The sequence below is a fragment of the Lynx rufus genome, unplaced genomic scaffold (assembly GCF_022079265.1).
Source record: "Lynx rufus isolate CCGP_SWC_20201006 ecotype Redwood Valley unplaced genomic scaffold, mLynRuf1.p SCAF_7, whole genome shotgun sequence".
NCBI lineage: Eukaryota > Metazoa > Chordata > Mammalia > Carnivora > Felidae > Lynx > Lynx rufus.
Genome location: NW_025814889.1, coordinates 23,069,850 through 23,214,028, shown reverse-complemented (window position 1 = coordinate 23,214,028; position 144,179 = coordinate 23,069,850). Strand labels below are relative to the sequence as shown.

Sequence of the window (144,179 nt, the reverse complement as noted above, 5' to 3'; positions counted from 1 at the left end):
ATCATAACGTGAAAATGTACTTTTTGTTTGTCTGTTTTAATTTGTATTCATTCTCCCCCCTAGAATATACAAGGAAGAGACTCGATCTATCTTTTGTCTTTGTATCTGTAGGACCTGGCTGTAGAAAATATTCAACAAATATCTGTTACATTAACAAATAAATGAGTGCAGATGGAGCTAAATGTAAGGATTTGCTGGTGAAAATGCAAAGGAGGTCCACTCTTTTCTTAGCCACTTTTGATCCAAAGTTCTTGACTGAGAATTAGTTTGTAAGAGAGGTATATTATGGGAAAGGAAGGGTGAGGAGTATGGAAAAGTAGAATTGTTCAAAATTGTTAAGTGACCAATTGAGTTTTGTGATTACAAATCCAATGACTGCTTACTCTGGACCAGACCGTGTGCTATTTGCTCATGATTTAACAGGGAAAGAGTTTGGCCAAGGCAGTTTACTTTATAACCCCAAACTTGACAGTGTTGTGGAAGTGTCCTTTCTCCCCAACTTCTAGAAGAGGTGCTAATGGCAGTGAAAGGAATTGAATTTACTTGAGTTCAACTCTCATTTTCTGAGCACCTATAGAGTGCAAAAACATTTTATTTATCATTATAGGATGATGTTTAAGTCATATAATACACTGCTCCTACCCTCACAGATACTGCAAACTACTTAGGGAAGTCCAATACTTAGCCCAATATATATGACCTACAACTTGAGAACTTGAGCACCAGGTTGAGACAAAACTGTTGGATAAAATCCATCAATGGATAGTCTTTGAGTAGCCTTTTGACTTCCTCTTGGCAAGAGTTTTACTTCCTTTTTAAAATTGTTCTTCCTGGGGGCACCTGGGTGGCTCAGTCAGTTAAGCCACCAACTCCTGATTTGGGCTCAGGTCATGATCTCATAGTTTGTGAGATTGAGCCCATGTCAGGCTCTGCGCTGACAGCACAGAACTTGCTTAGGATTCTCTCTCTCCTTTTTTTTCTGCTTCTCTGCCCTCCCCCCTCAAAATAAATAAAAAATAAAATAAAATAAAATAAAATAAAATAAAATAAAATAAAATAAAATAATTCTTTCCTAGGAAGGTCTAGATTAGGATTGCATAGAAGAGGGGCCTGTGTATAGGAACAAGCCTCTCCAGGAAGCAATCAAGCACCATGTGCTTGGTTGCAAGAAACAGAAAACCCAAATAAAACTGTACGGGAAATAAATATATTGCACAAGTCAGTGAAAAGTCCAAAGACTGAATCAAATTCAAATGCTATTTGATCAGGACTCCAGCACAGTCTTGGTTGTTGTCTCTGCTCTATCTTCCTCTGTGTATTAGCTTCATCCTCAGGCTAACCTCCTCTAAGACAAGATGGATGGATCAGTCCCAGGTCTACAATGTCCACATCACTCCTTATTACAGGAGAGGGAATTTTATTTCTCAAACCACCAAAAGTCTTCCACTCTAATTGACCCAAATTAGTTCTCATACCCCTTAGAACTAATCACTGAGATTAGAGCAATGTCAGGCACTGACTGGTTTAGGTTTAGAAATGGGAAGGTAATCTCTAAGCCAGTCACCATGGCAACAGGGACAAGATTTTGCTGATTGGTTCAGGTCAGTCAGGACCTCCTCCACCTTTGGCTGAGGGTTGGGTGGTCAGGAGTCAATCCTACCCATGAACATTGTGTTAGGAAGTGATTGGGGCTGGGGCGGGCGGGGGGGGGTAGTTGACAGAAAGGAAAGCAACAATGTACATGACAGGTAGACCCTCCAAAACTGGGAAGATTCAGACTCATTCACTAAAAGAAGGCAATAACGTGGTGAGTGATATCTGGGGAAATGAATCGGTGCCTATAAAGCATTTTGTAAGAATAATCCACTAAACAATAAGAGTGTAATCATTGGAATGCTTTGTACACATACTAACTCTGCAGATTGCCTGAGCTCAGGATCATTTTACTGCTGTTACTCTGACAGCAGCCCTCCTTGCCAAGATTGTTATTGTGGGACCAGCTGAGCTATAGAAGCCCGGAGGGTTCTTTAGCTCCTCATTCATCTCTGTGACATTTATTACCGATTTCATAACATAGCCCCCTCAACATCCAAAGAAAACAGCTAGAGGAAGGTCATCAGCAATGGAACCAGTACACCTCCTTGCAGCCCCTTCTCAACACAAATCTAAACAGAAAAGGGGTGGGTCCTTCATTGGTTCAGTATCTCTCTCTCATCCTTCTTTTCTCTAAAGGGGGCAAGTCACTACCAACTGCTTATCAGCTGCTGCCTCCTGTCACGGTGATGCAGCAGCCACACAATGTGGATAAGAGCCCTGCTTTAGGAGTCATGACAACTAAGTTCCAGCCCTGGCCTTAGGTTAGTATCTACTGTGTGACCTTAGTCCTTTAAGTATCTCTGGGTCTCAGTTCTTCCTCTGTAAAATTAGCTATTATTAGCTAATTATTAGTTTGTATGATCCAAGGTAAACTTCCCTGGTGGAAAAGTCTCAATCTTCATTCAAAATTTAAAAGATGCTCTATCTTAGTTCAAGTTCCCCCAGGAAACAGACCCTGAGACGGAGCTGTATGAGAAAGTTTGTAGGGAGTACTCTTAGGATCAACACTCATGGGAGAGAAGGAAGTAGGACAGACAGAGGGACATGTTGTACTGCACCGAAGTCTTCATGCAGGCTTCACGCAGGCTTCACCATCATCACACAGGGAGCAGTAGAGGTTGATGACCCTTCAGAGCCCAAACTGAGGCAGGGGGGATTGGTTTTTATCAACAGGACATTGGATACAGCTCCCCCAGAGACAGGACCTGACCTTGAGTAAGGAAGTTCTGTTAAACTGTTGACAATTGCCTGGAAAGGACTCAAGCAGTGAACTTGCAACAACCAACACTTCTGCAAACCAGGGGACTGAATGTTTCAGTCCTGAGGGGATTTGGGGATCTTAATGAAGGACCACAACACTCATGACATATCCTACTTCTATATCTTCTGAATATGGGGACCAAGGCAACCAGAGACCATGCCTCCTCCCTTCCCAGTCTCTGTCCCCATATGATGGCCCAAGGTACCCAACTTTTCCTCTAATGATTTCCTGAAGGAAAACTAATCCTGGAATCCTCCTTATCTTACTTTCATATGATGGGGTGACTGAGCATAACTCAATATGCAAACAGCCATCAGAAGAAAGCCAGTCTCCTTGGCATTACAGAGGATGTTACTTTGACCCATGTGAACTAATGCACTGCCGTTTAAAGAGCATTTTAATTTATTCCCCAGAAAAAAAAGAACTTGATGCATTGAATGTTACCTGTGAGAACAGCTCTACCCTTATATATCCTTGTGACAGTTGATAACATCTTGTGTGATATTAACATTTCTTTAATTTATAACTGGAGGAACTGGTGGCCAGCAGTCTTTCTGGAAAGGCTGTATGTCTGAGAAACTCTCCCCTTTCAACTGCTAAGAGTGAGAAAAAAAAAAACACTTTCTTTATAAACTGAGATATCTTAGTTTTATAATTATAATTCCTTTACCTGCCATTTTTTTTTCCAATTTAACTATTTTAGAGTACTCTTTTCTTATATCTCTGCCCTTTGGTTTTGAGCAAAAGGCACATCTTAAAAATATCTAATCAATAAGGAAGATGCAATTCCATTATGCATCAGTTCCCTTAATAGGACCTATTTTAAACTTGGACTTCCTGGAACTAAGATATCCAGAGGTTTATCAGAAATAATTAGACAGTTTGGATTAGGTATATTTCCAAGTCCACAATTGCTTCTTTGGATACAAATTTACACAAAGCCATCATTAAAAAAATCTTTTAAAGCTACACCACTTGAAATGACATCCTCATTAAATAAAATCATCCTAGTGTGGTTGTTTAGTAAGAAGGATATAGAGACAGAACCCCCAAAATAGTTGTTTTTAGAATCAGTCAGGAATTTAGGAGACTTCAACTCTCCAAATGTAACTCAATGTATTAGAAGACATTTTCCTGCCTGAATGAATTCTAGCCATTATAAATCAATTGTAAATTTTTTACAGAGAGTCTACTTTATGCCCAACACTGCTGGTCAGAGTAAGATATATCAAGAAGAACACAAAAATTTCCTGCCCTTGAGAAATTTACAATCTCACTGGAGAGAATAGACTAGCACACGAAATAATTAAAGCACAATTAAATCTAAAATACTCTAAGCTTAGTTCAGGGAGGTGGAGGGCTCAATGGATTCAGGCTGATGTCGGTATGAAAGCTTTTACAAAGGGGTTAGGAGTGAAGCCTTTGAAAGCCCCACTTGAACTGCAAAATTATTTTCTGGGAGGGGCAGTGTTTTAAGTGTTCATTACTTTTTAATGTCTTATCTATAAATTATTGATTAGACTGCTGAACACTGAGTTGTACTTGAAAGGAATAGCCAACAATGGGTCAGGTAAGCTTGAAGGAAGGGAGGACCCAGAGAAGGTCTGAGAGCTGATGGTACCACTTGAGGGAAGGCAGCTCTGAGTGAGAGTTCAAAGGGTGTCAGCAAGAGAATATTGGCCCTTGGTCCATGTGGATAGAAAGAGTCAAGGAAGGGAAGAAGAGGCAACCAAGGGGGAAGTTTCCCCAAAACAATCAGTGCCTCCTCCAAGATTCAGGGCCAAATTTGCTGGCCCTGCATTGAGTGTAAAGGGAATTGAAAAGTATTATAGCCCTTCTGTCATTTCAAATAACCCCTGATCTTGGACACAGTCACTACCTTCTGGAGGGACTTACTGGCCCCACCCTTCTTTGCTAAATCTCAGGCTTTAAAAGTGCTAGAGAGCATAATAAGGAAAACCTGAGTCACAGCACCATGACTCAAGAGTTTCAAGGAGAAACCTAAAAGAGTTTACAGTAGATCATCAATAATAACAATTGCCATTAATTGAGCAGGTACTCTGCCTGACACTGGTATATATTTATAAGTCAGTATCTCATTAATCTTCAAAATCATACTTTGAGATTGTGGGTTATCCCATTGTACAGCTGAGGAAAGTGACTCTCCTGGAGGTTATGTAACCTGCCTTAAAGGAAGTATTAGAATGAGTTCCCTCATTCATTCAAATGAATAACTGAACGAACCAATCAATTAAGAATGTTCTATGAAAATGAAAATTACCAAATTACCAAGATTTGTTAAGTGCCTGAATATTGGCAGAGTATTTTCATGTATATCATGTCTCTTGATTCTCACCACAATACTGTAAGAAACATTTTACTTTTTCCTTCTACAAATAAGAAAATAGACACCCAGAAAAGGTACGTGACTTGACTGTGATTTCTCAGCTAGTAGGAATAGCTTGAAACGATTAAACCCCAGGGATCTGAACACCAAAGTTACCACTGTTCCCATCAAAGGCTCCAAGTCCAGGAATAAGAAGATAGATAGTCTGAGGGCTGAAGGGAAAGGATGCCCTCACATGGATGAACACAGTTACAATTTACAGGATTGGTTTGACTTTCCCACGATGATTATTTCTGTTATTCTCCTCTATCCCCATTTTCTTGCATACAAAGCCTGCCTTTTTTTAAGGGGATTTTTTGGGGCACAGAATTATGAACAGCAGAAAAGGTGAACATAGACAAAGACAGCAGCCTACCCTGAAACTAGTTTTGAGCAAGGAAAATGCATTATCACAATGATCTCAAGAATTATGAGAGGTGTAGCCAGCAGAATCCCTGGGGGGTTGTGAAAAAGAAGAAAAGGAGCAGAGAGGAACAAGAACAGACATGAGAGGTGGCATCAGGGCTTAGCAACCTGCCCTGTTCCTGCCACTGGGGATGTTACCATGGCAGTGAGGTCCCTGGAAACAGGCCTCTTCAGCCAAACTCCTTGCCCATCCCCCAGAATCCACCCTACAAAGCCAACCCAACCCCTCTCTTGGAAAGATCTTGTGGAAACTATTAAGATAATGCAGTTCCTTGCTGACTTTGCCATTGGGAGCACCAGGAAGATCCCCTGAGCCAGACTTTCTTCGAGTGGAAGAACTGGAGGAGTCGCTACCATGGCAACACAGTTCCCCTGCCCATTTATACTATCTGTGAGCTGGGGGAGATCCCTAGAGGAAGTGGTTCCCCACCTACTTCACCAAGGCAGGGAAATTGCCAAGGACACACAGATGGAGAGGCGCCTTAGGGAATGTTCCATCTAGCCTGAAATGGCTGCTGGAAGTTGCCATGGCAACTGGACTTCTTGTCCACCAAACCATGAAGGAAGGAGATCATGCTGAGCTGAAGGGCTGTAGAGGAGCCTACCCGTGCCAATGCAGGTCCAGGATCCCACTTGGGTACTGTTGGGGAGGGCCTCTCTTAGGTTGGAGGCGTCCTTGGGAGCCCAGATTTTTCCTGTGGTATTGAGAAGAGCTGACTGGCCCTTCCATGAAAGGGCATTGCTAATGAAGTAGGAAGACAAAAAGGAAAGACTACAGAAAACCAATGGATGGTTGCTGTCAATCTCAACAGTGACCTTGTCATTGGAAAGCATTTGAGTTGCATGTCACACATGCAGGCCCTTATTTTTGTCTCTGTGTTGAGCTCCCTTGGGTAAATCCCTTAACTAATAATAAAGTATCTAATATTCACATAGGTGGGTTTGGCCTCCTGGGGGCAAAAGGAATGGAAAGTAGCACTGGACGTAGTTGTAAGAGAAAACACGTTCTAATAGGTTCAAATTTTAATATTCAGGTTATGCATGTGTGTGTGATTTATATGATGAAGAGTGTGAACCATGAAAGAAATGAAAAAAATAAATAGAAATAGAACTGTTTTAGGAGCCAAAAGACATGAGTTCAAGAGTCCCAACATTGTTGATTACAAGAACTATGTGATTCAATCAAAGCACAGCCTTTGGAGTCAGAGACCACTGCTTCTGCATCCCTGTTCATTACCATATCTATTAGTCAAATCCATAGACTAATGTGAATGAAGGATGAATAAGACACACTGATTTATAATTGGTCTTTTCTAGACAGATTTTTTGAGGTATAGTTAGCATACAACATGTGGCGCATACTTGAAGTGTACCATTTGATAAGTTTTGATATCTGTATACTCCCTGGAAACCATCAGTAGTGAATATATCCATCACCCTCAAGTCTCTTCATTCCCCTTTGTAATTTCTTCCTACCATTTCTCCCTGATTCCCCACCTCAGCAATCACTGTACTGCTTTCTGTCGGTACAGATTCAGGTGCATTTTCTAAAGGTTTATGTAAATGAAATCAGATAATACATACTGTTCTTGTATGTGTGGTATCTTTCACTCAGTATAATTATCTTGATATTCATCTATGTTGCTCTGCGTACCAATAGTACACGCCTTTATATTGCTAAATGTATTCCATCATATGAGTGTGTGATTAGTTGTTTATCCACTTATCTGTTGACATTTAAGTTGTGTCCAATTTGGGGCTATTACGAATAAAGCTGCTGTGAACATTTGTGTACAAATCTTTGTAGGAACATAGAATTGATTTTTTTTCCCCGAGTACAAATCTAGACATGGAATGGTTGGATTGTATGGTGGGTGTATGTTTAACTTTTTAAGAAAGTGCTAAATTGTTTCCTGAGTGATTGTACCATTTTACATTCCCATCAGGGGTATATGTGAGTTTCATTTTCTCCATATCCTCATCAACACTTGATATAGTCAGTCTTTGTAAACTTCAGCCATTTTAGTAAGTGTGAGGTGGTATCTTGTTGTATAACTGGGCTTCTTTATTGCATTTCCTCTAAGTGGTTGAGTAGTTTTGTTGCCTTCTGGGTTCAGAAAAACAGCATCACTTGGAACATAGAGGGGTGGATGGTGAATTTAACCAGCTAACAGGCCACATGGCTAAACTTGCATTAGGGAGAAGAAGGAATTAGACTTATTTCACCATGATTTCACTGCCCAACAATGACACAGAGACATGGCACAGTGACCTTAGTATGAGATACTGGTGACATTTGACATGCCCCTAGATGATCAGTTACGGCTACCATATATCAGGTTCCTACTATGTATCAGACAATGGTTGAGGACTTACATAAATTCTTCCTTTTCACCCTCACAACACAGTGAAGTAGGCATTATTATCCCCATACTGCAGCTGATGGAATTAAGGATAGGACAAGTTAGGTAAGCTTTGTCCAAGATCACTTGGAAACAAGCAGGAGGTGTGTGGCCCAAAGCCAGTCATGGGTGCAAAGACAGTGCTCCTAATTACTGTGTTCTAAGCTTCCCAGGTGGTTAAGTGTACAGAAGCTGCCTACCTCATGGACAGCATCTAGAGTCATCAGAATAGAATCATAAAAATGAAATTGAGGGAAATATTACTCATTTACTTCTCACATTTGTCATTTACCAAAATACCATTATTTCTTTACCAGCTTTAGGCCATCCCCCTCATGCTTCTCTTGCTGCTGCTATATGTGTCTGTATGTGATCTGATTCATTCTTAAATATGACAGTAATTCTGTGATTTACATTTCATCTCATATACGTATAAAGCACCTACCCTTCTCCCTGTCTCAAAAATAAATAAGACGTTAAAAAAATTTTAAAAAAAAATAGGGGCGCCTGGGTGGCTCAGTCGGTTAAGCGTCCCACTTCGGCTCAGGTCATGATCTCTCGGTCCATGAGTTCGAGCCCTGCGTCGGGCTCTGTGCTGACAGCTCAGAGCCTGGAGCCTGTTTCAGATTCTGTGTCTCCCTCTCTCTGACCCTCCCCTGTTCATGCTCTGTCTATCCCTGTTTCAAAAACAAATAAGACATTAAAAAAAAAAATTTAAAGCACCTACCCTTGAAAGCTGGTTTTATATCAGTATCTATGAGAAGAAGGAACATAAAGATAAATACAATAAAACATTGGTTTGCAAGCATAATTTGTCCTAGAAACATGCTTGTAATCCAAAGCACTTGTATATCAAAGTGAATTTCAAGACCCATTGGCTGAGTTGTGACCATGTGACATTCAGAATCACGTACTACTCATTGTAAGATATCACTCACTTATCAAGTTAAAATTTATTAGAAATGTTTGCTCATCTTGTGGAACACTCGCAGAACGAGTTACTCGCAATCCAAGGTTTTACACAAATCATGTTTTAACACCCATACAAATCCTCCGGGAAAATGAATATAATTCAGGTCAACAGCTGGTCATTTTGATCTATCCAAATCTATATGTAAAAGTACTCAAACTCACTGGTTAAAAAAATATGCAAGTTAAAATAGACACCATCAGTGACATGTCAATGATTGCTCATTAAACCCAGGGAAAACATTTTTAATTAAAAAAAAATCAGATGCCATATCTTCTTATCTATCTCATTTTACCTATTTGTAGAGGTATGTTTATTTGCACACCACCATACACGTGCATCGTTGTAATGAAGTGCTGGTGGGCTGGACCTTCCATGTGCTGTGAGTGGGAAATTTAAATTGCAACTGCGTTCTGTTCTCAAAGGAAACTGGGAAGGGGATATATATATTTATATGTTCAGAAGGGCTCCTACCACTCAGCCCAGTAGTTATTCTTCTAATAAGCTACCTTAAGGAATGAAACTGATACTATACATTTACCTAAAGGTTATTTGCCATTGCTTTCTAATAGTAAAAACCATAAAAGCACCTGAAATGTTGACCAGCGGGAGACCAGTTAAGTAAGTCTTGGTATAATCGTACACGGTAAACTATCATGCAACTATTAAAAGTTATGTTTTTGAATAATGACTATAGCTAACGCCACTGTACAATGCTTGTTAAAAGAAACTTGTTAAAAGAGTAAATCCTAAGTGTTCTCATCACGAAGAAAAAATGTTTTTACTTTTATCCTTTTTTCTTTCTTCTCTTCTCACTTTATAGAAGACTGATGTTGACTGAAACTGTCACGGTAGTCATTTCACAATACATGTAAATCAAACCATCATACTGCATGCCTTAAACACTGACACTGATGTATGCCAATTATTTCCCAATGAAACTGGGAAAATTTATTATGTTTTTGAGACATATTTGAAGATATCAGGAAATACCCACCTTCTAATGCTCAGTGAAAACAAGCAGGACACAAAATTCTACATAGAACATTTCAGTCTTGCAACGGAAATCATATATATGTTCATCTACTTTGTCAAGTGTTTATATTTTTGTTTTCAGGAAATAAGATATGAAAGGAAAGATCCCAACATTTGTAGCAGTAGGTATTTTGTGGAATTTTAATTTTATTCTTTATGTTTCACTTGTATTTTCTACAGTCAGAATTACCGTTCTTACAGCCAGAAAAAAAAAATACCAGGTTTTTTTTTAGAAACACCAAGCAAGATAATAAATGTACTGGTGACTACAATTCATTGTCCAACTTCCTAGCTCACCTCATCCACAGAAACAGAGCTAACCGAGGCTTGAAAGAACCACCCAGATTGGGAGCATCATTACCATGGGAGGTGTAAACACTCTTCTGTCCCGGCTCAGTGGCATAGACTTTTGCCCTTCAGAATCTGTAAAAGACCACCGGTGCCTTGTATAGAAACACTAAGACCTAATATAAGCTGTCTTGAACAAGGCCATTACCCTGTCAAAGGAAGAGGAAGCTGTGTCATACTCTGAAGTACCTATTTCTGGCACTCTCCTTTGTTCAAGTACAGCATGACTGGATCCTCAGCAAAGGAACCTTAGGAGAAGGCCCCACCGATACGGAGTCAGAGTCATGTGAAAGGGTCAGAGGAAGAAAGATCAAGGACTCTGTGTGGGAGGGACATCATGGACATACTGTACAACAGACAGAAAATAGGCATCCATCTATCAACTGCATTCCCCACCGGCATGGGGAATAACTCATGTCTTGTGACATTGCTTTCAGTCCTTGATTATCTCAAATACCTGAAAATACTTTCAATCAGCCTTTCTGAAAAATACCAGCTCATGAGCTACATTTCTCTTTCCTTCATTTGTGTATGTTAGCAATGCCAATGTAAACTTTCCTGAAATAGAAACCAGCAAATTTCTTAAAACGTTTTTTGATGAGTGGCCCTCCTTACTTTCCCTTTCCTATTATTTTCCATGCCTCTCTTCAGGAAATAAAAGAATCAGGGGCTCCTGGGTGGCTCAGTCGGTCAAACGTCTGACTTCGGCTCACGTCATGATCTCACAGTTCATGAGTTCGAGCCCTGCGTGGGGCTCGGGGCTGACAGCTTGGAGCCTGGAGCCTACTTCGGATTCTGTGTCTCCCTCTCTCTCTGCTCTTCCCCCACTCATGCTCTGTCTCTGTCTCTCCTTCAAAAATAAATAAAAAAACATTTTTAAAAAATTTTAAAAAAGAAAAAAATCAAAATTCTTGTCTGATTGATTACGTTTTTCTGGTTGATTACGTTATTTAACTTTTTTAAGCAAATTTTCTCAATTGGGGTTATTTCCATAACCAACGAAAAGTAACTATATTACCTATATTAATAAAAACTTGGATAAAAATATGCTTAATCTATTTTGATAATCTATTCACAGGCATAAAAACATTCAAAGAGGTTAATCATTGCCATGAAGAGATCAGTAAAACTATCAATTTCAAACACAGTATTTATTAAATGCTTCCATTCGTTTAATCATCCCTCCAGGATTCATGGTGGCCAGATTCCATTTAGCCAGTGGAAGCATTTGTGGAGCACCACAAGCGAACCCTCTAAGAAATAGAGCAGGGTAGGTTGAAAGCACTGGCCTTATGTGATATGCCAGCCTAGGGCTGCTGGTGGAAAGCTTGCAAAAGGACACAGTGCGAAATTCCTAGGTCCTCAAATTCCAGCACAGGTAAAGGGAGGCTGCACAGGGTGGGGCGCAGGTGCACAACAGAAAACATTACATAAGATTACAGAAAAAATGTCAGGACCCATGCTTCCCAAACTAGGCCTTTGCTGAGTAGCAGAACTGATGCCTTATGAGGTAGGGTAAAGTGTTTCTGGATGCTGACAGAGCCTTTTAAGATGTAGATAAACTCCTGGGGTCCCTTCTGGGGAGACTTTCACTCTGGGCAGACTGCTGATCACCACAGCTGACCTGAGCACAACTGTACGCCGAAGGAGGATTCCAGCAAGCGTAGGTCTGTATCTTTGGAAAGAAAAACTTCACACACAGAGTTTGGGGAGCCTCTTACTAAGCAACAGATTCACGAGTATTAATAAAATAGGAAAGCCAAACTTCAGTTAAAGTCTACTTTAACTATAAGCGACCTTACATATGACTTGTCTCTCTTGAACAACTGTATCTCTGAGAGATCCTCACAAATCCATTTATTTCAGAAAAGATTCTAAAAAACACTCCAGCTCTTCGGAAGAAGTCTGGAAAAGTCTGTAATTAAATTTGGAGATTTAGATGATGATGGAATGCAGAAGAAAGAAAGATTCAGGGAGCCTCAGGCTTGGTCAGATATGGTCACATGGAGGAAGTGATTTTAGGAATTTTATTCTGTGTGTTGCACACTTACTGGCAGGGAGATGTGAAGACAGTGCGACTGTCCACAGCAGGCATGGGCTGGAATGTGCGAGCAGCAGACAAGTCTACTCCCCCCACAAATCTGGAAAGAAGCAGTTCTATTTAGAGCCAGCCTTGGTCTTGAGAACCTTGAATGCTCTGGATCAGATTAGGGGTCCTAGACTATTCTGAGTAAAGCCAAATTTCCTTCCCAGAGCAGTCTGCCCTATTTTAGAAATCTAGGATCTCTCAGAGATACAGTTGTTCAGGAAAGACAATTGCCTCCTGGAGATTCCTGGGATTAGAGCCTTTGGTTAATGAGCCTCAATCTTTCATTGTTTTAAAATGTTTGTTAATGTTTATTTATTTTTTGACAGAGAGAGAGAGAGAGAGAGACAGAGCACGAGTGGGGGAGGGGCAGAGAGAGAGAGGGAGACACAGAATCTGAGGCAGGCTCCAGGCTCCGAGCTGTCAGCATAGAGCCCAATGTGGGGCTCAATCTCACATACCAAGAGATATCATGATCTGAGTCAAAGTCGGATGCTTAACCGACTGAACCACCCAGGTGCCCCTTAATCTTTCATTTTTGGATGAGACAGGTTTGTCAGAAAGCTAGGGATCAGAGGCTGAAGAACAAAAAGAATGATCTGCCGTATTCATAAAAGGATACAGGGGGCAGGGGGAAGGAAGCGTGTGGTGAAGAAAAGCATCTGAAATGGTAGATAAAATACATATAGAATAAATAAGATTCCCCTTACTCTTAAAAATTGAAGGCAAGCATTGAGAAGGGCACTTGTTGGGATGAGCACTGGGTGATGCATGTAAGTAATGAACCACGGGAATCTACCCCCAAAACCAAGAGCACCACTTTACACACTGTGTGTTAGCCAATCTGACAATAAATTATGTTAAAAAATAATAATAAATAAAATGTCCGTTGTCCTAACTTAAAAAATAAAAATAAAAATAAAATTGAAGGCAAGCAATTAGAAATGAAGGGTAGATTTTTCTAGCCCTTTCTACTCATATATGTTCAAAAGATGTAGTCAAAAAATGCATATGTTCTCTGTCACAGTTATTGGAAAGAACCAATCCCCACACATTAAATCCGAATAAAGAAGAAATGCTGCCTTAGTGAGTAGATGGGGAACAGGAAAAAAAAGAAAAGAAGATGAGAGGTAGGCAGTACAGGGTAACTTGCCCAGAAGGCAAGTCATGGCCCATAATTCAAGGTGGCTGATACACACTAAAGGAATTTAATTCCAATGGACCAACATTTAGTGAGCATCTACTAAGCGCAAGTGCTGGAAACCACAAAAACGCAATGATAAATAGGATGTGACTCCTCCCTTCTGGATTTCACAACCATTCAGTGAGAACCAGATCAGAATGGGAATAAGATTTAAGTAAACCCAATCTTTAGGGTTGTAGTAAACAGATGTTAAGGGTGGGAAACCATTTATTCAGGAGAAGAACAGCAATCTGTTCAAATGCATGCCAAAGGCAGTAACTCCCAGCCCTGGCCAGTCTGCCAAGTAGATACCACTTGTGATTTAGGGTATTCCCAATTAACAATCTCAAATCACAACCTCTCTTTGACCCCTGGAAACGTGCAGTCCAGTGCTTAGCATCTCTGAAGCTTTTTGGTTCAAGCAAAACATAATGCCTCAGACTACGGGATCTGAGGCACAGACTCCCTGCATTCAGACTGTGGCTCGCCCATCTACTAACTGTGTGGCCCTGGACAAGCTTCTTAACCTCTCTGTGCCTCGGTTATCTTATTTGTAAAGTAGATACCTTCACCAGGATATTGTTGAGGGAAGTAAGTGAGCCAATAGCTATAAAGCCTTTAGAAGAATGTCTGGCACTTGGTAAACACTGAAAAAATGTTAGCTACTTTTATTCCAGAAGCACTGATTAGGAAGTCTCCTTCATCATTATCAGCCAATACCTTAACAGGACTGAACACGAAGTGATACAGGTTTAGGAAACTGGATGTGGAAACAAGTGGAGTGAGGGGTCTAAAGGGGAACAGGAAGCAAACAGCTGGCTGTTTTCCAATGCTGCCGGGTACCTCTCACAGTGACAAATCTGGGCTGAGACTAGGCAGGAGGCAGGAACATTGCCTGGGACACAACATGAAAGGAGGTACTTGCTCTCAGGTGGGAGCCGCCTAGATGCCTCTCTTGCCCTACCCTAGCTCTGGATCTGCTTACTCTTCCTACTGCTTTCTTCCTGGAGCCAGTTCCTTGGGTTTACCTGCCATTGCCTTTGATAGAACAGGAAAGGACATGGACAAATACATGACAGAAAGAAAGGAAAGTTAGCCAGCCAGGTAGTCACCAAACATTGTGTAAACCAACAAGAGATCCCAAGAGTGATGCCGCATCTCCGTCATGGCTGCCCCCACCAGCGATCCAGTCTACAAGTAAGGCCTGAGTCAGATGCCCATCCCCACCAGCCCCACCCCCCACTGAGAGAGCTGCCCAGGGAGGGGTGAGTTCCCAGGGAGGGGTTGGGTGTTGGGAGCAACTGCGAGGCTGGAAGCAGGGTCAGGAAAAGAGCTGGCTACCAGGGTTGCTGAGTCTCTTGGAATGGTTCAAACTGACCTTATTTAATCCTGTAGAAGCACTTTCCCCATGTTTATGCTTAGAATAGTTAGAACAATAACCTCAAGCCCATAACCAAGAATCCATTCTATCAGAGAACGCTGACTCTGCCCTGAAAAGGCCACTTGCCTGGAAGCTATCCGAAATGCCCAGGCACCCCCTAGTGGTAAAGGTTGGTGCCATGAGTGCGGAGAGCACTCTCCACCTGCAATGCAAGATCCTGAGAGATAATGGAAAGAAGGTTTAGAAATGTACCTTCTCCCCTCCCCAGTGAGAATGGGCATGCCAAAGGCTTGCTATATCAAAGGACGTATGGCCTCATCTCTGTCAGACAATATGCGGGAAGGATGAGATGCTTGCCAGGCAAAGAGACCACACTCAATTTGGCTTGTGTTCTCCCGGTCAAGTCTCCTTAAGCAGTTTCTGGGTCAGGGTAATGGGCACAACCTCAATAGATGCTGAGATTTTTATTTCTTCCCTGTTTGGTAACGAACTGGAACTCTGAAGATGGAATGAGGCTTTCTTCCCCTTTCTCCTGGTCCATATGTTAGTAAAGGGACTGGAGGTAAAGCTTCATGGCTCCTTCAGACCTTTAAGCTGACCCCAAGCAGGTTTCTTCATGGATTGACACTTGGCTCTCGGCTTCCATGCTAAGAATGAGTCATAGGTTTTACTCATATTTATACATAATAGTAATTAACATACGTTGATCACTTGAGGGAGTTTGTCTGGTGGTTAAACACAGCACCAGAATGCCCAGAATCAAATCCCATCCTTATCAATGACCAGCTTTGTGACCTTGGGAAAATTACTTAACCTCTCTGAGCTTCCACTTTCTAATCTGTAAACAGGAACAATAACAGTAACTACCTAATGGGGCTACCTAGAGAATTATATGAGTTAACATATGTAAAGCCCTTAGAATAGAACCTGACACATTATAAGTGCTAGGTATTAGTTATTATTATTGTTCTTGTTATGTGCTGTGCCAGGCATATAAATTATTTTTATTATTATTATTATGCATTATTACATATATCATCTTCTTTTGTCTCCTCCACACCCTATTATCTCCATTTCACAAATGAAAAAACTGAGGCAGAAAGATATCACACTGTAAGTGGCTACGGCAAATAGGGGGCCAGCACTGGGACCCTTGTATATAAAATAGCAGGAGCTCAGAAATTCATAATAAATTATCTAAACAAAAATATATGAGAAAGTGATATGGGATTGTGTGGTGGATATAAAAGGGAGGTCAATCAGGGAAAGAGGTATCAGGAAATCCCCCACTGAGGAGGAAAGGCTGGTGCTGGGTCACAAATGATGGACCGAAAGGGGAAGAGAAGTGTAAACAGAAGGGACATCCTCAGCAAAGATAAAGATGTGTGAGGCAGCAAGACATGTTCTGGAACCACAGCTATCGGTTGGGATGAGAAGCAGGATGAGATGGGACTTGGAGAGGAAAGGAGTCTGATGGCGGAGGGCCTTATGTGCCAGGCTGTACTCTTGGACCAATGGGCAATGATTGGGGCAGTGGGGAACCATGAGAAGATCTTAAATAGGGGAATGGCATGAGAGAACCAGAAGATCCACTTGTCTGCTCTCTTTTACAATAATTGATAAAAATCGTGATGTGGATGAGTAGTTTGGGTTCCTTTTTGCACTAAACTGATCCTGAGATTTAGTAGTATATGTGTGTTCAGCATCTCTGCACCACAGGCCATTTTTCTAGTTTTGACCAATCCTAGCCCGGTTGGAGATGAAGATAGAAATTGAATAGAAAGGAACAATGACATCACCAGCCCCTTTTATCCCTCCCCCCACCTGCCTGAATGAAAGTCATACAGTTTCCCCTTAAAGTTACTAAGGTTCTAAGTTAATAATGGTTCATGGCTTCTGTCATGTTTTCTGTTTAACACTGTCACTTCCTAACCAATTCACTGGTACTCTTGGAGAGGACAATTCTAGGCTCAAGGAATCCATCCTTATCAGTCAAGGTCAAAATTAGAAATAGAAGACACTGGGACATCTATTGCTCCACTGAAACTCAGCACACCATCACTCTAAAGAAGAGAGCCTTCCCCTTAGTTACCTTCAAGAGATCTGAGTACCAGTTAGACTTTCTTCAGCCAAGCTCCGTGGTCACCAGCAAAATAATGGAGTTACAGGTGATGGAGGCACTTAGGGTTCCAGATTGAGCCCAGCATACCACATCCTCTTCCAAAGCTTTATAAATATCCAGGGAATGTGACAGACTCAGGCATCATTACATTTCTCACCAAGGAAAGATCACAGTAAGATAAATAGAAATGCAAAAGGAATCACAGTGACGGTATGAAGCACCCGAGAAAAGCCAATCCTTTTCTTGACTTGTTTCAAGTGCATTTTATGAGTATGATTGATGGTAATAGTAGGAATGGTAATGCGGAAAATCACAACCTGGGAATCCATGATCAGCTGGAATTATACGGTAGTCACTGGCAGTGAGTTTTCTCCTGTCTTTAATACCCTATAGTAAGTACCCTAGCTGAACTTGAGAACTATCTGGAGAGCTTTAAAAAACGTTCCCTGTATACCAGTTCAGTCCGATTAAACTAAAATACCTGCAGGAGGGGTCTTAAGTATTTTTAGAACAAATTCTTCTTTTTTTTTCAATATATGAAATTTATTGTCAAGTTGGTTTCCATACAACACCCAGTGCTCGTCCCAAAAGGTGCCCTCCTCAATACCCATCACCCACCCTCCCCTCCCTCCCATCCCCCATCAACCCTCAGTTTGTTCTCAGTTTTTAAGAGTCTCTTATGCTTTGGCTCCCTCCCACTCTAACCTCTTTTTTTTCCCCCTTCCCCTCCCCCATGGGTTTCTGTTAAGTTTCTCAGGATCCACCTAAGAGTGAAAACATATGGTATCTGTCTTTCTCTGTATGGCTTATTTCACTTAGCATCACACTCTCCAGTTCCATCCATGTTGCTACAAAGGGCCATATTTCATTCTTTCTCATTGCCACGTAGTACTCCATTGTGTATATAAACCACAATTTCTTTATCCATTCATCAGCTGATGGACATTTAGGCTCTTTCCATAGTTTGGCTATTGTTGAAAGGGCTGCTCTAAACATTGGGGTACAAGTGCCCCTATGCATCAGTACTCCTGTATCCCTTGGGTAAATTCCTAGCAGTGCTATTGCTGGGTCATAGGGTAGGTCTATTTTTAATTTTCTGAGGAACCTCCACACTGTTTTCCAGAGCGGCTGCACCAGTTTGCATTCCCACCAACAGTGCAAGAGGGTTCCCGTTTCTCCACATCCTCTCCAGCATCTATTGTCTCCTGATTTGTAGAACAAATTCTTCTTACAAAAGATTTCTCTATAAATCCACATCACATATGTGATGAGATTTCTAGGCCATCCTGATAATGAGTGACAGTATCATTCCCTCTAGAACAGAAATGAAAGGTGATGGGGAAAAAGAAGTGGTAAGACCATGGACTTCCAAGCTGAAGAAGAACAGAATGCATGACCCCAAAATATGTCACTTTGGCATGTGGATATTTGAGCTAAAGGCAGTCAAGAGTCAGCAGACTCAAGAAAAATGTTTACCTCTTCCTTAACCACCTATAAGAATTTAGATAGTGGACCTGGCCCAGACAGAAAGCTATTGCCAGAGATAACTTTTATCTGAATGACCTATCTATAAGGCAGGGCAAACATCTCTGCTTTTCTTTTCACCCTGTGAATCACTCTCCTCTCCTTTGAAGCCCCAGATCCCTATCCAATTCCTTAGCTCAAAATGGCATTATAAACCTCAACTGCTCCACTTGCCTTTGGATATCATATTTTTATGGATCTCCTGTACTGATGAAACTAGTTTTTCTCCTGTGAATGTCTTCAATCAATTTGATTATGAAACCAGCCAAAGAATGTAGGGGGATAGAAGGAACATTTTTCTTCCCCAACATGAGCCAGCTCCATAAACTAAAGTCCCTAATCGTTCGCTTACCAATTGCCCAGACAAGTTACTTACACTACTCATTGAGTTGTGGCTCCTTCATTTGCAAAATGAGGATAATATGGCCTGTTCTGAGGATTGTGATGGGGAGTGACTCATGTGTGGTGGTTGACACCCAGCAAGTATGCAAGCAAAATTGGCCATGAGAGTAACCACAATGAGAAAACAAAGAAAGATGAAGAATCAAGACATGTATGGCATCCCAAACACTGATACTAACTAGATATGAGAGTTGCAGCATTGCCGGGAAAATTGCTTAAACCCCCTGGGTCTAATTCCTCATAAAGTTTCCACAAACTGAAAAGTTTGAGCTGGTTGTTTTCAGAGGTAACATTTAATCTCTAACATTCTGTCGCATTCAAAGAGCAGCATCGGCTGGAAAGGATAACACTCTCATCAGGAAATTAGTGAATACTGTTGTCTGGTTCCCGACAAAAAGAATGAACTATAAGAAAGGGTAACAGACCGTTTCACAAGACGCAGCTCCCTGGCAGAGGTTGGCTCTTCGGTGGCCACATCTGAAATAGGTGTCCGTTCTCTCTGCATCCGTTCTCCAGCTTTAACCAGTGACTCCATCTGTATGCTCCACGTTCAACAGGTCTAATCAGGCGCTTCTCAGGCATCGCTAAGTAGTGACCTACGGAGGGAAATACAGAAGTGCATTAACTGCAACTCAGAAAAGCAGATTCTATCCATTGCTCCAGTACCAAGTGGGTACAGGACGCAACTTCTCTGTACCTCAAATTCCCCTCTAGGAAATGGGAATAGCAGTTCTTGAGCATACTTCCAGAATCTTGAGAAGATGATTTTGACTTAATGGAATGAAGTCTAGGAACTTTAAAATATCTGAGGAAAAGAAAATGGAGATGCTCTGAATCACCTTCAGGAAGACTTTTAAAGACCAGAAATGTACACTCTTCCATTTAAATGAGATCTTGAATAAAATTAAGGAAAAAAAAAAATACCACTGCAAACTAGAGGTGGCCTGAGAAAGTCCATAGCAGTAATGCCGATTCATAGAACCGGAAGCACAACACATGGAAAACTTACAATTCGACAAAATCATATGTAAGCTTTATGTAAAGTCCCTCAGAGAGCTACTGATTCTACTCCCTGGTTCTCCAGGTTCCTTTGTAGACACAATCAGCCCCAATGTCCACAGCACTTTAAGAAATGTATTACTGGTAAATTTGCATACATTAGCATTATCTAGAATACAAAATGGTTCTATTATTATGTAAGCAGGCTCAGTTTAAACAGGCTGTCAGTTAACTGCCTCTAGGCTTGGCAGCCTCTAGTTTGTTGGCAGATAGAACATTCCAACCTGCTTTTTCCTGTCATGTTTTTGACAAACATTATCATAAACCAGGTGCCTTTTTGAGCTGTCACCTCATCTTGGGCATCTGCCTCATCCATCAAACAGAGCACCCATTAAAAATTGGGGACATTATTTCAGCAGCTAATTAGCCAAGCTAAATGAACATATAAATTCATTTTCAATTCAACTTTCCATTCCTTTCTCCAGCTGCTAATAGAGGGAGCAGAGTCAGTAATGTGTTACGGATGGATGATGTGTGAGGTTATGTCTTAATAAAAACCACATGTCCATGCAGATTTTTACAGCCAACAATTATGAAAACTCTGTCCATTTTAAAACACCCACAACACATCCAAAAAACACTATACTGCATTTAATAATTCTGAGAGATTGATTATAAATATGAAAAGTTGTTTCATATACATATGAAAAATGCATTTGTCATCAGAGCCAAAAACACTGGAGAGTCACAGGATGCCTCCCCTGGCAGCCCCATGTGAACCTCAGCACCTGACCATGACCTCATCTCTCCTGAATGCCCCAAAGGAGGACATTCTCCAGAAGGATGAGCTGAGTGTTCTGTGTAAACACTTCTCAACACGCTTCATTTCAAAATGAATGAAAATGAGAACAATGTCTTAAAGTTTAGACTTATTTAATTTTCAAAGAAGAGGAACTTTGGGTTTGCAGTCTACCCAGTCCTCTCCCGCCTCCTTAAGTGTAATCCACACTTTAATCATGGGAACTGTAGCATTATGCTTAAGACACTGAGTTTTCACATCAAGCCGAAAGCGTTTTGTGAAGCTGGGGAGAACTACTCCCCAGAAAGGATGAGGGAGAGGAATCAGGGGTGCTCAGGCTAGCCTGAGGTCAAGCGTCAGTGTCTGTCTACTCTCTTATGAGGACAGCCCAGCTTTTTGTAAACGGAGGTTTCGATGAACTTGAAGAAGAGGGTTCTACTAAATGGCTAGTGGTTAACACGTCCCCCATCCTAGTGCTGGGGCTGAGTGCGAGAGGATCCTGTTTTAAAAGATAACAGCTCCTCCATAGGGACAAGTTGGCTCGTGAGTACGAGGCTAGTCCTGAACTTCGGAAAGGGCCTAGGGTAAACTCCATGATGTGGAAAGAACAGCAAAGGTGGAGACATTCCTGTCAACGCGGAAGCCAGTGTCATTTCTTTGGCAGCAAGGCTGGATAGCCAGCACTCACATGCGGAACATTACGCCAAGTAGGCACAAGACGGACAGTTTGGGAGCTATTCAAAGTGCTCTGATTCTGCAGGTCCCTGCCAACTTATGTGCTAAGGAAGAATTGTGTTAATTAATAGGGACTGTGTGTGAAGAAAATGAGTATCACACAGCAAATGCCACTCTGCTCAAAGCCTGGTCTTCTGTAGGGCTGGGTGGGAGACAGAGCATTAAGAATAAAACCCGATCCCATCCATCAGTCTCTGTGCTGACTTCCTTGCCCTCTCTACTGGCCAAATGAGCCTAAAGAAACCATTCATTCAGTGCCTCCATCTATCAAAGTCTACTGAATATCTAAAATGTTCCACGTCTCCTGTTATAAGCCCGGTCCTCTGCCCTGAGGATGCAGAAATGGCTTTAGGGCCCCCTTCTTGGCCTCAGGAATTCATTTATCACAGTTTAGTAGGGGAGGAGACTACTCTACCTGTGAGTACTTAAGATGAGACATGGTCAGATAGCAGCAGGAATGTAGTAGAGGTTTCTTGGAGAAAAGGCTCTGTCCACACTCCCTTCTCTAAAAACTAGCCATCCCCACAGGTCCCAGTGAAGAGATAAGGCGTTCTCTGGCCACAGTGATGAGATCTGAGCTAGAGATGGGATCCGAGACAAGCTAAGAGATTCTTTGTCTCGAGAATTAGAATTGTAATCCAGAGAGGATTATTCCAGGCATTGCAGCTGAGACCGTCAAGAAAGCTGGGACTGGGACAGCCATTTCCTACCACATGTACCCTGACAAGAAGGCAGAGAATGTCTGGCTATGGAAAACAAGCAGAAAGAAGCAGACACCCAGAGGGAAGCAGAGATAAGAGATTACTCGAGTGCTCCTTCAGAGAAGGGGGAGCAACCTCAGATTGAATTCTGATTTCAGATTCTGGTTCAGCCCCGGTGGAACTTACCTGTACCTCCTACAACAGGCTCCTTTGACGTGGGCCAGACAGAGACAGCCAAGAGACAGGGCCCCTTATGAGAGGATGCAGACGGCACTGCAGGGAGTGAGGAGAGCAGGGCTGGTTCGGAGAGCAGGTGTGTGAGGCGGGGAGGAACGGCACTGATTCGGCAACATGTGCAATTTCATTCCCTTCACCGAAACAGACAGTCCTGGAGGGCCTGCCACATGGGCCTCCTGCCATTCTCTCACTGGTGCCTTGGGTACTGAGGCCTTCTCCCCTGTCAACATAGAGGGCACAGGGTGTGACTGAGGAACATTTTTTTTTTTTTTTTAATCCTTGTTAGAAGTCACAGCTCCTATGACCTTGGCCTCATTCGTTCTAGCTTCCAGCTACTTCCACTTCTACTTTCCCAAAAAGAGCTCTGGAAATGTTACCTGGTGGATGCTTCCAGAACAATGAATCAGCACACGGTAATCAGTCCCTCTGTGAATTCTAAGAACCTGTTCTTTTGAATACTCGGCAAGCATCCATCTGATGCTTCCTTATGAAGGCTCAGAAGCCGCTTTTAAATCTTGAATGGTTTTGTATTAGTCTTGTTTTCAGAGTTATACACTCCTTGAGAGCAAAGACTATGCATTGTTCTTCTTTTTAAAGCCCTGATACCTACAGACCTTAATGTGAGAATAAGAACTTCATGAATAAGAATAAGTCCCCTCCATGCTCATCAGCTCGTTAGAACACCTAGAGATGATGACATCTCTGGACTTCAGCTGGCCCATTCTCTTGCCCATGAACTCCTTCTGCCCTCCACCCCAGGGCAGACCGAGGCTTTAAAGTCACTTCTCAGAACAGGAAGAGAGAGACCATAGGGGTCAAAAAGACCAATCCCTATTTCAGAAGAGGAAACCGAGGCCCAGAAAATGTCGCCCTCTCCACACTAGCTGGCTGGTGAGGGGCATTATGTCCCGCCGCTGGCCCACACAGCCTTTATCAAACAGATGCCTCCCTTGTGCTTTATGAGGAGGTGGGGGTGGGAGCAAGTCTGACAGTTACCTTCCTCTACTTCTTTTTCCAGCCTCTAGAAGCCCTGGGGAGCCAGGCATCTGATACTTCCTACCCCGCTTTCAGATGCTAACTAGCCTGGCCCACTCTGCCTTGGCCAAGCTCCTTGGTCACAGAGTGGAGCCCGCCACCCCGATCTGAAATGCCTGGGCACAGGACTTCTCAAGACTTAAAAAAGGGTGTAAACTCCTTTCCTCTGTACCCCTCGACCCCCTCCCCAGAGAAAACATCTCCAGGATTCAGAAACCAAGGCAACCTTACTTGACTCCAGCTCCCAACCTTACCTTACAGAATTTGTTCTGGCTCTCTGACAACCACAGCGATTCCCCCTTATCCCCCAGGGGAGGGGGGGATCCTTCCAAGGTCCCCAGTGGATGTACCACACCACAGGTAGTACTGAACCCTATGTAGACTATGTTTCCTCCTGTACATATATACCTATGATTAATTTATAAATTAGGCACAGTAAGAGACTAACAACAATAGCTAATAATAAAATACAATTGTGATGATATGTTATAATAAAAGTTATGTGAGTATGATCTCTCTCTCTCTCTCCCTCTCTCAAAATATCGTACTATACTGTACTTACCCTTCTTGTGATAATGTGAGGTGACAAAATGCCTACGTGATGAGATGAAGGGAGGTGAGTGACGTAGTCATGGTGATGCAGTCAGGCAACTATTGACCTTCTGCGGATTCATCAGAAGGAGGATCATCTGCTTCCAGACCCTGCATTGACCAGGGGAACTGAAATTCCAGAAAGCGAAATTGAGGATAAAAGGGAACTTCTGCGTTCATATACCATAGCTTAAGAAATCAGCTCCTGGCGGGGGTGATGGGGAGGGCGGGGGGTGGGGGGGGGCGGGCAGGGTGTCAGAACCGGTCGCTGTACCCGAGGCCAACCTCAGACCAGGCACATTATGCAAAGCAGGCACAAGATGGACAGTTTGGCAGGAGTTCAGTTACCTCGGTTCACGGGAACTCGCGCCAGCGCCTGTGCAGAGGAAGTAGTGTGTTAATTAATGGGAAATTCGTGGAAAGGAGATTCGTGCCACATTTCACATCAAAGACCCCGTCAGGAAACAGGGCTCTGAAGAGAGTCACGGTATTGGGCAGGTCGGAGGTGTTTGTGAAGGAAGAGGCGGTCCGGCCTTTCTTCTAGAGATCATACAATATCTCCACCCCTCCTCCCCACGCTAATGAGACGCGTTCCTCTTCATTGTCTCCCACGGTAGCAGAAATGAGTCTTTTCAGAGTATTGGGTGCTCACAACCCCCTCCGCAGAGATGCCCAGCCAGCAGACCCAGTGCCTTGGGATGCTGGCCCCAAGAATGCTGAGCAGCAGCCCCGCTGCCCCTTTGGGGTGTTTCTCTTTTATCAGCACCCAGTCCATCAGCCACTCACAGAGCTGCGCCTTCTCTGTGAACCGGCAACCAGACACCCGGCCCCAATCACGCTGAATGTCAATTGCTGCTTCCTGTGTTTGTCTCTCCCACAAGATTGCATCCCCTCAGGCCATACCTAACCTCTCCTAACCTACCGTGTTGTAGGATGAGTAAACGTGGTGAATAAATGAGCAGAGGAATGAAAGACAAAGTTCCCAGGATAGGCTCCGATAAACTCAGACTAAAGTGAAAATTACCACTAGGGCAAAGTGATACTGTTCCAGAATATTTGCATTCTTAAAGCCTTTCACCAACACAGTGAAAGGAGGTAGAGGATTTTAAGCAACAGGTAATTGGGAGGAGAGGAGTTTGGGGAAAAGGCATTTCAAGGGCAGAACAAAAGGGAGACCTCAAGCGCTGGGTTACAGCTGAGAAGGCAGCACATGGTCTGTAGAGACTTGGCTAGTTATTTATTTTATTGTTTCATTCAATTTTTTTAATGTGTATTCATTTTTGAGACACAGAGACAGAGAGTGAGCGGGGGAGGGGCACAGAGCAAGGGAGACACAGAATCCAAAGCATATTTTATTTTTCATTTATTTTTGAGAGAGTACAAGTGGAGGGGGGGGCGCAAAGGAGCTGAAGCAGGCTTTGTGCTGAAAACAGCAAGCCCAACCAGGGGCTCAAACTTATAAACCCTGAGATCATGACCAGAGCTGAAGTCAGTCGCTTAACCAACTGAGCCACCCAGGCGCCTCTCACTAGCAACTTTAAACAATGTCGTTGACATTATACCCTTCCAAATCTTTAGCCGATCTAGGTTTTAAGCAGTGTTGCAGTTTATTGAGTATTAGCAATATATATGTGTGTCAAATGATCACATTTTTTATAATTTAGCCTTTAATATACATTGTATTGTGTACAGAATTTGATTAGGAGAAATCCCATTATATAATTGCCCCCTACTAAGTTACCCATGTTCCTTTGGAGATGAAGGATTTCCCAGTCCAGAATCTCTCGTGCTTGCTTTGGGTGGAGTTCACATCTGCAATCTCTGTGGTGCTACATGTCCTTCCTTCTAAACAGTGGGTTCTAAGTAAATAATGACCGCACTGTGAGTGTAAAGACAGATTTGAATTCCAATCCTGTCATTCCATGTGACCCGTTGGAGGCATTTTTGAAATTTAACATTTAAATTTTAAAACCGTGAAACAAGTGAGAACCATGCGGTGTGATTGTGAGGGTTACGTGCCAAGTTTAATTCATATTTTGCTGACTTTTAACCTTTTAATGTAAAACGTATTTGTTTTAAATGATACTTGTTTTGAAACTAGGGAATGAACTCAGCAAGCAACTTAATATTGGTGGCACGATTTCATAGTTGCCTCAGTTATACTTTTTCTATTTTATTAATTTTCATTTACTCATTACTGAACAATTATTTACCTAAAATATTATTATATCAGTTTGTAAGCAAAGGGTTGAACTTCCAACTGCTAGGTAGGTAGAAATAAAATCTATTGAATAGTTGTGCATTTTTTTCTTTTTTATTCTGTAATATTTATTTTAGGCTTAAAAAAACTTTTTCATTGACTAGAATATATAACAAAGTGCAAGAAAAGAGAAATTTTACTGTGTTTCTTCTTTTAAAAAAAATGCTTATTCATTTTCTGAGAGGGAGAGACAGAATGCAAGTGGGGGAGGGGCGGAGAGAGAGGCAGACAGAATCCGAAGCAGGCTCCAGGCTCTGAGCTGTCAGCACAGAGCCCAATGCAGGGCTCAAACTCACAGACTGAGATCATGACCTGAGCCGAAGTCGGATGCTCAACCGACTGAGCCACCCAGGCGCCCCTACTGTGTTTCTTTTTGGACATTCTTCATCTCTTCACAATTGTTTCTGAAAATAGTTTTGTTGTACAGGGGAGGTGATTTTTTAAAATATGATCCACTCCAGATGTCAAATATGCCAGTAACACCACTGGGGAGATCTGGGGCATTAGAATCATACCATGTAAGCAGTGCCCCCACTCCAGGCCACCTCTGCCCCTAGCAGTCACCCATTAGTGACTTTCTTATTTTACTTTCTTCATAGCATTTCTCATCATCTCATAATTTTCCCTCTACCTCTCCCCCCTCCTCCTCCTTCCCTCTCTCTCTCCTCCCCACCCCCCAACTAGAATATGAGCTCATGAGAACAGAAACTGTGTCTTTGTTTGTATTGTACATAGGATGTGCTTAAAGAACATTTATTGGATGAATTAATTAAACAAACTACACGTAAAGTAAATTTCTATTCCAGTCTGGAAATGCTGACCTTCTTCATGATAGTTGGGAGCCAGAGCGAGTGGACCTTCCGCTGCAGGCTGGCAATGTTCCGCAACGCTGTATCCTTTAATTAAGTCGCTATTTTTGCTCAGTGGTGCTATGATAGTTGAAGTCGAGTTGCTAAGGGCAACATACCTTTGCTTTTCCATCTTCATCTACTCCCCTCAAAAAGAATACCAAAAAAGATCTTTTAAAAGGTTCAGGCTTGAAAAATCCCCAGAGGAAGAAAAATGCCCCCGAACTATACTCTTATGTAATGCAATCATAATTATAAAACTTTCAGTTCAACAATTTGAACCATTTTTTTCAGCTGCCAGATTAACGGGTCTTAAAGGTTTTTGGTTCTTAATCATTTTTACATTTCATTATGGGGCTCTTAGAAGAAGAAAAGAACCTTTAAGACACGAAAACATAAAAGGATCAATTTCCAGGCACTGTGATTTGTAATCCAAGTTACTTGGGGCAGTAAGAAGGACAACATAGCTTTTCACTAGGCTTGTAACGTGAGGCTGACAGTGGGACCCTAGGTTTGGCCATCAGTTACTCCCTCTCCTGTGCCCACATTCAATCAATCTTACAGGCTGTAACTTCAAACTATTTCTCACATCTAACACTTTCTATCTATGTATTAACCAACAGCCTCTGGTTTCCCTGCCTTCAACATTGCTTCAATCCCTCAATCCATCCTTCCCAAAGCCAACCATCAGACTGTACCCCTCACTGCATAAAATGTCCCAGTGACTTTTCTTTGCCTGGAAAAGAGGCTTCAAATTCTTTAATGAACTACCTTCTCCAGGATAGCACCACCTCTTTTTTGTCCCTCATCTGCACTTAATAATCGAATAACCCCCACTCATATAGTTCTCCAAACACCCCATGAGGCTTCTCACATGAGCTCTGTGTCTGTGTAGAGGCCAGGCATAGTGCCTCTACCCAAACCTCTATACTGTGGTTGATGCCTACTCACTTTGTAAGCCTGAATTAAGCGTCACCTCCTCCAGGAAGCCGTCTTGGAAACACTCTTCCACCCAGTCAGAATCAGATCCTTCCCTTCTGTATTCCCAAAGACCCCTCTCTCTTTCTTTGTATAATGTCAAATTGTAATTATGTGCATATGGATCCATTAACCTTATGAGATTGTGGAATTTCTGAGGTCAGAGACTGTAGCTTATTCAATGACAAAACAGTCTTTTCAACCTAAGGATATATTCTTAGAAAGGTCTAAAAGTAAAATTTCACTTTATTATACATTTGAAGAACGGCTTTTTATGTAAAAACAAAGTCATGAACATGAGATCGCCCTGGCCACTACAGGAAAAGTGTACCCAACAGCTGGTTCAGCCCCTTCTTGCTGGGCTTCCTCAAGTCCCATGAAGGGACTCAGTACCCCAGTTTGGGCACGGAGGATGTTATCTTCCAAGACTGCTTACTCAGCACCTCTCATGGGTGCTAAACTAACTTACTATTACCGGGTCTGGTTGCCCCTCAGTTCAGAGCCACACAATGGAGACACAATGAGCTGAAACAGGACGTGCTTGCTTTAGAATTTACTGAAATCTTATTTGTGATATGTAAGCTTTTAGGGACATCTAACTAGTTCCCTGAAGTTGAGTCTGTGTTTCTGGGGAAGCTTTCTCAACCTGCACGTATCCCAGGTCTCCCTTCAGTCCCATTAGCTGCGAGGCCCCCACCTTCACATTTACTTGACTCTGACAGGCTCTTAGAGGTAAGAACTTACATCTTGACAAGGCTTCCCAGTTATTCTGTTATGTCATCAGCCTCATGCTGCTAAACACAATGCCCTCGGACGGCTGTCAGACTATCCCTCCACTTATGAAGTGCTAGGGTCAAAGCAGTGGCAGCAAGGCTCTTGTGGGACTGGACGCCTCACTTGTCCACTTATCACAGTTCAGGCCCAGCGTTTCTGTAGTGTTTCCCTAAGACAACCAGAAGAAGTAGGAAGAAGGAACATCATGGTTCGTTGGAAAGGACATAATCAGAAGCAGGAAGAATAAAATGTAGAGAATTCCAGGGACATGAATACCGATGGGTCTTCTGAGATTGCGTGATCCAAAAGAGGGTTCTGTAGTCACCAAACCTGCAACCTTGTGGTAAGAGCAAAATTCCAACCTCCAGTGAAGGTCCTCAGAGGTTGAGGGAAAAAATTATGGAATAATGATAGCAACTGCCCTCTGTACTCCTTTTATAAAATTGGAATTAGAAGGAGATTTTGCAAACATTGTGATAGAACAAGCCTACCGTAGGCAGGCATTGTCCTCCTAACACTTCCATGTGCCTCTAAATGTCCAGCAACACAGCTAGCAAGATGATCTAGAAATTTCTCAGACCATTTGTAAAAACAAAACAAAACAAAACAAAAAACAAAAACCACGAAAGAAAAACACTTTAATTGGTTAGTCGTTCATGTATTTGACAAAAATCAAAAATTTATTGAGTTCCCTCCATACACCAAGCACCTGGCTATATCATAAACTAAGAGACTATGTCCCTTTTGTTCACTTAGTATAGTACCTGGCATATTGTAGGTGCTCGTTGTCCAAACAAATGTCAATGAAGATCAATTTCTAGCTTGACAGCACGAAGAGCTCTTGCAGACCTATTATTTCCCAAGGAAATCAGTGAACATTATTTTTGAAACAGCCATTGAAAGTCCTAAGTTCTCGAGGACATACAGTAAATCAAGAAATATCTATATAAGAGAATCTGTGAAAATTTAGTTAAAAAAAAAAAAAGGGAGTGAGTGGTATTTGAGCCAGAGCCACTTCCTTCTACCCCCTCCCCAGTTCAGCGAGGCAAAGACCCCACTCCAGACTGGTGGAGCCAAGGACACAGGGCTTCCTTTCTCCCAGCTCCCAGTTGGAGGGCTTTCTTCCCAGGAGGAGCAGGACATCAGCATTCTGCCTCAACTCCCCAGTGCTGAGGCCAGGTTGTGGGCAAATGCAGTAGAGAGGCAGGGGTTCCCTTGAGGCCCCGCTTGTGGAAGATAGGTTTTACCTTGAGCCCCATGATAAGAGAGCCAAGAAGACCTCAGGCTATATCTCTTCATCCAGTGCTCGACTCCTAAAGTAGGGGTGTCGCTCGAAGAAAAGGGTGTCGTGGTTCCCCATCCCACTTCCAGAACCGCAGCTCAGAAATTCTGAGGGGGGAAGAAACAGACCAAAAACCAGATAGCTTCTAATCTCCCCCAAGGAATTGGCTTCATTTGCAACCAAAGTGCAGAGAAATTCAAGCCTAGGGAGCTCTTGGTAACAGTGGATGGGATGATGGGGGTGTTTGGGAGGAGCTTTGTGGATTTGGTGAAGAGAGAGGTTAAACTGTAGGCAGGCTAATTTTCAGAAGAAAGAGCACTGAGGAAGGACATGGCTGGGCGGACTCCTCCTGGGGTCAGAACATGTATCAAACAGTGACCTCAGGAACTTGTCCTTCAAGAGAACCTGAGTGTGATTGGATGTGTCCATAGAGCAATTTACATCTCTAGGGTATTGTGGAAAACAATAGAGCAATTAATCAGCCAGCAATAGTGGACTCTAATAGCTGGGAGTGGTCAGGGAAAGAGAAGACCAAAGCTCTACCCAAACCACCTCCATCCCAGAGGGACTGTGGGTGGACCCCAAACTGTGCCTCCCTCAGGAGCCACCTCCGAGACCTAACCCCGTGGGGGTGGGGGCGGAGGCCCTGAAACTTCAGGAAAATGATCCCCGGCCCATCACTCAAGCTAAACAAGCAAATAACAATCACAACACCTGGGGCGAGAGAGGAGGGAAGTTACCAGAGTTGCTGCAATATGTTCAGTTCCCAAGAAAAAATTACCAGACATGCAAAGAAATGAAAGTATGACCCATATACTGGGCAGGCAACAGAAACAGCCTGTGAAAGCAAACAGATGGTAGAATTCTCAGAAAAAGACTTCAAAGTAGCTGTTATAAATCTGTCCAAAAAACGAAAGGAAGCCATGATTAAAGAAGCAAAGGGATGATGATCATGGCACATCAAATAGAGAATATCAATAAAGAGATAGACATAAACTAATATGTGAGTGAATGAATGAATGAACTGGTAAATAAAAGATGATAGACTTTTAGCAGCAGGACCACCCCCCTAACGTTTGCAGAGACCAGAATAAGAGTAAAATTGGAGGCCTGTCTCCCATATGTCTAAATATTTAAAAGTTATAACTCAAACTAACAGACTGTTAAATAAATTATGTTTTAGCCTCATACTTTGAAAAATACACTTTCATACTGACTTAGATACTTGAGGTGTGATTACAAACAACGCAGACCACCACATTCAAGCTCTTGTCCCCCAAGTTTCCTCTGAGAGCTGCTTTTGGCCACTGGGGGCACCTCTGTCTTTGGACCCAGGGAGGAGGCCCGTGCAAGCCCTGGAGGTGGACCCCGAGCCTTGGAGCAGGGAGCCTCTGGACCTCAGGTGCCCCAGAGCATAGTCCGTAGTCTCAAGTCCAAGCAGGCATCAGAATCACCAGCAGGGCTGCTAAAACACCGATCGCTGGTCCTGTGCCTCAGAGTTTCTGATTCAGTGGTTCTGATTGGGGTCCAAGAATTTACATTTCTAACAAATCCCTAGGTGATGTTGATGCTGCTGTTTGGGGAACCACATTCTGAGAACCTCTGGTCCAGAAAGCCTCTAGGCGGGTATCGCTTACAACCCTTTGGAGAGAGCCCTTTGGTAGAGAGTCAGAGCAGACTTTTAAGCACAGGGCCTAGGACAGAGCCCTCCTGTCCAGTGAGACTTGGCCACAGCAGAATGTATAGCAGGTGGCCTGAGAGATCGCAGGGGATCATGCCTAATGGGGTGCTGCACCTCTGAATGCAGCCGTTCTTCAACACTGGGGTCCAGTCATTCTATCAGAGACACATACTCGCCAGCAACAGACCAGCCCCTTTATTGAAACCAAGTCCAAGTGCCAGGGGGCACAAGGATGCTGTCATTCCCCCTATCACCAGTCATGGGCTGACACAGCAGCAGGGTCAACTGAGGTTCCAGTGAGAACAGGGATTACTTTGTTCGTTCTGAGAAATGCTAACTAAATCATTTGAGCACAAAACCTTTTTCTGGAGTATCATCTATTAACATCATGTGCAAGTATTTTGGGAACAGTAGCACTGCCCTGTTCTAACAGGAGATTCGGCCACCTCCCTCAGCAAACTTTTGACAAGGTAACCGAGCAATCAGATAAAAGATTTATTTATTTATTTATTTTTGCTTTCTCTAACCCAAACTTCAGAATTGTCAGATGGCTGTGAAACAGGGGAGGAACAAAACTGAAAACAAAATGACTTGCTTAAACCACAGCGTCCTAAAGAGGCAGAGGAATCGTTCTGTAGGCATTCAGAAAACTCGGCACTGGCTAACTGCACTTTTGTCCAACAAAACGATTTGATGAGAAAATCTGCACTCTGCTTGGGCACACCAAACAAGCAGTAGGCTAATTTATTTAAAAAAAAAAAAAAAAAAAGGTCATGCATTCTTTCCACAAAATTGCCATGACTAAGGTCTGAAAACATCACGTCACGAATGAGCTGTAGAAATAACACGGTCAGCCCTACCTCACCCACAAAACACTTTCACATCTTGAACTTCTTTTCCTTTCCCATTCATCAGGAGGTCACCACGAGCCTTTGCATTTTCCAGAGCAAGAGCCAGCACACCGAGGAAGTGACTTTCACAAGGCCACACCGTGTGTCCTTGCTTGGCACCCCCCCCTATCTCTCCAGGGTTTCTGGGGGAGCCACGGAGGGGATGTGTGCTGGAAGATGAAGGGTTAATGTGCGGTTTGCCTCTTGAAATAAAACCCCCTGAATTTGCTCAAGGACATCCTTTAAATTCCTTTCCTCCAGCACTTTGTTTGCAAGCCCATAAATAGCTCCTCTTCAAACACAGACTGAAAGCCCAACCTAATAAAAGAGGTAAAACTGTTTCTGGGCTGAAGTCCTTATTGTATTTGCACAGGTCAGAGCTATAGTGTTCACTCTGATCTCAGTTTAAATAAATGGCAAAGAATTTGAGTGCTGCAGTCTCATTCTTGAGATTCCCGTGAAATGGGGACGTTATTCTGTACCCACTGCAACCGCACTGTAGGGACCGGAAGGCTGCCTGTTCTTCAAGGAGTACAGGTCGGGATGCTCAGAGGCCCTGGTCCTAACAGCAGGGGAACGTGTAGGGGGGCGAGGGAGCCAGAAATCAGAAAAAGGAAGTGCTTCCTGCTTTGTTGCTGAAACTTGCCCTAGGGGGTTAACAAACAGGGATGGTGGTGGACAGCAGAGAAAAGGAATCTTCCCATAGGTTGCTCTCCACGAAGACGCTAAACACTGTTTTTTCATGTTGAATTATAACTGGAAGAGCTGTTCATATCTCATCTAATTCAATCCTCTAATTTTACCAACAGGAAATTCTAGACCCAGAGATTTCAAGCTGTTTGCCTTAGGTAAGTAGGCAGGGAAGTAGGTAAGTAGGTAGGAGGTAGGTAGGAGTTAACTAGGTGGGAGGTAGGTGGGTAGGAAGTAGATAGGTAGGTAAGTAGAAAGGTAAGTAAAAGGTAGGTAGGTAGGTAGGTAGGTGGGTACAAAGTAGGTAGGTGGGTGCCAGGAGTAAGGAAGATCTCCTCGTCTGGCTGTAGCAAGACTTCTTTATAAGCACAAGAAGTGATTAATAAAGGACTTAGTTCTTGTATGGAAGCTCCTCGATTCATTCTTGAAATAGCAATGTGGCTATCTGAAGTGATTGGCTAAGCTGTGAAAAAAGAATACCAGAGAGACTTTGGACAGAGCCCTAAATAAGTGTCTTGCCAACAACTCTTGTAATATCCTCTTCCGTTTTTCTCAATGTCCTTAAAATTTTACATTTACAAAAAGCCAAAGAAAAGGGATTTGATGACTTTTTCCAATACTTTATATAAGTCTTCTCAGGTTCTCAGCTGTCTCATCCTATACTCTGTTTATATTAGCAACACCTTTTGCCCATGACACAGCATAAAGTGAATCTGGACATAACAAGTCACTAACGCTGGTGAAAAAGAAACACAACTCAGTAGATTACTGAATTAATGAAAAGAAAAAAACAAGCTGGGATATTGCCCTGAAGGAAAAAACATCCCCTGATGTCTTGTCTTGTGGCAGCAGCAGACACAGATGGCCTGTTAGAGACAAAAACTTCTATGGAGTAGGAAGAGTCTCCTTCAGAAACACAGCTTCCATTGTTTCGGGAGGGCACTTAAGGACACCAGTTCTTGGCTTCTGGACCTTGTGGGGCAGAATTAGCCTGTTTGTCTGGCATGTTCTCCACTAGAGGGAGTGAGGGTCCTTCTGTGGATATATCCATGGGGAAGAACTTGCAAAAACCCACAGCCCTCTGCTGTGGACCAATGGAAACCTGGAGAAGAGAAGATGGCACCTCTACCTCAGGACACATCTCTCGTTGGCTTTAGATTTCTCCAATGAACAAACACTGAGAGACCATACAGTGTATGTCTGAAGTAGACCCTGGGCACAACACACAAAGAAGCGTCAGCTTTACTTCCATTTTGGAATGATGTATAAAAAGTAGAAGCGTGGAAGCCTGTGCTCTCGATTTACTAGTTAAAAATTGGTCAACTTTCACCTCACCTTCATCCATTACCTAAATGATAATCCAAGCACATGGAATGAGTCAATGGCCTTTGCTTCATCTGCCTCTGACTTTGGCTACACTCGGAGGTAGTTGACGTTTTTAGGAAGCAAATACAGTAAGAATTCCTTTTCTTTTCAAAATGATAACTCCATCCTGCAACCAATTACTGAGTTTGGTGTTAAAGAGTATCTAAAACACTGTAGATATGTGAGGGGCGGTTGTTCCATTATTTACCATAGCAGTCACAAAGAGACTAGATGCTCATGGCGCAAGAATAGTAGAATAAATTATGAAGAAGCCATAGGATGTATATGATAAATCCTTCAAAATCACACTTTAATAATAATTTTAATGACATTAGAAATGATTACAAAATAGTGTTAAGTAAAAAAAATAGCGTATCAGAGAACTGATACATAAAATGTTCTCAACTATTTTATTAAAAAAAACAACAACAACAAAGACACCAAAATGCCAATATCTCTGAAAGGTAGAGTTACAAATGGGCTTATATTTTCTATCTTGTTTTTTGTTTTGTATTTTCAAAAGAAACCACCCTGTTAAAATGAAGCTATTAATTTTATAATCAGAAAGAATGTAGTTCTTATATCATTATTACTGACAGCTTACTTTTTGTCATTGTCAAAAAAGGAGACGTATACCACTGGGCAAGAACAAGAGCTGGTTCTTGGGAGACTGCGGAGTGGAGAGTGATGGGGAAATGGATGGAGAGCAGGAAAGGGAAGACCAAGGAAGTGATAGTAGGATACTAAGAATTCATTTCACCTTCCTCCGTGGTCAGAGGACAGCACTGCATCCAACCAATCACTGTTTTCCACGAGCAAAAATCGGAAAAAAAAGAGTGACAGAATCATTGAAGACATTGCCTAATGAAAACGAACTCTTTCAGTCAGAGACAAATTAAATGTATGGACTTTGAGATCTTCTGTTTGATGGCTTCGCAAGGCAGAGAAAACAGAACAATTAGTTACCATTAAAAGTTTTATTTGTCCTCTGCTCAGCTCAGTTGACACTGATTATGAATAGGTCAAATACCATTTAATACATTTCAAATTCTTTTCTACTTCATAGAATCCATTTGGTCATTTACAGGTGTCTATGAATGGGTGTGTTTTATCTACTGAAGGACATTTGCATCGTACATTGTGAGTATATTTGGCATGGAGGAAAGGACCATTACTTGGTAAAGTGATGTTAGCAGAAAATTTCTACCTGGATAAAGGGACATTTCATGCATGTATTTTGTTTTTGTTTTTGTTTTTTTTTTAATTTTTTTTTTTCAACGTTTATTTTATTTTTGGGACAGAGGGAGACAGAGCATGAACGGGGGAGGGGCAGAGAGAGAGGGAGACACAGAATCGGAAACAGGCTCCAGGCTCTGAGCCATCAGCCCAGAGCCCGACGCGGGGCTCGAACTCACGGACCGTGAGATCGTGACCTGGCTGAAGTCGGACGCTTAACCGACTGCGCCACCCAGGCGCCCCTCATGCATGTATTTTGGAAGAAAGCTTAGAGATATCTTTTCCAGGTGCCAGAAGTCTTTCTATGAACTAATTTTTGCCTCGGACCTTTGCTGAGCCACGCAGAAAGGCAGTGTCTAGAAGAAGAATGGTCTGGGAAGAAAGAACAAGAAAACTGGGATGGCTGACTTACAATATTTGGAAACACACGGATGAGTTCCTAGGATTATGCTCTTGAATAATGGGAGTCTAAACAACAATTATGCCACGTACTTCAACAGCTGCTTTGTACCTCACCTGGAGGAATGGTCTATGGAACAAGGAAAGGTCTGAAATGCGGTGAACAGGGAAAGAAGATTATGAAAATTGGGGGAATAATAAATAAAGAATTTTTAAACTAAACAGATTAAGTAACCAGAGATTGTAAGTAAGTAAAACCCCAAGGAGAAATTTGTAGAAGTAAGACAAAGCTCTATCAAAAGCACCAGAAAGCCTGGCAGCTTAGTAAGAACTGAGTGCCATCCAAGGTGAGTCCTGAAATCATTCTGTGGTCCTCACCTCGCCTTCAAGCCTCATCTCTCACTGAGGGGCAATGGAAACCTTGAAATTGATCACATTGGCTACATAGGCTAATCTCTAGACTTTGAACTTGTAAACGTTCCTATGATGCTCTCCAGCTTTCTTATCTCTTTGTGGTGGAACGTGTTTATCTGCCTAGACTTAAAATTGTTAATGATTAACTGGTAGAAACTAAAGGTCTAATACTTTTGGCAGTTTCCCCAAAACAGATACTTTCCCTCCGTAACCAATATTGCGCTGATTTTCAGAAACTTCTCTTTCAAATTGTAAGATCAGTCCCTTTGGAAAGTGCTTTTTTATTTCTTTAGCTCAAAGAAGTGCTGTGTTGTTGCTTCAGGGTAACACATTAACAGCCTAGGCATAGTGCCTCAGTGCAATTATCATCACAGTCTCCTCTGGAGCCCAACTGAGGAACCAGCAGGCAACCACGGTGAAGAGAAAGCCATGAGAGGGTGTTTTCCCTGGGGGAAGTAAAAAGATGACATGTGAAGCACTGTGAGAGGGAAAAAGACAATTACCCTTCATGCCCGGCAACCCCAGGTAATTAGTTTTGGTGATTACAGTACACCAAATAGGTACTGTATGATACGTTCGTTCTCTGAGGTCTCAACATTTTTGTAAATGTATGACAAGAATTAGGAACCAAATAGATGGTATTAAGCCATTTTCTGTGTCAGTAATTAGTCAATAGTAGTTGGGAACAACCTCTTACCAGACTCTTAGATTACAAGTAATGATGACACCACACCTGCTCTCCAAAATGATCCAGTCCCCCTGCCCCCAAGAAAAGGAAGAAACCAGGATTAGTTCCAAACAAACAAACATAAATAGCTGAAGGAGAAGATGTATTTAAATGAAGGCTTCAAAGGCATGGAATTCTTTGAATAAGAGGAAAGTAAGTACTGTAGTACAGAAAAACAATAATTCCCAACTGTCCTTGCTAAGGTTTCTTCTTTTTTTTTTTAATGTTTACTTATTTTTGACAGACAGAGAGAGAGAGCGCACGCATGCATGGGTCAGGGAGAGGGGGAAGGGTCAGAGAGAGGGGAACAGAGGATCCAAAGTAGGCTCTGTATTGACAGCAATGAGCAAGATGTGGGACTCGAACCCATGAACCACAAGATCATGACCTGAACCAAAGTTGGATGCTCAACCAACTGAGCCACCCAGGTGCCCCAAGCTCAGGTTTCTTAAAAGCAAGGCCTAAAATGGGGATCCTTCTTCCAGTGGTTTCTTGGTTTGTGCTCTCAGGGAAGGGGGTAAAGGAAAAGAATAGATCTAGGAGGGAAAAAGCTAGGCAAGAATCCAATCTTAGCTGGAGACTGGTTTAGTATGGCTCCCACTGGGACAGACACCCTGGAGCACAAATTGCACCTGAGTTAGGTCCCACCTTGAGGTGAAGGGGCTGGCCTATGCCCGTCTGTCATCTGCCATGGTCTGTTAGGGTGAGTAGGTAGGCTACACAGAGATCCCAGGTTGTCTGGGGCAGGGTGAGTGGGCGATTCTCCAGAAAGGGGGCAGCTGTGAGTTGTTGGCAGCTACAGGATGCGTGTGCCGGCTGGTAAAGAGGGTCGAGGTAGGGCACCAATGGCATCAACTATACCAAACATGTCTTAGATGAATAGCATCAGGCCACCACTTGGTACTCAGAGCAAGAAGTTGGCTGCACAGAGCAGTGGCTGAACGTGATAGGAAGCCACCGTAGACATTCACTGAAACCCATTCCCATCTCATTAGAACTAAAATCCTTCCTGTCTGGAAACACAGAAGATAAAGTTAAAGCAATAGTAGGATTCTCAGGTAATGAATTAGACGAATGTGGGCCAGATGCTTACCAGCTCTTCCAAGCTTTATAACATGGAGCAAGTTACTCACTTTCCCTAAACCTCAGTTTTCTCATTTACAAATTAGTAAATATAAATAGGGGCACCTGGCTGGCTCAGTCAGTAGAATGTGCAACTTTTGATCTTTGGGTTATGAGTTCGAGCCCCATGTTGGGTATGGAGATTACTTAAAAATAAAATCTTTAAATAATAATAATAATAATAATAATCAGTATAAATATAAATAAACTTATCATAGGAGATAATAATACTACCTTGGTTACAGGGTGAGTATTAAATGAGATCTTATATTTTCATGAGCTTAGCCCACTACCTGTCATATACTAAAGGCTCCATAATTGAGGGTTAATAATAATTAATTTGGAAGGCAATTTTCCAAGTTGATCAGAATTGTAAAGTGATGCCACATCAATGGGAAATCCAATAATTATACCAACACCTAACCTAGCACGTCTATGGTACTTTGTAGGTTATCAAGTGTTTTCATATGTATAGTGTCATGGTCCCCCTTTTACAGGGGAAGAAACAAAGACTTGACTCAGAGAGCCCATCAGGTAAAGCCCCGGAACTACTACCACAAGCTGGAGATCTCTTGTAGATCTGGCTTTCTGGGTTCTCACAAAGTTCCCCAAGCTCCCGGGGGAGCAGATTTGTCAGCTTATCCAAGGGATTGGATGACCCCCAAATTTCATGTCAGGAAGTGGTACTTAGTATTTTATCCATCCTGGAATGAAGGAACCATTTTAATCAACAAGGGAGCATCACATATTTAATGGCTTTCCAAAGGTTTAAATGTTGATTTATCTGTGTTGCTGTCAGAGCCAGGCTCATTGCTAATCCTTACTCACATAAGCTTAGCACATGGACTGGAGAGAACTGTACTTTTTACTCTGAGAAGCAGGATCCTTAAGCCAAAAGCAGGAAGGGGCAGCAGGAGACTCAACTCAGATGACCTCTGCTTCGTCTTCCAACTCAGAAGTTAGCCAACAGAAGTGAAAAAACCTAAAATTTGAATACACGTTGCTTTGCAAAGTGCCATTGATGTCACCACACAGACATTTGGAAAAAGTGAGGTAGATCCTAATTTTCTCTTCAAATAGTTCAAAAGCAAAAAAAAAATCTTTTCCATTTTATTTTTTTTTTATTTTTTTTTTCCAACGTTTATTTATTTTTGGGACAGAGAGAGACAGAGCATGAATGGGGGAGGGGCAGAGAGAGAGGGAGACACAGAACCGGAAACAGGCTCCAGGCTCTGAGCCATCAGCCCAGAGCCCGACGCGGGGCTCGAACTCACGGACCGCGAGATCGTGACCTGGCTGAAGTCGGACGCTTAACAGACTGCGCCACCCAGGCGCCCCATCTTTTCCATTTTAAAACTACATGCTAGTAAACAATTTAACTTTTTTTCCCTACTGAATGTTTTTGAGTATCATATAGTCATGCTTGTAGTAAAAATACAACTTAATCCACAGAGGTGAGTAATTTTTTTTAAGTCATAACTTTACTTGGTAATCTGTTCCTAAGCTTTGTCATTTTCTCTTCCAGGAATTTATTCTTCATATTGAACCTAGACCATTCCTCTCAAAATTGTCTCTTATTTTGTTTCCAGAAAAAATAGAGAACATCGTTAGTACCAAACTCGAATGAAAAGTATACCTTTGTCTATTGTGAAATATTAGTCTACTCCCTCAAATGTCTCTTATGCAATTCAAATAATCACAAATTCCTCACTTCTTCATCCCCTCCTTAGGTATTATTGTTTTACGTACGTGATAGCCACTTCTTCCAAAGTTCTAAATAATTAGGAGCTTGTGTGATCCAGGATTGGGACTCTCTTTTCAAGTTCTTAGTCAAAGATTCTCAGCAGACAGCCTGATTCAGGGCCACCTGGGCAACGGCCATCCAAAATATTTGGAAGGCTCCAGTCTTCTCTGAGCAGAGTGGTTAAGGCTGTGGGAAGAGAAGTAGACAGATCTGGGTTTGCGTTCCAGCTATGCGACTTACTGATTGTTCATACTTGGGTAGTAATTAATACCTCTGTGCTTAAGAAATGAGGCTAATCATGGCACCCATTTCATAAAATTCTTATGAAGAAAGAATGAGATAAAACTATGAAATAATAGACACCCCAAGAATATTAGTGATTGTCAGAGTAAAATTCTGTTCTTCTTATCATCTCATGGTCATCTGTCACTTGCCTGAGTTCTACTGGTGAATGAAACAATATAAGACTTGAGTTTACATATACCTCTTTCTCATCGTTAGTTTTCCCTTTTGAATACACATTCAAATGTAATGTTATTGACATTCCCAGACTGAAAATATATTTTGTCTCCCTTGAGTCATTCAGAGAACCTTTTGGCTACATCGCATCCAGTTTGAAGTATACTAGTCATCTGAGTGTACTCAAGGCTTTAGGATATGCAGAAGAAAAAGTCAGTCTTCTAGGAAGCCACTTTTGTAGTAGCCATGTAATTGATCTCTGGTCTAGGTTCTGAAACAAATTAGTTCAGAGGGAAATTCAGCAGAGAGCAAATATCATTTAGATTTAGAATAATAGAAACCTCCAACGTCATAGTTGGAAGAAACCTTAGATGTCATCCCCACTTGATGCATAAATTCTCTTCACAGTGTCCTTAAAAAGTAACCATTCAGTTCAATCGAGTTCAGTCAGGCAGCTTGACTTGGTAGAAAGTTTTCCCACATTTTGAGCTAAAATATTCTCCATTATGATGATGTCTACTCATTGGTTCTCACTTTTCCCTTCACATCCCTATACCCCCGAGGGTATAGTGTAATACCTCTGCCACTGGACAGATCTTTCCTATTGAAAACATCCATCTGGTCCTTGCTACATGCTCTTTACCATCTTCAGAAATTGACATTTTAAAAAGTAAATACCCCAATTCTTTCATTAAAATGAAAAAAATTACTTTGCTCTTTTTTTAATTAAAAAAAAACTTTAACATTTTTCTATTTTTGAGAGAGAGAGAAAGCGCACTAGCAGGAGAGGGGCAGAGAAAAAGGGAGACACAGACTCCGAAGCAGGCTCCAGTCTCTTAGCTGTCAGCACAGAGCCTGATGTGGGGCTCAAACCCATGAACTGTGAGATCATGACCCAAGCCAAAGTTGGAGGCTTAACCACTGAGCCACCCAGGTGCCCCCAAAATTGCTTTGCTCTTAAAGTAATCACTGTGAATACCACTGTAAGAAAGAGTTACATACACACACACACACACACACACTTTTAAACCTCGCCCCAACCACCATTTTGTAGCCTCAAACCTGTAATCATTTTTCTCTGTATTCCTTTTGCTTTTTTACCCAGCAGGACTAAAAGAGACTTTAGATACTTGGGGCTAAAAATATCGTAGCATGCACTGAATATTGCCCTTCTATAGGTAGCTTCATATGTATTGTGTCTTATTTGGAACAGTAGCTTGTTTGGACACGCCCAATTACCGGAATCAATGGAGATCCGCATGCCATTCTCAAAGATTCCCTATTCTAACTTCTTCTTTCCCAACCCTATTTAAAACATATAACCACACAGGTAACTTTGGAGACCATCATGGTTTTCTCCAATTACAGAGAGACATTTGGACTTATACGTTCCTTAGCTTGACGAGTGTTTCCGGTTTCAGAGGGGAAATTGTTCCACCAAAAGAAATTGCTGAGGTTTCCCTTTATATTTTATGACACTACATCAATATAGATAAACATATTTAAGAAAAAAATTGAAAGTAAAGAGAGTACTACTACTGCCATAGCGGATATTGGTAGTAGAACAGAAAGAGCCACCACAGAGTGAAGTGTTTCTTGACAGGTGGGCGAAGTTCCTTATTTAGTATTCAAGTTAACACACTTTTAAGAAACAGTAAATAAACTGGGAGGACCTCCATGGCATGTATGATCACTATTCTAGTGTTCTGAATGGGAAAAACATTAACTTCATGCCCTATAGAATATGGTGGCCAGCTTTGCGCAGTGGCAGTATCGTAGCCAATGAAGTTTATCCGAGGCGCGATTATTGCGAATAGAGTATGGTGGCCACGTGCAGCTGGTTCATTTTGGAGAAGTCTCTGCTTAAAGATACACTGATGTATTGCTGCCAAAATGTTATATTATGTAGAATATCTTCTTAAAGCTCAAGGCTATTTTGATTTCAGCATTTAGGAGAAGTGGTAAGCAATTCAGATACATGACTTTCTCCCAAGCTGCGAATATTTTAGACTTCTCAGGGTTGCTTAATCTAAGAAAATCCTAGCTTCTTGAGCATTACCTCCAGGAAAGTTGTTACAAATTCAAAGGCATAACATTGTTTCTTATATAGAATTATGGGATTTTGAGATAAATTTTCAGCCAGACTTTGACTATTGGGATTCTCTTCCTCCCCCTTCTTTATAAATGAGGAATCTTCTAAATAAGAAATAAAATTCTAAGTCTATCCAATGCCAAACATACAAATACGTATACAAAAATATAAATACAAATACATAAACATACAATACTATTGTGTGGTTTTGTTTTATTTTTTAAGTCCATGCTATTCCCCTGGTTAAAAATATTGTAAGTTTGGGGTGCCTGGGTTGCTCAGTCACTTAAGCATTGGCCTTGGGCTCAGGTCATGATGTCTCAGTTTGTGGGTTCAAGTTCCATGTCTGCCTCTGTGCTGACAGCACAGAGCCTGCTTTGGATCCTCTGTTCCCCCTCTCTCTCTGCCCCTCCCTCACTCTCTTTCTCTCAAAAATAAATAAACTTTAAAAAAATATTGTGAGCGGGGCGCCTGGGTGGCGCAGTCGGTTAAGCGTCCGACTTCAGCCAGGTCACGATCTCGCGGTCCGTGAGTTCGAGCCCCGCGTCGGGCTCTGGGCTGATGGCTCAGAGCCTGGAGCCTGTTTCCGATTCTGTGTCTCCCTCTCTCTCTGCCCCTCCCCTGTTCATGCTCTGTCTCTCTCTGTCCCAAAAATAAATGAACGTTGAAAAAAAAAATTAAAAAAAAATATTGTGAGCTTAATATTCTCTTAGCATTCCTTAAAATTATTCCATTAAAAAAATCATAATGACGCATAGGTGTGAGTGAGGCACCCTTATAAGACAAATTGCACCGTCCAGCTGTTGAGATGCTTGATGTCATTTTACCTTATTCTTGACGTGTCATACTAGAAAAGAAAAAAAAAAAAGGAATCTCTGTATAATAAGATTGAGAATGTTACCTTATCAACTTTATACAACATGAAATCTTTTAAGAAATTTAGCAGAGAGGCACCTGGGTGGCCCAGTTGGTTAAGCCTCAGACTTGATTTTGGCTCAGGTCATGATCTCACAGTTTGTGAGTTCAAGCTCCAGGCCGGGCTCCATGCTGACAGCACAGAGCCTGCTTGGGATCCTCTCTTTCCCTCTCTCTCTCTGCCCCTCCCCCGCTCGTGCACACTCTCTAAATAAATAAATAAATAAATAAACTTAAAAAAAAAAAAAGAAATTTAGCAGTTTATTGTAGCCTGTCCTAAGCACCATATGGTGCATATTTTCAAATAATGAAATACCTGCAGAAATACCATAATGGCTTGTTTTGGTTGGTGGCTTTGAGGCTTCTTATCTGTTCACAGGCTTTGCCAGGAATTTTCGTTTTCCTAATGTTATTCACAAGGTGTGACCACTTGTCCCATTCATCATGAAGAACAATAGCATACTTCTATTTTGTTAAAGCCAAGGAAAATTCTTAGAGATGAATGTTAATAAACTCTGTCTACATGGCCACAGGTGGAGTCAAGATGTAACTAATGTTATGTTTATTTGACTAAGAGAGGGAGCCAAACTGGATAATTCCCAAATCTAATCAAACCAATTTTACTGGAAGTATCAGATTTTCGCTGCTTATTTTGGTCTTTATTCTACGTGGTGTTGAAAAGAGACAACTTAGTCAACCTATCCTAGCTGCTTACCCAATTGATGCAGAGAAAAATCCAAAAAATAATAAAGAAAAAAAATGCATTTAGGATACAAAGACATGGAGGGATCTGGTTCTTTCCTAAGTTTCCTTCCCGGTCTTTCTGTTTTTCCAAAGAAGCTTCAGAAAAAATTGCTAAATGTTTAATCCAGTGCTAATGACTAATAAAAATGACAAGATCATTCTTGACGAGTGGATTAGATCTATTTTTATTCTACCCAGTCACACAATATCTGCTTAATGGAAAGCCCCCTCCTGTGTTCCTCAGTGATTAAAGAGACTTGCCCCAGAGGTAACATGGGAACTTCCTGGTTACATGAAGTTTGTACACAAGTTATAACTTGAAATATTCCTCATCCAATGCTTAATTGTCTGCCATAAATTGGAAAAAGTAGCTGGGGACTTGGATTTATTCTGGATTTGACTCTTCTCTGGAGGTTTTCAAAATTTTTCAGCATCCACTGACACACTATGAAGTTAGAGGTTTGGGTCAACTCAAGATTTACCTGATTTTTTAATTTTAAAACCATTGTTGGTTTAAAATCATTCTGGTTTTGGGGCACCTGGGTGGCTCAGTTGTTTGAGCATCCGGCTCTTGGTGGCAGAGGGGGTCATAGTCTCTCAGTTCATGGGATCAGGCCCACGTCGGCCTCCATGCCGAAAGGACGGAGCCTGCTTGGGATTCTTTCTCTCCACCACTCATGCTTTCCCTCTTTTCCTCCCTCAAATTAAAGAACTAAAACATTAAAAAAATTTTTAATAAAAATAATAACATAAAATCATTCTGGTTTTAAAGTCAAAATGGCCTCCTCAGCCATCCCTGTGCTTTCAGTAAGTGGACCTAAAATTCAACAATTTGATGCAAATAATTTAGAGCCCTGCCTCCAACAGCCAAGCAAAAGTCTCACGAAATATATTATCAGTAAAACTATCTTTGATATTAGCTACATATAGGATAGGTATATATATATATATATATATATATATATATATATGTAATAAAAAGGTAAACAAATCTTTTTGATCAAAAAGGTAAACAGATCATTTGAAAACTAAAAAGTATACTTAGGAGAAGAGTTACGTTTCTTAAGATAGATAATCAATATACAATAAAGCATGAATATTTATTTCAGAATGTTTCATAAAACTTTTTTTCTCATATGGAACAGTCACAGAATGTCACAAAATGTTAAACAGCCTTTTATAGACCAATCTCTTATGCCATGGGTAAATCCAATCAATCTTTCTGGTGTCTGTCGAAATAAATTTGGGGAAGGAAATACCAATTTTTGGACAGTAATAGAAGTGCTTCCATATATTACACTGAATTCTACCTGTAATTTCCAAATCAACTTCCTTGACTCCTTTTCCAGGTTACCATTCTACCATTGGATGGTTATTCTCAAAGCCTTCTCCCAAGTGTTTATTTAGGGAGCCATACATTCCTAACTAGTTCATGCATTTGTTCATTAATTTATTCAATATTTATTGAGTATCTATTATATACTGGGCACTGGGGAACTTTTTCTTTTTTTAAGATATAGCTCCTGCCTTCAAGAAGCTTATGGTTTTTAGGAAGAGATAAACACACAAAAAGAAAAGTCACTATAGAGTGTGGTATACACTTACATAGAGGTTGGCTAGACTTTGTGAGAGCTTAGAGCAGGAACATGTTATCTGGGTTTGGGTGTGGGAGGGTGACCAGAGAAACCCTCTAGAAAAGAAGACACTTGAAAGAAGTTTTGGTGACCAAGTTGGAGTTAACCTCTAAGTGACTAATAATGAAAACAGTGATCCCATTTGCCATGTGCCAGGCACTGAGCTGAACCCTTTACAAACATAATCTCATTAGTCTTTAGTAATATAGTAGAGAATGATTTTTTTTTTTTCTCGTTTCATAGATGAGGCAATGAAGGCTTAGAACTGGTCAGTGCCTTAAGCAAGGTATACAGCAAATAGGAGAGCTCTATCCAGGAGAGTGTTTCTGGCCAAGAAAACAGCATATGAGCAGGTCTTAAAAGGGGTAATAGTCTGACCTGTGTGAGCCCGGAGGTGGGACTGTGTATCTGACCCAAAACCAGCATGTGCGGCAGGGAGCGTGGCTGTTGTGTATAAGGAGTCTACAGCTGAACAATGCGGAATCGCTAAGTTAAATATTTTCAATTTAATTCCACAGCTATGATAAACTCTTGAAAGATCCTACCGAGGACAAGAAAAACTTGAGTATATTTATATGTGAAGGCTTTAGTTCATCTTTTATTTTATTTGAGACGTGGTGTTACCAATTGGCATGACTTGAATACCTCCCATTCCTCCAGTGATCATTTTGCACCTAACGTCCCCTCTGCTAACTAACATAGATTTCAGTGGTAGGATTTGAAGTGCTAAGTAACTCCCTCAGAAGTGTTGATCCCTCATTAGGGTTTTTCAAATGGTAACTAACCCATTTAGTTGGGTTAATCCGTGCCTGACTAGGACACTTCAGGTGCCTCCTCACTACGCAGATTAGACAGATAATATTTTAAAGCAAATCAACACAGAGACGATGTAACCGCCAGATGAGAGCTTACTAGTAAAAACAAGAGAGAAAAGTGTCCCTTTGTGTGGGTGTGTGTGTGTGTTTGAGGCAGTTGCTGCAAGGACGAGTGGAGACACGCTAGGAGTGAGGTGGCCCCAGTCATTTCCTTTTCCTGAATGGGTGTGCAGATGATGAGTTAGGAATGTGCGAGCCTCTGCACCCCTTTGTCTGAAAAGCCTCGTGACACGCTCTGGCTCCATAAACACAGCCATTATCCCTCATGCCTTTTCCACAGTTGGGCGGTGCTGACGTGGAGAAGTCAAGGCACAGACAGGCTGACACTGAGAAATGAGAGCAGTATCTGAAACAAAGGCTCCGGATGGCGTCATGTTTCCACGTGGCTGGCCTGGAGACAGATGGCACATTTGCTGGGCGCTGCTTGGGAGAAGGGGACTTATTCTGGGCTAAAGACAAAGCCCTGGCACCCCCCGGGACAAGCTGACAGGCAGGATGGCAGTGTGCCTCTTTCCGAGCAAGATCTGAAGGAGATCCGGTATGTATTCCTTTTGTGTGTGATGCCCTCAACTCAATGCAGCACTTCAGGAACCACGTGGGATTCCTAGGCTTACAGAATCTCTTAACAGCTCAGGCCCCAGCCCTCCCTCACAAATGAGGGAGCACATCTGCACATACTCACATGATTTTGTGTATACTTTCAGGAGGACCATGGATCTTCCCTGTTCCTAAAAGACTAGTGTCTTTCAGAGCAGCTTAAACTAGAATGATCTCTGAGGGCGAAAATATCAACAAAGTAAATAAACTTTCCATCATTTCACCTCATTTCAAATCAGATTTTCGCTGAAAATAAAACCAGAATTGTCCGGCCTCTGAGGTGTCTTACAGCAACACAAACAGCCCTCATTTCTTTATTCCTAGTAATGTTTGGCTGAGGTTGGGGGCTACCCAGCAGGAATGCCAGGGAGGGGGTTCCTGTACTGGATGGGAGATTGGACACGATGACCTATGCATGGGCCTTACAGCTCTTGAGTCCATGAGTTTCCATTTACAGACACCCTTATGACTCCAGAGAAGGAGACTGCTGGAGAATCTCCAGGAGTCACAGAGAATTCATCTCCTCACAGGAGGGTCAAAGGTTGTCTGGAGAGACTTCAGGTCTCTACAGGGAATCAATTCTAAGAACATTGAGTTCAGTAACACATGCCCATCAAGCCTGCTCGCTTCCTTAAGAAGCCCCTAGATTGGGGACTGGGGGCTGGAACTGAGGGGCAGGAAGGGCAGGAAACAGGAGGCAGGCCTAGGGGTCAAATTTCCTCCAGGACTAAGAAGACAGAGATGAGCAGTTGGGGTATTTGAGATCTGGGGGGCTACTTGGAGAGTGGAGTGCAGTTTTCCTGTGGAGTTTGTTATCCCCTCGTCACCTCCCAACCCTAGGCAAAGAGAGTCAGCATTCAAAGATGCTTATTTGAAGACAAAAAATGCTTATACAAAAAAGAAAAAATAAAACACACACATATAAACAGTAAGACAACACTGAAAAGGACAATAAAATGTTCCTAGTAAATTACTTTTGGGTTGTGAATTTATAGGTAATCTTGGTATGTTGTATTTTATACATATCTTTATATGGATAGTCTGTTTTCTACAACAAACATTATGACTGCTTTCCAAAAAAGCAATCACAACATTTGTAGATACAAATTCTTATTTAGAAATACAACCCATCATTTTCGTTAGGTGCGGGCCTGGTAAGACCAGATTAAATAACTCTGGGAGATAAGCGGGCTCTAGGCTTCTTTGGATGCCTTGAGATAATCACCAATGCCATGAAACACGGGCAATACATGGACAGGGTTTTGCATTCAACAAACTGAATCTTGCTTAAGGGAGTCTAAACACAAGCTGAGCGCATAATACTTTCAAACACAGTGACAGCCTCAGTGATAGAAAATCCCTTCTTGATTTGGGATTCCATCTCTTTGGACACCCTCTCTTTTTCCTGGCACAATTTCAGACTTCTCTTTCAAGAGCTGTATGTAGTCTCAGGAGAGGTTGGGAACAGCGACGTTGGCCACACCTTCTATTTCTGTTCTCATGGTGGCAGCCTAGCCTCGCCTCTCTGACCTCCTGCCTGAACTATTCCAAGAATCTCTACCCATTCTCTGCCTCCATCTCATCCTTCCCACACTGCCCGAACCAGAGTTTCTGTCTGTGATGCCACCTTGCCTGGTGAATCAACACCTCCATCTGAAATTCAAGAGCAGGTGCCCTTAACTCCAAGCCCTGATTTTCAACCAAGCTGTTCCTAACACAAATAACTTTGTATAGAAAGAACCAGGGAAATTAGAAGCAGGAGTTTCTTTATTGAAAAACATTAAATGATTCTCCCAAGCAACTGCAGATGGGTTGATCTTGGTTTGTATGTTCTCATTTCGGTCACACTGCCTTTCAGACTAGGTTTCCTGGTCCATAGGGGTAGAGATGGTATCTTCTAGCTCTTTCTTTTTTTTTTTTTTTTTTTTTAATTTTTTTTTTTCAACGTTTATTTATTTTTGGGACAGAGAGAGACAGAGCATGAACGGGGGAGGGGCAGAGAGAGAGGGAGACACAGAATCGAAAGCAGGCTCCAGGCTCTGAGCCATCAGCCCGGAGTCTGACGCGGGGCTCGAACTCACGGACCGCGAGATCGTGACCTGGCTGAAGTCAGACGCTTAACCGACTGCGCCACCCAGGCGCCCCTCTTCTAGCTCTTTCGAACCCTCCATTCCATTGATTGTAAAGCTGAGCACTGAGTAGATAGTTTATACATTCTTGACACGGTAGAGGCATGGTAGCCGAGGAAATCTGCTACTCTGCTATTGGAACGATTTCCAGGGGCCTAAGGATGGCGAACTCTTCAGAATTACAGACTTTGGACTCAAATCGTCTGCACACATCTGCCTATTGGACCAGCATCATGTGTCCTTTGCACAGTATGTCTGTTTCATTCCACAGTCAGACCGTGAACGTTTAGTGAATGTTTGCTCGTGCCAGCCCCTTGGTAGGTAAAGTGGATCCAGAGATGAACCAGGTATAGCCCCGCCCTCAAGCAGCCCAAATCCACTAGAAAGTGAGATACACGAGAGTGACTGTGACACAGAATAATAAGTGCCTTTCAGACTGTGGCTTTGCACAAAGGGCTCTCTAGTCACAAAGGGGCTCGGGGCGGGGGGGGGGGAGTTGCAAAGGTCAGAAAACATTTGAATTGGGCTTTGAGGCGAGAGTGAGACGAAACCAATACAGACTCGAAGGAAGAGCATTAGAGGCAGAGGGAATGACGCGCAAAAGCGCAGAGAGGTGAGAAGCAGATTACATATAGAGAAGCACACGTCTCCCATGTGGCTGGAACTACATGATGAGGTGGGAAGAGGGGAGCTGGCTTCAAGGAGGTAGGCTATAGGGAAGACCAGGGTGGGGAGGACTGTGCAGATGGTGGGGAGCTGGGAGGGGTGAGGAGGGGGCTTCCTCTCCTGATTCCTCCTTTCATGTCATTTTCACGTAGCCCAGAGGTGACCGGGCTCTCTCTCGCCATGATGTGAGTCACTGCCTGTCTTCTCTGCCCAGGCCTGAGAGTGGCCTGATGGAGGTGAGTGCTGTTACTAACATGTTCCTTCATACACAAGTTTCAACAATTAGTAATAGATGAGGTCAGGCCCACTGTGTCACCAGCTGCCACAAAGCTGGCTCCAGAGTGCCATCAACTCTCCAACCTTGCCCGCAGACAGGTTCCTGCCTCAGGAAACAGGACATCATGCTCAGGAGGGACACACGAAGCGGAAAAATAGGAGGAAAGAAATTGCAAGAGGCTGGCCTGAGACTTCCCAGACAGGGAGTGGCTGTGTAAAGCCAAGATTTTCCCCAAACATTCCAGAACAGTCTATTGAGAAAGAAAGAAAGAAAGAAAGAAAGAAAGAAAGAAAGAAAGAAAGAAAAGAAAGGAAGAAAGAAAAGAAAAGAAAAGAAAAGAAAAGAAAAGGAAAAGAAAAGAAAGGAAAAGAAAGGAAAGGAAAGGAAAAGAAAAGAGAAGAGAAGAGAAGAAAAGAAAAAGAAAGGCCTACTTTTTCTTGTCCTTCATGAAGAACTTCAGTGGGAATGTGAAGAAAGAGCAAAAGGGCCTATTTGCAAGAGAGAATGATTGGGTATGCAGGATTAGGTTCATGTGTAAGCCGGGAAAAAGTTTCCCAAATGGTGTCGTTTGTGAGGTTTCTTCTGTACAATAACACGTCAGCTAGACCACGGAGCTGTTGGAAAATGCACACTTTGAATGTGTAAAAGTGACTTCTAAGCTGCAAGTAACTGGTGGTAGTTATGTTATTCCTCTATGTGAATACCCTGAAGAGTAGACAAATCTCTTAGAAATTCACACTTTTTCTGTCTTGCATTCAGCAGATATTTGTTGAGCGGCTACCGTATGCCAGATGTTACTCTGTCGATACTGCAAACATCACCGTGAAGAGCTAGTTTATAATCCAGTGGTGTGAATTCACTTACCTATGCCTTATACCAACTTTCTCATATGCAGAGACAGGAAGGAAGGGAGAGAAGAGTGTGTAGACAGCGGTGCTGGCAGTCAGAAGTCACCGGTACCTGGGTGTGGAGAGAAGGGAAGCCTACAGGTAGGAAAGAGGAGAAGAAAGGGGTTGTTGGAGAATCTGAGGAGAAACTTTAGATTTTTAGCTTTGTGTGTGATTCTCTTCTTAGCTGTAGCCAGGACTTGGGACAAGAGCAGCCATTCTGGTCGTACTATCCCAAGGAGGTTCTCCCAAAGCTCGTATGACATTAAACCTTTTTCGTCTCTTCCCTCTGTGAAACTAGAAAATAGAAACTAATCTCAGTCTGACAGAGAGGAAGGGAAAGGGGAACAGAGAACCAATTCCTGCCGGGAGGGTTCTACCTTGCTGTCTGCTGCCCTGCTCCTTCTCATTGGAGAGCCCAAGTATGGAGGAAGCAAAGGAAGGTGAGGGTTGCAGGTAGGGTGCACAGTGAGGAGTCCGGAAGTCGCCCTCGGTGCTGGCCCTGGGTTAAGTCTTATTTCCTTCACCTGGACACGTGTGGCAGTAGGCAGCCACACAGCTACAAACAAGGGTGGATTTCAGAGCTCAGGGGCTCCGGCACATTTCTGGCACCTGCGGGCTTCCCATGCTATTTGGTCGCCACGGAGCATGGAGACAGCAGGTGGCTGGAGGTGGCTCCCCAGGTAACACGGACATTCCTGAGCTCAAAGGGTTTTGCATCCGTGCAGCCAGCCCAAGGGGTCCCGAGAGACTCTCTTGTCTCAGGAGGGTTTGACACCCTCATTCCCTTATGTCCTAGGCACCGCTGGGATGCTGTTTACTCTGCCAAGGGAATGAACTCCCTGCCAGTCAGTTCAGACCCAACCACTGTTCAAGCTTTATGACTTAAGACCACAAAAACTGGAAAAATTGCTTTCGGGACAACGCCCCTTTTTTGGTGTGGTGAGTGTGCACGTGTGGCGAATGCACGGGGAGGGCGTAACGTTTCTTCATTGAGTGCTTTGAGGTGTTAGTTTTCCTCACTAGACCTTACTTGTTTCTGCTGATGATCTATTTGAGAAATTAGAGCAGACTTGACCAATTTCTGGCTGAGGTGTACTTGGGCTCCTTGTTGGAGCATGTGTGGGGAATGGGGACCAGCATTCCTTACCCAGACCCTTTTCCAGGGCAGCCAAATCACCCGGGAGCCGGGCACCCAGTCTATTTGCACAATGCAGTTTTCGACTCTGAATCATCCTAGGTTCTCTTCTTGGTATCGCTTTGGATTGCACTCAACAGCTTTCGGGTGCCTCGGCTTCTCCTTGTACAGACAGGTTTGTTTCCCAGGCTCCCGGGGCACCCCGCCTTCAGGAAGCAGAGAGGCCCCGGCAGATAAAAGGGTTGCCTACATTAGACGCCCACTCACCTGGGACAACCAGGTATTGGTAACAGCTTTTTATCACTTCCAGCCCCACAGAACTTACACAAGTCTGCCCTAGGCAAAATGGTGAAACAGGCCCAATTCATCTGAATTCGTTGTCTCTTCTTCTGTCAACACTAGCTAGCATTTCCTTCTATTTACACTGAAATGTGGCTTCATGCGGCAAGTGTTCATCGACATTTATTTTGCCAAGAGATATGAGCCAAGCCCTGGTCTAGGCAATGAGGCTGAGGCAGGGAACAAAACAGATGAGGCTCCTACCTCATGGAGGGGTTGAAAGCTGCCATGATATTTGCTATGTCAACTTTTCCTTATAGCGCACAGATACCTGTACATGGTATAAAACTATACTGAGAAAATAATATTAAGTGGTTAATCTATATGTGCCTTAGAGTATAAAGGAATGCAGAGGAATGATACACACGGATGGGAGGAGGTCGCCACTGAGACAGGAATGGGGACAGGGTTGAGAAGTATGCAAGAGGGGTCCCAATTGTATCAGTAAAGAATTCTCAAGCTGAGTGGTGGGTACACAAGTATTTGTAAATTATGATTTGTGCTCTTTCGTATGTCTTAAATATTTCATTACAATATTTATTATATTTTAAGTGTATTTATTTATTTTGACAGAGCATGAGCAGGGGAGGGACAGAGAGGGAGGGAGAGAGAGAAAATCCCAAGCATGCCCCACACTGCCAGCATGGAGTCCAATGGGGGCTTGAACCTAAGAACCATGAGATCATGACCTGAGCTGAAATCAAGAGTGGGACGCTCAACCAACTGAGCCACCCAGGGGCCCCACGTTACAATATTTAAAACAAACTATCAGTATAGGATAGAAAGGTGGATGGGCAAAGATGCCCATTACAGAGCTATTTGCTGTCGTCAAAATATTTTAGACTAAGTGTGAGACAAGAGAAAATCGGTTAAATATGGCACAGTAAAAAAAAAAAAAGCCAAATGATACTGTGAATATTACTCTGATTGTCCTCTGAATCTGAAGCCGCCTAGATCAGAGCATCATTTTCCCTGGGCAGAGTGGAAGAGGATAGTAAATTGGTGCCTAACTGAAAGTTTGATTCCCCCCATTTTATTTTCTCCAGAACTTTATTCAGCCCATAATGAGTATACATGTGTTTACAAAGTGAGTATTCCTGAGGATATAGAAATGTTCAGTTATCACTGTACATCATCTTTCTACAACAGATAAAAGCATTTAGTTCTTGAGCAAGGAGATACGAAGAAGGCAAAATGTGAAAGGCTGAAATCAGGCCCCCTACCACCATCTACGAGACAAGACTTTAGCACACTTGCCTCTCGACTTTCCAGACGAGGAGGCTTGATTTCAGTGGAATTTTTGTTTCCTTTCTCTTATCAGATCGTTCAGATAAGGGAACCATTGCTCACTTCTTTCATTAGGCTCTACAATGGATAGTATGTAGTAACGGACCTTACCAAGGATTTGATTACTTCCGTCCTTCCCCTTTTGCACACCCTATCCAAGAATTCTAAGGAATGTAGCTTTCAAACCAATTATACAAGACAACTGGCTTTCTGCTCTGTTCTCGGGTGATTAAATTATGATTTTGCAGCCCCCTATAAACTTTTTCCATATAAAACAATCAAACCGAACATTGTTTTGTAAGTGTATGTGGTACAGTTACGGCTACCGGCCACTAGGTGTCATAACAGAGAGTTACGCAGGAGGGTGAGCTGGGTTTGTGTTCAGGCCCTTCAGCCCCTTTCACTTCAACAGCTTGGTGATCTCTTCTGAGTTTCCAAGAAAGCTTCCCAACGGAGCTTTATGGGAAGATGAACATATGTACTTATCACTCTGGACTATTTGCATTTAACTCAAATTGTTGAAATGTCTGTTCTCTGTTAACAAACCAGAAGCAAGAGGAGGCGTGTTTCAGGGCAGAAAAGAGATTTGACACCTTTCAATCGTTCATCCTTCAGGCAAGACTTGCCGTTACATTCAGTTTCATACTTCCGTTTTTGTAGCCTTGTATAATGTTGTAGTGTAGAAACTTAGTGTAAATAAGCTTGTAAATTCAGTGTATAAAGAAAATGTCTAGTTTCCAAAGTCTGTACCTTTACATATAGGAATGTAAATCATCAGTAAAACATAAGTATGAAATGTGAGTTGAAGTGGAAACGATGTAATTATACCACATTTACCCCTTATCTTACTTTTAATAAAGCAACCCCCTTTTATCATAAAATGTCCTTCATCCTTTTTGAAACTCAAGTGAGATACGTATATACAGTTGGATCCTTTGACTCGACTCCACATATTAGCTTTATTCTGCAATAAACGTCTATGTTCTTGTCTTACCTGTTGAAAAAGAGAGGCAAAAGTAGGCGAGCTCCAAACCCATATAGCGCAGCTAACCCTCCGCCCTGAGCTCCCGAACACAAATATGGCCCTCAGTTCCCTGTAGTTCACGTGCAGTCAGTGCAGCAATAAACTAATAGAACTGCCAACTGATCTAACTTCAAAACCAGATGATTATCACTTGTACTTTACAAAGTTGTGAATTCAAGATTTTTAATCTCACGTGATCTTTAAAATCTTAACTATAAATTTCATGAATAAATTTTAAAGTTATAGATGTGGCGGCGCCTGGGTGGCTCCGTTGGTTAAGCGTCCAACTCCTGATTTTGGCTCAGGTCATGATCTCTTTCAGCTCAGGTCATGATCTCATAGTTGGGGAGATCGAGCCCCGCGTCGGGCTCTGCATTGACAGTGTGGAGCCTACTTGGGATTCTCTCTTCTTCTCTTTCTGCCCCCAAATAAATAAAGATTTTTAAAATGTTCTAAAAAAAAATAAAGTCATAGATGTGGGTGAGGCTATAGATACAGATGATACTGATTAGGTATAGATGTAATTTCTTCCAAAAAAGACAGATAATTTGTAAGGGGAAAAATGAGAGAAAAATGGAGTTTAGTGATTTTGATTATACACTCCAGTCAACCAGCCCTTTCATGGGAACTGCAAGAATGTAAAGTCTGAGGCTGGATCACAAAACAGCGCTGTTCACTAATTACCGCCTAGAACTTGAAAAAGACTGCTCAGCTGTTTGCTACCTAAGATTCAACTTTGAGACTTTACTAACAGCCTACATAGAAACAAAAAAAGAATTTGTGATTGGAATTATTCACAATGATTACCTAGGTAGTTTCTATGTTGCTCAAGGCTATTGGTTATATTGTTCTAAAGCACAAGAACTGAAGTATTCGTTCTCAAGTACTCAAGGAAAATATTAAATAAGAAAATTTTGAGTAATTCAATATACTTTAGTAAAGATGAGAAAGGAAAGAGGAGGATAATTAGTGTAATTATTGGTATTAGTTCTATCTCTTCAACCTGGCCTCCTTGGGGAATGAGGCATTCTACACAAGTGGGTAAAACATTACTTACTAAAAATTTTAGGGCAAATTTTATATTTAATGGAGAAAAATAGATGCTTCCCTTGAAGATCGCAAAGTACCTTCTATCACTGATCCTGTCTCACTCAGTACTGGAGGTCGTAGCCAACATTACAAGGAAAGAAAGAGAAATAGAGACAAAGGATAAAAAAGTCATCATCTACAGCTGATCACCTACCTAGAGAAATGTACATAATAAGAAAATTTAGCAAGGTTGCTGGGTACAGGATCAAATTACAATAAACTATGCTATGTCTTTATGTCAATCCTATCCAACTATATAGCTAATTGTATCCAAGTTACCATTCACAATGACAACAAAAATATAGATATCTAGAGATTAATTTAACCAATAATATATAAGATCTCTAAGGAGAAGTTTGTAAAACTCCACGACATAAAAGATGATCGGAATAAACAGAAACACATTCCATGTTCTAAGCAAGGGCAACTTGTTATTATAAAGACATTAATTCTTCCCCAGAGTAATCTATTAATGGAATTCAAATTCTGACAGGATTTTTTTTAAGGAAGTCAACAGACTCACTCTGAAATTTAATAGCTAAACCTACCTTGAAAGTCCCAGGGAAATTTTGGGGTATTTAGCAGAGATTGTCCCCTTTGGGGCCCTAAACTTTACCCCCACGGATTTGTTTTTTTCCCTTTTTTTCTTTCCCTGCCCCACGAATCCAATAAACACTTTGCTCAGCTTTTCCAGCCTCTCAGCTCCGTCTTCCACAATCAGTAGAGCCTGAGAGGGGAAATATGGCACCATAGTCTGAGCTCTCTGGGGGCCCCTTCACTTTTGGATCTTGGCTCAGCAAATCCTCACCGTCACGATAACTCTCCGATCTAACAGATTAGTAATACTTTGTCCAGCTCTCAGAGAGAGGTTTGGTTTCATAGGAAAATTCCTTTGTTCTTTTTGACACCTTTGCATCATTTCAAAAAGTGCTCTACAAACCCCAAGTATGTAACCTTGGGTTTTACTGTCTGCTGGGCACATTCCGATCGCTACCTGCTTCTTGTCATTGCTATAACATGGTTCTCATGATGGCACAGATTCTCTTACTGCTTGCTCCAAGGCACCCTTGCTCTTTTCTATTTCCACGGTTTAACTGGTGGAAAAACGATCTCTTGACATCTCATGCCGCTCAAGTCAACATTTTCTCCCTTCCATAATGTTTGTTTTTTTTTAATTTTTTTTTTCAACGTTTATTTATTTTTGGGACAGAGAGAGACAGAGCATGAACGGGGGAGGGGCAGAGAGAGAGGGAGACACAGAATCGGAAACAGGCTCCAGGCTCTGAGCCATCAGCCCAGAGCCCGACGCGGGGCTCGAACTCCTGGACCGCGAGATCGTGACCTGGCTGAAGTCGGACGCTTAACCGACTGCGCCACCCAGGCACCCCATAATGTTTGATTTATAGACCCTTAACCTAGATTTCCAAATCCTGTTCACTCATTACTTCTTAAGATCATGAGGATTATGTGTATTTTGTTTACCACAGTTTCTCCAGTACCTGGCAAGAAGCCTAGATGAGTGATCAATTGTTGATGATCGATAACTATCTGCTGAGAATATACCTACGAGCGAAATAGCAACAAAAATGTATTGAGACCTACTTAGTGTGAGGTACTCTTCTTTAAAAAATAAAAAAAAAAAGGTTTATTTATTTTTGATAGAGGGTGAGGGAGCATGAATGGGGAGGGACAGAGAGAGGAGAGAGAGGGAATCCCAAGCAGGCTCTGTGCTGTCAGTGCAGAGTCCAACTCGGGGCTCAATCTCACAAACCGTGAGATCATGGTTTCAGCTGATCATGATTTCAGTCCAAATCAAGAGTTGGATGCTTAGCAGACTGAGCCACCCAGGCGCCCCTGTGGAAGGTATTCTAAGCAATTTACAGTGAATCCTCCCAACAACCTTCCGAGGAAGGATATTCTCTTACCTCACTTTATAGGTAGGACGTAAAGACGTTCAACAACTTGACCTTGTTACTCAGCTAGCAAATGGTTGAGACAGGACTTCGATATAGTTACTGTGACTCCAAAGCTGGCCTTCTCTCTCTTTTTTTCTTCCCCCAACTTTACTGAGCTGTAGTTGACACTTAACACTTAACAAATTGTGACCAGAAAAAAGTTTCAGGTGTGTAACATAACGACTTGCCAGATGGTACATATCACAAAATGATCATCACGATAATTTCACCTAATGTATCCATCACCTTGGGAAGCCAGGCTTCTTTTTATTTTTTTATTTTTTATTTTTTAATTTGAGAGAGAGAGAGCGTGCACGCATGATCTGGGGAGAGGAGGTGAGGGGGTAAGGGACAGAGGGTAGAGGGAGAGAGAATGAGTCTTAAGCAGCCTCCATGCTCAGCCAGATGTGGGGCTCGATCTCATGACCCTGAGATCATGACCTGAGCCTGAATCAAGAGTTGGAGGCTTCATCAGCTGAGCCACCCAGGTGTCCCCAGGGAAGCCAGGCTTCTTAATTTCCTTTCTCAATATATGACCTCTTAGAAGGCGCTGGAGTTCTTTCTCCTCCTCCCTTCCTATACTCATTTCCATTTCCTCCTTTTCTTATATAACACTGGATATTTCCATGTCAATATGTATTTGCTTTTAAGATAAGAGCTTGAAGTTTTACCCTTACCCAAATCACAGGGGCCACCAAGACCACAGGCAGTCCAGTGCCTGAGAATGGCTTTGTGAGAATCCCTTGCCTCTCATAGGTCCCCAGCATGTTGCACAACTCTGACCTGCTCACACCCTTTGATGAGTTATAAAAGCAGGGCTGAGAACAGCCTTCTCAGACTTTGCTCCTGGATCTCATTTGGTTATGTGCTGATCTGGGCCAGGGCCTGTATGGGACTCATGCTGCTGATCTGGGCAGGGCCTGTATGGGATTCTGCTTCTCATCAGCATCTGCTGCTTGCTGTGAATTCCCTGACTGGGGCCTGGGTGTGGCTTTCCTTCTGCCTGATTGTTCTTCCTCATGCAGGCCTTATCCTGGTGACCCATTGCTTGTCCTTTCTTGCCTTGGAATGCTCAGATTCAGAAGTTGGCCTTGCTTTTTATAATAAGATTATGTGCCCTATTTATGTTTGTGAACATCCTGGCCTTGAACCCATATGTCATCTCCAGGCCATGTGGACAAGTTAGGCTCTCAATTTTGGTCATTTAATATACCTCTGGGGCTTCCCTACAACCTGAGGCTGACTTGTTTACCCTAAGTTTTGCTCGTTTTCCCACTTATTAAAGAACAGCCCTTAGTGTTTCCCTCAACTCTTTCCTTTCTTCTTCTTCTTGCTCATATTTCTCAGCTTATCTCCACCCTGTGATCGCTGGTTTCATGAGAGAACCAGATGCGCATGTGAGAAACATTCCTCATTTTTCCCGAGAACTTCTGCAGAGGAGGTGTGACAAAGCCATTTACGCTAACAGTATGATGTGGTGTAGAGGTGGGGATAGTGGAGGCTTGCCAGGTCTGACCTTGAAGAATATTCCAGAAAACTCCAGAAACTGTATGAAAGAGGCCACAGAAATAAAGGCAGAAGCAAACAAACAAATTGTGACCAGAAATTATTCGGTGGGAAATAACATAAATTAAAATAAGATCTAATCGACTCCATTCTGTATGCCTTTCTGTTGTACTGTGTGTGTGTGTGTGTGTGTGTGTGTGTGCGCGCGCGTGCGTGTGTGTGTCCGAGAACCTGCTGGGACCATCTGTTAAATGTTTATTTCCATTGTTACTTCGGAGGAGCCAGAAAAGCCTGTGAAGGAAAGAAAGAGGAAAATAGCTTTTTAAGATCATTGGAAGATGATCAAGAAAAGGAAAAGCCAGGAGCCAAATTCAGCCTCAAGTTCTGTCCATCTTTTTATAACCAGAAAGTTCTAGAATAGGCAAGTCTACCTTTTCAGGGAATTATTACCTCCATCTCTGCTTGTTTCCTCGTTGTTGATACCACTCTTTCATGGTAGAGGAAGTGGAGTACTTAGGAGGGAGACATTTTGTCATTTGTCAATACTTCTTTGCAAGAACAGAGGAAATGGAGCAAAGACAGGAAACAAACCATTTTACTTTACTTGTTAGCTCTTCTGGAAAATAGTTTGAGAATAAGGATGAAGTCTTCAGCCAAAATAAGGTACAAGAGCTTGTCTGTACAATTTAATTATTCATGCTTTCCCTTCCTACAATTAGTCTGGATAATCAAATACTGAGTGACCCAGAAAGACTGAAAGACAATGGAACATTTTCCAGTGGCCTCACATGCTCCTGAGGTTTAATCCTTCTTGCTGACAGCCAAGAATAGCTTCATCGTGGAAAAATTGAAGAAGAAAGTAATTAGCATCCCTGAACAAACCTTGAAAGTTTGTGTTTACATTGGATTAAATTCATAAAAGGAAAAATTGGGTTTTTCTGCTCTCCGAACTATAAAAATTTGGGCAGACAATACTTAAAGTGCCAGCAGCTTCAGAGTCAATTACCTTAAACCTTGTTGCCAAAAACTAATTTTATTTGGTGAAAAGCAAAGTGAGAGTCTACTGGTTTGGCCCAAACCTCAAATTAGCTTGCAAATGACAAATTCTCATTTTTTTCCATCAAAATAAAGTAGCTCCACTTAGACATTGTGTATTTCTAGGAGATTGAAACCAACATATAGAACTTACCTTTAAATACTGTAACCACTTAACAAAGGCCTGGGGGCACTTTTGGCTAGAATACAACAGAGCAGAGTCTGGTAAAAAGTCCATCTGTTTAAGGAAAGTTATAGTGAGATTTCTGTATTTTATGGAAAAAATTACTTTAGGTTCATCCTATGGAAGCAAAGGATTGTAGTGCTTTACATGAACTCTCATTTCATCCTCACAGCCCAATAAGGCAGGTATTTTTATCCATAGGTTATAGAAGGTAGAAATAGTAACTTTCCCATCGTCTTTTTTTTAATTTAAAAGTTCTTAATGTTTCCTTTTTTTGAGAGAGAGAGAGACAGAGCATGAGCAGGGGAAGGGCAGAGAGAGAGAGAGACACAGAATCCAAAGCAGACTCCAGTGCCCAACGCAGGGCTCAAACCCACAAACCATGAGATCATGACCTAAGCCAAAGTCAGATGCTTAACTGACCAAGCCACCAAGGTGCCCCTCCTTTCCTAGAGTCTTAAAGGTGGTGATGAGTCCAGGACCTGCCTGCAGGTGGCTTAGCCTCAGAACTGTCTCTATTAAGCATAGGGGAAAAGTTTTTCCCCTCTAACATATTACAAAGTTTGCAAGATATAAGAAAACATTTAAATTATGGAATTAGAGCTTACCACCCACATAAAAATAAAGGTGATAGTTCTAATGATTGGTAGAATGCTCTCATCAAAAGCTCATAGACACTACTGATCACGAATTCCTCTTTTTTTTCAGAGAGATTGATTCTGGACTTGAGACAATATGCTTAAGCTTTTTGCGGATCATTTTGGCTTTGCAAAGACATGGCCTTTAGGATCATTTTGATTGTTCCACCAGGAGATATTCCATTTCCCTGTGGAAGAGAAAATAGCCAGATTGAGTTATAATAATTAACAAAAATCTCTTACATAAAATTTGTTGAGCATTGCCTCCACATCCTCTTAGTTTTTTCCTCCAATCCTTTAGATGCTCACACAAAAAAAGTACTGAGAAAATGACCAAGGCTTTAATCAATGCTAAAGCAAACCAAAGACTGATTTAAACAATTTCTGGAAATAATGTTTGATTTATAAAATCATTTTCATTGATAAGAGTTCTATTTGTGATATGTTTATACTTTTTATGCTAATATACTATATTTTAGAAATATTTAAAGCTGAAATGAAACTCATTTTCCTCACTATTACAACTTATATTTTCAACATCATTATGTTCTTATTCTCATATTATTTTCCCACAAAATGAGAAGGAATAGAAATCTAGCTCTCAAAAGAAATGCTTCAGAGGCGCTGGCTAGCTCAGTCAGAGGAGCATGAGACTCTTAGTCTTGGGGTTATGGGTTCGAGCCCCACGCTGGGTGTGGAGATTACTAAAAAATAAATAAACTTAAAAAAATTAAAGAAAGGAAAGCTCCAGGGCAAGATGAGTCATGTAGTAAAAATACACTGGAGGAAACCAATAGGTCCTAGTCTCACACTACTATTTCCACTAGCTTCTGATATGGCTAAGTGGCTAATATCAGACCACCTCACCTAGGAATATGAATTATAAATTTAGGTAACATACAAATACAACAGCCATTTAAAGGCAATGAAGAGCAAATAGGCATAAACTCGAGGGGATTAAATTCTCGAAATAAGAGAACTGTACTGTCTATAATCCATATTTATTCAACTTTTCCCTGAGAGCATTCTTCAGACTGTAAGGCATGAATGGACACAACTCAATCAAGAAGTAGCCATTTTATTAGCCTAAGAAGTCAGAGATGGAATTAGGAGCTACTAGAGTGGTTAGAAATGGGGGAAGCAGATTCCAGGTAAAAGGGGAACCTATGACAGAGATAAGCCCTCAAATCTAAGCATACCCTACCTTTAAATACTTGGTTGACCCTGGAATAGAGCATGTGCAAGGCATGACTCCAAGGATGCCTGAGGAAAAACAGTGGCTGGACACTGCAAAGAGCAGAGATTTTTGCAGCTGTCTGCTACAGAGAAGACAAAGGGGATTAAAGATCAGAAATGTTAAAGGAGCTTGAAAAACACTCAGAACATTTCAATGAAAAGCCAGAAGAGCCACACTGTCAACGTGGAATTCAAATCCCAGTTCGAAAGGATTTGCCTTGGAACTCGGATAAAAAACTAAAATAGACCTACACTAATAAAGCCTAGAACCAAACTTCTACAAGTTCAAGATGACTGGCAAGCAATTTACCTGCCTGCTACAAAAAAAACTTGACATTCTTCAAAGGAAGATAATAGAATTCAGGATCTTTACAGTAATTTATCCAATATATCTGGTATGTAATAAACACTTAGTAGACATGAGAAGAAATAGGAAAATGTGACCCATAATTAAGAGAAATATCAACCAATACAAACAGTCCCACAGATGACCCAGATGTTGAAATTAGCAAAGACTTTAAAATAACTCTGATAAATATGTCTTAAAATTTACTGAAAAATATAATCATAATGCAAAGAGATGGGGACTTTTAGGAGAAAAATGGGAAGTATGAAAAAGGATCAAATGGAACCCCAAAATATAACATCTGAAATTAAAAGTATATTAGGTGTTATTAACAGCAGGTTAGACACCATGGAAGTAAAGGATTAAGACCCTAAAAACCAATGCAGCCATTGTAAAAAAATATTGTATACAGGCAAAAAGATGTTACATAAGGAGGAACAAGGATGGGAAAATGTATGAATGATAACTGATTTTAATTAGAAATTGAACAAATTAAAAATTTATTTTAATTAGAACATAAATAGGCTTTCACACAATTCTATTGATATGAAAACATAACTGATGATATTTCAAACTAATTCCACTACATTTATTATTATTTAATTTCAGTGGTTTTGAGATATTCTGGAGCAAAAAGGTTTATAATTGACTAAAAGCGACTGGAAGTAGTGCTGTTTCTTTTTTTTTAATATCAAAAAGGAACATATAAGGTCAAAATGATACAAAATGGAGTAAAAAAAATATTGCTACATGTAACATATACTTTAAATTATTTTGAAATACACAGAAAAGTAAAGGTGGTAATGATCATTACATTAAGGTGGTGGGATTATAAGTGATTATTTTTCTCTTCTCAAATTCCCAAGTTTTATACCAATGGCCTATTCTTCCTTAATATTTCAGTATGTATTTCTGAAACACAATGACACTCTCATACATAACAATAGCACAACCCTCAAAATCAGGAACTTAATACTGATATGCTACCACCATATAATCCAAACATTTCTCTCAAATTTTGCTGATTGTTCTAAGAATGCCATTTATAGATCTACAATTAAGTCCAGATCCTGCATTGCATTTTTATCTCCTTGTACTCTTCAATCTTGAACAGTTTTTAGATGATTCTTTAATTTTCATGACCTTGAAGTTTTTTATACTTTATATGCTGAACTAATTTTAGACTAACAGAAAACTTTCAAAGAGTACAGGAATTCCTATATGCTTTGCATTCAGATTCTTCAAATCTTAACCATTTTAACACATTTTCTTTATTTCTTTTTTCCAAAGTATTGCAGACAAAAATGCAGCGATGATCACTCCTTACTTCTAAAAAACATCAGTATGAATTTCCTATTAACAAGGACTTTTCCTTATGATACCAAGGCACAATTATTAAACTCAGAAAATTAACATTGATATAATACTTTTATCTAACCCACATTCAAATTTTGTCAACTAACCCACAAATGTTCTTTTTATCAAAAGAAAAAATGATGTCTGGTCCAGGATTCAACCCAAGATCACAGGTTGCATTTAGCTGTTACATCTGTTTAGTGTCCTTTAACCTGGGACAGTTCTATAGTCTTTTTATCTTTCACAATCTTGGAACTTTTATTTATTTTTTTTTTAAAGTTTATTTTGAGAGGGAGAGGGGAAGAGAGAGAGAGAGAGAGAGAGAGAGAATGCATGAGCTGGGAAGGGGCAGATAGAGAGGGAGAGAGGATTCCATGCAGGAGCCCAACTCTGGGTTCAAACTCAGGAACTGTGAGATCAAGACCTGAGCTAAAACCAAGGGTCGGATACTTAACCAACTGACCCATCCAGGCACCCCTGGGAATTTTTGAACAGTACAGAAGCTATCTTGTAGATTTCCCTCCAAAAAATGGGAAACATCAGCAGAGAAATGAAAACAATGAAAAGAACCAAACGGAAGACTTGGAATATAATAACTGATATAAGAAAATCACTGGAGGAACTCATGAAAATAATGGAGGTGCAGAGGAAAATGTCAGTGAACTTGATGGCAGATCAATAAAAATGATCAAATGTGAAGAATAGAGGGGAAAAAAACACTGCAGAAAAGAACAGAGAAAATAGTGACAGAGCTTCAGGAACCTATGTGACATCATGAAAACGTATAACATACATGACAATGGAGTCCTAGACCAAGAAGAGGGATGTTGGGACAGAAAAAAATATTTGACAAAATAATAGCCAAATGCTTCCCTTATCTGGTGAAAGGCATAGGTTTATCGATTCAAGAAGTTTAGCAAACTCTAAACAGAATAAATTCAAAGAAAGCTTTGGCTAGACCTACCATAATCTAATCTGCTAGAAATAAAAAACACAGAAAAGCCCTGAAAACAGCTAAAGGAAAAGGATAGATCACATCAGGAGAAACAATGATCCAAATTACTGCAGTTTCTCATTAAAACCATGGAAATCATAAGACAGCAGAATAGCTTCTTTTCTGAAGGACAGCCTCAGAATTGTTAGTGTTTATAACCCTCATCTCAAAATTACACCCCTAGTAATTTGGTATAAATAAGTGATCAAAAAACACCTAAAATGCTCATTCTGGTATTGCTTAAAACAGCAAAAACTATATAAGTAAGTAAGTAAGTAAGTAAGTAAATACATTAATAAATAATTGATAAATACTTCAAAAAAGGGATTAAATATATAATTGTACATCTTTATACAGTTCTATGCAGTCATTTAAAATTCTATTCATAGACTTATTGACATGGGCAGGTATCTACCATCTTGTCAAATTTGGAAATCAAGCTATTTAAGAGGTATGCATGGCATATTTTCCGAACTTACGTACACAAGTTCTCACCAAAGTAAGGAAGACAGTATCACAACTTTGTCTAAGGAAGAAAGAACAAAAGGTTAAACTGCCATTGGTTTCAAATATTATTATTATTTTCAACATTATTTTATCTTAGTGTTAAAATTCTCAAATCATGACCAAGAAGCTATGTCTTCCTGATTTACATGAGTTCCTCTTAAAAAGAGGAACTTCAGGGGCACCTGGGTGGCTCAGTCGGTTAAGCATCTGACTGGCTCAGGTCATGATCTCACGCTTTGTGAGTTTGAGCCCCGCGACATTGGGCTCTGTGCTGACAGCTCAGAGCCTAGAGCCTGCTTTTGGTTCTGTGTCTCCCTCTGTCTCTGCCCCTCCTCCACTCACGTGCTCTCTCTCTCTCAAATATAAATAAACTTTAAAAAAAAAGAGGAACTTTAATTTTAAGAGAAACATTTAATATAACTGTGGTACATGGTTTAAAAGGGTCCTCGATGAACCGTGCCTCCCCAGGTCCACACCCCCTTCCCATGTCACTTTGCTATTCTTCCCATTGAGAGGAGGCACACACTTCTCCTGAATCAAACTAGCCATGTGGCTTGCTTTGACCAACAGAATGTAGAGGAAGTGGTGCTTTTGGGTTTTGGAGCCTATATCTTAGGTACCCTGCTAGCTTCTGCTTCTGCTTTTGGAATGAGCAGCCATGTAAAGGCTATCTTACTGGGAAGAGGAATCACATGAGGAGGGAGGCCCAGAGGGATAGAAGACCGAGGCGAATGGAGGCACCACATCTAATAGTCAGCCCCAATGCCCAGAATTGGAAGTAAAGTTTTTTGGGATCCTGGAGGTCTAGTGACATTGTCCCAGCTCATACCACATGAAACAAGGATGAGCCATTTCTACTGAGTGTTACCTGAGCTCCTAATCCACAGGATAGGTAGCAAAGGGTGGTTGTGGCACTCCCTCGTCATGCATAGGTAACTGAAACAATACCACTCAGTTACAAATCTCCACATCAACTTAAGGGTGCCCAGGTGGCTCAGTTGGCTAAGCTACAGACTCTTGATTTCAGCTCAAGTCATGAGCTCATGGTTCCTGAGATTGAGCCCTGCGTCAGGTTCTGTGCTGATAGTGTAGAGCCTGCTTGGGATTCTCTCTCTCCTTCTCTCTCTATCTGCCCCTTCCTCGCTCATGCTCTCTCTCAAAATAAATAAATAAAAACATTAAAAAAAATCTCAACACAGACTTAAATATTGCTTACAGCTAGAGAATAAGAAAATGTCAGGAACATAACATGGTGACCATTTTGAGTGAACATGCCAGAGCAAAACAGTCCCTATTAAAAAGAGAAAATTTGGGTATTCGAGCAAAGCTTGATGAATTTGCTTTCTAAGTAGGCATCACTCACCAAGATCCTATTATAAAAAACATTTTTCAAGCTTTTGATTCTGGCATTTAGAATTGTTATGTAGCATTAAATTCATTTCACAAAGGTATATTTGAAAATTCACAGCACCAGGGTAAATAATTTAAAGCAATGTTCTGCTAAAATGACTATCAAAATTCCTGGCATTGAAAGCTTTGAATTAATTTAGAGACACCTGCTATGCAAACAAATTGCCAAAGGGATGTCAATGTTTCTCAGTATACACATTCTTATTTAAATAAGTCGTGCTACCTTTGACAACTATGGAACCTTTCTCAATCCAAATACTACGCAAGCAGTGTAGGTCTAGGTCATTCTATATAGTTGACATTTGAAAAATAGATACGATTCAAAAGCTATTTAATAAAACACAATTTGAAACAAAAGTGTGCATTTGAAATCATATTCATCCATTCTATTCCAGTATCAATAATCGGCATTCATTTCAGATATCAACCTAATAACAGTATTAGAAAGATTCTTCTTGAATATGTTAAAATCATTCCAAAAGTGATTTTAAAATGACTACTAAAGAAATCTTTGATTTTCTAAGATAAGCTCTTTCAAAATTTAAGACAGTAATAGTAACAGCACCCATAAGAATAATGTCACATATTCTTGTAAAAATCTCCTCACACACATTATTTTATTAGAGCCCCATAACAGATGTGTATCAATTGTATAGATTAAGAAACAGAGGCCTTTGCATATGAGAAAGGTGCTCACTGTTGCTGTAAAAAGAGTATCTTTTAAATCATACACCTAAGTTCTCTAAGAGTTAATTGCCTAACTCATGTATTATTATCAATGAATGTCACAAAATTTATATACAGGTAGCACCATAACTCAGATAGGGAAATGGGGACACCACCCCGCTCCATGTCTATTGAAAGCATAAATTTCATGAGAATCTTTGAGACAGCTATCAAACTTCTGTCATTTTTTCAGATAACCAAAAAAAAATTTAAAAAACAGCTCATTTTATAAGGGAAACTATCATTTTCTATGATACCTTACCCTAGATTAAATAAATAAACAAACAAAACAAAGACAGATATTGGACAAAATGGCACCCACAGAGAATCTGAAGTGTCCTATAATATTTTGTACCTTGGAAATGACTGCAAGTTAAAATGTTCCATTACATAAGAAAACTGCCCAATAATTGAGTGTGGGTTACATTTTATTGCCAGTTATCAGAATGAAGTCTATCAAGAAGTCAATTAACTAAAAATTTATTAACAACTGATACTGGGGCAGGTACCGAAAAATTTAGACTTCTAAAGAGAGTTATATTTAAATTGTAAAAATGGGGTGCCTGGGTGGCTCAGTCGGTTGAGCATCCGACTTCGGCTCAGGTGGTGATCTCACAGTTTGTGGGATCGAGCCCCACATCAGGCTCTGTGCTGACAGCTTGCTCAGAGCCTGCAGCGTGCTTCAGATTCTGTGTCTCCTTCTCTCTTTCTCTGCCCCTCCCCTACTCGTGCTCTGTCTCTGTCTCTCAAAAATAAATAAACGTTAAAAAAAAATTTAAAAAAAAATTAAAAAAATAAATAGTAAAAATGATAAGTATTTATAAGAAAGATATCTGGGAGGTTAGCAAGTTAACTCTAGGAATTAGAAACAGCATATAACTAATAAAGCTAAAAAGAGTAGGCATGGTGGATGCTGGGGGAACGATGAAATGAAGTAAATCCTGAAAATGTTGATAAATAGATGGGCAGGGTTTATGAAGTCATGTCTAGTAAAACAATATAAGGAGGAAAGAAGAGCAAGAAAGGTTTGGAAGTTAGGGGAAACATAGAAATTGCATTTATTTGGAGGTAAAACTTTTGAAAATTCCTGTATGCTTTCATTAATGACTGAGGTATTTTCCTTCTCTTCTTTGAAGAGGGTTTGGAGACTATTTGAAGATGCGGTGGGAAATAAAAGTGCAAATTAAATGTTCAGTGAGTTGGGCATGTGAAACAGTCCACATCTGCTCCCTACTCACGCATCATCAAATCTGCACGTCCTTCTATATTCTTGCTCTTTGTGAATGGTAAAACCATCCATCCAGTTTATAAACCAGAATCCCTCCCTATGCCCTTCTCATTGAATCTGTCACCAAATCCTATAAAGTGACTTCCCAATTTTTCTTGAAACTGCTCGCTTTCCACCTCCTCAGTCCATACTCTGGACTCCTAATTGGAGGCCCTGGAGGCGCTTCCCTCCACCCCTCCCGCTCCCCATCCCCAGCTAGCATGATCTTTCCAGCATGATCATACTAGCCTGATAGTTCTAAAACAAAGAGTTGATGATGGTATTCTGCTTAAGATCCCTCAGCGACACATCATAGCTTCAAAAATTATAAACTCATGGATCCTGCCTGCTTTTCTAGCTTCATCTTTATAACCTCACATTTACACAGTTTGTTCCAGGCGAACTGAACAATACATACTGTACTTCAGGACATGTTGTTTCCCACTGCCCACCAATTTACCTATGTAAATGTCACTTAACTTTTATTTTTAATTAAAATTTTTTTTGTTTTTATTTATTTATTTTGAGTGACAGAATGCAAGCAGGGGAGGGGCAAAGAGAGAAGGAGAAAGAGAGAATACCAAGCAGGCTCCACACTGCCAATGCAGAGCCCAACACAGGGCTCGAACCCACAAACCATGAGATCCCAACCTGAGCTGAGATTAAGAGTCAGACACTTAACTGACTGAGCCACCCAGGCACCCCTTGACTTTTAATCTTTGACTCATATGTGGTCATCTCCTCCAGAATACCTTCTTTAGTCCCTCACTCTCAAGTCTGTCTCTCTTCTTGGTTCCCGACGCATAGTTTCAGGTCTGAAACATGATCATGGCTTGAAGTGGGTTAGGGAAGCGTTAGCCAGGCAATTGTTCAGTACACCAATCTTCAAGAAGACTTAACCTTAATCAGGAAGACTGATGAGAGAGAAAATTTGTGTTTATCAATACTATACGTGGTTAAAAGGATTACTTTGATAGGCTTCTAGGAAATCAGAAGCCTGAGAAGACCCAAGAATATGCTTGAATAGCAATAAATGATTTCTAAACTGCCTCTCAAAGAGGGAGCATTTGGTCAGTTCCCATGTTTTTATTTTGCTGGTTAGGGTGTGCAGGTTTGGAGTCAGAGCAAAGCTGTTTGGAACAATATAGGAGAGGGCATCCTCTGCCAACAAACATCCTTCCCTGCACTGTGCTTGTGGTGTGGTGGTCTGTGCAAAACTCTGGTTTCTTTCCAAAAGAAAAGTGGGTCAGATACTTAAGGAACATCAGTTTCAAGGGAAAATAAAGACCTAATTAGCTTTCTCAGGACACATCATGTTTCTCTCTGGTCCTGCTCGTAATAGTTATCACATGATCTTGTAATAAGTTAAATGACTTATCGAAGTTCTCCATAAGTTTCCCAAGTGCTGAGACTATGACTTTTTTGTTTTGTAACAAGTCCGTAAAAGGAACACGTTCACCCAAATGTGCGATCTTGAAGTATAGTGAACTGACACCCAAAGATCAGAATTTAGCAGTGGGTCCAGACAGCAGGACTGTCCAGAGAAGAATGACCTTGAGTCAAGCAGGTAAGAATACTATGTTCACTAAAGAGACTTTCTTTTCATGGGATAGACACAGAAGATTGTGAGGGAAAATATCCCTTAAAAATATACTTTCTTTGGTTTGACCTCATGTTTACCAAGTAAACTACTGACTGCCTATTTCCTACTTTCATATAAGGGATGGAGGGTCCTGGATGGAGAAAACCAAATCTATGGTCCCTAGAAAAACATATCTACCATTATCAGTCAATAAATTTGCATTCTAGTTTATACATTATTCTCCTAAAAGTGTAATTAGTAGAATATAAGATCTCTAAATCTGATTGACTGTGTGTATGTGGACAAATCATAATTTCTGAACCTCTCATTCTGCTGACCACATCAACCTATCTGAGGTTTGGGGTAAATCAAATAAAATAATATGTGTGTAACCATTTTGAAAATTATAAAGTTCCTACATGTATTTTTTTCCTCTTCGACAAGAATGGCCTACATATGTCAAAGGATATTTTAACTTTGGTTATTTTTTCCCTAAAATTTTATTTCATTTTGGTACTACTTTTGCCCAGTAGAAATTTTATGCTCTTGACCTGATTTAAACTAATATTTTCCTTCTTTCCACTGCCAGTAAAATATTGTTATATTCAACTTTTCTCAGGAGCAAGACGATCTGTATTTCTTCATACTAGACTACCACATTGAAAAGAAAAAGGGGTACCTCTTGACCTGATGACTCTTCATCTGGAAAATATACAAAATACTGTGAAAAAACAAGCTATTAGGATCTTTTAGGATTAAGTTACATTGCTTTATTAGACAAGAAACTACACAGATGTGGAATTTACAAGAAATGATGTATTTTCTGGTAATGACCCAGATTGATTTGGCAGTTGTTTAAATATTATGTCAACCAATTATATTTAAGATCTCAACCAGATTGGAGAGATAATCTGCTTGGAAATTGGAGAGGAAGAAAGTACTATTGAGGGCAAGTAAAACTGTTTTTTGAAAACTGCTACTTGACTTGAGCCTTGTAAAACTCAAAACAAATACGAATAATCTTAAATTTTGTCAAATCAGGATATTAAATCATTTATTTAAACCACTCGACCCAGTAGAAATGCTATTTTCTTGCATATATTTTCTGCTCTATTAGAGAACTGTGCTAAAATGAGCAGGTTCATAATCCCTTATCCAAAACCCATAGGGTAAATGTGTTTTGGAATTAAAACTTCTTCAGATTTTAGAAAAGTGATATTATATGTTTGCCATATAATCAGTGCAGTAGTAGTAAAAGGCTCTCTGAAAAAAAGTGGGTGTTTGTTATACCTTTACCGAGTAAATGATGTATAGCAAAATTATAAACAATAATAAAATATATAATATTCTTTTCTGTAATTATATATGACCGATTTTCACAGAATGCTTTAGTTAATTTTTGTCTAACTCTTATATCCATAGCCAGTCTATGGTTATGATTAATGAAGGCAGGTAATTCAGTCATGAGTGTTGGTTGGTAGTTTCCTTAATTCTTAAGTCTTTTGTGGGGAGTTATAAGTTCTTTTTCCAGCATATATATACATATACACACATATATGCATACATGTACATACATATTAAATGCATTGCAAGCCTTACATGTCTGACTTCCACTGTAACTGCATCCCTATAAATTTTATGTTGTACTCATTATTGTCTAGTTTTCATTTTATTTTCAAATAGGTTGGATTAAATTGTTTCCTTACTTAAAAAAAATGATGTAGAGGCACTACTTTAAGATCCATGAAACTTCTTCAAAGTCCTCAGCCTTTATTTCCCTATTCTAACACTTTTTGAAGTATGTCCTGCAAAATATTTATAATTTTCCTTTCAATTGACAAATAAATTTGAGAAGGAAGGGTTAAACATAGTTGAAACAGGTTTCCTTAAAGCAGGAATAATGTGCCAATATGTGTACCAGGAAGGAATTTAGCATGTCTCACTCCATGTTGCATCTATTTCCCTTGCTGCTGCCATCTATACTTTAGAAACTTCGGCTTAGCCCTGCAAGTAGGCATGTTACAGCTAGGATTTGCAAAAAGTGCTTTTTACCCCAAATCTACTTCACCTGAGGAGAGAAGTACATACAGAAATGACTATGCTATGTTTAAGATTTACAGGAATGACATGAACGGATTCCTGTATGCAAAGATCAACTGACTAAGGACAAAGAAGTTACTCAACCTTCTTCAAAGTCTACAGATATCAGCCACCTTTTTGACTTCAACTCCCTCCTCCTTCCTTTTCTTCCTAACATAAAACAGGATTGGGACGGCGTCTGGGTGGCTTAGTCAGTTGGGGGTCCGACATTGATTGTGGCTCAGGTCATGATCTCTCAGTTTGTGGGATCCAGCTCTGCGTTGGGCTCTGCCCTGACAGAGTGGTCTGCTTGGATTCTCTCTCTTCCTCTCTTTCTGCCCCTCCCCTGCTCACTCTCCCTCTCTCTCAAAATAAATGAACAAACATTAAAAAAAAAAAGCTCAAATCTCAGGATACTGGAGATGTTTTTTGGGGGACAATAGTCTGCCATCTCCTCAGCTTTTCAAAACTGTTTGACTTTTAAAATTAAGTATATGTATAACTCTGTTTTTAAAAGCACAATTTAAAACTAATACAAGCTCCCATTGGTGGGAATAGGAAATGGTGTAGCTGCTATGAAAAACAATATGGCATTTCCCCCCCCAAATTATGTAAGTATAATTACACCATCTAGCAACTCCATTTCTGGAAATACATTCAAGAAACTTGAAAGTGGTGTTTTGGAGAGATATTTGTACCCATGTTTATAGCAGCCGTATCTACAATAGCCAAAATGTACAAGCAATGTAAGTGACCGTCAGTGGATGAACAGACAGACAAAATGTGGTACGTGGATGGAAACTTGAGGACATTGTCCTAAGTGAGGTAAGCAGTCACAAAAGGACAAATACTGTATGATTCCATTTATATGAGATAACTAGAGTAGTCAAATCATAGGAAGAGAAAGTAGAATGGTGGTTGCCAGGGCCTGGCAGGAGAGGGAAATGGGGAGGTGTTTAATGTGTATAGAGTTTCAGTTTTGCAAGACGAAAAGAGTTCTGGAGATTGGTTGCACAACAAGTGAATATACCTAACAGTCCTGTACACTTAAAAACAGAGATGTACACTTAAAAAAGGTTAATGTGGTAAGTTTGTTATCCACATGTTCCCATAATTATAAATAATTTTTTGAAATACGAGTTTCTAGGGGCACCTGGGTGGCTCAGTCAGTTAAGCGTCTGACTTCAGCTCACAGTTTGATCTCAGTTTGTGGGTTCGAGCCCCACGTCGGGCTCTGTGCTGGCAGCTCAGAGCCCAGAGCCTGCCTCGGATTCTGTGTCTCCCTCTCTCTCTGCCTCTCCCCCTTTCACGCTCTGTCTCTGTCTCTCAAAAATAAATAAACGTTAAAAAAAATTTTTTTAATAAATAAATAAATAAATAAGTAAATAAATAAATAAATAATAAACATATAATACGAGTTTCTAGGTCTTACTCCTGACTTGATGGGCCAGAACCTAAGCCTGAACCTAAGGAATCAGTATTTTTAACAAGGACCCAAGTTAATTCTTTTTTTTATTACATATTTTTTAATTTTTTTATTTACTTATTTATTTTTAATTTACACCCAAATTAGCATATAGTGCAATAATGATTTCAGGAATAGACTCCAGTGATTCATCCCCTGTGTATAACACCCAGTGCTCACCCCAACAAGTGTCTTTCATACCCAAGTTCATTCTGATGTGCATTATAGTTTGAAATCTACTGCCCTGGGAATAAACCACCTACGTTCCGAATATATTAGACTACCATTTTCAGTAATTCATTAGAGCATTCCTGATCAAGGGCATATACTCCCAGTTGAGGAATTAATTCCCAAGTCACTATAGAACATTTATATAGAAATTATTTATATAGCAGTTTAACTCCAAAGAGCGTGCGCTTAGTTATTTACTAATCTCAGTGACATTGTTCTTCAAAGAGTGGGGCAAATTATAAGTATTATCCATCTATAACACATAGAGAAACTGAGGTAAAAGGAGATCAATTGTCCAGAAAAGACCAAATCTAAGTAAGACACAGTATCTTTTGGTAAACATTTAGTAATCACTACATTGCGTTTACTACAGTAGAAATTTAAAGATGAATTTCCCTCTCCCCCAAGAGTTCATCTATCAGTACTGACTAACCCCCTAACCTATGGAGATGAGAAACTTCCTCTTGCAGCTAATCTCACCCTGCAACACACCTCCACCTCTGAGCCCAAGGGCAGCTTATTTAGCCCTCTCTTTCCACAATTCCTAATTTATAGACCCAATTTTAAAATATTATGCAGTTTATCAATGTTTATAATCAATATTATTTTACCAGAGACTGGCAGTCATTAAAAATAGGTAAAAGAAATGTCAATCCAATTCTGAGACCCATGAAGGGAAAACAGGAATCCTTGACGAATTATGTTTTTGGAACCCAAATCAAAATAAAACCTTATATCAACTTCAGGTCCTACCAGATGAGTCGCCATTTTATTTGGCCAAAGAGAAGATATCTTAGGTAACAGGTGAGAACATTCAAGTTCTTTCTTCAAAGTGCTAAAATTAAAACTTTAAATCTTACCCAAGAATTTGTTTTCCAAAATACTAGTTTTTCAATAAGAACAAGAGACAATGAATGCTGTACACAAAACACTTTGAAACACAGAAGTCCTCCAATTTTAAAGAAAAAGATGTACTATCACATGGATTACCACCCTGGGGCACATGTTGCCAAGTGTACCCAAAACAGTATTTTTTACATGGCTTTGAAAGAAACCCATTGTTGAGCACATAATTAAATTTTAATATTACTATGAGTACAAATAAGCCTAGTTTAATCTGAAATACAATTAAACAATTAAAAATCAACATGTGTTAATATTTGTGTCATAGAGTGCCAAGAAGATGCCTTTTCGTCAAAAGGTATTAACTTCATTAACTTCAAACTGTTCAAATGGCTTCTGGAGGTTTCTCTTATTTTAGCATTTCCCATGAACTCCGGAGAACGGATCTCAAAGTTTCCATTTTGAAAAAACAACAACAAAGCATTTGTTCAAAAAGCCTTGTAAGGATACCATTACACTTGCTATGAGATGATATTAAATTGACTAATTTTAGAACTCATTCACCAAATATGAAAATTTATTTAAAACAATTCATTATGATTTAAGTAAGTTAAATTATAAGCTCTCCTATTATTAATAAATGAAATTTAACCTGCCATTTTAACTCTGCATATTATAGGCCACTAAACTCTCAATAAAGTCTATTATGGTAACCTAATTAGTGACACATCTGCACATGTAACTTCAGTGCAGTGACTCCTCAAGACGATTGTTATCACCACTTGGAAGAAGAAAGTCATAAGAACTCAGAAATAAAGGAGTTTTAAAAGAAAAATAGCTAGATTGACTAATGCAGCCTTCTACTGGAAGCAAATTCAACTTTTTGATGTAGAGCTCTGGTGAAAAAAATGCCAATGGATCAGAGTATTGTTAGACATGCTGATTCGGTTTCCTGTCTTTGACAGGTCACTTTTGTATGACACTGGAAACTTTCTTGGCTCTGCTGTTTTGACTCAGAGGAGCTTATGCTAACTTTGATTTTGAAAGAGACTATTTGTTTTAAAGTTTGAAGAGATGAAACTACTGATTTTAATGGTTGGAGCACACACTCAGGGTCCATGCAAATAAATATTTCATATGTAGATTTTATTCATGTTCCTGGACAGGGGCAAAAGCTATACTATTTATGTTTTCATGGGTTTGAGGTTCACATGAAAACGGCCTTTAAAAAAAAACTAACATTAAGTAGTGTGAATTACATAAGGTTTATAAATTATTTAAAGGAGTGAAACAGTATTTGCATAAGTGATTCTTTTTAAAAGTGATTTGCTATTCCAATCTGACAAAAACCTCAAACAAAATAATTTATTGCCTTCTAAACTCTATTTTGATGGAAACATATTTTATGATTTTCTATTAATATGTAATAATTTTTTCCTCATAAATATTATTTTCACTATAGTTATGGCATTATAAAATAATTTCAAAGATAGTTAAAGCTAGAAATTATAATCATAGCCAGAAGTTTGATAATAAATTTTCATTTCATAAAGCATTTTTATTTTAATAATGCCAAGATATGATACGATTTTTTTTTATTTTTTTTTAATGTTTATTTATTTTGGGGACAGAGAGAGACAGAGCATGAATGGGGGAGGGGCAGAGAGAGAGGGAGACACAGAATCGGAAGCAGGCTCCAGGCTCTGAGCCATCAGCCCAGAGCCTGACGCGGGGCTCGAACTCACGGACCGCGAGATCGTGACCTGAGCTGAAGTCGGTCGCTTAACCGACTGAACCACCCCGGCGCCCCGATATGATATCGATTTTTACATGTTATTAGAAAGAAGCACAAACGTTTGAAAGTTCATATTCACTAACTTCAACACAAATTTTACAAAAGTGTACCTACTGCATATAAGAACAGATAAAACTTAAACAATCTAGATGTCCACTAACTGGTAATGGATAGACGGTGGTATTCATACAATGGACTATTTATACAGTAATAAAAATTAATTACTGTGGCTCCATTCATCTGCATGGATGAATTTTAAAGTTTTTGAGCAAGAGAAAGTCATGTAAAAATACATGCAGTGTGAGTGTATTTACATAAAATTCAAAAAGAGGAAAAACTAAACAGTGAAAAGCTATAAAAACAAACCAGGGAATGATGAATAGAAAATTTAGGATATAGTTACCTCTGGGGGAGAGAAGTGCATGTGATCAAAGAGAAGACAGGGTGGCTATCAGAGATGTGAGTAATGTTCTACTTTCAAAGCAAGGTGGTGAGTACATGGGTATTTGTTTTATTATTCATTCTTAAACTGTGCATATACTTGACAAAGTGGAGAAAATGGGAGGCAAGAAAATGGTGACTGTACATGTAGACAACTCTTTTTGAAGAGCATTCATCTTGAGTATGAAGAAATAAAAGAGTAGATAGGAAGAAATACGAATGTTTACAGAGATTTTGTTTTGCTCTTGTGCTAAGATATGGAGAACATCTGAATGACAGAACATTTCCATCAAAGGGGAGAGGGTGGAGAAACAGCAGGGATGACTAATTAGGCAAGGCACACTTGAAGAGGTTCGCCTCTGAACTGAGGGGGAGCACGACTAATTCAGCCAAAGGGCAGTAAGGAAGGATAGAAACAGGCACAGATTCATACAGTCGCTGTAAACCCAAGTCCATCATATATGGTAGCTTGCTCCTCTTGAATGAGGCAAGGTTATCAGCTGAGAGGGAAAGGACAGAGCTGGCTTTGAGAAGTGAAGGCATGAGTAACAGGTTGGGGCAGTGAGAACAAACGGACTACAGATAAATAAATGTCAGCGTTCTCTTGCGCATTTCACCTTAATTCGTTTCCCTTCCCTCTGCCTAGAATGTATTTCCCCTTCCTTTTCACCTAGAAAATCTTCCCATCCTTCAAGACTCACCTCAGATTCTACGTCCTGGGTGAAATGTTTTCTGACTATTCCATGGCAACCCTTGCCTCTTTTAATCCTTACAACACTTAGCTGTATCACTAATATTTTACTTACTCATCAACTATCTTGCAGTAACTCCTTTGTGTCGTACATGATTTTTTTGCCTCCCTAACTGCGGTTCTCAAGGACATAAATCATGTCTTAAAAAAAAAAAAAACAACAAACTTTTGTCCTCCTTTTAGAAATAGTGCATTCTTATACACACAGCAAACATTTAGCTGCATTTTCTAAATATGCTATCTACTTAAAACAGATATTCTTAAAAAAAATAAGATATGCAAAAAAATAAGTAAACAAAGTAAGAACACATGAATGAGTGAACTTTGAGTCCTCCATTATTTTGTCACTGCTTCTGATTTTCAATTTTTGGTTTTAGAGCTTTGTAGAAACAAGCCAGAGATCTAATGTTAACATAAAACTGGTTTGAATTTTTATATTTTTTAAACAAATTGTTTCTGCTCATTCAGCTAATTTTTTTTTTCTTACAACTTTTAAGATGCTTCTTCATAGAGTAGGTCTCTTAGGAAATGAAGCAGAACGTTATCAGCAAAGACAAATTATGTTAGGAATGCCATCTTGTGGCTGAGAGTAGTCCATTACACTATAGATCCTTTTAGTGGCAATCTTTAATTCAGAAATAAAATATCCAGGAAATTCACAAATATAAATCATGGTTAAAATTATAGTTACTACCAAGAAAAGAAAGCTAAATGTGTGTGTATGATTGTGTGTGATTTCAGTTGCCAAAAGAGACAATGTTCATTATAAAGAGAAATAATAGGCAAATTATATAGGAATGGATTCCAAATAATACAGAAAAACTGCCACCTATAACTATAAGCATACTTCTATTAAGACGATTCAAATACTCTGAATTTTGGGAAAACTTTTCTCATGAAAGAGAGAAGTAATTTTACTTCTATATCCACCACTAAGTAGTTCCGTTGATAATTACACCCTAGATTTTAATCATGTGTCTTGATTTTCAAACTGCATCACCCTAACTATAGCTATCCAAAGGGATGTGAAGGACAAAGCACTTATCTAATTTGGATCATGTAGGATACATACCATTAACTGTAGTCCAAAATGTGGAGTTTGAAGAGAGTTAAAAACACTGGCCCTATCTTAAGAGATGGGCTTACTACTTCTTCCATACAAGTTTGCCATTTGAATGATAAATTCTCTTTCTAGTCAATACAAACCTAGTAATGGTTACAGATGTATTACAAAACGACTGTTTAAATATTTTCATTGCCGGGTGAATAGCAGACATTTTGGTCCACTTAAAAGTGGGATGAGGGAGTGGAAATTGACATATCCCTAACGAGTGCAAAGCACTGCACAACGGCGCAAACGTCCATGCACTATGCTACCCTTTTGTCACTTCTAGATGATAAGGTTCCAAGCAGCATGTGCAGGTACAATGTTCAGTCACCGAGATTAGGTTATTGAAATTCCAAAAGGTAACAGGCCTACGTATAGATGTATTTACAAAAAAAATGAAAATACTATCGTACTCCAAATCAATGTTTGTGATTTATTATCGCATGCTTATCACCAGAAAAAAATATTTTACTCAAAACATTTTTATATGAATTGATTTTGTATTAGTTTTTCCACATGATTCTTTAGGACGTCCACATCAGCTGCACAGACCTGGTACTCCATCTTCTCTTGCTGCTTCATTCTTTCTAACAAAGCTTCATGAGGTGGAGGTAATGCGTTGTACGAACTCAGTAAATAAAGCTGACTTGATGAAGTATGGTTGATTTCTTTAATCTTTAAAGCCTGCATGATAGCAGGTGCAAACTTTGAGTAATGAGCTGTAGATGCGACAATCACTGGGCAAGTTTTGTCTTGCATTCTGTCCGCAACCACTTTTGCAACCGCAGTGTGTGGATCCAGAATATACCCTGAAGTACTGTAGGTGGAATGAATAGCTGCAAGGCACTCTCTCTCAGAGCACCAGTCGGCTACAAAATCCTGCTGAAGTTTCTCGACTAGCATCTTGTCTATCTGGAAGTGCTGCTGCTCTTCTAGTTGATTAAATAATTTTGTCATTAACCCTCCGTCTTTATTAGCCATCATGTGTAAATGTCGTTCCAGGTTTGAAGCTTTAAGAATATCTATTGATGGTGAAAAGGTAGGAGTTATTTTTCTTTCCCTCAGATCATAATGTCCTGTTTTTATAAAATCAGTCAGAACATGGTTCTGATTAGAGGCACAAATAAATTTTCGAATAGGGATTCCCATCATTTTGGCATACACTGCTGCTAAAATGTTACCAAAGTTTCCTGTGGGAATACAGACATCCACTGGGCTTCCAAAAGAAATAAATCCTTGGCTAACAAGATCAAGATATGCAGAAGCATGATAAACTACTTGGGGAAGCAGTCGGCCCCAGTTGATGGAATTAGCTGAACTTAAGATAGTTCCATGTTCCATAATAAGAAAGCCAGTAAAGTCAGAATCTTTAAAAATTCTTTTTATAGCTGTCTGGCAAAAATCAAAATCTGACTTGACACCCACTGCCCACCCATTTTCTTTCTGGCTGCCAATTATTTGTGCTTTTTGAAAATCACTTACTCCATTTTCAGGGAAAAATGTGGCCACGGCTATTCTTTGCTTGTGATTCTTATTAATACGACTAAAACCATTTAAGACTGCGCTGCCCGTGTCTCCTGACGTAGCTACAAGTATCATATAATTGCAGCTTGGTGGAATACAGTGTGCAAACAGATGAGGCAGAAGCTGTAAAGACAAATCTTTAAATGATCCTGTTGGTCCATGGAACAGCTCCAGGATGAACTGGTTGCCTGAAAGGTGCCTGACAGGGGCGATTTTTGAGCAGGCAAAGTTTTCCCCATAAGCAGTTTCAATCATTTCTCCCAATCTGGCAGCAGGTATGTCAGCAGGATGTATACACTTTTCCAATAGTATTTGTGCTCTTTCTATGTAGGTTGCTCCTACTAGGCTTTTCCACTCCCTACAGTTTAATTTTGGAAACTCCTTCTCAGGAACGAAGAGTCCACCATCAGAAGCTAACCCCTCAACCACTGCTTCACTAAAGAATTTTGTTGAGACCTTCTGCTCGCAGTCTTTAGGCCAATTGTGTCTTGTTGAAATGAACGTTTCTGAGTCCACATCTTGGTATCTTTTAACTGCATTAAGCACTTTGTCAGCTACCTCCTCTGGGGAAGCCCCACTTTCACAAAAAACACGGGTATCGTACCATTTCTTATAATACTGTCTTCTAAATGTAAGTAAGTCTTTCATAGATGTGCCAGCATTCTGACCTACAATCCTATCTACTTTCATGAATTTTAAACGACTGACTAGATCTATTAGAGGTACGTCCAGGTATACAATTATCCCATTTTTCTTCAGATGCCACATGCTAGCATCATGCATTGGATTGGACCCAGTAAGGGAAATCACACTTCCAGATGCAGAGAAGTTTAACACAGCTTTTCCTTCCTCTTCTAAAAATTGCTCATTACCAACATCCTGTAATTTTTCAGACACACTCATATTCCAGGTTTTTTCAAGGATATCATCATCCACATCTATGACACAACAACCTAGTTTCTGACCTATTATTCTGCCTACTGTTGTTTTCCCAGCACCAGGAGGTCCCATCAGGATAATATTTTTGTCTCCGACAAGAGAGTGGGTTGAGTGCCATGACTTCCTGAATTCTGCAAGTGCAAAGGTTCTTGAAAGAAACAGCTGCACATGTTTATCCGTTCTAACATGTACACTAGGAAAACATTTCTGGGCTATTTGTTTCAGATGCGGACACCGGTTAAAGTGGAGCATTCTCTTTTCACTTTTCTGCCCAAGTCAACCTAAAAACTGGCTTTAGCCCTTTTCAAAACATAAAAACAAAAAAGACATTTGGTTACTAATTTCAACGGACTTAAAGTCCCAACAGGACTGAAAATAACCATGTCCACTGTACATAAACTGTTTAGAAATCTTTCAAATGTATGGGACATTTAAAAAGTACTTAAACCCAAATTCTCAAATATTACAGATATCCTCTTAATAATCTTTTCGATCTCAAGACTGAATCATCAAAACTTTAGAAATTTGTAACTATAAGCAACACTTTATTCAGAAAATGCCTTATCATAGAGGCTTTAAAACACACACACACACACACACACACACACACACACACACACACAAAATCAGAGTAGTAGTTCTTTTCCTGTAATGAAAATTGTTTCTTGGTTTATAACCCATATAAACAAGGATTATTTGGAATGCTATTTACTTGCAATTCACAAAAGCTGAGTAATATTCTTCATATTTCCTTTTAGTTGTATGAACATGCAGACAGACTTATAAGTTTCTTATAAAACTCACAACAGGAAAGCAGGCTAAAATATTTGCTTACAAAACACTTAAATAACTTCCCAAATGAGGGGCGCCTGGGTGGCGCAGTCGGTTAAGCGTCCGACTTCAGCCAGGTCACGATCTCGCGGTCCGTGAGTTCGAGCCCCGCGTCGGGCTCTGGGCTGATGGCTCAGAGCCTGGAGCCTGTTTCCGATTCTGTGTCTCCCTCTCTGTCTGCCCCTCCCCCGTTCATGCTCTGTCTCTCTCTGTCCCAAAAATAAAAATAAACGTTGAAAAAAAAAATTTAAAAAAAAAAATAACTTCCCAAATGATAGGGCAAAGGTATGACATTTTTTTGTCTTATGTGTCTTTTATATGCATATTGTAAAAGATCATTCTTACATACTTTTCATATTGAAGACTTTTAAAAAGCTAAAATGAAAGGTATAATATTATGCAAATAGTTAAGAATAAATTGATAATTAACAGCAAAGTCAAAGGCTACGTATCTATAACCTTATCTGCATGAAACTGTCACTTTTGTTTCTGTCCTCTAAACATGATCAGTGGAGAGACTTAACTCAAATTCCAGACTCTACAGTGATAGCAAAAAAAAAAAAAAAAAAAAAAAGCCTCAGGAATGCTTCCAGTGATGAGAGAAAATAATTATTCTGGCATGCAGAGCAGCTCTGCAATTCCCCACGCTAGTCAGATCCTTGTCTTTGGAAATATACTCACCATTAAAACATGAATGTAAGCCATACAAGTCAAATTCTTAGTCGTGTGCAAAATGCAATTTAGGAACTGCTGCAATGTTCATGTACATTCACTACAGGAGTTCTACAGACATGTAGTGGGGCTTTTCACACGTTCCACAACTAAGCCATATTAAATATTAGGTGGTATGTTTAAATATGTTCTGAAAACTTTCAATCATTTACTACTCTGATTATCTGTAATACTGTGTTCTGTAATTACACATTTAAACCACTTTAAACTAACACCGAATTTAACTTACAAGTTAAATTAGAACTGTCAAGAGAAGGATTACATTTCCTTATTTGGCTTTTCAGCTTGTATGTGCTGACTTGTAATTTCCACTGACTTGTAAATATATGACACACAGGAACCAATCTTAGATGAAGAGTTTGTTGGTGCTGAGGCAAAGTCAATCTTAGCAAAAAAACGGAGTCTATAATAGAAAAATTTTCAAGTTAATCATCACTGCATATAATATTATAAAATTCCACACATAGACTGGTCTATTATTAAAATATCTACCTAAAAATTTTAAAGTATAGACAAATAATCAATTGACCCCTTTCCTGTTTCCCCAAATCTATTATTAAAAGATTAAGATACTTTTTTTCAATATCTGTGTCTTACAAAAGAAATTTTATTAAACCGTACTACTGAAGGAATTTTTTCCACCAAGCAATATGAAAGAGTAATATTACCAAATAATAACAAATGTACAACATTTCACAATGACACCTAAAATTTTCATTTTTTAACTGTTTAGTGATGACAGAAAAATTTAAATCTGTGGCCTAAAGCTATAAAATGAGTGTTTGAATTTCTCTTGTAGGTTGTTTTATCCATCTGAATCACTACATGATTTGTACGTAATGATAACCTACGGTAAAAAGTGCAAATACAGTGTCGGCTACATACATCTATCTCTTGGCTACTTAACTGAGCTTATAATAAATTCAAAGCACATATCACAGTGGCTGGCACATAAGAATATTCTCATATATGGTAATATTAATTACTGTCATGCAGAAACAGTGGACCAAAATCATTTAATTTGAATCAGAATACCTAGACTCAAGGCTAAGTATATTTTTTTACGGTCTGGTTAGTTTATAAACCTTCAGAGAAAATAATGGTACTTATCCATGAATCAAGAACTGTTTTGCTATGCAGTCTAATTCTCTTCCTGTAGTAAACCAAGGACCAGAGAACGGTACACTTGAGCCATTCCAGCAATCTCTTTTATTGAACTGTATTCTAGTAAAGTACTTTAACACTAGTAATTTTTCCTGGAGGAGAGAACACTAGGTATTTTGAAGGCACTTTATAAAATAAGCTGATTAACCTCCTATTCAGGAGGCTTTGGCTTATAACATCACAGTGTGTGTTCTTTTTTTTACTTCCCAATGTGTAATTTTCTGATGTCCGTATTAGCAATCATTCTAATATTACCTGAGTAGCTGGTTTGTTTTTATGAACATTAAATCTTTTAACTGATCTTCTCCACTTTGTGTTGGTTACTACAATGCTCACCATCAACTATTAAAAGTAGAAGACTGTAACACAAACATTATGCAGCATTCACCTTATCTTTTGTAACCTGAGTTTTCCTTTACTTTATGTGAATTAAAAATAGAAAATTATGACAGTTCAATTTAATTCTGTATCAGTATTATTTACCAATAAAAAGCTTCCTGAGAAATAGCAGAAGGGAGTTGTTAAGGGCTATAATATGTAAACAAATAGTATTACTGTTAAAGAAAAATAAAGAAGATGAATTCTATTTTAAGTAACATACTGAATTTTGTTTTTTAACATTTTAGCCTCAAATTAATTTTAGGGCTTCAACATCCATTGTAAGCAAACCAAAAGACAAGATGAATAATACCCACACTATGTAACTTCCATCTGGAAATTAGGTTTACTTAAGAGTAATATAGTCAATTCTTGTTATTCATGGTAGTTATATTCTATAAAGTCACCGTGAGTACTAAATTAGTGAATATTGAATATTCTCATTGCTCCTAGGGGAAATACAGGGTTAGGTTCCTGTGAGCCTCTAGTCACCTTTTTGCCAACTGATCAATATATAACCTTGTTTTATGTCTCTGTTTAAAGACACTTTATATATTTTTTGACATTTTATATATTTTTTATATTTTTAATATGTAATTTGTACATATATATGTTTGATTCAATACCATTGAACAGCCAATAGTACTCTAACTTATGCCTGAATGAGGCCTATCTAACGCACATTTTATCTGTAGGTGCATCATAGCCTTATTGCCTTAGGAACACTAAGCACACTTCAGCCCTCTGGGGGCCATGGTAAACATCAAAATCACTAACTAGAGGCACAGAAATGTGAAAAATGTGGCACTAAATAGAATGGGAGAAGGACACTTGTTGGCCGTATCTGAGCTGAAACCAGAAGGCAGACAGCACCACCTTGCTTGACCTCAGCTTGGAGCATGCGCATCAGGAGACTCCTATCTTTCGCCACAGTGCGTGTGTCCATGAACAAATGCACAGGTTCTGCAGGGAATTACCTTGGGGTTATAAATAAATTCTAGCGAGCAGAATTCACAAATGTCGAACCTGTGAAGAGTGAGGATCAACTGCATATCATCCTCCTTTATGACTCAAAGCCATGTTGTGACACTGAAAAGGCAATTTTCCTTTAGCCAACAGACAAAACAATTTCCAATTAAATGGAAGTCAACCACAAGAGTCAGAAAACAAAAGCGGTATTTAGACCAAATCACTTGGCTATAAAGTACTCAGGTTTTACTATCCCAATATCCTGAAGTATTTTTTGCAGAGCCACGTTCCTCATGAAAATATTTTAGTCCTACTAACTCCTCAGAGGATGGAAGATCAGCACATTATATAGTAATACTTTTTAAGTAGGTTTTCCTACTAATCACTTAGAGTGGGGCTTTTTGATCCACTAATTCCATTGGCTACTTTCTAGACATAATAGACACCTGCCATTCAAACAGACAAATGAAAAGGCAGTAATGTGTCAGTGTCACAGCAAGAACTTTAAAATACAAAAACACAATGTCCACATGGACATAATGATTCACGTACTCTTTGATCTCAAGACACAAAATTTAACAATTTTACTGTGGCAAGCTGATCAAAACTGAATAAAGAATTCAAGGGAAAAAAAGTAGAGAAATCACTTTTTAAATCACTTTCAAATTATTTCCCATAAATGCTAATAAGCTTACATTTTTTAAACCAAAAACCATATTAATTTTCAGCAACCTATGTACAGTGACGTTTTCCTAAGGTCACACTAGATGACTGCTCATCAATTAAAATCATACCCATTATCAATTTTTACTTCCAGAATGGTTGAGAATAATTTTTCAATTCCATTATAAAATTACCTAGTTTCCAATTCCTCTGGGATATCATCAAAATCCTATTTAGTCAGGATGATTTAGCATTTCTCACTCATTTAAAACATACTATTCCAAAATAAAACATAAGACACAGCACTTTAAAAATTATTTTATGATGAGAACTGGCTATAGTTCAATAAACTTCTGAAAATATTCATGTCTTGAGTATGCTTGTCACCCTATGTTAATGCAATCTAAATTTCTCAGAAGAATGACTAATCCAGTCCATTGTCTTAAGAAGTAAGACATCCTGATTTTTTAAAATTCTTAAAAATGACTGCATTTTTACAGCAATAAATCGTTTCCCAATACATAATTTAAAAAATGCAAACATACTGAGACATAAACCAATCACAGGGGGTAAAATTCCGCTCTGGAACACTGAGCAAAAATCTTCTCATAACAAGCCTTTGTGTCAGTCAGCTCCTAACTTACCTAGAAATAGCAAGGTGGAAAGGGTGGAGGAACATACACTCCGGTGCCTGTTGTAATCACAGGGCTCTTATAATCAAAAGTAGAATTTACAAGTTCAACCCTCATCCTTGCCCCTATTTAGTATCAAAGCTGATTAAGCCTTTCCTGTGGCTGCTCTTTTGCTGTTGGATATCCTCTTAATGGTCTTGAGTATTTAATTCAAGACTTCCTAAGTATCCTTTTAAACTCTGTAACTTAGAAATATTACAAAGAGTATCTCTTACACAGGGTTTATTTTCCTCCTCCTTGTCTTATTTATATTCCCACCTATGCCTATTTTATTCATCTAAGTAAATTAGATTAATCTTTAGCAAAAAAACTCAAATTTGTATGTACAAGCATTTATAGCAGGGGTCTGTGCAAACCATAACCCACAGGCCAAATCTGTGCAAAACCTGGATAATCACCTTTTTTGTAAATTAAGTTTTATGGGAACACAACTTTGCTATTTGTTCACCTGTTTAGTATTGTCTGGCTGTTTTTGAGCTACAACAGTGGAGTTGAGCAGTTTTGACCAAAACCATTCAGCATGCAAAGGCCTAAAATATTACATAGCCCTTTATGGAAAAGGTTCATGACCTCTGACAATATATCAATACTAATTCCTGGAGGGCATATTGGACACAGATATTTTAACAGTATTGCTATTTTGAGGGAATTATAAAAAATAGAAATATATTCTTTGTAAATATGTTTTCAAAAGGCAAGCAGAATTATAGACCAAGGATCTAAGGGAAAAAAGTTCCTTTCTAAATGATTTAACAATTTCATCAAGACTGTAAACTAAATATACTATAGTGAGATCATAAATTGTTTGGTATTTTTAAAACCACAGTAAATACATTGTCATCAGTGAAATTACTGTATTTGGTAACACCAAAGAGTCAGGACTGTAGCTAAGGTCGGTTGGTACTAACTGGAGGTAACAGGCTTTACGCTTACTGGCTTACTGGCTCTTTTAGGAACTGAATAATATAAAACATCCCAAAGTGTTTCTTCATTAGAATATTTATAAGCTCTAGGCCAATGACCATCCATTGGCTAATGGTGTTATCATTAGGAGTCCTTAGTTCAAAGTTTAGTATGTATTCTTTAGAAAAAGAATTTTTCTCTTTATACATGCTAAGCAAAAAGAACCCCCCCCCCAAAAAAAAAAAACATAAAGGGGAAAGGAAAAGGACAAAGTGGTATATAGACACAGAAAAAAAAGTTTTAAAAAGTAGAAAATCTGATGTGAACAGGAGCATCATTTCCAACGTGTCACCCATCTGAAATAAAATGTTAAACACACGGGATAAAGATAAAAATCTGATTAACTGGATAAAAAAAAACTAAATGTATTCTTAGCTAATGAAATTCACTAAAAGTCCCAAATGATCAGCACCTACATATTCTGCATAGCCTTTTAAGTAGGAATTAAAAGATTAATGAAGCAATCGTGCTGTTTTTCTCTCTCCACCGAGCACCCTGGCAGTGAGCCGACCCACACTGGTGTTGTCTTTTATCTCTGACCGTCTTTATTCCCTGTGGGCAGTGGCCTCTGTAAGTTTGGTTCAAACCAAATAACTTATTTCCCAAATCTTGCCAAAATGCCTTTTAGAGACTCGGGGTGGCAAAGGCTTCTATATGAATTTTTTCAGCAATCTTACGTGAATAGGCTTATAGAAGACCAGGCGGTTCAAAACGGAATAAAACCTCTTCTGAGAAGACAATATCAAAAAAGGGACAGCAACCAATCAAACAAACAAAAAGCAAAAATTCAAGGGCCCATTTAAAAAAGCTTCTCCTTCTGGTTTAGGCTGCTCTTTTTAAAAACAGCCAGTCCACACGTCGGTGGAGTAATACCTAAGAGGAGGGACCCGACTAAGAGGTAAACTGGGGGAGCAGAGAAGCAGCGAGGCGCAGGAGAAAGAGGGAGGCCGGGGAGGACCGCGGCGCGACAGGTGGATGGGCGTAAGGCGGGACGTGGGCGCGCACTCCCGCAGGTGGCGAGCAGGGCAGCCGAGCGAGCTCCGGGCAGCCCAGGCAGAAGCAGCGGGGAAAATGCGCGCAGACACAGTTGAGATCACAACGGAGTAGCGGAAAGGGGAAGAAACGAAAAGGGGAAAGGCATGCGATGGGAACGGACCGGTTTCTACAGTTTCCCTTTCTTTCTCCTCAAATCACTCACCAAGAAAATCACACTGAGAAGACTGGGGGGAAAGGAAAGAAAATGGGAAGGAGCGTCCAGGAGCCGCCACTGCCGCCTGGGGACGGACTCCCACACCTCGGGGCCTCTCCCCGGCTCGCCCACGGCCCAGGCCCGAGGCCCTCGCTAGGCCTGATCCGCCCCCAGCCCCGCGCTGCGGTCTCTGCGCCTGCGTCAGTCAGGGAGGGCCTGCGCGCCGGCGCGCCCCACCCACGCCCCAGGCAACCTCACGCCGAACACGTGACTAGCAGTCCGCGCTCCACCTATGTGAATCCTCCCTGCTCCTCAGGCTCCTCCCCACCCCGTCCAGCTCTCGGCAAAGGCCCTACGTCAGCCTGGCCTCAGCTGCTCGCCCCACCGCCGCCGAGATTGGCACCTGCGCACGAGAGCCTTATTGTGTGACGCCTGCGCAGGAGCTACGCTTCCCTACAGTCTGCAGTGGAGTGTGTCTTCCTCTCCAAATATGCAGACAGAAACGAGCAGTGTGTTTAAGTAAGGGGACGCCATTCAACTCATTATTCCCAAAGGCACATGTAAACAGTGGTTTCCATATTGAACTTCTCAAGCAGAAGAACTGCAGAGGGAAGAAAACCTAGTTTACAGGGCTGCCTTCTACGTCCACGTAGCCTAGCAACTGTTTCCCAGGCAACCACGCCGTCAACAACGCTAAGCAACCCCTAGAGAATTAGAAGGGCTATTTTATTTTCTTCCCAAGAGAGGACTGCTAACAGGTCAAAGGGGAATTAGGTGAAAGAGAGAAACCTTAGTTCCGTGAGAAGTCAAGAGTAGGAAAGGAAACGGGAATCAGTGAAGAAAGGGACAGACATACTGGTATAGTGAGAAAAAAGTTGACCATATTTAAGGAGTCATTTTGGTGGCCATGGATACAACTTGCTTTTCTGAGAGCATTTATAACCTCATACCCAGTGACCGGAAGGAGCCTCCCCAGCCTCCTAGGTATGTGGGTAAACAAAAGATTATCACTTGAAACAAGAATAAGGAATAACGATGCCATTTCAAGATTAACTAAGCAACATACGACTTTTAAAAAGAAATTACATATATTTTTGTCTTAATGAAGTAGACTTGGATGCCAGCTTTTTAAGGAAGTGGCTGCAAAACCTGGGTATTTAACATCTATCTCACAATTCACGGAGAGGACGGTCCAGTGCTGTGAGAGGGCCATTTTATTGTTAGCCACCTGTTAATATAGTATGTAATTGTTTTGTAATTTAATTGTTCGTACATGATGTGGCATACAAAATAGCGTGAAATTTCTTGTTACTGAAAAAAGAAAATCACAGTTTTATTGTCCTGTGTTAGGATACTTGCTACTTGGTTTCAGGGGTTCGTTGTTTTATTTCTGACTACACTACTGCTCCCTCTCTAAAGGGATAGTAATTTCTGAGATTGTTGTCAAATATACATTCCTGTTTGTTTCTGAGGCTCAGTCTTTTGACTGGTAAGACAAAATAGATTCGTTTCTAAAGTCTTTTTCAGATCTGATAGTTGGATAGAAAGAAGAATAGATGGGTAGAGACCCAAAAATATATAATTGAGTTAAAAATTTTACATGGGTGTTAGGACCCCTTAAGTTCCCCCACATTTCAAAAAGGTAACCCTGAAGTAAATATCTCAGTTAGTCTCCTGTGTATAAACTTAGAACTTATGTAAATCTATGGGGAGAAAAGAAGGTAACTAGTGCAGAAGATCTTATTCCTCCTAGAATTCGAAATATTTGCTGTTCTTTACCTTTCTTCTTTTCCTGATGCACGTCAAAACCACATTGAAAGTGCGATGGGCTTAAAAAAAAAAGACTCTGCAACTAACTGGTTTGGGAATCATGAATAAATTTTCATTTATTTTCTTATCTGTAAGACAAACTAAATGATCCGGATCATCTTTAAGGTTCCTTTCAGATCTAATGGTCAATTATTTATACTAGTAATTCCTTGGGGTATATAACATCAACAAGTGGGCAAACCCTTCCATTGTAAGCCCAAGAATCTGGTTTCAATAAGGAGTAGTACCTATATTATTTTCCATTAGTTTCTCAGAATCTAGCAGAGAATGGAAAGAGGAATGTAAAGTAAGATGTGATGGACTTGTAGAATTTATGACGAATGTTCAAATTAACTATTGCTGAATGAACTTTTGGTCAAAAAATCCGGTATGTTGTACAAGATAAAGTTCCTCTTCTCTGAAACCCAGTGGTAGGCTGTATTTTCTAGAGAGTACTGAATTTGAAAGTTAAGATATTTTATTAGATAGGTGTTCTGTTCATTGATAAATTAAAAAGAGGCATCTTTACTGCATATAAGTAATTTTTTTCAAGAAATATTATAGGAACAGTCTAGTCTGTTCATTTGACAAGCAATAACTGAGCCCCTATTTATGTGTATAACATTGCCTTTGGAGAATGTTCTTGGGAAATGTTGGAAGTGATAGCACAAACTCCTTGGTTGACTCTGAAGGAATAAGTAAGAAAAAGGAACTTAGGGTGAAGGAAATAGAAGGCATCAATTGTGGTGCCAGAGAACTCTCTGTTAGGGTGAGACTGTCCACAACATCCTACACTGTCTGCAACAACCTGGGGAGGTTTTACTTTGATAAAGATGCCATACAGGCAAACCACTAATATGTAAAAACAGAGCATAATAACACATTTAACAAATTCCTCACCACACTGACACTAACTTGCCCTGACCCAAAACCCCTGTTAGTGGTGTTATGGAACCAGGCTGGAACACTGGCGGAAAAACCAACCGGCATTCAGAGATCTTGGTGGATCGGAAATATACTTAACACCAGTGGGCTCAGGGGAGACCATTTCTCCAAAGATCTGAGCCCTGAATGCAAGCAGGAAGCGTAATTTATAGTTGTCTGCCTCCATATTTGGGGGGGGAGGGGGGTTGCGTGCATGGCAAACAGGGCAAGAAGAACCTGGAAGAGGGGTTTCTAAGCCAGAGACCAGAGCTTGTTTTAGTCCTCGCGGCCATCTTATGGTGTAAAACTTTATTCATTTTCCCAACAGTGGTAAGAATTAATCCTAAGAAGGAAACATAGCACCTGGGTGGCTCAGTTAGTTAAGCCTCTGACTCCTGATTTTGGCTCAGGTCATTATCTCACGGTTTTGTGGGTTCCAGCCCTGCGCTGGGCTCTGCACACTGACCATGAGGAGCCTGCTTGGGATTCTCCCTCTCTCCCTTTCTCTCTGCCCCTCCCCGTCTTGTGCTCTTTTTGTCTCTCTCTCTCTCTCTCTCTCTCTCTCTCTCTCTCAGGAAGGAAGGAAAGGCAGGGAGGCAGGAAGGAAAGAAAAAGAAAGAAAGAAAGAAAGAAAGAAAAAGAAAGAAAGAAAGAAAGAAAGAAAGGGAGAAAGGAAGAAAGGAAGAAAGGAAGAAAAAGAAAGAAAGAAATCTATTTGCATTACTGAGTTATAAACCCAGCTTCAAGAAAGCTGACTGTGGCTCTTTGCAAGACTAGCAAGATTACTGTCCAGCTTTCACAAAGTGGTGGATTTCTCAACAACTGACTGCATTGTGATCTCTCATGCCTCACAGGTTACAGTCTCCTTGGGAAACTAAAATACAAACATTAAAATGTTGATTAACAATAAAACCATATTCCAATGAGAGATGCAGATAACTAATGAGAACTTAGAAAATGGATCTGTGCAGTGAAAGTGGGGTGAAGGCCATCCTCTTGCAGTTGAACTTAATGAGCTGGGATTTAAGATCTAACAATGTTAAAGTCAATGGGAAGCCATGAATCAGTTTTCAAAATTTCAATTGCTCATGACACATGAGATGGTTTCCAAGATGTTCACCAAATTTGTCACCCTTCTGTTGATGGCTCCAGTTACTTAAAATCTCCAACCATTCTCTCTTTCCCTTTTGTTTAAGGTAATATTCCAGATATGTACCAAACAGTTTATGGAACCATTATCTTTAGCACAATACTTCCATTAATGAATTCATTAGCATTTTGACACTCATGTCCCACCATTGCCTCACATTGAAATGCCCACATGACTTATAGCTAAGGTCAGTCTCTCTCATCCTATAATTAATGTAACTGATTTTTTAAAAATCTAAACTCATCATTGATCTACGGAGATAGTTTTGCACTTTAAATCTTTCATACACTGTCTCAACCATCCCTCCCAGCTTTGTGTTATTTGTAAATCTAATAAGTATGTCTTGTATATCTCCGTCTGTCATTGAATAGGGCAAATATTTTGCTTAGTAGACTAAAGGACACTTCTTTCTAGGCTGACAGCCATTCAATGTTAGGAGGGTTCAGTCAGTCATCCATGTGCATACATTAATCAATTCATATCTCTCTTATCAGTAAGGATAAGAGGCTCTGCTAACATAAAGGTGTATATTATGTCTAAGGTAGTTGCCTGATTTATGAGTCAAGTAATCTTTTTTAAAAAATGATATTAATTTCAGGGAATTGAAACTCCAAATGGCTCATTTAATCATTGCTTCTCTACAGGTTTTTAGATGCTCTCTAAAATTTACATCAGATTCACCAGCATGGAGTTTCTGGATGCACGCTTATTTAATGTGGGAATATTTAATGTCTAAGCACTCACTAGTTGGCTGTTTGGTTTTTTTTTAAAGCTTTCTGGTTTTCACTGGCATCAACTGTGACATGGAGTCTGAATTTCATTTTCACAGCTTTTCATTTTTCTTGGATTATCTTTCATTTTCTTTATTTTCCATACTACTATATCTATATTTTCTGAGGTTTTATAACATCTCTTTGTTTAAAGTCTAGTTATGTATCTGACTTTGCTAAGTAGTCTTGACTATTATGAAATCTTAGATAACATACTTATTTTCTCCTGAGGTTCTTATCTACTTTGCTGACAATTTGTATCCAATAATTCAACTGGGGAAAGCAGTAGTCCTTTTACATGAACTTATATTCAAAGAAAGCCAGGAATATTCCAAAGTCCTTGTTTATAGAATAATGAAATTTTATGTTAAAATTCTCATTGCTGCCATATGTGGTCTCAGAGTTTTATGATTAGTGTTAGAAATTGTTATTCAGATTTTAATATACCTGTCCAGTCTCTGCAGACTTCCACAATAATAACATTTTTCTTCATCTCTTGTAAAGAAAAGAAACTTTGCATGTACTAATATGGAAAGAAATCACATTATATTAAGTTTTAAAAAACAAGGTATATTTCATACATAAATAGAAACATAGAAAACTAAATTTATTTGGAAAATGGATTGAGGAGATAGAGTAAAACTAGATTTTTATTCATTTTTAAAATTGATATATAATTAGTATATAGCATTATGATAGTTTCATCATTTTTTATTTTTGTAATTTGGAAAAATAAAAAATTATTCATAAAGTATAAAATATATTGTTTTGTATAACAAATGGGTAAGCTTTCAGCTCACAAAATAATGTATTGAATCACAAGATATCAAATTAAAAAGAAGTGAGAGCATATACACTCTTTTCTTACCACAGGGGAAGTTATTTTATTAATCAAGAGATATCTGCCAATTCCAACTTCTGTAGGAAACTTAAGGCACAAATTTAGATTGAACATTATTTTATAAAGGTATCTAATAAACTCATTCTTTTTAGACCATAATTAATCCCCAACCATTGAATTCAAGATTGAGGAAAGGCCTCTAAAAGCAAGAAACAATTTAATGTTTTTCCAAGCAAACTTATCAGCATACATAAGAAAATAATACAAGTGGGTGCCTGGGTGGCTCAGTCGGTTGAACATCAGACTTCAGCTGAGGTCATGATCTCACAGTTCGTGAGTTCAATCCCCACATCAATCTCACTACTGTCAGCACAGAGCCTTCTTCAGATCCTCTGTGCTCCTCTCTCCATCCCTCCCCTGCTTGCACTCTCTCTCTCTTTCAAAAATAAATAGACCTTAAAAAAAGAGAGAGAGAATACAAGTTGTTAAAAGTGGCATAGCTAAACTTCTGCTCCCAATCAAGGATGAAATTTATCGTCTCACCTTAAACAACTAAAACATCTGAAAACAGAGTGTAAAACAATAGTTTTTCATACACTGGCCAATAGACAGCACAGAGCAGTCACCCCTAAGAAAGGAGAAACAAGCCCTACAATTGCCCCAACATTCTCCCTAGAGAGTTTCCAGGCCAAAGCTCAAGTAAGAGGAATTTAAACAAAACTCAGCAGTTCCCTTCTAGACATAAAGGATACCATGCCTAAAATGAAAATAGTCTACTAGTTGGGATTAACAGTAGCTAAAACACTGAAGAAAATATTGTTGACTTTGAAGACACAGTAATAGAACAATACAAAATGAAACAGGAAAAAAAACTGAAAAGGAAAACAGTGAATCAGTGAATTGTAGACAACATCAAGCAGCCTAACATAAGTATAATTAGAATTACATAAGAAGAGAAGAGAGATGGGTAAACAGAAAAAATATTTGAGTAATGTCCAAAATTTTGACAAATTTAATGAAATTTCTAAATACACAAATCCAAGAACCACAATGAACGCCAAGCAGGAAGAAGAAAAAGAAGGAGCAGGAGGAGGGGAAGAAGACCATATCAAGGGACATTACAATCAAATTTCTTAAAACCAGTAATAAAGGGAAAAGTCTTAAAAACAGCCAAAGATAAAAGAAACATTAAATGCAAAGAAGATAGCAAATATCTCATCAGAAACAATGGAATCCAGATGTTAAAAAGTCCTTAATGCACAAGAAAGGATACAAGTTGGAAATTTGGATCTGCATAATGAAATAAAGAACACTGGAAATGGCAAATACATGGGTAAATATTAGAAATTATTTTTTTCTCTTTAAGTTTCTTTAAAATATAGTTGGCTTTTTAAGGGGAAAAATCACAATGAATTATGGGTTTTATAGCACATGGAAGTAAAATATATTACAACACTAGGACAAATGTGGGATGATGGGTAAATGCAAGTATTCTTTTGTTAAGGTTTTTACACTCTATATGAAATGGTATAATGTTACTTGAAGGTAGACTATAAGTTAAACATGTATATTATAAACTTCAGGACTTACATAAAACAAAACAAAGTCAAAAAATAAAAATAAGGCAAAATAAAAAGAAGAAGAATGAACAAAGTGGTATGTAGAAAACAAATAGCAAGATGGAAAATTTAAACACAGATGGAGTTTTATTCATTTTTTATTTTTACTTTTTAAATTTTTTGTTTAATTTATATTTTCTTTTTTTCTTTTTTTGAGGGGGGAGGGGCAGAGGGAAAAGGAAAGAGAAAATCTTTAAAAACATTTTTTTAATGCTTATTTTTATTTTTGATAGAGAGAGAGAGAGAGAGAGAGAGAGACAGAATGTGAGCAGGGGAGGGGCAGAGACAGAGGGAGACACAGAATCCAAAGCAGGCTCCAGGCTCTGTGCTGACAGCTCAAAGCCTGACATGGAGCTCAAACTCACGGACCATGAAATCATGACCTGAGCTGAAGTTGGACACTTCACCAACTGAGCCACCCGGGCACCGTTGGAGAGAGAAAATCGTAAGCAGGCTCCACGTCCAGCATAGAGCCTGACTCCAGGCTCAATCTCACGACTGTGAGACTATGACCTAAGCCAAAATCAAGTCAGAGGATTAACTGACTGAGCCACTCAGTCCCCCGCAAATGTATTTTTAAAATTACATCAGATATGAATGGTCTGAACACCAAATAAAGGAGATTTTTAGAAAGGTTAAAGTTTCTATGCTTTCCATAAGAAAACTCCTTTAAAAATAAAGTCACAAAATAAGTAAAAAGTCAAAGAACAGAAAACACTGTGCTGCCACAAATCAAAGGAGTGCTGAAATAGTTTTATTAATATGACGTAGAGTAGATTTTTGAGTACAGAGTTTTAAAGGGGATAAAGAACATTATAATGATGAAGTAGTCAGTTCAAGAAGATGTGATAATTTTATTTATTTTTATTTTCAAATGTTTTTATTTGTGAGAGAGTGAGAAAGAGAGAGAGCACAAGTAGGAGAGGGGAAGAGAGAGGGAAAGGGAGAGAGAGAGAGAGAGAGAGAGAATCCCAAGCAGGCTCCACACCATCAGCACAGAATCTGATACAGGGCTCGATCTCATGAACCAAGAAATCATGACCTGAGCTGAAACCGAGAGTCAGATGTTTAACCACTTGAGCACCCAGGCACCCTGATATGATCATGTTCTGTTCTCATGGAATTTATAGTGGGGAGAGAAAGGACACAGTTCACCAATATCAGGAATGGGAGAGGAGACATCACCATTGATGCTACACACATTCACATGATAACAAAGAAATACTATAATATTTACACTGGCACCTCTCAGGGCCAAACTTCCATCTAGGGTACCTGATAGACAGGGCTCAGATAATTATGTTTTATGTCTATCTCTGAATGAATATAGACTTATATACATTAAAATGTATATCCTTTCTTAAACTGTAAGCAATTTTTACTAGAAATATAAACGCTACAATTCTTTTTTTACTTATAGGTACGTATCCATTTTTAAGGCCTCTATTAAAGATAACATGCAAAAATGTAAAGCTGCAATGAAGACTATGGGGCCACCAAAAGTTGAACTACCTTCTCCAAAGAATTTCCTGAAGAAACATTCAATGGAAAAAACTCTACCACCCAGTAGGTTTCATCACTCTTTTTAATATTAAAAGTGCTAACAGCGGGGTGCCTAGGTGGCTCAGTCAGTTAAGCAGTTGACTTTGGCTCAGGTCATGATCTCACGGTTTGTGAGCTGGAGCCCCACACCTGGCTCCATGCTGACAGAATGGAGCCTGCTTGGGATTCTCTCTCCCTCCCTCCCTTTCTGCCCCTCCCCCACTTGCCCTTTCTCTCTCTCAAAATAAATAAATAAACTTGAAAAAAAGTGCTAACAGATAATTTAACTAGAATTATCTTACTGCTTATGAATATTAAATGTTCATAGGTGATTGGTTTACCTCATATTTAACAGAAACTGAGAGGCTAGGAGAAAGTAGAAGTAGAGAATTCAGTGGAAAAAGAAGGTGGAGAATGCTGAGTTATTCCCCAAATAGCCTTTCCCTGTCATGGTGCATACATCTGAATGACATCTTGGACTATTTAATGAAGCCCTACCGCTAACACCACATGCCTCACCATCCTAGTCCCTAGCCGTATGACTTCAGTAACAAATGACAATTATAAGAAGAGTCCTAAGCCCCAATGAGAAGATGGCCTAGCATCTAAACCCTGTCTGGTCTTCCCTGCAAGAGATGAGAATCACAACTGTTATACCAGCTGAAGCAACTATCAGGCATGGGCTTTAACTGTCCCAGATCTCTAAGACCATTAGGACAGCAAATAAGTCAGGTGTAATGGAGGACCCTTCGTGAATGAGTGGTAGAAAGAGCCAGCTTCTCGGGCATTCGCATGGAGAGGGCCACATGCTGAGGAGCTTGGTTTAATGCTTTGCTTTTGCCGTCTTGAAATTCTTGATGTTTGATCAAGGTGCCCCATGTTGTCATTTTGTACTAGGCATTGAAAATTGTGTAATTAGTAATGGTCATCGAGCATATAGATTTTAGGAAGAAGGCTATCTGGAAAATGGACGTATGCATGGAAGAAGCTTCTTCCCATCCTGGGTGTATCTTTCCTGATGTTTTAAGACAATAGAGAGGAGAGAGAAATTAGTCTCTCTCTTTTAAAAAGTTAGCCTTTTTTTTGTCACCTGGCATCAAGAAAATAATTCAACATCTGAAGTCCAGCTAGGGTGGATCTTTTGACAAAAGTGGAACTATTTCTCCCTATGGCAATATTTGCTATCCCACAATCCTCTTCAAAACCCATGTGCCATGACAAAGGATGAGGACATTATCAGGAAAGAGGGAAAAAAGCACATCTAAATATCCACGCATAAGTTCATGTCTTCAAAAGTCTATTTTGTGTCTTTCTCAAGAGGAGTCTTGGTGTTTTGTGACTCACAACCACTTGTGAACACTGGAAAATTGTAAAATGAAATTAGTTTATGTCAATGATATTAGTTGGGTTCTCATGTATCCTCTGTAGGGTTAAGCACATTATACGATACACTGCCAAACTATATAAATCCTAAACATCAAATAAGGAAAAAAGGGAAGAAGTCTATCTCTCCCATTAAAACAGGACAACACAAACACAAAATTTTATCTGCCTTATGAATAATCAAGAAAGCTGGGGTGTTGCAAGGGTTCAATACAATGAGTTAAATAAAGGTTATATATATATATATATATATATATATATATATATATATATATGCATGCCAAGGCTGCTGCTAGTCTCTTTTTGAATATTCTGCCATTTCAAACACAATAGTTTTGATGCCAGCAATTTTTTAGACACACTGAAAACAGATACATGAACATTTCTCTAAATTCAATTGATAGAACATTGACATGACTACAAGGCTGTGTTGACATTGCCATTTTGACATAAGGTTAAAAAGCCAAACCATTTGTTTTTCAGATTTATTATCCCAACTGCCGAAAAATTTGTGACAAGACATCCTCATCCCCATTGCCTCACCCCATTGCCAACCCCTCCTCCTGGGATGAGAGAAAAGATGATGTTTAGGTAGGTTAAGGGAAAGAAGGTGGCCAGTGTTAGGCTCCATCCACTTGACAATCATAACCAACCAACGGTTGTCATTTGCTCTACTTCCTCACCTAAGAATGAATTATCAGTCTTTCTGAACTGTTTCCTCACGTTCTAAGAATTTAGTTTACCTCTTATATACATTTATAAAACTACATATTCCCTTATAGCTACAGGAGCCATTTGCATGCACTTTCAACTCATAATTAAATTTGGCCAATGAATAATTTCAGTGTGAACATCTAGAGGAGAGATACCTCTGATTTTTTAGACAAACATTATGCAAATCTGATTTGGTTAAGTGTATCTAGCAGAAAGAAACTCTTTGGGTTGTAACAACAAGTCCTTATTCTCTGCTCCAGGCTTTATAGGAACTCCAAATGAAATCTCTAACAATGCTCACAACATCTCAGTAATGTATTACATAGGAAGATACTATTTTAGTAGATCAGAAACAGTAAACAACTTTCACATATGGTTCAAGCAAATATATATATTATATTCTACATATTAAATTTAATTTTTCTTTCCCCACTATAAACTCCATGAGAACAGAACATGAGAGTTCTCTCCATAAGAACTTTGTCTCTTTTGTTTACTACTGTATCTACAGTTCCCAGATCATTAACTGGGGACATGGTATTTGCTCAACAAAAATATGCTGCATGAATTCATGAATAAACAAATTTTCCAAAAACTCCTTTATAATATTTCTAGGTGTGTAGAACTATATCAGAAGTATTAGTTTGCTGGAGCTGCCATAACAAAGAATCACAGATTGAGGAGCTTGAACAGAAATGTATTTGGTCACAATTCTGAGTGCCAGAGTCCAAGATCAGGGTGTTGTCTGAGTTGGTTTCTTCTGAGGCCTCTGTTCTTGGCTTGCAGATGGCTGTGTTTTCATTTCTTTTCATATGGTCTTCCTTCTGTGTGTGTCTGTGTCCAAATTTCTTCCTCTTCTAAGGACGTCCATTACATTGGGTTAGGACCCACTCTAGAGTGACCTCATTTTAACTTAGGTACCTCTTTAAAACCCTGTGTCCAAAGGGTTTTACCTCTGGTACTGGTGTTAGGGCTTCAACATATGAATATTGGGAGGGACACAATTCAGCCCATCATGAGAGGTTAATCCAGTCCTTAGACTTTCTAATAATATCTTTTTTCCTGCTAATACAAGTCACATAAACTCATAAAAAAAGTTCAAACAGTGCAGAAATGAATAAAGCCAAAGTACCTAGTAATTGTGTGGAGTTAAGATTTGAATAAGGTTTTGTCAAGACGTCTGTTGCCTTCAGTTCTTGGAAATAAATTGTAATTATTTTACATTCTTTTCTGACAAACCATTTTGATGTGGCTGTATCAAAATAGATGAGTTGGAATGGTCAAGTTGAAGAGGCTGTGTAAAAATGGCCAATTTCATCTGTTGCTAATGAAGAGAATGTGGTAGAGAGAAATAAATAAGATGAATTCTGTATAGTAGTAATTTTAGGAAGTGAGATGCAATCAGGGAGGAGCGAATAGGAAAGTTCAACTGTGTTGGTAATTTTTGTTAAGCTGCATGTTGGGTACATAGTTATTACATGATCTTCATACCTTATAGTAACAAGAGTTCTGGTGAAAAAAAATCCATACAGTCTTGGATTTTCATCAAGTTTGATGTATTGGTGATTTTGCAATAACTTTCCTTTGAATAAGCAATTATTAGCAATATTGGTAGTACTCAGAAAAGAGTTTTAATGTTTCTTTGAATTTTTTCCAGTGAGAAAGCTGAACATTTGTTGTTGACATCTTTACTAGAAAATATTTTCACAATAACTAGTAAAAATATATGGGTTAGCTAGCATATGATTTGGGGGGCTTATCTCCTTTCCTTAGGTTAGTATATTGTTCTTCAGCATGTTAATTGATTATGTTGCACTTAATATTTTGCATTTATGATTACTGATTTTTTACCCAAAATATTTGAATATATTATTAATAAAACTCTAATATCCTCATGGTAAAATATCTAGATATTATAAACAGTATTGAATAGCAATGTTTATAATTTAATATTAACAAGGGTATGTTATATTTAACAGAAAAAAAGTTTGATCGGAATGAGCCCAGAAAGCCTCCTGTGCCACTGAGAACTGATCATCCAGTCATGGGAATACGAAGTGAAAAAAATTTTATAAACACAAATGCAGCCGATGTCATTCTGGGAGTGACTAAGAAGCCTAAACCAATTTATGTTGACAAAAAATCTGGAGATAAGCATGATCTTGAAACTTCAGGACTATTTCCAAAATACATCAATAAAAAGGTAACCTTATAATACATTACTGGACCTAAAATTCAAATAATTTAAGAATGATGTTCATAATGATCAACTATATTATCACTAACAGTGCTCTCACTGGGAAAATTATCTAGATTGCCAATTATCATTCCTCTGAAGTCTGTGCTTGATCCAAATTACATGTGATGAAATTATGAAGAATTTGGAAAGAATAACACCATGTTGCCTAGCAGAGGAAAACTCAGGTTGTTCCCTTAATTTCAATTATTAATATATTTACCAATTCTAACAGTCTCTGAAAGATGTTAATTTTTAGTGAGGTAGAAATTTCATGAAAAGCATAGTCATTACTATGAATCATTACTAAGAAATAGCTTTTCAGAAAGTCCTAAGGGACACCTGGGTGGTTCAGTTGGCTAAGCATCTGACTCTCGATTTTGGCTCAGGTCATGATCTCATGGCTCCTGAGTTCATGAACTCTCTTGGGATTCTTTCTTTCCCTTTCTGCCCCTCCCCTGCTTGTACTCTTTCTCTCACTCTCTCAAAATAAGTAAATAAACTTAAAAAAAAAATAAAGTCCTAAGATTTAGTCATTAGGCTGCAGGATCTTGGTAGCAGAATGAGGAAAAATGAAGAGGAAAATAATTTTAGAGCCATCTCTCCTATCAGTGTACAATTTCAGCTTGAATGTGCTTGGAGTAAAGGAGACCTTGAAAGTACTATACAATAATCTAGTCCTTTGGGGACCTTCATCTCTATCTGAAAAGGTGCTCATCGTAGAGGCATACAATTTCATTGGTGAAAATTATAGGAGCCTGAGTTCATTTAAATATAGAAGACCTTTAAGATTTGAAAAGCGTACAAAAATACCTTATACAAAACCTATTTCACTTTGTATACTTACAGAGTACAACATTGCTTAGAACACACAGGAAAATATGAGTGCACAATCCTAAAGAATAGTAATATGTAATAATGAGTCATGGCAAAAAAAAAAAAAAAAAGGAAGGACAGAAGGAAGAAAGGAAGGAAGAGGAAAAATAGAAAAGAAATTGCAACGAAATTGCAAAGAAATTGTATGAAGGGCTTGCACTGAGGTAGTCCAATGATCTACCATGATAAATCCAATGCCTGTTCAAAGCTGAAACAGGAACTTCGAGCCTGTCGTCAGAGCACACCATCTATTCTCTGAGAAACTCTTACCACTCCATAAACTAAGACACTTCTGGAAGACCTCAGCAGGTATCGAGGGGTTGGCAGCACATGCTCATAAAGTTCTGTCAGACTTCTTTGAGTACTTCCTCCTTCTGTGTCCTGGAGGCTGCTCATATTCCTTGTCCCATGGGGTGTGGACAAGCAGAAATTTCAGTCTCCTGGCTGACTCTTCAGAGCCATTTCCAAGCCATTATTTCTCCACGATGACATAAAAACCCTTCTCCTTTGTGCCACCAGTGACCACTTTGTGCCCCAGTGACCACTTTGTGCCCCTCTTCTGACTGCCTTCTGCCCCAGCTGTCCACTTCAATGCATCTTCTTCCCTGAACGGAAAATTGAGAGTATTCCACATGGAGACAGAAAAATGTGAAGTTAATCTACCTGTGCTTGTTTACCAAGCCATGTAAATGCTCTGCACCGATGGTGTTGCTGGCCAAGCCTTCAGGGCTCATGAAGGACTTCTCAACTTACTTCCCACTGATCAGAGTTCAGTTTTAAAAATCTGTGAATGATAAGTGAGATAGTAAGCCTTTTGAAGGGAAATGCCATTTTTTAAAGTTTATTTATTTATTTTGAGAGAGAGAGAGAGAGAGAGAGAGGCAGGGAGGGGAAGAGAGGAGGAGAGAGAGAGAATCCCATGCAGGCTCCACACTGTCAGCACAGAGCCCAATGCAGGGCCCGAACTCACAAACCAGGAGATCATGACCTGAGAGGAAACCAAGAGTCAGACGCTTAACCGAATGAGCCACCCAGGCGCCCTGGGCAATGCCAGTTTTTAAAAAGTGAGTGAATCTCATGTTTTAGGTCCAAATGAAATGTTATATGCCCATTCATGCCATGAGAAACCATTTGTGAAAACAAACCGAGGTATACAGCAATAATAGTAAGACAGTGTTTCCAGTTCTCCCTCTGTGATCTTTAAGAAGTCATTAGATTTATCCCAGGATTGTAATGAGGGTTAAATGATATAAAACCTGTCAAGCACTTGACACAATATCTGGCACCTAATAAAAGTTCAATAGAGAATGGGTATTATTAATTATTAACATTAATGGTATGCATTAGCCCTCAGTGACCCAGCACACAGGAGCATTTCAGATCACTGAAGCTTTTACCCATCTGTGAGATAGCTCTTTTTCCTAAAATGTCTTACCTTATTCCCTTTATTAAACAGAATATGCCAAAAATAATGTTGTGATGACTCAGAATCATTATTATGAACATCAGGATCTGTACCGAGCTTTAATGAGGTGTTGCCCTAAGTGTTTCCGGAAACGAATTGGACTGTTTACCACTGCACTAATTTACCAGAATGCTATGGTCTTAGAATTTATTTGTATAGTGTTTTGCAACTTTCCAGAACACATTTATAGCTAGGATTTCTACCCCCTTTTTTTTTTTTAGCCAGGGTGGGTTAAGTTATGCTTTGATGACAGACAATCCCCAATTTCAGCAGCTAAAAACCAACTAAATTTTATTGTTTGCTTACACTCCATGTCCACTGAGAGTTGGCAGCTCTGCTTCTCGGGTTTCAAAGATGAGAATCAACAAGTTCCCAATGAGAAAAGAGAAAATAAAATTGAATTTTGTCAATTTTCCATGTTCTGAGCAAAGGCTTTAAATCTGTAACATTTCTTTTTCTCCCGATCACTAGTTGGTATGTATACATATGTAAGTTGCATTCAGGATATTGATTTTTTTTTCTGAAAAATCCTTATAAGGATTACGGTGTCACACCTGAGTATATATGTAAGCGAAATGAGGAAGTAAAGAAAGCCCAAGAAGAATATGATAACTATATCCAGGAAAACCTTAGGAAAGCAGCTATGAAAAGGATTTCTGATGAAGAAAGGGAGGCAGTTCTTCAGGTAAGTATCCCGTAATTTATATTCATATGTAACACTTTAGAACATCTCTGAAAGAAAGGTCCATTGTCGATGATTCTTAAAGCCTGCCCCTTGACTCTAAAATCAGAACACTTTCATTTGGTTATGGTGACAACTACGTGCGGCACACTGGGTTCTTTGGGGAGAGCAAAAGTTGTAATATAAGAATTATTGAATAATGTTTTGTTTACAATTTTGTGATCTGTTGTTTTTTCCTGGGATAGTTAGTGTCGTAAGGAAGCCCACCTTCTCCTTCAATGAACATGCAGAAGTAAGGCAAAAAAGCATTTTTATTTTCATTCTCATGTCCCTGAATTTTTCAAAAATAATATCCATAAAATAGATATTTTTCACTAGATGGAGCTCTAGAATAATTGAAACAGTTCCTAGACCAAATTTTTTTTCTTTCCTGTAAGCCAAATGTCCAAATTTTAAAATAACCAGCTGTGAGGTTTTTAATATATTTTCCTTATTTTGAATACAATAGACATAAAGATATGTGACCTTATGTGTTTAGTGCAAGAAGCATTTAAAATATTGAGAGATGTGAGCAGGGTTGCTCCATATCTTAGGAGATTATTTATTAAGCACCTAATTGTTCTCTTCTAAAGTCATGCTATCTTGGGCACCTGGGTAGGTCAGTCAGTTAAGCGTCTGACTTCGGCTCAGGTCATGATCTTGTGGTTTGTGAGTTTGAGACCTGCGCCAGGCTCTGTAATGACAGCTCAGAGCCTGGAGCCTGTTTCGAATTCTGTGTCTCCCTCTCTCTCTCTGCTCCTCCCCTGTTCATGCTCTCTCTCTCTTTCAAAAATAAATAAACATGAAAAAAAATTTTAAACTAAATAAGTAAATAAATAAAGTCATGCTATCTCTTCTAGAGATAAAAATAGTACTTTATTCTTTGTTTTGTTAGTTTTGAAAGATTTCTACAAATCCATTTCTAATGACCTTTTAAAAACATTAAAAAAATTTTCCTACATTAACTTCTGTTGAAAATGGATTTGTATGCTGTTATAAATTCTTAACATTTTATCAATGTCATAATAGTAAACATTTACTAAATTCCTGCTTTGCATATAGTATCATGCTAAGCCTCATGGATGATAAAAAGGGCATGAGATAAAATTCTACTATAGATAATGTTGTAATATAATAAGAGGTGATATGTATATATGTAGATGTGTGTGTGTGTGTGTGTGTGTGTGTGTGTGTAGAAATCATAAGTTTTATTAGGTTCCACGACAGAGTATCTATCCACTGAAGTATGTAGGTACATGTCTTTATCTGGGCCTTCAACTGCACAAGAAGAGGCTATTCCAGACAGTAGAAGTGGTCTAAAGGCAAGGACAGTGTCTGTTTGTTGACAGCCTTTGTTGAGTACCTTACTCAGTACTCAGTATAAACACAGATGTTTAACACAGGTGTGCTGGAAAGAAGAAAGGAAGAAGGTAGGCAAGAAGACTGGAAGACAGGGAGGTGGGACTTTGCATGTCATTTTCACAAAGACTACTGGTTTTTGGTCCATTCTCTCTCTCTCTTTCTTTTTCTCTCTTTCTCTTTCTCCTTCTCCAACCCCATCTCTCCGTAGTTCAGATTCTATCATCTTTAGAAAGTACATGCTTTTGTGAAAGCCAGGTTTTTATATCTAACCGATGCTGGAAAATAGGAAAAGGCACCAATAGATAGATCATCTGGACAGAAAATCAATAGGAAAACCTTAGCCTTAAACAACACTTATTAGACCAGATGGACTTAACAGATATATACAGAACATTCCATCCAAAAGCACCAGAATATACATTCTTCTCAAGTGCACATGGAACATTTTTCAGGATAGACCATATCTTATGCCATAAAACAAGTTTCAGTAAATTTAAGAAGATGGAAATCATATCAAGCATCTTTTCTAACCACAATGGTATAAAAGTAGAATCAATTACAAGATGAAAACTAGAAAAATAACACACATATGGAGATTGAATAATATGCTAATGAACAACTAATGGATCAATAAAGAAATCAAAGGAGAAATAAAAAATACTTTCAGACAAATGAACATAGAAATACAACTAAAATATATGGGATGGCAGTCTAAGAGGGAACTTTATAACAATTAAAATCTCAAATAAGCCATCTAACTTTATACCTAAGCTAGAAAAGAACAAACTAGAAAAAGAAGAACAAAATAAACCCAAAGTTCTAGAAGGAAGGAAATAATAAAGATCAGAGTGGAAATAAATGAAATAGAAACTAAAAAGACTAGAAAAGATCAATTAAATTAAGCACAGTTTCTCTAAAAAGATAAATTAACCTTTAGATTCACTAAGAAAAAAAGAGGACTTGGGGCGCCTGGGTGGCTCAGTCGGTTAAGCGTCCGACTGCAGCCAGGTCACGATCTCGTGGTCCGGGAGTTCGAGCCCCGCGTCAGGCTCTGGGCTGATGGCTCGGAGCCTGGAGCCTGTTTCCGATTCTGTGTCTCCCTCTCTCTCTGCCCCTCCCCCGTTCATGCTCTGTCTCTCTCTGTCCCAAAAATAAAAATAAACGTTAAAAAAAAAAGTATTTGACAAAATTCACCATCAATTTAATTATAAAAATTCTCAATGAAGTAGGTATAGATGGAATGTACTTCAGCATAATAAAGGCCATGTGTGACCAGACCACATGCTGAACAGTGAAAAGACAAGGATGCTCTCACCACTTTCATTCAACAGAGCATTGGAAGTCCTAGACAGAGCGATTAGGCAGGGAAAAGAAATAAAAGCCATCCAAACTGGAAAAGAAGTAAAACCCACTAATTATGGATGACATGATTTTTCCGCAAAAATCTGTTAGAACTAATAAATGAATTTAGTAAAGTTGCACAGCACAAAATCAAGATCTGTTTTGTTTTTAAATACTAACAACAAACTTTCAGAAACAGAAATTAAGAAAATAATTCCGTTTACAATCACAATAAAAAGAATACAATACCTAGGAATAAATTTAACCAAGGAAATGAAAGATCTTTGCACTGAGAACTTGTAAGACACTGATGAAAGAAATTGAAGAAGACAAAATAAATTGAAAGGTATTTCACGCTCATGGATTGAAAGAATTAATATTGTTAAAATGTCTATATTACTCAAAGCAATCTAGAGATTCAATGCAATCCCTATCAAAATTTCAAAGAACAAAGTTGGAAGAATCACACTCCCTGATTTCAAACCATATTATTAGGATATAGTAAAAAACAGTATGGTATGGGCATGAAAACAGACACATAGATCAATGGAACAGAATAGAGAGCCCAGAAATAAGTCCATGCATATATGGTCAATTAATTTATGACAAAGGGGGCAAGGATATACAATGAAAAAAGGACAATCTCTTTTAAAAGGGTGTTGGGAAAACTGGACAGCACATGCAAAAGAATGAAACTGGACCATTAATCTTTCACCATATGGCAAAATTAACTGAACATAAGACCTGAAGCCATAAAACTCCTAGGAGAAAATATAGGTAGTAATTTCCTTGATATCAGTCTTGGCAATGATTTTTTGGATCTGACTCTAAAGGCAAGGGGAACAAAAGCAGAAATGAGCAGCCGGGACTATATCAAACTAGAAAGCTTCTGCACAGGGAGGGAAATCATCAACAAAATGAAAAGGCAACCTCCTGAATGGGAGAAGATATTTGCAAATCGTATATCTGGTAAGAGGTCAATATCCAGAATATATAAAGAACTCATAGAACTCAACAACAACAGTAACAACAACAACTAAAACCCAAACAATCCAATTAAAAAATGGGAAGAGGATCTGAATGGATACTTTCCCAAAGAAGACATGCAAATGGCCAACTGGTACATGAAAAGATGCCCGACATCAATAATCATCAGGGAAATGCAAAGTAAAAACCACAATTAAATATTGCGTCACATCTGTCAGAATGACTATTACCAAAAAGACAATGAAAAGTGTTCATGATGATGTAGAGAAAAGGGAAACCTCATGCCATGTTGGAGGGAATGTAAATTGGTGCAGTTACTATAGAAAACATTAGGGAGGTTATTCAAAATTTAAAAATAAGACTGTCAAATGATTCAGTGATTCCACTTCTGGGTATTTATCCAAAGAAACTGAACACACTAAGTTGAAAAGATATATACCCCCCTATATTCACTGCAGTATTATTTACAATAGCCAAGATATAAAAGCAATCTAATTGTCCATATGTGTGTGTGTGTTATGCTAAGTGAAATAAATCACACAGAAAAAGACATACTATATGATTTCACTTACATGTGGAATCTAAAAAACAAAACAAAACAAAACTCATAAGAGTGGTGGTTTCCAGAAGGTAATGCGGTTGGGGGTGGGTGAAATGGGTGAAGGGAATCAAGAGATACAAATTTCCAGTTATCAAATAAATAAGTATGAGGATGTAATGTACAGCATGATGACTATAGTCAGTAATATTGTGTAACACGTTTGAAAGTTGCTAAAAGAGTAAATCTTAAAAGTCTTCAGTACCAGAAAACATATTTTGTAACTTTCTACAGTGACAGGGTAGCTAGACTCATATAGTTGTATGTTCTTGAGTCAGCCACATTCTGCTCATTCTTCATAAAATAATAGTCTCACTATACCTGCAAGGGGTCATCTAGTCTAACGATTCCACACTTCTCATTTTACAGATGAGGATATAAAATGCAAATATATTGAGTTTTGTTATCTATTCATTCATTTGAACACCTACCACGTTCCAGGCACTGTATCCAGGCCAGGGGGTACTATTGTGAGCAGGACAACTGCAATCTTTAGTGACAGTGAACTTAGAGTTTGGTTTACATTTGCCCTTGGTCACAAAATTATCAAGTAGCTAAAAAGGGACTAAAACCTACATCAACCACTTCATAGGTCGGTGTTTCCCCACTACGTCATACACACATGCATAGGAAGTAACAAAAGGAAGCTCTGTCAGTCGGAGATCCAACAGGAAATACAAGGGACCTTCAGCCAGGATTCAGGATTCTGAATTTATGAAGGAACTATTTACAGAAGTGAAGCAGGGCTAAGGGAGCAAACAAAAAACACCAAAGCACCTCAGGACTGAGAACAGTGGGAATCCATCACCACCCTAGGCTTAACAGCAGAGGCAAGAAAGTGTTACCAGAGCATGATAAGATCTGGAGCCTGGAAAAGGGACCACCTATCAGGATTGCAATTACAGACAGATGAGCCAGAACTAGTGTCCAGGTAGTCAAGGGAGAGGAAGAAGAAATGCCCCAACCTCTCTCTCCTCCCACCAGTGCTGATTCCAGAGGCTGGAGGGCAAAAGAGCTGGAGGTATTGTGGGGAGCCCGCCCACAAGAATGAACCCTGACTCCCACCCCACAACACCATGGCGCTCATCACAGAGCAGGACAAGAAGGTGGAGAATGGATGGGGGTGTTGTGGGCACAAAAGAAACATGGAACCGGAGCCACTTATTTATTTTATGACTGCTTCTTCCTAGTTGAAGTTTTCCCCAAATTAATGATAAAAAAAAAATGAAGAAAGAAAAATTAATAAAAAAAATCACTGCAATGAATAAAAGATGTTTTAGATGCAGTAACAAAAGTAAGTTTTAAAAACAGCAAAGAGGTGGGGCGCCTGGGTGGCGCAGTCGGTTGGGCGTCCGACTTCAGCCAGGTCACAATCTCGCGGTCCGTGAGTTGGAGCCCCGCGTCAGGCTCTGGGCTGATGGCTCAGAGCCTGGAGCCTGTTTCTGATTCTGTGTCTCCCTCTCTCTCTGCCCCTCCCCCGTTCATGCTCTGTCTCTCTCTGTCCCCCCAAAAAAATAAATTAAAAAAAAAAACAGCAAAGAGGCTATTTCAATATAATATGAAATATGAGTTACATCTCGTTCCCATCTCTGGCTGTTGACTTTGATCCAAACATTTTTGTACACACTGGAAGATAAAGCAAACTATCCTTTAAAAGATAAAGGCTACAGAGAAAAAGTGTAGCTGCTGTGACCACAAGTAATGTGGAAATATCACTCAAGTAGCTAGAAAAACCTTTGATATTTGAAAGTGTATAAATGCATGGATTTCCTCTCTGCAGTAGACACCCCTGTGGAGCACTGTGGAAACATATTTTTCATTTCATAATAAAAGACTATGAAAAAAGAATTCTGAGGTCATCTTTTTGGAATACATCTCATACACTATTAAGGACTATACGCTAACCCATCCCCCTCTTTTTAAAATTTAACCTGGATATCTTCCCTCTATCTTTTCTTCAAACCCTTTATCTAGACTCACTCAATGAGGGTTCAAAATCCGTTGCCCTTTCCCCCAGCCAACCTATTCTAGTTCTCATCATCATTTTAGCCTAAGCATAGAAATAAGCCATTGAAATTTTATTATCCCCCAAAAGTTTTTACAAGATTAAATTTGTACTATGAGGGCTTATTATGAAGGTGTGATTATAAGGCACTTCTAATCTTTTCCACAACCTAAATATATAGCCATGGATTTCAAGGACTGTATTTTCAAGACAATATTTTAAATTCTATGTTCAGTTTGACTGTTTTTGTGTAAATAAAATGATTTGTGCATCAATAGTGAATAATAGAAAGTGTTAATTTTTCAAATTTCAGAGCACGAATTCGATTAGAGGTTTTGGCCCATTTTGTCAATGAGATCTCTAGTGCACTGTCATAAGGGACTATGCAGAGATGAAATTACCTTTATTGCTCCTAAAAGATCCCTAATTTTGAATTCATAGATTACTGAGAATATAAAGCATTAACTCATTAACTACATTATTGAATTAGCTTGTGTGTTACATTTAATGACATCTCAGTCATTTCTAGTATACATTAATGGGAAGTATAGATCCTTTGACTATATGAAGAGTTCTTTATAATACATGGAAAAAATACATAAAAGATCATCTCTTGTTAAATTGAGTTTTGGCATTTATGCAATTCCATTTAATCACATATAAGCAAACATGCCATGCAAGCCCAAATCAAGCCTTTTCATGAATGAAGATAATGGCTTAAAAAAAAGTTAAAGAAAAAAAACCTAAAATTTTTACAATAAACAATTTCCTATTCAAAAATATGTTTTGCCTGGTGAGGAGGTGTGGGGGTGGGGGTGGATATCACTTTTAAATTGTTTTTACCAAAACATTTGCTATGAATTTAGTTTCATACTACTTGTAACTCTGCACATTCATAGTTGATGGTAAAAACAAGTACAGTAACATTAAAAACAGAGCAAATAAATACTCCCTCTGGGAATTGAACACACAATCGAGGACAGGACTTGGCCTCTGTATAATATGTTTTGTTACTTAGCCAAGTACTTGATAAATACTTATCATCCTGTAACGTTATCTTCCTCTGTTTTCTTTATCAATTTGCATTTTTCTTCACTAGTATACTTTTTTTTTTTTACCATTGACATTACTTTTGCAGCTACTTTAATATTTACGGTGTTCGTCACATTTGCAGGGGCTGAAGAAGAACTGGGAAGAGGTACATAAGGAGTTCCAGTCCCTCTCTGTGTTCATCGATTCCATACCGAAGAAGATTCGCAAGCAGAAGCTGGAAGAAGAAATGAAGCAGCTGGAACATGACATCGGTGTCATTGAAAAGCACAGAATTATTTACATTGCCAATAAGTAATAACGGATTTCTAAAATAGAGTCATTTTCACATAGGAAAAAGCCTGCTGGAAAACATAAACATGAAACTTTGCTTTTCAAAAAGGAAAATACTCTGAAAGAGAATAAAAATAGTTTTTACCGAAATGCTTAGGCAATGTTTAAAGGATAATTGAATTATTCTACTTACATGAGGGAAAATTCTGTTTTTACCAGCGTTACGTTTTCTAAGCATGAAGTTTGATGTTGCGTGTTCCAACTTGTAGTATAATCCATTATTATTATGTACTTGTTTCACATAAATATTAATTTCCGGGCCCCAAAGAATAAAGCCAGCACTAGGAACTTCCGATTTTTTCTACACTGCACGATACAAAGAACACAACATTAAAAACTTAAGTATTTTGAATTGGAAATAGTGGCATATGCTTTCTTGCTTCTCCAGTGTTCTTGGCATATTTTTTCAGAACCGCCCACGTTTAGCAGTGTATATTCTAGGATAGCCTATGTCATTTCCAACCATTCCCAACTGCAAATATTTTCAATGTCTATAATGCTATATATGCCGAAGGGCTTATATTTCAAGGAAGAAAAATGAAGAAGGCAGCATAAAATCAAGAACACAATTTACAAAATGCATCACTGAGGATAATCAAAGAGAATAACTTTCTTCCAAGCATACCAACTTTTCAAAACTTTGCTATTCACTGTAAGTGCTTTACTCCATAATTCATTATATGTGTTGCACTGAAATGGGATGTTGCTTTTTCCTTTTGGTCCTAGGTATCTGTTTTTTGAATTCTAATGTTTCTATTTGTAAGATTAATTTATTAAGCAATAAATTTATGTGAGTAGAGCTGTCTTCAACTCTATGGCTATAAGGAAAGTCTAAAAGGAAAATATTTTTTTTTATGAAACTTTAGAGAAATTCAGTAATACATATGAACTAGAAAATATCAGAGAATAACAACATCTGCTACTAACACTGATTTTAATCTTATGGAAAATAGAAAAAAATATGGCAACCTTTTGAGACTTTTCCCAAACAGAATTTGAGAGCATGGTACAAAAGCTTACTTTAAATAAAATGGTTATACACAAATGTTTTTGAAAACTCACTTTAGGCTTTTTTCATATCTTTTTATGAACATCATTTCTTTATTTCTTTATCACCTTCAAGCAGATCTAAAATTAAAGATAGCTATTATCCAGAATGGGTGGTTGCCTCTTAGGGTAAGCTAATAGCTATAACAATAAACCCCCAAATGTATAATAATAACATAATAGAAACTCATTTCTTGCTCACATAACAGTACTGTGCTGTGAATAAATGAGCAGAAACTCTTTTGCACACAGTTGCTCAAGAACCCAGACCTAGGGAGTGGGTAGGCTCTGTTCTATCCAGAGTTGGGAGACTCATGGACAGGCCAAGCCTAGAAAAGATACACACCATTTCTGTTTGCATTTTCTAAGTCAGTTACACTAATTGCACCAACTACCTCCAAATCTGATTTGCCTGATAAAAATTTCTCATTTACGTTATTGTCCTATGTTAATGAGGAGGGTATGTCCTCTGTTTTCATGCAGTCAGTTAGGGACTCAAGTCTCCTTTCGTCTAGTGGCTCTGCTCAGTACAGCCATCCTTCTCCGTGACACTTAAGGATAAGATGTAGAATTTTATTTGTGAGATGATTCCTATACACACTAAATTTTAAATAATTCAAAGTCAGTAGCAATGCAAAGAAACCCGAATTATTTCAGCTTTATCATGGTTATGTTTTGGGGCCATGAATGAGAGTTGCCTTAAGTGATATCCCTGTGGTTCTAATGGATGATTTTTCTCTCGATTTCTGTAAATTTCTACTAAAGAATACATACTTTTCCCCAGGCCCACAATGTTGTGCTAGATTGACTTTATTGCCTTTCTCACTCACAGGCTTCCTAGGGAAATCTTCCTATCCATTGTTCCTGAGACATTATCCTAAACCACCCTACCATGGGATCCCAAACTTGAAAAGCTCCAGTGCAAGCTTCCCATATCCACATCCAAACACACACACACACACACACACACACACACACACACACACACACACCTGGGTCATCCTACCCAGGCAGGGGAGGGACAGACCCCTGACTCAGACGTTTGGTCAGTGACTGATCAGATTCTCTTTCTTGAGAACGTGAATTAAGAGACACAAGACCACAGGCATTTGGGAGAAGGCACTCGAGCCTAAAAGGTCAAACTTCATGCCTGCAGCTAGTTTGACTTGGTTTCTATTCCTATTCAAAAGAGCTCTGAATAGAACAAACATCTGATATGGTCTGGCCCCTTGCCTGTGATTTCTTCCAATTGGTTCCTTGAAATGCTACCCCCACCCCACTGTGACAGGTGTTCCTTTAATACTGAAGTATAGAAGCCTCCCCAAATTTTGCACAGTGTTTTTCTCTACCCTTTTTTTCTCCTCCTGCCTATCTGCCTGGAAGATCTCTGCTCTTCAAGAGTTGGATCACATTACATTTCTGTGACATCCCTTTTTGATGCCTCAGACTCTGTCCTATTCTAGCATTGCTCATATCGTATTGTGCATATGTGGTTATCTGCTGCTTCCCACAAAACGGCAAGCTTCTGGGGGAGAAGGGACTGTATCTCATCATCTGCATTCCTTAGAATCTACATAATAACTGGTAGATAGAAGGTGCTCAGAAAAGTCTTTGTTGAATAAATTAATGATGCCCAAGCATATATATTAATGACCCTTTGGTATCATTAATTATCATGACAAAAATCAGACTTAGAAGATAGGGATTACTAAACAAAGCAGTTAATACAACAGCAGCTTGCTGTATGATCAAGTCAGGGGAAGGCACTTTCACGTAGTGCTTATGAACTTAAGCATTGGAGTTGGGTGGACTCAGGTTCACATCCCAGCTCAACACTTACTAACTGTGCTAAAATCTTTTTAAGCTATGTTTTCCTGGGGTACCTGGGTGGCTCAGACAGTTGAGCACCCAACTCTTGATCTCAGCTCAGGTCATGATCTCACGGTTCATGAGATGGGGCCCTGCGCTGGGCTTTGCACTGACAATGTGGAGCCTGCATGGGATTCTCTCTCTCCTCCTCTCTCTTCCCATCTCCCCTTCTCTCTCAAAATAAATAAATAAACTTAAAGAAAAAGATACGTTTTCCTAATCTATACGATGGGGTCGATAACCCATAGCCATGCTTTGCGGAGTTGTGATGAGAACAGAATGAAACAATACGTGTATAAAAGCATAGTCCCTGGCATGTAGAAGGATAATACATTTATTGCTAAGATTTATTATTAAGAATCCTTCAATTCTGTAGTACTTCTGTCCAATTGGTTCTGGGTCCATTAGTATACTGTCAATAGCATTTCCCAAGCTTATAAAATCCAGTTGCTGGGAAGGACCTGACTGAACATTTTAGAAGTCCTGAAATTAGCCTAGTCTGGCTAATCTCTTTAGTGGCACATGCAGATGATAACTGTATTTGAAAACTGCTATCTTTAATAACTGGCAAAAATTTGGCAATACTTCCTGAATTACTCAACACAGATATTCCCCCTCAAAAAGATAAGCTTAAATCGTAAGGCTGCCAAGCATCACTAAGGAAAAAGGTTTGCAAGGCTATCTCTAACAAAGCCTCATGGGTTATATTTATTAGTGAATTAATGTGACCCAGGGCCTGACCCCAAGTCTGAGGTCCCACAGGTTCACTGTTCTCAGGACCTCAGAGACTGATACACATGAATGAAAAGGTACATGAGTCTGAGTTGTCATCTGAAAATCAATTTTTTTTACTGTAATCAAACACATAACAAAATTCATCATCTTAACCATTTTGAAGCGTACAGTTCAGTTGTATTAAGTACATTCAATATGTTGTACAACCATCACCAGCATCCTTCTCCATTAATATTTTCATCTTATGAAACAAACTCTATAGCCATTAAAGAAGAACTCCCCATTCAGTCCCTTCCCCCCACCCCCTGACAACTGCCATTCTACTTTCTGTCTCTATGACACTTAAAAATAGTCTGAAGAATTAATAGAAGTTGGGAGAGGTGGGGAAGAGAAAGGTTGTGGGAGGAAAAGAATTCCAAGCAGAGAGAATAAAATGTGTAAAGAATCTGGGGCAGGAAACCCTCAACCCTTAGGAGGAAGGCAGCCATTGGAGCTGGAGTGTACAGAGAAGGGAGAAAGATTCAAGCTGAAGATGAAGAGGGAAGTGATGGGCATTAGTGTGTTCTAAGCAGGGAAGTGGCATGATCCAGTCCATTTTTAAATGATCACTTGCTACATGGATTAAAGTAGAATGAATGAATGAATGAATGAATGAATGAATATGGGAGACTAGGAGATTATCCTAATCCTGCAGGTAAAGAAAATTGTGGTATAAAATCAGTGCTGTGGTAGTGAAGACAAAGCATAGCTGTTGGCTTCAAAGAAATATATAACAAACAAAAATATAACTTTGTGATGGGTTGAAAGAGGAGGAAGAGGGAGATTTCAAGGACGACCACCAAATTTATGGTTTTAGCAGCCAGTCAGTGGAGGTGCCATTTTCTGAGTTGGGGAAATGCAAAGGTGAACCGGATTGGGGAGGATAGGTAAAGAGATCATGAATACAATTTTAGACCTCTTGTATTTATGACAATCTTGTGATTTCTAGTTGGAGATAAATGATGACAATGGTGATGATAGACAGAATTTTACACATGTATTTGTGACAATCCTGTGACATCTAGTTGGAGATAGATGAGATAGATAGATAGATAGATAGATAGATAATTTGAGTCAGAAAAGAGATCTGGGACAGAACTATAAATCTGGGGATTCATCAGCATGAATGAAATCACCTTGGGACAAAGTATTGAGTGAGAAGACAAATACATGTCAATGACTCTACCATGTAGAAGTCAGATGGGAGAGCAGGAAGGAGCAAGTAGATGACAGAATGAGTGGCCTGTGAGGTTAGAAGAAAACCAGGAAGCCAAGAAAATTCAAAAAAGGAGCACCCTTTTAGTAAGGGAGAGCCTTGACAATGGGAATGAAACTCTCAACATCCCAGCTGAGAGGCTTCCCTCTCCTCTGCTCTGAGCAGGATACTGGTCAACTCCTACATTGGCTCCTCTCTTCCTCTTTTATATTTGCAGTTCAAGCTCTTATGCTGAAATCCTTTTATCTCTCTAGATATGTTAATGTCATTGGCCAATGTCACAACATTAGCAGGTGACTTACATGTCTATTAATACAACCCACATTAATAGTTTGACCACCAAAGCAAAGGATACTTTCCAACAGCTCAAGAAAATTTTTCAGTAGGTAAGAAGGCCAATGCTAGTTAATATCATAATCAACTCTTAAGAGGGCAATCTAACTTCTCTCATTTCCACGTTCCTAGGAACCCATAGAATATGATTTGTTCATAAACACTGGTGATTCCAAGCAGAAGACAAGCATAGAAGGGACAAAAAAAGGGCAAGATAATTTTTCTGGAGGGTTTGTTTCTTCCTGACTGAGATGTGTTATGGTGAAAAAAAAATCAGCAAGTTTGGCTCTGACAGTAAGTTATGCAATCTTTGGGAAATCACTTAGTGTCCCTCAACTTTAGTCTTCTCATCTGTAAAGCAACGAAACTGAAGTCGATTTTGTTCAACCCTCCCTCTGGTTCTAATGGTCTGTCATTCTAAAAATACATGACGATTAAAAAAAAAGTAAATGACCATTTTCAATTTAGCTTAAGCAGAAGTTTGGTCTCTAAATTCATCAGGACACAAAAAAGCACTAGAAGACCCAGAGCCAATGATTTGCAACAACACTTATCAGCCCAATCTGCCATTTGCCATACTGGAAAGAGTGTTAAGTAAAGCAAAACTCTCACTAGTTTTTGGTCTTTTTAGATGTAAGCTTTCTTAATAATAGTCATTTGAGGTTTTCAACCACAGGGTGTTCATTCCTCTAAGGATTTTAAATAGACGGTCTCTCTAGGACACTAGTGCAGCAAGAAAGAAGGAAAGGAGGGGAGAACAAAAAGAAGGAGGGAGGGGAACAGGGACAGAAGGAGAAAATTTTTAAAAGAAATGGAGTATGTCCTATTAACTAGAAAGAGTGGTTCCCATTAGAAAAGAACATTCTCTTTGACTGTATCACAGACTCTGTGCTCTTAGAATAATGTGGCAAAAAAATTAAAAAAGAGGAATTTTGTCTTCATGATAAAAGATTGATTGATTCATTCATTGGTGAGTGACATCAAAGGCGGCAGCATTTTTTCTTCATAATGTACTTGGTGAGAAATAACTGAAATTAGCAACAGACTAAGTTAATGCTAATTATCCCTGGAAACTGAGCATACTTTTAACAAGACTGGTGTAAAAAAGCCATGAACATATTAATTTTTTTAAGTTGCATATGCAGATATGGCCTTTAGAATCAGACTTATTATTCCACAGGATGCTGCCTATATAAAGAAATGAGGATGGATGGGTGATATATATGATATATATATTTCATATATATATATATGATATATATACACACATATGCAAACACACACACACATAGACTTTTTAAATGCCTTAACTTTAGGCACTCAAATGTAGTCTATGAAGCAAGCATATACACTTATCTAAATGTTGTTATTGATATGGAAATGTTACTATCTATGGAATTCTTTTTTTTTAATTTTTTTCCAATGTTTATTTATTTTTGAGAGACAGAGAAAGAGTGTGAGTGGGGGAGGGGCAGAGAGAGAAGGAGACACAGAATCTGAAGCAGGATGCAGGCTCTGAGGTGTCAGCACAGAGCCCGATGTGGGGTTTGAACTCACGAACCACGAGCTCATGACCTGAGCCGAAGTCGGACACCCAACTGACTGACACACCCAGGCGCCCCTCTATGGAATTCTTTTGGAATAAAAACTATCTATCCCACCCATGAACCTCCACCACCAAATTCTCTTTTCCTGAAACAGCCAATGTTATCAGTTTTTATGTACCTTTCAGAAATATTTTATAAAAAGAAGTGAATATATGTATGTATGTGTATGCATAAGACATACATAACTGTACATACATATAGACATATGTGTATATATGTATAAACATATATATATATTCCTTTCATTTTGTTACCTCAAAGGAGAGGATGAAATACTTACCCTCTTCAGTTAGTAATATTGTAGAGCTCATTTTTTATCAATACATAATGTTCTTCATTTATTTTTTGTGGATGTGTGGTATTAAATTGTATGGGTCTATATAATTTGTTTCATCAGGGCTCTATTGACAGACATTTAATATTTCACTTAAGTTGTTTTCAATATTTGCTATTAAAAGCAACGCTGCAGTGAATGACTTTGAACATACATCATTTCACACATTTGGCTATATTTGCAGGGAATCATTCCCAGGAGAGAAATAAGGAGGTCAAAAGGTATGTGCACTTGTAATTTTATTAGGAACTATTTTCTACTTTGCTGTGTGTGTGTGTGTGTGTGTGTGTGTGTATGTGTGTGTGAGAATAAGCGATGTATACACAAGGACCAATGATTTACCCAAATGGAAGTTGGGGAAAGTAAGTCTCCCACATACCTATTTCCCACAGTCACTGAATCCCCCAGAAGAAACCATTGTGACCAGTGTCTTGTGTAAGTTTCCAAATAATATTCTATGCAGATATGTATCTATAATATAAAAACAATCATATATGTATATATAGGAGAATTATGACAATTTGACAGATATGCACTTTTCTTCTGTTATTTTGTGGGGATCAGAAGACTCTTGCCAAGAGAGGTTTTTGTTTTTGTTTTTGTTTTTTAAAGTCACAGACAGTTAATCTTTCTACAAGGAGATTAGGAGGGGAAAAAAAATGAAGAACCCACTGGTAGCAGTAGGAAGCAAGAGCCTTCTAGGGTCTGGCATTTGATGAGATAGATATTCAGTTATTGTGCATTTCCGTTGATTTTACATGGCAGAACATATGGCAGAGATTTGGGAACATGCATGCCTGAAACCAGGTTACTGTTACGCTCCCTAACTATGTTGCTTGCAGGGCTGTTGTTCCCACAGTAGTTGGCTGTGCCCACGAAAAATGGGGTGCTGGTCTGTTCCCACAGATTGTTATCCTACTCCTCATGGTAAGGCGGGCACTGCCATGTGTTCTCAGCCAGAGTCTCTTGTCCAAGGTTCCTGGTTTGGTTGACAACATCCTCCTGTTCAATACAACTTTTATCATCACAGTTTGAAATATGGTGGCCGATTTCAGCCTGAGCAACAAGCATTGAAGGGAGAAGTGGCCAATTTGTTTGCGACATCGGGTTATTTCTTTCTGCACCTGATAAGATGATAAGGAAACCTGCAGGCCCTGATCTGGTGGTTTTTGTCATAGGGACATTGTAATAGCTTTTCAGGGTCCAGGCAATCGATGTAAGTTTCTTCCATGTTGGAAATGGAGGAGCTAAATCCAAGTGCTTTTCCCTAGAACTAGACTGCGATGAAATGGACAAATTACATGAAGCAGTCAAGTTTGGGGGCTGAATGTATCTCCTAAAGCAACTGGTTAAACACTTAACAGAGCTGAGGTATCCGTAAAACAATTGTTTTTCTTCCTCCGTGGAGACGCGCTCTTCTTAACAGTCGCTTTCTCCCCACACTGGTGCCCCTGCTTCTGGCTTCAGACATTAAGGGGCGGAGACACCCCACTTCCTGCGACGCTGGTCTTGGCTTTGCGGGAGCCTGGGCCTCCTGGAGCCTCCTTCCCCTTTGAGGGGCACACCACCCTAGGCCCTTCCCACTCTTTAGGTTCCTGTTTGTTTAATGTTTATTTCTTCATTTTAGAGAATGGGGGGGGGGGCGGGCACAGTGAATCCCAAGCAGGCTCCATGCTATCAGCACAGAGCCCGACCTGGGGCTTGAACTCAGTAAGCATTAAATCACCTGAGCTGAGATCAAGAGTCAATGCTTAATGGACTGAGCCACCCAGGTGCTCCAGGAATAACTTTTTTGTTGTCTTGTCATTCTTTATCAGCCCACACACCAACAACATTGTGGATTCCATCAGGAAAGCTATGGTTCTACTGACCTTTACTATGCCTGTATGTACATTCTGGATGGAAGAGGGGCCATGGATAAGGGTTGAGTTTTCTAATCTGTATTCGCTGCAAACATCTGAGATCTTTCATCTTCCCAGTGGTAGAGGCTGTGATGGGTCTACTGCTCCCTTTGTTTTGTGTTTTTCTCTTTCTTTACTGGGTTTTCTTAAACACTAGAAGGCTACACATTTGGATTTTAAATTGCAAGCTGCATTCGAAGAATCTCTCCTTAACACAACTCTGTTCACTTCCATCTCTCTGTGCAAACTGCATGGCCCTTGCCGGAGCTCTTTTCTCCCATTATGTCTTGCTAAAAGCAACCAAGAGCAGTCAACCCACTGTAATATTCTCAGTTTATCCAAACAGTTCCCTTCGAGGGGGTAGATAAGCAGATGATTTCTTCTCTATGACAGTTCAAGTGACAATTTTACCAAATACTTTAGCCATGGAATAACAAGGTCAACAGCTTTCCAGTCTGCCCAAGAATCTTGCCTATCATGTGTATGTCATAAAGTTCAATCACTATTAAGAGGAATCAGACCTTTGTAAGGTACAGAAAGCCTGTCAAGTCTTACCTTTCATAGAATTCTGTTCCAATGATGTGGCTGTATCACCTAAGTGCCCATAAGCACCAGAGTTTGCTATCACATGCTCAAGGACCCCTGTTCACCAATAGAGTTAATCAAGACAAAGGTAACTGTCCAAAGCTTCTCATCAGCAAGGAAACCAACAGAACAGAGGCACTTAGCAGCTGTCTACTTTCCTTTCTATTCCCCGGCTTTTGTGAGGCCAATACAGAGGACAAACCCTAATCTTGTGCAATTCCCACACATGAACTGTGCTGGTTTGGACTAATGCAGGTTTCTTTTATCTTTCCTGGCTTTGAGGAGACATCGAATTTTCTTCTGGATGAGCTCTGTGGCTCTGCATAGCCAGCAGGCTTAGGCGTCAGGCCCAGAGCACCCTGGAGGCCACATGTGGCTTCATCTGGACAAATACTTTAAAACAAATTCCCTGGCTTTTCTTCAGAGTTATAGAGATGACAGGCAAGTGCCACCCACGTAGTAAGACGGTGTCCAGCACTAACCTGAGGGCCTTCTAGGGTATGGGTAGTATAAACAAGTGAGATGGGTGAGTTAAGCCTGAAATTATAACATTATCATAGAATTTGGATCACCATCTTACTATAGCATTGAACTGCTGTAGTTCTTTTGTAACGCATCTAAAGTTTTTTTTTTTTTTTATCACTTTGACACACCCTTTGGAGAATTAAAATACGGTAGTAAAGCCTAAAAGACTCCGTTTCTTCTAAGTATATTTTATAAAATAAAAAGTAAAATAAAGAATGTGCCAAGATTCTAAGTGTTCAAAATTTCTAATTACTTTAGTATGAGCCTGGAAATTGATGGAAACTGACCCTTATGCTTTTAAAACTTTAAATAAAATGGAGAATTCTAAAAAAGTAAAATGTAAGCCAAGGGCTTTAAGCAGAATATGCTCTTTGTAAAAGACGCATTATTCTATCAGCATTTACTCTTATGTTTCTAGTATTATCTCATAAGTTTAAGTATATTTTAAGTAATAACCTGGCATTGATTCATCATCTGGTATTTGAGGATTTTTTTTAGACTTTAAATGTCATGTAAATTCAATTCAATTCAGTTATAATGAGTCTTTAGATTGATACTTTATTATTGTAATCATTTTAATACACACATTGAGACCAATTTTCTGAAAAATGTTAGATTTTAAAACTATTTTAATTTGTTAGATTCTTTCACAGCTCACATCAGAATTCATGTGTGCTAGATAGTTTATTCAAATGTTTAAGAGAAAAATAAATCTAAAATTATTATATTTGCTAACTAGTATTTTTCTGGGGGTCTTATGTTGTATGATCTTTCACTCCACTCCCACCTCACATATCGAACTTCTGCTTTTTTTAAATGTTTATTTGTTTGTTTGTTTATTTATTTATTTATTTATTTATTTATTTAGGGCCAGACTGCATGGGGAAGGGTTAGAGAGAGAGAGGGAGAGAGAGAATCCCAGTGCAGAGCCTGATGTGGGGCCCGATCCCACAAACCATGAGATCAGGTTATCATGATCTGAGCTGAACTCAAGAGTCAGATGCTTAACCAACGGCCACCCAGGTGCCCCTGAACTTCTGCTTTTCTACCGCGTATTCTCAAGATCAGATTTTCCTTATTCATCCTTCTCCCATGCCCATATCTCATTAAACCTATCATCATAGATACATCATTTTACATACCATTAAGAAAAAAAACCTTAACATACTGTCACAATGCTTTCTTATCACTCAGAATTTTTGTTTAATAGGAAAAGAACCCTTTTCAACTTAAGATGCATATTTCTCCATGTAGTCTTATGTGAAATAGAAAGATCAAGGTTAAGGTAACCCTAAAATGTCTTTGCATTCAGAGCTGCACTCCAATCCAGCTCATTTTGGAAGCATCCAGAACTGTAACCCCATTGTACACTTCCCATTGCTCACGGAACCCTATGAAGCTGCTTACGTGGTGCCCTCTTTTTCAGGATAAATTCTTATGAACCATGCTGTAAGAATCCTCTCTGATATTGGTTAGCACAGCTGCCAGCTGAGAGTTGGGGTGATGCCCTTCTGGGAAATTAGAGCAGAATATAAAAGCAATGGGCACTAAGGTGCCTATTTTGATGGTCTGTTTATCAAACCTGGTTTGATCATTGGATGTGCAAAATTTTTTCCTTGTATTACAGTTCGTATCCTTTCCCTCTAACGTCAGTCTAGTAAATCCACAATCTGTTGGATTTGACTCCCAACTGATGCTCAATTGATGTAGCTCAGACATTTGTGTGGAAATTTACTACAGTGACTCCTCTTCCATCTAATAGGGAAAAAGTTTTGTTCCTATGGTAACTGTTTCAGAGCAACGCATACTTACTATACTTCTAAAATATGCAGCCCATCCTTATGGGAGTACACATCATCTTGAAAGATTTTTTACCCCTTCAACAAACATTGATTTTTTTTTTCCTTTTCACCTGATTTCAGAATAACATAAAGCTTTGTTTGTAAGAACTGCTAAGGAAGAGCTTCAGGAAATAAGAACTATGGATGAGACTGGCCCCTGGCAGCTGTCGTGTGAGAGCAGAAACACAGTCCTCAAGTGATTTCTGGGAACCCACGACCAGTCCCTCCATAGCTGTATTTCTACCAGACTCTTCCTATTTTCCATGCATCATCATGTTTGCTGTGTTTGGGATGTTGCTATGCAAAACGATATAAAAGAGTGGATTTTTTTTCCTGAGGCAATTAAGTTTAGCAAATGCTACTTTAGCATGATGCAAAAGTTCCTTAGAAAAATTTTAGAACTCCTTGGGGAATGATCTAAGAATGTTCATGATAAGAAAGGATAAATTTCAATAATGGCCTAAAATGTCATTCTGCATGATAAAATTCATCAGTTCCAGGGGCTTTGTGACAACTGACATCACTTAAGCCACAGTTTTCAAAAGGGTTCTAATTGTATTTTGCAAACAAAAGGTCCTTGCCATCTTTTTCTTCAAATTTATTGGCCTCTATCAATTTTTCCCTTTAAAAATTATATACTACAATCCTGTTATAGCCAAAAAATAAAAAATAAAAAAAAGAAGGGAAGAAAGAAAGAAAGGAAGAAAGAAAGAAAACACCAAAACTACAACTTACAGCATTTGTTAGAAAAGTTTGCATCATGGGGTGCCTGGATGGCTTCAGTCAGTCAAACTGACTCTTGGTTTCGGCTCAGGTCATGATCTCACGGTTTGTGAGTTCGAGCTCCACATCAGGCTCTGTGCTTACAGCACAGAGCTTGCTTGGGATTCTCTCTCTCTCTCTCTCTCTCTCTCTCTCTCTCTCTCTCAAAATAAATAAACATTAAAGAAAAACTTTTAAAAAAGTGTGCATCATGGTCTCCTTTTCATTTTATCTTTCTTTTGTGGGTGTGGGTGTGAATCGTTTTCAGAGCTCACTCACAGAAAGAGGGGTGTGGATTCTGTAGTTCTGTGATAGAACATGTAAAAGAGGAGTCATAAAGCATGTTCATAGTATCTTAAGCCTGTAACCCACCCCCCCATCCTCAGCAAACATGGCATATGGACTCTATAATAGTGACTCTTCATAACTAGAGGGGCAGCATGAACTTACCCAAGGTTTGGCAGCATCATCATGCTGCTTATAAAGAAGCCAAAATACAAGGGTTGGGAGAGTAGAGAGTGAGTGCTTCTACATGATCCAACTTTGGGGCCTCCATAGACAGCAGTGCTTATGTGCAAGTCAACCCAGAGTAAGATACAGAATTCCTAGGTAGATACTATGGGTTTCCAGACATCCTGCCTGCCCTCATCGACATGCTACAGTACTGGAAAAGTCTTATCAGGTCCTCTGGAATTAGATTATCCAAATAGGTAGAAAGGCCCCAATGGAAGGAGTCAGAGGGCACATAAGGGAGTAGGGGCAGTGCACGGACCGAAAAAAAAGCCATGGGCATGCAGTAATATTGTCAAGGCAGGTCTAGGGGGCAGGACCCTGGGGGAGCTTGGACCGCAAAGGATATTGTGAAGGACAGTGGCTGCTTGATGAGTGAGGGAGTGTCAACACCTGTAAGAGGAGATTGCTGAAAGACCTAGAAGCCTTTCCTTCTTGCTAAGTTTGCCTTGCAAGACACTAAATTGGTGTCATCTCATACCTTGTGGGCAGGAGTGCCTCAGCATGACTAGGCTTACATTTTTTTTTTTTTCCTTGTTCATCAGCCCTGGAAAGGATTGTTGTTAGGGAGAAAGCAAACAGAATTCTTCTTCTTGGGCCTAGGAAAACCTCACTTCCTGTATCGAGATCAGAAGGAAGAAGCAATGGTACAGCGAACATCTTACTTGCTGATAGGCTTTTAAAAAATCTACCAGGTAATGACATTTCCTACCATTATTTTCCAGTCCTTTGGTGTCCAATGATGATTTTGTTGATAACCAGAAACACCAGAAGCCTAGACTGTGGAAATCTGTTAAAATATTCTTTAAAAATTATGCATTGCGTTACTACATTTCCTTTTATTTTTAAGATGAGTAACTTCTTAAAAAAATTTTTTTAATGCTTATTTATTTTTAGAGAGGGAGAGGGAGAGGGTAAGTGGGGGAGGGGAAGAGAGAGAGAGAGAGAGAGAGAGAGAGGAAGATACAGAATCTGCAGCAGGCTCCAGGCTCTGAGCTGTCAGCGCAGAGCCTAATTTGGAGCTCGAACCCACAAACGGTGAGATCATGACCTGAGCTGAAATCGAGAGTTGGACACCTAACTGACTGAGCCACCCAGGAACCCCGAAGATGACCAATTTCTTTCAGTGTTGGGTGTGTTAGGCCAAAACTATTTGGTCAAAATAAATACATATCTATACTTTTTACACACATATATACATATAGGTGTCACCACTGTCCAAGTAAGGGCATAAAGAAAGGTCAGGATCACGGTGAGACTACCGGAAAGTCTCTTGTAGAATTTCTATTCAAGGATATAAATATTGAATCAAGCAAAGAATCATGCAATGAGAAATACTAGGGCTTAACTGAATGAGAAAAAAAAAAAATACAATTTGTCAGCTTTCCTGCCCTACCTCCATGGTGAGTATTCAGCTCATTTGGAGGGACATTCTCATTTGTGAGAGCCAAAGCTTTTCATCATTTCTGGGCATGGCATCCATTAAGAGCAGGCCAGGCGGTGCCAGCTGCGTGTGCTGAAAGAAATCACACGGTTTCATTATGTAGAGTAATGACAGAAGAAAGGACAGTCTGGACCAGCTGGATCCATCTCTGCCACTCTCTCAGTGTGTGTGAACACACACATGCTCACACATGCACATGCTACAGAAAAAGAAGGCTCTGAAGCTCTGAACTTGTGGAGGCAGAAATTGAACCTGGTACTCACGGAGTCTAAAATCTCGTGATCTTGGGGCGTCTGGGTGGCTTAGTGGGTTATGCCTCCGGCTTCGGGTCAGGTCATGATTTCACAGTTGGTGAGCTCAAGCCCCACGCAGGGCTCGCTGCTGTTAGCATGGACCCCGCTTTGGATCCTCTCTCTCTGCCCCTCCCCTGCTCATGATCTCTCTCTCTCAAAGATAAACATTAAAATAATTTTAAAAAGTACAATCTTGTGGTCTGTTATGATGAGCAAAGCAGTGGGTCTTGCTCATAGTGGGGACTAAATCTGTTTACTAAATTAAAGAAAAAATAACTGAATTGTTCTATAACTTTTTGAAGCCACAAATAGCCAATAAAATGATAAACAGAGACATTGCCACATTTTCTTCTCCGTGACAGTAATAATATCAAACATCTACAGTAGTTACAGCATCTGTATTGTTCTAAGTGCTTGACTTAAATAAACTCACTCAGCCTTCATAAAAACCTTATGATGTAAGTTTGATTATCACCCTCTCTTACCAATAGGGAAACTGAGGCGTAGATAGGTGGTTAGGTAATTGTCCAAGATCCCACCATTAATGGTTGGTTCTGGAAGGGTTGATATGAGAGTGTGGATGTCCATAAATAAAGGTATATATTCGAGCAACTGAAGGAGGCTAACTGAAGGACATCTTACAAAGCTTTCACTTCATCTCGAGCATTCTTCCCGTACCATATTCCATTGACTTCAATGCCTACGGATGCAGAGTGGCACCTTCTAACAGAGCAAGATTGCAGAATGGAAAAGGCATTCGGGAACCGGGCTGGCAGCAGGGGCTGCTCAATTGACACTGGAAAGTGACTCAGAGGAAGATGTTTTGGGTGTCTAGAAAAAACCCTAGAACACTGGGAGAAAGGATGAAAGGAAACCGGCCAGGGGGGTGGGGGGAGGCGGCAGGCATGGGATCAGGAAGGGGTGTTATGGTCCCAGAGAATGTCAGCACTGCTTTCAAATTCATTGAGAACGTTGCACACACTACATGTAACGGGGTCTTTCCTTGATTAGCCGTGTTACTGTTAAGGTCTTTTCACATACTTTATTTTTTTTAAAATGTTTTTATTTGAATATAGTTCACATACAACGTTACGTTAGTTTCAGGTGTACAACACAGTGATTCGACATCTCCACACATTATGCGATGCTCACTACAACTGCAGCTACCGTGTGTCACCCTTACGGTGTCATTGCAATATCATTGGTATGTTTGCACATATTTCATTTTTCTTCTCCAATTACAAGGGTGACATACATGCAAATTGCATAAAAGACACGTTCAAGTTTCTTTTGCTATTTTCTAGACATCCCTGGGGGGGGGGGTTCATTCATACTCCCTTGGGAGTGTGTTTGAAACTTATTCTGGAGAAAGAACGGTGAATCTGCATGTATTCTGTAAACCGTTTATCTGAAGGTTCTGATCACTAGGAGTTCGGGCACCTTCCAGTTGATACAATTCCCACTAAATGCAAGAAAGGAGACTAGGTTTCAGATGGTCGGGTGGCTGAGGAATTAGTTTCTTCATTTTGTATCTGGTATGTTCACATATAAAGCCATTAAATGCAGCAAACGTATACGCCCATGACTTGCCAGTGGGCATGCAGCTCATTAGTGAAGGAGGAAGAAGATGAGGAAGATTCATTAGTGAATGAGGAAGAAGGGTTGTTCCAGAAGAAAACCCAAAATGTACAAGGTAGGGCAGTAGCAATAATTAGAACTTATCTAGACGGGTCTGAGCACCTCTCGGTGAAAGTATCCTGACCACCTGTCAGGAACCTGCCCCATCCTAGATTAATTTCACAGAGAACTTAATTGTTTATATGCGTAGACATCTAAGCACTTGGCAATTTAATGAAACCACTTCAAGTAGTGATAAATTGAAAGACCACTCTTTTAATTTTTTGGAAACATGTGAACTTGGTTTTCTAAAAACCTGCAAGGTGGTGGTGATCTTTCCATAGTGCTGGGACTCAGCACTGGGGCTAAGCAAGTATGCGAGGGCTGTGGCTCCAAAGAGCCTGGGCGTGTACAAGGAATAGACACAGCAGAGGGAAAGGAACGGGAGGGAGGAAAATGAGAGTAACGTGAATGACAGTGATCACGATGCTAATGTAACCATCACAACAATCCCATCAGTAAACCATGGTAATTCTCATTTTTCACTGGGAGGAACGGAGTCTTGGGCTCATGAGTCCCAAGGTCAACGTAAATTGGCAGAGGCAGGGCAAGGCTTCAGAGCTGTGACTCCTGATTCCAGGTTTGCCTGTGAGAACACGTGGGCTCACCCATGCAGGGGCTTGTTCAGCATAGCCTGCACAGCTCTATATTAAAGACAGGGGTAAGAAAAGAAGATCACTTCCAGATTGTGCTGTAAGCCTTGTGAATTCAAATAATTAGTACTTTGGGAGTGTCTGGTGGCTCAGTCGGTTAAGCCTCTGGCTCTTGGTTTTGGCTCAGGTCACGATCTTGCACTTCATGAGTTTGAGCCCCGCATTGGGCTCTGCACTGACAGCCCAGAGCCTACTTAGGATTCTCTCTCTCCCTCTCTCTCTTCCCCTACTCTGTTTGCTCTCTCTCAAAATAAATACATAAGTTTTAAAAAGTTAAAATATTAGTACTTTGGGGGCACCTGGGTGGCTTAGTTAGTTAAGCATCTGACTCCTGATTTCTGCTCAGGTCGTGATCCTGAGGTTCGTGAGGTCAAGTCCCGCGTAGGGCTCTGCGCTGGTGGTGTGGAGCCTGCTTGGGATTCTCTCTCTCCCTCTCCTTCTGCCCCTCTCCTGCTTGTGCATGCAGGCTTTCTTGTTCTGTCTTTCTCAAAAATAAATAAATAAGCTTAAAAACATTAATACTTTGGACAGTCTTGAGTGTATGGGTCATCCTCCCCCTGAGACTCATCTTTCTTTATATTAAATGGAAAGAATTTTTTTAAACTTTTTTAATGTTTATTTTTGAGAGAGAGAGAGAGAGAGACAGACAGAGTTCAAGAAGCACAAACTGCGAGATCATGACCTGAGCCTAAGTTGGATGCTTAACCAACTGAGCCACCCAGGTGCCCCTCAAGTGGAAAGCATCTTAATGAACCTTAGGGCTCTATTAATATTATAAACTCAAATTCCTATTTTGAAGGACTAGGAGAAAATGAAAACTGATCGAGTCAATGAGAAAAATTGTAGAAACCAAGTTTTGGTTTTGCTTTTTGGCCCAAACTTTGATGTGTTTCTCTGTGTTGGAGACATAGTCAGTGTTTTCTTGATGTCTGGTTGTGTTTCTCTATTCCAGGAAGCATGAAAGAGAAAAAACTCTCCCTCAAACTTTTCTCACATTATGCCACAGCCAAGAGGGCTATTAACATCCATGGGTCTGTTGGCTATCGGCTACCCATTTTCCTTTACCTCTTCAAAATAGAGTAGGAGACAGTTGAGGCCAGTATAAGAGCAGTTCTTCTAGGACATTCCTCACCGGGAACAATTGGGCTCCCACCTGCTGGGAGGGGTGTTTGTTACTCTCTGGAAATATTTTTAACTACTACAACTGGGACTGCTACATCCTACACGATGAAGACTGATTCCTCCTCAATGTCAATATTGCTAACGTTGAGAAACCCTGGTCTAAGTCCAGATAAAATGCATGAGAGTTGACCCACTAGGACACTGCCACTGGTGGAATCTTTTAGGCCTTCAAACCTAAGGAATCTCATTGCAGTGGAGTTGCCTAGAGCTTTCTGACAGGTGGAGAAGGAACATCTTTCCTGCATTCGCCATTAGTTTTCAAAGTTCATCGAATGAGTTTAGATAATTACTTCTACCATCTCCTTTCTGGTTTTCTCATTACACTAAAGTAACCTGGCTTTTGAGAAATTTCGCTACTCTGTTGTACATCGCTTTTCGTAGTCTGATTGTAAAGCCAGAGTTTCCCTCATATATATATATATATGAAGGAGAAAATGTGGAAGAAGATTTGGAGAAACTTTTCCAAAAATGTCCCATCTCTCTAAGAATGGGAGAAATCATTGAAAACTTATGTTTTAGGTTTTCTGTATTAATACAAAGAGGGTTTCTAAACAAATGCCCAAATGACAACTTCTGTACCAATTCTCAACATTTATCATTTTTAAGAGTCTACTATTTTTAAAAACAATGCAATCCAGGGGCACCTGGGTGGCTCAATCGGTTAAGTGTCTGACTCTGGCTCAGGTCATGATCTTGCAGTTCCTGAGTTCGAGCCCCTCATCGGACTCTGTGTTGACAGCTCAGAGCCTGGAGCCTGCTTCAATTTCTGTGTCTCCCCGTCTCTCTACCCTCACCCCCTGCCTCAAAGATAAATAAACATTAGAAAAAATGCAATCCAGTTGATTAGACCACTGCACCAGACCCAGGATATGTGCCTAAATCAAGAACTTAGAAACACAGATTACTTTTAAGACTTAAAAAAATAGTGAAAAAGAAGGCAAAAAGGTCCCAGATAACAAACAAGTCATAACATACAAGGTAACACGACGTGGCTGTCAAGGTGAAAAGGTAATGAGTACAGAGTTCAGGTGTGACATTTATCACATTGAAGACTGTCTACACCACTTAAGATTTGGCAGAATCCCCAGACGGTCAGAAAAGCCTGACTCACTTATCTCTCCTTCCTGTACTCTCTGTAAAAGGTGACCTGGGTGTATATTTTGTGGCCAAATGTGTGGAACGCACTGAGGAATCTGGGCTTGAAAGGCCAGTGACGTCAATCCTAGGTTGAGAAGGAAATTATTTCTCAGGTAAGCATTTGGCCTTTAGCGTACAAACTAGATTCTTCTAATCTCCAATTCCTTGGAATGGCCCTAAGTTAAAGGTGTGTTAAAATGTTTCACCTTTGTGACTTTGAGGACTGGTTGGCATTTCTGTGTTTCGTATGAACTGAAGAGAACCTGAAGGTTATTTCTCCAGCCAGGAACAAAGTCTGATAATGTCCATGTTGGTCTGAGCTTCGAGTTTAAGAGGCTCCTGATCGTTTGGCTGAGCCAAGAAATAGTGGAGAATTTGGGGTAAAGTGAGGACCAAACCAAGAAAGCCACTGGCCGCAGTAACTGAATAGCATCTCAAATGGCCTACAAAAACAGAGCTCTGCTTCACCCAAGTACTAAATGCAAATGCCCACTTCTGCACCAAGGGACACCTTTTCACTCTGAGACCTTCCCAGTTGTTCCTTACAGAAACACTGTGAAAAGTGGTGAAGATTTTTTTTTTTTTAAATTAAGTAGGCTCCACACCCGACATGGGGCTTGAGCTCACAACCCTGAGATCAAGAGTCGCATGCTCTACTGACTGAGCCAGTCAGGCATCCCTAAATGATTTTTTAATTTGGTCCATTTATACTTATTCTTTAGATATAAACTATAGATATTGAGATTAGTGATGCATTTATGTTTGAGAAAAGCTTATTCGAAGTATATTAATACACTTCGAAGTTCACTTTTACTGTTATCCTTCATATTCCAAAGATTAAAATCATTAAATCAAGCTAATTGTTTTCTTTCTAATGTAAAATTTAAAAATATAAAAAATAAGCTTCTTAATTAAGAATCCATCATTCTTGGTGCTCATTAAACAGAAGCTTTTCCTGTAGGTTATTTTTGCTTCACACACACACACACACACACACACACACGCACACACACACAATACATATGAAGAACAAATTGATAACACAGTTTTGAAGGAAAATGTTAGCTCATTTACATGAAGAAACTTTTAAAGATTGTAGGTTTATTAATTCAAAACTCTTCAACTGATCCATTTATTAATGTAGAAGTTCCAGTGACTAGAAATTCCATTTAAAATTATTCTATTTTGATAATAGATGAAATGTCCTAGGCACTCCTGAGGTACTCAGTATTTTGAATACCTTATTTTATCCAAGCTTCACAATGACGTTAAGAAGTAGGAACTAACATTATCTTCAATGAACAGATGCAGAAACTAAGGCAAAGAAGTTAAGAAACTTGCCCAAGGTCAGCCGGTAGGTGGTGAGGTATGATTTTAAAGCTGACTTTGCTTGACTGGGAGCCAAAAGCCTGAAACAGAGCACCATAAACTTTTCATTAGTCTAGGTATTACTTTATGGACTATGGCAATAAAAGCACCTTGTTTTAAAGTAATCTTTAGTTAAAAATTAATCACAAATTCAAACTGACTTTTCTCATTAGTTCTCATTGCTAAGCTTCTAATATATGTTAACTAACACCTTTTCCTCAAACCTCAAAGAGTTTTTGCAGTAAAATTTTACTCAATTTCAGTTAAAAATTGTATAAAGCTTACTATAATTTTTTTCCATCGAAGAGAGACATTAATATTGGAAGCTAAATTTAGCAATATATGTCAAGAGCCTTAAAATATTTATACCTTCTAACTTAGAAACTCCATTTCTGGAGAATTTATCCTCCAGAAATTGTTAAAATGCATATAAATGTTTTATTACAAACATATTTATTTGTATATACTTATGAAATCAAAATTTGGAAGTGATAAAAACATATTGGAGAATGGCTAAATAAATGTTGGCATTGCCGTTTCAAGTGATGTTTACACAGCATTTGTTAGACCGTGGAAAAATACTTGTGTTATGTGTTTATTTTGCTTCGAGTGTAAAACAGAGAAGTGAAGTGTAGAAATACAGAGCAAGCATTTAGCCACAACTATGTCAGATACTTTCTAGAGTCACAAATTGGAAGACCCCAGAACATGTTTAAAATGCCTTCATGTTTTACTTCTATTCTTCCAAATGTTCTGATTTAAAATTACTTGCACGTACTAAATTTGAAATGGAAAAATATATTTGAATATTCTTTTTAAAAAGCTACAGGTCGGGGCGCCTGGGTGGTGCAGTCGGTTAAGCGTCCGACTTCAGCCAGGTCACGATCTCGCGGTCCGTGAGTTCGAGCCCCGCGTCAGGCTCTGGGCTGATGGCTCAGAGCCTGGAGCCTGTTTCCGATTCTGTGGCTCCCTCTCTCTCTGCCCCTCCCCCGTTCATGCTCTGTCTCTCTCTGTCCCAAAAATAAATAAACGTTGAAAAAAAAATAAATAAATAAAAATAAAAAAAAAATAAAAAATAAAAAAATAAAAAGCTACAGGTCAGCAAGACGGCAGACTGGGAGGTCTCTTGCTCATAACCCCCACAACGACAATAATTTGGCAGATATCCTGGGATACAAACGCCTCTGCGGAAGCTCTGGATCCAGGCTGGAGGTTATGAAGCCCTGGTGGAGCCCAAGACCATTTGGAGAAAGCGGGCCGACACCCACAGGGCGGACCCAACAGCCACGTACCTGGCTACAGACCCAGAAACAGCCCTGAGGACTTGCTACAGCCCTGTTTGGGGCTCGTCCTGCCACCAGCGCCATGCCAAGGGACACGGGAAGAGTCACACCCTCTGGGAATCAGATTCAGCTTGCCATGAATCCTACAGGTACAGCTGAGGCAGTGAGTATAGTAAAGAGATTCCTAGTGAGAAAACAAAAAGAACTCAGTGCCTTCAAGTACAAACCACAGGACTACTAATGTGAGTGCTGCAGTAGATGTCCATTGTCCTGGATACGGTAGAGACCTCCTCGGAAATACCAAGAGCCCGGCATGCCCACACCCAGCGTAACTTGCTATATCCCATGCCAACTTTGCTTACTGGTTCATCTGGATAGTCTCTATGCTGGCAATGTCAAAAACAATTGTCTTTGAAACCCACCACACTACCGTTAAGAGAGACCAAAGGGAATCGATGCGGTGAGATGGCGTTCTCTTTTCGCTACTCAGAAAGTTGATCTTGTTCACAAGCTGCGGGGAAGAAAGAAGGCATGAATGGGGGTGGGGTAAGTTCCTTGTCTTCTAGGACTATGCAGAGTTTCGTGTCAACTTGAAAGGCAGTACAGAAAGGCAGCCTTGCGAAAGACCTCAGCCATGTCTACTTAAGTTTTTATTGCATATTTTAAAAAAGAAAAACATAGCAATAAATAGTTTGAAAACAATGCTGTATTGAAATACTTCGTTCTTTCAGTGTATCTTTAAGACCACATAAAACCTCTTACTGAGAGATAATATTAAACGTATCAATTTGGGGGCACCTGGGTGACTCAGTCGGTTGTGCTTCCAACTTCAGCTCAGGTCATGATCTCGTGGATTGTGGGTTTGAGCCCCCAGTCAGGCTCTGTGCTGACAGCTCCGAGCCTGGAGCCTGCTTCGGATTCTGTGTCTCCCCGTCTCTCCTCCCCTCCCCTGCTTGCGCTCTGTCTCTCTCTGTCTCTCAAAAATAAATAAATCTTGGGGCACCTGGGTGGCGCAGTCGGTTAAGCGTCCGACTTCAGCCAGGTCACGATCTCGCGGTCCGTGAGTTCGAGCCCCGCGTCAGGCTCTGGGCTGATGGTTCAGAGCCTGGAGCCTGTTTCCGATTCTGTGTCTCCCTCTCTCTCTGCCCCTCCCCTGTTCATGCTCTGTCTCTCTCTGTCCCAAAAATAAATAAACGTTGAAAAAAAAAATTTTTTTTTAAAAAAATTAAAAAAAAAATAAATAAATCTTCAAAAAAAATTTTAAAGCATGAATTTAAATATTTCGTGATAGTGTAATTTTAAAAACCTTTTATAAAACACCCCTGCTAAGGTTTCCATGGTCAAAAAGTTAGGGAAACACTGCATTTTGCTAAAGTCTTCTTGAATATTGACAGTACGTGTTGGCATATTACAAGCTCTGAGAAGTTCCACAAGATAGAAGTGTGTTTAACTTTACTTGTCTCATTATTTCTCCAGCCTAATGAATTACAACCTCATCTTTTTCAAATATAAAGACAAGCGACACAAAACACACCTTGGGAGGTATTGCTCTAGGTACGCCAGTGTCCAATCTCTTTTTCTTTCTCAGTCTCCTCCCTCCCATGAGAGAGCTCCAGGCCTCAAGCCACACCTCCCCAACCTCTTTCCCAAGCTCCCCCTACTTCCTTTCTAAAATACAATCCAGAAACTGGCGATAACTGGAGTAGTTCCTGGGATCTTGCCCGTGAGTATAAGACATCTATGCTGATCAGAAGAGGGTCTACGTACAGTTAAGAGAATAAACAGCTTGGTTCCGATTCCAGGTGGTCTTCAGCCTCCCCACATGAGCCAAAGTTTAAGGAGATCTCCTTGGTCTGGGGTTTTTTATTTATTTATTTTTATTTTTTTGAAGTGGACTTCTTTTCATCAGAAACTCAGCACTGGCTGAGGCACCAATTAATTTTGCATAAACTGCCACGGCACCATCAGATGCTAATCCGTTCATTCATAACCACAAGGTATTGTGTTAGGGTCATGTACATGACTTGTGCCTCCAGCCCTGTGGATTTATTTAGTGCTTAGCCTCCAGTTCCTGCAGCTGTGTCCTTTCAATGACTGCTTTATGGTGGCCAAGAGAGTTGAGGTCGGCTGCCAGGACTCTGAGATCTGGAAGGACACATGGACACATTATTCTTTTACTCTGAAGCTATCCGATTCCTGTTCCGGTCAGATGGGGAGACAGTGGGAGAATATCTCTGAGGCAGCCCAGCACTTAGTGTTGATGATATTACTCATGCCTGACATTATTGCAAAAAAAAGCAGGCTTAAATCTACCCACAGTGGGTTCTTCCATGGAAGGTTAATTACTAATGAAAGTGTAATCATACAAAACATAATTCTGAATGTAGCTCCTGGCTTTCTTTGTAAGAACTACTATGGAGCCATTATTTCCTTTACTCTAAGACTACACATTGGATCCAGTCTGCTTCAAACAAGAGGCCATGAAAGAGGGCTTACTATGCTAATTGAATACTAATGAAGCTCTTGCTTAAGTTGTTTTGTGTTACGATTATTTGCAACTATATTTCTTCTGGATTTATGTAAAGGGGAAAAATACGGCAAAGGTAGCAAGATTCTTAACTTAGCCTGAGTATTTGGGAGAAAGTATCTTGCCACTTTTTCTTCTGTTCTTGCAACGTTTATAAAGGGTTTTGTGCAGCACGAAGGAAAAGCAAAATATCATCATCATTATTACTGGCCTTTGGCCACAGTGGATTTCATCCACATTCTAACCAGTGACTCTGTGACTAACAATCTGAGTCACTAAGTTTCATATGTTTATGTATTTCAACACAATTCCCAGGCTGAGAGCTTTTTTTTTTTTTTTTAATTTATTTTCATGTTTCAGGGCTCAGAAGAAATAAATGCCATTCTGTATTTTTGAATCCAGGGTTACTGAGCGACAGACTCTAAAGCAACTCAGTATAAGGATTGAATTGCTCCTTCCGTAACAGATTAGTATTGGCAAAAGTTTAAAAACCACCAAAGTGTCAAAAAATCAGTATGTACTTTTAGGACAAAAGTCTTCTAGCCTAGTGGAGAATTCAGGTGCCTATAAATATTTGTGTGTTTACCATGGTAGCGGTACAAGATAATCTCAGAATTTAAAATGCAGGGAACATACAACTAAAAGGTGATACAGAGAATGACAGGCAAACTCAAGTTTGGTCACTGGTTGTTAACTTCGCAAAGATGTACCTCTTTAATCTTACAGCTCCTTCAAGGAAATACCAGAAAATGGACAGTCCGAGCTAAAAATACCCTTTTTGTGTGGAAAATTCCATTATTTTAATAATTTTCTCATTCCCTTATCCATTCGCACACCAGCCCCAACTTCTCCGGATTGGTCATGTCACACCCCTCTTAAAAAAGCAAGTACCTTGCCATTTCCAGATCAACCGACTTTACAAGCATTTGCTCATACATTTTCACAGCATCTCAGATCAATGACACCTTACAGGCTCATAAGATTTGTCTAAGATTCTCTTCATGTCATCTTAGGTTAATCTCATCATTATATGCAATAGAGCAAATGATGCATCGCCCTCTCCTATAGATGAGCATATTAAGGCATATTATATTGATGTCATTGGCTCAGCCTCACTGGCTAAGATCATATGGATTGTTAGTAAAAAAATAGAATCTTATTCCAAAGCTCTTCCACTCGACATGCAGCAGAAATTTGAGATTTAAAAAGAATTTTTGCCTCTAAATTCTCATAATGCAAGATTGAGAATTAAGCCTGGACGGATGAGCTGTTATTCTTGGATATCGGTCCTTGCAATTACTATTTATGATATCACACATTGTATCTTATTACATTAAGGCTGTCCAAAGTACCAAAGTATAATTAGATCACACAAAATGTTATCAAAATATAACAAGATAATAAATTCACTTTTTGAAATGATTTGTTAAAAAAAATGGTACATTTAAAAACCGGAAGAAAGAAATCTAACCAGTTTGTGTCAACTTTTATATTGCTTATTATAATTTCTCCCAAGTTCTTCCTGGAAAGTTCATTAATCAATTATATTTGAAATCTCATCCTCTTCTTTTCTAGTCCCTTTCACTTTAAGTCAATGCAATACATCCTGGAATACTCTTGATTTGCAATACCCAAGTCTGGAAACCACTAACCACATGTGGCCATTGAAAACTTTATATGTGGCTACTTCAAACTGAGATGTGCTGTAAGCATAACATACACACTGGAGTTCAAATATTATGAAAAAGTGAATAAACATGTCGCAATAAAGGTTGAAGTGATGTTTTTTCTATTGATTTAAATAAAATGACTTGTTAAAATTAAAAAAACAATGATTTGTTCCTCATGCCTCAAAAAAATAATTTGGTCTTCTTAGAATAGTCCTATACAGGTCTATACAGCAAGTTCTTGAGCGTACATTCATAAGGTTCCTGTTGTCATTCAAGCAAGTTATATTTTTTTCACTGTGATCCTCTTTGGTTTTACATCTGAATTAATGGTCTTTGTAAGGAAAGATTTATGGACAGTTTTTCTTCCATCTTCCACAGTGTCTGAGCTGGGCTCAGAGTTGTTCCTTCTTGAGTTCTGTCTAGCAGCTACACCTCTCATTTGTTTTGAGGTTCTTGCCCCTAATCTGGCCCCTGCACCCACACTGAGCCTCTTATGGGTGAATTTGATTTGGACTTTGCAGCAGTAAGAGACAAAGTGGGATATTTTAAAGCATTCTTGGAGAACCACCTGCATTACATTCATCTGACAGCCTTGGTAAGCATGGATTCCCACCCACGGCTTCTCCAGATAACTTGCTTGGTGGCGGTGGGGGCGCTGGGGGCCGGGGGGGGGGCGGAGAAAGCGGGGGAGTGCTGGCGTGAAATTGCCTTAACTTGCTCCCCAAGGGAGTGTTGTGAACCCTGAAGTTTGACCACACCTTAATGATAGTACTTTTCAGTTTCCTGAAAGGTTGGTTGTGTAGATACTTCCTGGGTTTGGTTTTCGACAATGCCAATGCAAGGTAGACTTTCACCTTTGGGAAAAGAGGTGAGAGGCACACTATAAAAAACGGCCCTGAACCAGGACCGCTGACAAGTACTGAGCGGAAAATGTTTACCCATGCGCTAGGAAAAGGTATCACCCAGTTCATAGGGGCCAGTGGGCAAGCCTGGTGCCCAGTCTTGGGGACCCAGGGTGCTGTCTTCCTTCCTCTGCGCTGGCATCTGGGAAAGCCTAACAAACAGTGCTCAGCACGGCCACGTCTGAATGACTAATAGTTTTCCAACCTAGAGCGACATCAACTGATTATTATTTTCCCCTCAAACCAGGCAAAATCAGCATTCCTCTCCCTGCCGTGTGCCAGAACCCGAGCATGAGCAAAATAGTCTTTTGGAGAGAGAGGGCTGAGTCTGAGAACTGTGTCCAGCTCAGGGCTTCAAACCCAAAGAGGGGCTGCAAAGCACGCGACGGGACTGCAGAGACCAGGGGAATGAATACATATATGCAAGGAAAGCGGAGACTCCGAGGAATGGACAAAGAACCGGCACATTCGGTTGTGGGGAGGCAGGGATTAGGGGTTCAATTAACAAAAGATTCATAAAAGAGGCTGTCGAATCTGAGAGCGATTGCTGTTAACCGCAAGCCGAGAGCGTTAGAATCTGATCAGATGGTCTCACAAAAGTGGCAAAGTGGATAATCTGTCAAGAATCTCTCTTTTCCGCATGAATGCGGCGAAGGAAAGACCCTACTTGGAATTCCAGATCCCAAACTTTGGGCTCTGGCCGGGGTGAAAACAATCACAGGGCTCTTGCAAACTCCGGGCTTGGCGGTTCGAGGATTTAAAAACACACATTTGGGTGACGGATTCGCTTGGGATGAAGAGCGCGTAAAAAATTAGCAGGAACGATTCAACGACATTGTTCGCCTGAAAGCTGGGACCGCAGCCTTGGGGAGGCGGGGGCCACGAGAACACTTTCTCTTCCTGTAAAATTCCAGCCGCGGGCAGCCGGGTCCGCCCGAGTCCCAGCGGGGAGCAGGCGGCGGGGCTCCGGGGCTCGCAGACGGGCGGCGGCCGCGAGGGACGCGCCCCGGGCCCGCGCTCAGGTGGAGCGCGCGCGGCTCCGCAGCTGCGCCCCGTGCCGCCGCCCTGCGCTCCCCGCCGCCGCCCGCGCCCCGGGACCCGCCGGGGAGGGGCCGGGCGGGGGGGACGCGGCGGCCGAGGCGCTGGAGCCGCGCCAGACGCGGGGTCCGCGGCGCGCGGTCCTTCTCCGCCGGCTGGCCCGGGGCGGGGCGGCCTCGTCCCCGTCCCCAGCCGGGTCCCTAGTCCCATCCCCCTCCCAGCCCTCGGCTCTCCCAGATCCTTCCCCCGCGCCCTTCTTTCCTTCCCGCTTTCCCCGGGAGAAACATGGCCGGGAGCAGCGAGGAGGCGCCAGACTACGGGCGAGGCGTCGTGGTAAATGCAAACTCCCGATTTCTGGGCTGAGTCGTGCGCTCCCCGCTCTCTCCCCTCCCCTCCCCTCCCCTCCCCTTCCTTCTTGGCTCCCTCCTTTTAGATTAAATGCTTGAAATGCATTCGGGTGAAATGCAAGCGGGCCACGGCTTTGTTCTCCCGTCCCGGCTCGGATCGCTTCCATACTCTCCTCCCAGCCTCCCCTCCCCGCGCCCGACCTGACCCCACACTTAACAGCCCTTCACCCCGCGTTCTCAGTGTCCCCCCTCCGCGTCCCCTCCCCTCCACCCCCCAACTCGGGCCAGGAATCCAATACTCTAGCGCTAAGGCTGTGCGGTGCCGGGTTCCCACTCCTGCTAGCCACCAGGAGTCACCTTTGGGAGCAGGGCGGGTCTGTGAAGACCCCCGCGTGCTGCTCTTGTGGGCCCCCTTCCCTTTGTGCTTCCTCCTGACCCTTCCACGGCAGGCTTTAGGTTTTGTTTTCCAAAAGGATACTGAGGATTCTCGAGGGCAGCTAGGAAATAAAGTAGCTCAAATGGACGGAATTTGAACTTTGAAACGTGGGGTGGGACGCTGGGGTCTTTGCAGGAGCTTGACACAGGCTAGTGCCTCTGGAGCGTCAGTTGCCTTGTCTACAAACGGGAGACAGGGCATGCTGGACCTTTGAGCGAATTGGAGAGGTTGTATGCAAAATATCTATCTAGTAGTGTGTCCGTATGGGAGGATGTGGGATGATGGGTTCCCAGACTAGAGCCTCTTTATGCCTGGGAATCCCTCAAAAAGTCCATCAGAGGGTACCCATCTCTCAGTGCCCTGGAATCAAATCTGGTCTTACCCTGAGGCCACTGGCCTCCACTCCCACATCCTGTCCAGAATGGTTTCTATAGAAGGTGGTGGGTTTTACTGTATCAGGTTTAACAATGGTGAGGGTGGAGAGTGGGCCTAACTTGCTACATTAACATTCCCTTTTCCCCAGAAATCTGTGGTAGTCACAGATAAGGCATCTGTGACTATGCATGGATCCTTGGAGTAAAGGGGGTTGGGGAGGGAAACCCCACATGCTCACATAGAACTTACCAGGCTGAAGTGTGTTGCTCAGTTCTTAATTTAGCAGCAGGACTTTTCCATCTTATTTTTATTTTTTATGTTTTTCAAGTAGGCTCCATGCCCAACATGGGGTTTGAACTCACAGACCCTGAGATCGAGAGTAAGATGTTCTACTGACTGAGCCAGCCAGGTGCTCCAGGACCTTTCCATCTAAGGATGAGGAGTTCATTTATTTAATCACTCTACACCTGTTGACTGTCCTGCAGGATTCCAGCCGGTGTTCTAGGCTCTAGGGATACAGCAGGGAACCACACAAAG

The 144,179-nt window shown here is 40.0% G+C and overlaps 2 protein-coding genes and 2 pseudogenes across 4 annotated transcripts; 2 read left to right on the top strand and 2 right to left on the bottom strand.

Moving 5' to 3' along the window:
* Window positions 1-42,841: 42,841 nt before the first annotated feature.
* Window positions 42,842-43,012, top strand: LOC124502718 (uncharacterized; annotated as a pseudogene).
* Window positions 43,013-80,649: 37,637 nt separating this feature from the next.
* On the bottom strand, window positions 80,650-90,435 carry THNSL1 (threonine synthase like 1). Of its 3 annotated transcripts, XM_047066275.1 has the most exons (3): window positions 90,290-90,435; window positions 84,492-84,665; window positions 80,650-82,999 (listed from the first exon to the last, which is right to left on the bottom strand). In XM_047066275.1, the coding sequence occupies exon 3, from the start codon at window positions 82,949-82,951 to the stop codon at window positions 80,720-80,722; it is 2,232 nt and encodes a 743-aa protein (XP_046922231.1). In that variant the 5' UTR covers window positions 82,952-82,999; window positions 84,492-84,665; window positions 90,290-90,435; the 3' UTR covers window positions 80,650-80,719. The 3 variants fall into 3 exon arrangements, with proteins under 3 accessions (XP_046922231.1, XP_046922232.1, XP_046922229.1); XM_047066276.1 differs by lacking the exon at window positions 84,492-84,665; XM_047066273.1 differs by lacking the exon at window positions 90,290-90,435 and having other exon boundaries at window positions 84,492-89,286.
* Window positions 90,436-91,092: 657 nt separating this feature from the next.
* On the top strand, window positions 91,093-114,048 carry ENKUR (enkurin, TRPC channel interacting protein). The gene is made up of 5 exons (XM_047067360.1): window positions 91,093-91,264; window positions 98,814-98,959; window positions 103,012-103,235; window positions 106,148-106,294; window positions 113,798-114,048. Exons 1-5 carry the CDS (start codon window positions 91,188-91,190, stop codon window positions 113,969-113,971), a joined length of 768 nt encoding a protein of 255 aa, XP_046923316.1. The 5' UTR covers window positions 91,093-91,187; the 3' UTR covers window positions 113,972-114,048.
* Window positions 114,049-121,918: 7,870 nt separating this feature from the next.
* On the bottom strand, window positions 121,919-122,417 carry LOC124501292 (gametocyte-specific factor 1-like; annotated as a pseudogene).
* Window positions 122,418-144,179: the final 21,762 nt, after the last annotated feature.

Bases quoted from the DNA above. Each gene is read 5' to 3' on its own strand.
- THNSL1 (XM_047066275.1), bottom strand. From the start codon at position 82,951: ATGCTCCACTTTAACCGGTGTCCGCATCTGAAACAAATAGCCCAGAAA.
- ENKUR (XM_047067360.1), top strand. From the start codon at position 91,188: ATGGATACAACTTGCTTTTCTGAGAGCATTTATAACCTCATACCCAGT. The intron at 98,960-103,011 runs GTAGGTTTCATC...TATATTTAACAG, and splicing joins GGAAAAAACTCTACCACCCA to AAAAAAAGTTTGATCGGAAT. The intron at 106,295-113,797 runs GTAAGTATCCCG...TCACATTTGCAG, and splicing joins AAAGGGAGGCAGTTCTTCAG to GGGCTGAAGAAGAACTGGGA.